The 131,981-nt window shown below is 44.9% G+C and overlaps 1 protein-coding gene and 1 pseudogene across 1 annotated transcript; one reads left to right on the forward strand and one right to left on the reverse strand.

Moving 5' to 3' along the window:
• Window positions 1–325: 325 nt before the first annotated feature.
• On the reverse strand, window positions 326–111,528 carry BMPR2 (bone morphogenetic protein receptor type 2). The gene is made up of 13 exons (XM_056861401.1): window positions 111,447–111,528; window positions 46,455–46,628; window positions 44,392–44,568; window positions 21,146–21,256; window positions 20,138–20,229; window positions 18,908–19,138; window positions 15,742–15,856; window positions 13,436–13,596; window positions 10,545–10,692; window positions 8,082–8,218; window positions 6,267–6,439; window positions 1,908–3,187; window positions 326–593 (listed from the first exon to the last, which is right to left on the reverse strand). The coding sequence occupies exons 1-13, from the start codon at window positions 111,523–111,525 to the stop codon at window positions 343–345; spliced, it is 3,129 nt and encodes a 1,042-aa protein (XP_056717379.1). The 5' UTR covers window positions 111,526–111,528; the 3' UTR covers window positions 326–342.
• On the forward strand, window positions 60,762–61,504 carry LOC130487856 (tubulin-folding cofactor B-like; annotated as a pseudogene).
• Window positions 111,529–131,981: the final 20,453 nt, after the last annotated feature.

Raw genomic sequence — 131,981 nt, forward strand, 5'->3', positions numbered from 1 at the left:
TCAGCAATACATTTTTTTGTTTTTGTTTTTTAAAAAAAATATTTTGAGACCACAGCATTTTGATACACATATATATAATTCTGCGGTCGGAACGGACAGATGTAATTTTTGCAATACTAAATAAAAAGTGCAAAACAAAAGTTAAAAAATAAAATTAAAACAAAATTAAAAAATATGGAAGCATAAGCTAAAAATCGTCTGCATAGCTGAAATCTATTTAAAGCGAGTCCTCGATAAAGGGGCGCCGACAGGAGAAAGCAGTTTTTCTTTTTTTAAAAAAAGTCTTCTGTGTGTTTAACAGAATGCAAAAATGTCAGGGTTCTAAGTCAGCTTTCGAACAATTCACAGACAGTTCACTCCTGCATCTTTAGACACCATGGTGGTGGCTGTACCTCCTTCTACGAGATAAACAGCTGTGCTGGACTTTGAACTGACCACCCTATCGCGGCCGTTGTTGTTGACCTCACAGTCCAGGGGTTCCGTGGAGATGACCCACGTCGACGGGCGCCACCGCTTCAGGGAATACGGCGTTTTCACGCGTTTCTTGATCTTTTCTCCTGAGCCAGGTTTGCCGTCTAGGGAGGACTCGCTCGCTAAATTTGGAAGGGAAAAAAGAAAGAAAGAACACACAATGCGTCACACAGAAGGAAAGAACACAAGAGAACAGGCACCAGAAGAAAAAAAGACAAAGCTTGGTCAGAAGAAGTAAGAGATAACACGTATCTGGGGCTCCCAACCTTTTTGAGCCTGTGGGCACCTTTGGAATTGTGACCAAGGGTGGTGGGCACAACCTCAAAAATGTCAGGGAGTGAGGTGATGCACAAATCTAATAGTAATCCATCAACATTTCAGGAAGATGCTCTAACAGGATGCCTTTTAAAATTAAAATAATTTCTTTAGTCGCACATCGAAGACCCTTGTGCTGTGGGGGCAGCTGCCGCTAAAGCAATTTTAAAAAATCGACGCAGCCAATCCGACCTCCCATGGCTAATCAGAAGCCATGCTGGGCAAAAGCCCCACCCTCTTTCTATAAACCCTTGGTGGGCACCATGTTAGGAGCCTGATGTAGATAGAGTTCAGCGTTGAGCAATTTCTGGCAACTAATAATACTCAAAGAATTGCAAAATAAATAAATAAGGCTAGTTTATCTTTCCCATGTATTATCACAGTGCGATCCGATGCCGAGTTACCCCAGCCTAAACACACTGTTTCCCGTGGATTCAAGACTGCCAGACTGCCCGAGGCATAGGATTGCACTGTCAGTCACAAGCTTTGTCACGTTTTTCCTGATCGAGAAGATGCTGCTGCTGTTTCCTTTGTAGGTAAACACGCAGTGGTAACTAGGAAAGGATTTGGCTGTTTTCTCAGCGCTCGCGCCTCTGAGACAAAGGCAGAGGGCGCTGCTGAGCTGCTCACAAGTCCTCCTTTGCCTTCCTAATTTGCTTGTTTAGGCTCAATCCTGGTCGGCAGGTGCATGCCTAAAAGTACGGAATGGAAAGGACATGCTTGACTGGACATTTAACTGGGAAACTATAGCTGTGGGTGTTAAATCTGCTGTGGAGTTGGGTGCCTGTGACAATTTGGCCACTCGTTACCTAAGCCAATATAGAATCACAGAATCACAGAGTTGGAAGGGGCCACACAGGCCATCTAGTCCAACCCCCCTGCTCAATGCAGGATCAGCCTAGAGCATCCCTGACAAGTGCTTGTCCAGCCGCTGCTTAAAGACTGCCAGTGAGGGGGAGCTCACACCTCCCTAGGTAGCCGATTCCACTGTCAAACAACTCTTACTGTAAAAAAAAAAAAATCCTAATATCCAGCTGGTACCTTTCTGTCCTCAATAACAAACCGATTATTATAAACTTAGTTCCGGTCAAGATCTATTGATAAGCCCCACCAGGACTCACACTGCATACTAAAGCCGTCCAAAATATTTGTGGCCGAAAGATCCAGCGAGTTCGGCCTCTGTGCCCTTCTCGTGTGGGCCTGTCCAGAACTCGGCGCCACACTCTGGTTGCCGAGTTCAGTCGCGCCTTGCACAGGACACGGGTTGCTGTTGTTGTTGTTGGCGTTGGGGCGACCATTATCCTGGGATCGCTCCCTCCTATCGACGAGACGATCCAACATGCCCTCGTCGCGACTTGCCTGCTGCTCTCTTCGCAGCAAGGGCTCGTGCTCGTCGGGGCTCGAGTTGATATTCAAGCGGCCGTCCTCTCCACCGAACTGGTTCTGCAGCATCTCCTGGGCCCTGTGCACCACTGAGCCAGGTGCTTGGCCTGAGGGCACTGCACCGTTGACATACTGGGTCGGTACAGCATGAGAGTTCATCGTATGGCTCCTCCCGGCTACTTCATTGGTGGTGACCGTTACCACCTGAGGTTCTGCGGCGTTGATGGTGTTCATCTTGGCCACTCCTGTTTCTACTTGCTTCAAGTTTGATTTGTGCTTCCCTCCAAACTTCAGCCGAGGCTCCTTTGTTGAGTTTTTGGTGTTTAAGGGTAGGCTAGTAGGCCTCTTTGGGAGGTTCTGCTGCTTGGGGAGAGGGTAGACCTGAGCAGGCCGGACATCGGGAATCAGGCAGGCTTGACCGTTCCCAGCTTGTGCGAAATCTTGCTGCCCGGTGGCTTCCACTGCCAGTTTTATCAGCGGGTACAGCAAGCTGGAACTAGTGCTGCTGAGCGGATCGGGACCACTGAACTGCTTAAGGGAATGCTCCATCAGATTCTCATCAGAGCTTTCCTTTAAGTTCTTGTCCACTTCCTTGGGATCCAGCTTGCTGGTCTCCAAGTCTTCCTCTGTCAACTGCAGACAAACAGGAGTGGGTCCAAGCGGTTGCACACTGTTGGCAGCACCGAGGTTAGTTCCGCCTGAGTAAGGCAACTCGGATATGGCAGTCATGCCGGTGCTGGGAGTCAGGCCTGTCGTGTTGGTGGCGGTCGTGTTGGTAGACAAGCTTGTGACGCTAGTCTCGGGGCTTGGGATACGAGTTTGTGCTTGCTGCCTCTCGTAGTTAATGGAGTTCCTGTTCTTCTCCCCCAGCGTCAGCGGCGTGGGGGTCACGGAAAGCTCGGAGGAAATGTTCTTCACTATGCTGTCGGTGTGATGAACTGAGTCCTCGATATACGACGAGGAAGAGTAGTCTTGATATGGTCTGATTTTTGGCACACGTCTGTGGTGTGACAGATTTCTTTAAAAAAGCAAACAAAAAGGAGAGTAGTGTTAGGTAGGCAAAAACATTCTTACAATTTAAGTATCTCACTCAAACGCAAAACACACATGGAGCTGCTTTATACTGAATCAAACCCTTGGTCCATTGAAGGCAGTACTGGTCATTTATGCATGGGTATTTGGACTCACGTTCGCCCCCGGTCTGACTCGGTTGTTCCTTGGAGTTCTGCATGCATTTTCCATCCAGTAGAGATGACCTCGTGCCCAGCCCTCGCAATGTCTGGGTCTTCCCATTCCTCTGTTAACCTGACTCTTCCCTTTCCCGAGCTCAGCCTGGCTGAAATCTCTGTGCAGAAGCAAAGCACTGGACACAGAAGATTGCTTTCTCTCACAGCCAATCACAAAGCAGTGTGTAAAGAAGAAGGGATTCAAATGCTTCCTGGGAGCTCTTTCTGAGCAAAAGAAAGGATTTTTAAAACCGAAGCTTGGATTTCTCTCCCCCACCCTTTCAGATTGCTCGTTTTTGGTTTTTTGTTCTTAAAATGCTTTTTTATGCGGCAATTGGGTTGGGGGGGAATTTTCTCTCACAGGGAGCACTGTGAAGTAAACCAATTACAAAGCAGCATTTAAAGGGTTGGGACTCAATTTGAGCTTGGAGACTGCTGGTGCATAGATTCCCAAGTGGAAAGTGTGGGTCCAGCCAGCAACGAACCTCAGGTAAAACCCCCATGCATAAATGACCATTGTCAACTCAGACTGGTAGCACCTCTCCGGTGTCTCAGACAGAGGTCTTTCATGTCACCTACTAGCTGGTCCTTTCAGCTGCAGATGCCAGGGATTGAACCGGGGACCTTCTGAATGCAAAGCGGATGCTCTGCCACTGAGCCACAACTCCTCCCATGGTTTCTCCAGGAAACATAACAAGCTTGAGTGCTCCACTGTGAGGACAGTAGTGAAGCTAGAAGCATCGGTCCCCATGTAAGTTCCAAGGGGTCCCCCCCTTTTCTTGTTCAGAGGTTGTTGGATCATAGGCATGCTCTGATGATAATTTTTAATCACAGCTATCCTATTAATAGCGCTGCTATTGTCACCCCCTTTCATTAAGTGGTCAACAGGATATCATTAGGTAAAGTTCAGTGTTAGTGCAGACCTCGGTCTGGAAAAGCCCTAAAGAAGTAATACTGGCATGTGACAGCTGCAGTTATTTAGCAGCAAAAATTGGGAGGGAAGGTGTCTGACTTTACCTCTCTAGCCCTTACATGATCTTGACAAGGAAGGATCTGTGCTCTGGATCTATCTCCCAGTCAGAAATTTGCAGGGCTCGTCGGGGTGTTAAAAGTAACCTCAGCTGTTACCTGGGACCAAAGCCAGTTCGATCAACAGGCGACTTCAAATGGTACTATAACGGAGGATCCCATGTTAAGCAAAGGAGCAATCTAAACAACGCCGTGCTGTGCCTAGTTTACAGAACCTCTAACCATTTTGGCTCTTGGGGACACAGCAGGCTGCGATGGTACTTGGGCATTGGTGCGATAGATACTCTTGCCTGTCCCCTTTCAATCCCCGCGCTGCAGCATCTTGTTTGCATGCAGCACATGGGGAAAAATGGGGCACATTTTTAATTTTTAAAAATGAATAAACCTCTCAAGTTCTTGCTGCAGCGGGGCAGCTGTACCGCTGCTCACCTCATTTGTCTTATACTCTGTGAAAAAGAAGAAGAGGAGGAGGAGTTGGTTTTATATGCAACAAACAATGCCACAAACAATATCCTGTAGATCAGGGGTGGGGAACCTTTTTCCTGGCAAGGGCCATTTGCACAGTTATAACATCATTCGGAGGCCATACCAGGTGTAGATCTCCTGGTGGGGGGGAGAGGCTAGGGTTGCCAGGTCTCCTGCCACCACCTGGAGGTTGGCAACCCCAGGGGAGGCCACACAAAGAAGGCCTGGAGGGCGCCCCGCTCCCCCCCCGGTGGGAGGGCAGCCAGCGGTGGGCCCAAGCAAATGAGGCGCCAGGGGGGCGCAGCCCGCAGTCGATCAGCAAGGGAGGAAGGAAAACAGAGAAAGAAGAAAAGGGAGAAAGAAATGGAAAGAGGGGGAGAAAGAAAAGGACGGAGGGAGACAGACAAAGAAAGAGACAGAAAGTGAAGGAGAGAGAAAAGCCTTCCCCACACACACACACACACGCCGGCCCCACACGACCTGGCCCCAGGCTCCATGCCCTCCCACTGCCAGAGTCCACAAAAGGCCCCCCGAAGCCTGATCGGCTCCTGCACACATGCTCTGCCGCCGGGAGCCGCGGGCCTCTTTTCCCCCTCCCTCTTGCTGCTCAACAGCTGACAGGCAGCAAGAGGGGCTTACAGTGTGCCCCGGCGTTCCTGCATGCTGTGGCTATAGGGGGCAGCCCTGGGGGAAGCATCCCTCCCCCTCCTCTTGGCGACCAACAGCTGTCAGTTGGCGAGAGGAGGTCCAAAGGGCGCCGCAGCACCCCTGCAAGCCGTGGCCCCAGGAACACCCTCAGGGAGGGCCGCCCTGTGCTGCGCCTCCGTGGCAGGGCCCTGGAGCTCCTGAGGGCCACAAAAAATGTCCTCGGGGGCCGCATACGGCCCCCAGGCCTGAGGTTCCCCATCCCTGCTGTAGATCCTGAGGCACCTGCACAGCCACAATCCAGAGACATCAAAATGAAGCTGGAGAGGCTGCCTACAGGAGGGATTGTGTTTGACCAAGTACAAGAGCAAGGGAGTGAGGACTGGGAAAACGTGACTCTTGCAACTGACACACACCTTGGAAAAAGGCCAGTGGGCCAAACCAACATGCACGTTTGGTGTGGTGTAGTGGTTACAGTGTCAGACTGGGATCTGGGAGACCCAGGTTCGAATCCCCGTTCTGTCAGGGGAGCTTGTTGGGATGACCTTGGGCCAGGCACCTAAACTACCTCACAGGGTTGTTGTGAGGATAAAACGGAGGGGAGGAAAACGACGTGAAGTCACTTTTGGATTCCCCATTGGAAAGAAAAGTGGGGCATTAAGTGAAGTAAATAAAAATAAGTTTGGCGGAATCAGGATGGGACTGAACCCTGTACATATAAGGACGCTGTACCGCTCATTCTGCATAGCTGTAGACGTAGGGTTCACGGTCGGGCTGACGGATTTGTTCCTCTCCCAAATCATCATGAGTTCAGCCATCCTTTCCTCAGCGCACTGGGCGGTCAGCCGAGCTTCCGCATCCTGATCCCAGCAGTCTTCGATTGTCTCTTTCAGCGACCTCACAGCCTAGAAAATAAAAGAATGTTGCATTTCCTGCCCCTCTGTTAAACCTACTAATCTGCAATACGCCTGCTAAATCTCGTTATTTGTTGTTGTTTTTTAAATTCTTAAAGGTGCTTTAAGTATCCTATATTTTGAAAGGTTAGGCAATGCTACATAATTCACACTTCGCTTTTTTAAAAAAGAATATCAGACTGAGAATTCTCATCTTCAACAGGCCCATTAACATAGAATCATAGAGTTGGAAGGGGCCATAGAGGCCATCTAGTCCAACCCCCTGTTCAATGCAGGATAGAACATCCCTGACAAGTGCTTGTCCAGCCTCTGCTTAAAGACTGCCAGTGAGGGGGAGCTCACCACCTCCCTAGGTAGCCAATTCCACTGTCGAACAACTCTTACTGTAAAAAAGGTTTTCCCTAATATCCAACCGGTACCTTTCTCCCCGCAATTTAATCCCTTTATTGCGAGTCCTATCTTCTGCTGCCAACAGGAACAGGTCCCTGCCCTCCACTAAGTGACAGCTCTTCAAATATTTAAAGAGAGCAATCATGTCCCCCTCAACCTCCTCTCCTCCGGACTAAAGATTCCCAACTCCCTCAGCCTTTCCTCGTAGGGCTTGGTCTCCAGGCCCCTGATGACCTGCCCCAGTACCACTACAAGTCTTCCAAATGTGTTTCTCCATCAGCGGGGACAGAATGATAATGATCATTCAAAATACGACCTTATGTACAAAATCCTACAAGAGAGGCGACGGAGATACAGCCAGGTTGTCAAGGAGGAAGATGCTTCCATATATTTGCTTCTGCGGCAAATGTTAATGACTTCAGAGGCAGGGAAATCCAAGGAGGATTTCACCAAAACCAATTAAAAGAAAAACAGTACAGCCATCTGCTGTGTGTTTTGCTGTGTCGGGCCAATATGGCAATACGGCATGGCACCTTAAAATTACAGTCTCGCCTGTTTTGCAGAATAGTAGCGTCGGGCCACGGTCAAACTAATCTGGGCACTGAACCAGTCACAGTAATAAGAACAAAATTTAACATGGCATACACTACTTCCAAATATATAATCCTTAGACTGTCCTCGTATTTTTCATTTGAATGTCACGTTTTTTAACCTCATAGCAGCAATTACTTGTTTTTTAACTCCAAACCATTTTTTTCTCCCCTTTGGCTCCATATTGCTGAAGCTTAAATACTATCCTCAAGAACAGAAAGAGGAGTAATGTACCATCCCGAGTGGAACAGGCTTCCTCAGGAGGTGGTGGGCTCTCCTTCCCTGGAGGTTTCTAAGCAAAGGCTAGATGGCCATGCTAGAGTCAGCAATGCTGATTCTGTGAACTTAGGCAGGTTATGAGAGGGAGGGCAGGAAGGGTTGTGCCAGTGATTTGTCTCTCGTAGTAGTTTCTTACATGCCCATGGAAATGCCGATCGCCACCTGGGGGGTCAGGAAGCAACTTTCCTCCAGGCCAGATCGGCCAGGGATCCTGGAGGGCTTTTTGCCATTTTCTGGGCATGGAATAAAGGTCACTGGGGGTGTGTGGGAGAGGTAGTTGTGAATTTCCTGCATTGTGCAGGGGGTTGGACTAGATGACCCTGGTGGTATCTTCCAACTCTATGATTTTATGATTCTACTTTGCTTCTCTCACCAAGCTGTTCTCTTTCCAGGCCTCTGGAAATTTTGGTCGTTGCTTTTCTCTTGAAACAAGGACTTGCATATCTTCAAAAGTGGGATGGTTTCCTACTTCTGCTTGGAATGCTGTCTGGAAATCTGGCACGGCCTCCCCTGTTCGCAGAGAAAGTCATTGAAATACATTAGAGTGAAGTACAAAAAATAAGACCTATTCAAATTATCTAGGCCCTGCAATGTCATGGCAGGGCACAAAGGAGGCGCTTTATCACATGTTCTCCTCTTGCATCTGAACCAAGCCTTGCCCAGTAATCCTCGATAGCAAACAAGCGGGTAGCGGAGAAGCTTCTCTGCCTGCAGAAGGCGTTAGCTGGTAGTGCAGCTGTGTGCCCGGCAGAGCAGGTGAGCTGCTTATCCCTTTAAAAGTGTCTTGCCTGAACAGCCAGGAGATTGGACACAGCAGTTGCATTCGGACACCGCGCTAATCCACAATCAAACTCTAATTTGCCACGACAAGGCACCAGCGCATCTTGTTTGTTGCATCAGCACGTTCCCCCTCCCACCTCACTCGGAGCGAAAACAAATTCTACGCGAAAATGAACTCTGGTGGCCTGTGACGTCTGAGGCGCTGGCATCTGGACCGACTGGATTTTGCTTGTCCTCCACAAACTAAGACTCTACGCTAGGATTCTGGCTTAGAATCTTAGCTCACGAGTGGCAAAGAAGCGCTCAGGTGACCCTGCAACCAGATATCGCGGGCAGCTGGAGCTTGTTTTTGTGCTCTGCATGAGCAGGGAAGGAAAAAGGAGCGAGGGGTGTGCGTGGGCATGATGTGCAAGCTATATGCGTACCCCTCCTGGTAAACGGGAGTTTTAATTAAGGTTTAGCGCGACTTCTGAATGCAGCCAGTAAACGGTTTCAAAATACCTCCAGCTGTATCGATGCCTCTTCCCTGCTCACAGCACCACTGTCCAGGGCTCTGGCCTTGGAACAGCGTCCAGTTGAAGAGAGCAAAAATGGTTCTACTTACAGATGACTCGGGCCTTGGCTAGATGGATCTATGCTTCAAAACACACACTAGTGGATAGCAGTGGCATTCACGGTAAGTTTTGGCTGCTCAGCACAGTGGGTTGATGTATCCGAGGGCATTACGCAGCACAAAATGCACCCCAAGAAGCTGTTCTGAAGGGTCAGAAGCTTATTGGGGGGGGGGGTTTGGCCAAATGTGCTCCCTCTTCTGTCTGCGGAAAGGCTCCCTTGTGTGAGGAAGACACACACCTACCAAGGGTGGAGATTTTTGCCTATCCCCTACAGGGGTGGGGTGCCTAATTTTTGCAGATCTCCTTTTTTTGCTGGCAGCCCCCCCTCCCCGGTGACACCAATGTCTCATCTATGCAATTCACAAGAATGCCTGAAGCCTCAGGAGTCGCTTTGGGAGGGGGTTTGCAGGAAAGCAAGTGGAACCTCTGCTGGAAAGGGTGAGGCCCCCCAAAGTTCTTCTGCCTAGGGAGCCACCGTTTTGCCCTTCGGCACGGAGGAGTTTTAATAGGCAGGTCTGAGCGGCAGCTTTCCACACTTTCCACATTGGCTTAGAGGCGGCACCCAAAGCAGCAAGGCGCCATGCCGCGTGGGGCTTCATGTATGTTGCTTACAGTACAGATCTGGCCCCAAAGAGCCCGTGTGGTGCAGACAGTAGTGTAGGACTAGGACTGGTGAAACCAGTGTTCGAATCCCGGGTTACCTTCGGCCAGTTCACCACCACCACCTCTCTGCCTAACCTACCTCACAAAGTTGCCAAACCACGTACCCCACTCTGACCTCCTCAGAGGAAAGCATTTCCCCCCAGTGTGGTTTTGTATAGCCCAGACAGAACCTTTGATTTACCCAATCTTCCGCATATCCTATGGAGGGGTTGCCGGGTTGCCAACCTCCAGGTGGTGGCTGGAGATCTCCCGCTATTACGACTCATCTCCAGGCGATAAAGATCAGCTCCCCTGGAGAAAATGGCCAATTGGCAATTGGACTCTATGGCATCGCAGTCCTTCCCCTCCTCAGGCTCTGCCCCCAAAATCTCCAGGTGTTTCCCAACTTGGAGCTGGCAACACTAAGGGGTTGTGGTACGGCTGCATTTCTGGGGACAGACTTGAAATGGAACCACAGAGTCTCCCAGTAAGCCTGTTGTGGAGATGCCCTTGGTATCCACTCAACTGTACTGCCACTAAGCACGTAAGCTTTCCTTAATGCCTAAGGTTTATTGGCAGGATTAACTTATTATGTCCAAGGCTACGCGATCGCAGCACAAGGCAAACAAACTCCAATACCAGCCTCCAACACTAGATGGCGGTGGGTTAACTGTGATAAACCAACAATAGAATTGGTCTTAATCGCAAGAACTGAGTTTTAAGGCTTAAAAAACAAACAAACCCAATAACCAGCAGCAAACGTAATCGGGACAGGAGAAGTTCAGAGATTCTTCCCTTACCTGGGAACAGATCAGTGCACCTCATAAAAATCTCCCAGTAGATCAGGCCTAGTGCGTACATATCGACTTGCTTCAGAGCCGATTCGCAGTCCCTCAAGTTCACTGCTCCTTCCAGGACTTCAGGGGCCATGTAGCGGATCGTACCAACCTGGAACATACATTGCACCATCCTTATATTAGTTCAGGGCCTAGTAAATTCTCATTGCTTGAATCTTTTCAAAGAAGTCACACATTTCCCCAACCCCCCCAATCATGTTCGCATTCATAAGAACATAAGAAAGGCCCTGCTGGATCAGACCAAGGCCCATCAAGTCCAGCAGTCTGTTCACACAGTGGCCAACCAGGTGCCTCTAGGAAGCCCACAAACAAGATGACCGCAGCAGCATTGTCCTGCCTGTGTTCCACAGCACCCAATATAATAGCCATGCTCCTCTGATCCTGGAGATAATAGGTATGCTTCATGACTAGTAGCCATGGATAGCCCTCTCCTCCATGAATATGTCCACTCCCCTCTTAAAGCCTTCTAAGTTGGCAGCCATCACCACATCCTGGGGCAGGGAGTTCCACAATTTAACTATGCATTGCGTGAAGAAATACTTCCTTTTATCTGTTTTGAATCCCTCACATGACCCCGCATTCTGGTATTATGAGGGAGAAAAGCTTCTCCCTGTCCACTCTCTCCATACCATTAATAATTTTATAGATCTCTATCATATCTCCTCTTAACCGCCTTCTTTCTAAGCTAAACAGCCCTAAGCATTTCAACTGCTTCTCGCAGGGCAGTTGATCTAGCCTCTTGAATCATTTTGGTTGCTCTTTTCTGCACCTTGTCAAGCTCTGCAATATCCTTTTTTAGGTGTGGCTCATCCTCAACCCTTAGCATTTACTTGAACAGAAAGCTCTTCATGGGCGGGCTGGTTTATTCTGGCCCTATTTAATTACATTTAAAATACAACAGCTATACCCCCCTTTTACTGCATTGTCCTTATCAGCAAAGTTTCTGGCAGCAGGTTCTGATATTCAAATACTGCTTTTCTAAAATCACAGTGAAACGGGAAAGGCCACCAATGGAATGTGAGGCTAAAAATCTGATATTTCCTTGACCTCAGAATTAACAGCAGAGCCTCTCTTATTTCCAGCAGGTGTGGGGAAGGGGGAACAGCTGCACGCAGGGCAGAGATCCGTAAGGGAGAAAAATGTTCATACTGAGTTAGGTATAGGGTCACCAACCTCCAGGTAGTGGCTGGAGATCTTCTGCTATAACAACTGATCTCCAGCCGATAGAGGTCAGTTCCCCTGGAGAAAATGGCCGCTTTGGCAATTGGACCCTATGGCACTGAAGTCCCTCCCCAAACCCCGCCCTCCTCAGGCTCCGCCCCAAAAATCTCCAGGTTTTTCCCAATCCGGAGCTGTCAGCCTTAGTTACGTGAGCGGATCAGATCGTTCCCCTCTTCTCTACAACAGTAATAGTAAATACGAGGACTTATTTCTCATCCATTTTAGATAATGGGATCTTGCAGCATTTTGTACCATTCCTTCATGCTTTGTAAGAAGCCACGTGGTAAATCTGGTATTTTTGGAAACTTCCAATTTCAAGATTAGGAGAACACAATTCCTATTGCCCCATTCTCCTGAAATAAGCATCCTCTGGGTTAACTATGAAGCTACCTAGGAGTTTTCTTTTTCTTGAAATTAAAACAACCCATAACAAAAATAACCCCAAAATAAGATAAATTCCTCTCTTAATTTTCTGCTTTCTGATCTGTTCACAAATTGCAGTTTTCCAAAAAACAGACGCTCTCTCCTTACCCCTCAGGTTAAGCATACAGCAATTACTGCAAGAGCTGTCGACTCGTGGAAGCAAATAAATGAATACAGAGTCCAAAGGTCAGTTGATTATCATGATTATATAAAAACCATCATCATAGGAACGGGGAACGAATAAATGATGCTCATCTCAAATGAGGAGCTTCACTTCATCATTTCAGATCACCAAACTCTACTGCATCCATTACTACGTTGATTAAGGCCGGACACCCCCCCCCCATTATACCTTTCAGGTGTGAAGAGCTGCCCACACGCTACTGGAAAAATGAACACCTGAACATATGAAACTGCCTCATACTGAATCAGATCCTTGGTCCCACAAGGTCAGTATTGTCTACTCAGACCGGCAGCAGCTCTCCAGGGCGTCAAGCAGATATGTTTTACATCACTTGCCGTCTGATCCTTTCAAGTGGGGGATTCTACCTGGGACATTTTGCATGCTAAACTGAAGCTCTACCACTGAGCCATGGCCCCCTCCCCAGGGAAGCAACCCTTGGCGGCCACTTGGCAGGGATATAAATACAGGAAGGAAGGAAGGAAGGAGAGTTGGTGAGGTAGGTGGGGCTGAAAGTGTGTGACTAGCCCAAGGTCACCCAGCTGGCTTCATGTGTATGAGTGGGGAAACCAACCCAATTCACCAGATTAGCGCCTGCCGCTCATGTGGAGGAGTGGGGAATCAAACCCTGTTCTCCAGATCAGAGTCCACCACTCCAAACCACTGCTCTTAACCACTACACCACGCTGGAAAAATTCCTCCCCCCCGCTTCTCAAGTACTGGTAACCCACATATAAGGTACATGTGCACTGGGTCAGGCACACAGGACGCGTTAAACTTTTCAAGAGCGGCTTTCCTTACTCAAAATATCTGCAAGGAGCAACAAAGAAGCATCTAAGTCCTTCCTCTGAATATTCTGGAGATTGTGCCATGCTTGGCCCATCTGCTAGAGCTCCCGGTCCTCTTCTCAGGCAACCTCTGCTTCCAGACAGGCCAATCAAGGTAGGGCGGAGAACTCTCCGCAAAGTTCTCCATTGATCACATACTCTTAAAGGAGCCATCCAGTTACCTCGCTGATTGCCGCATTGTCCTCCTCGCCAGGGCGCACCAGCCGATTCCCCGTCAGTTTCATGGAGAGGCCAAAGTCGCTGATGACGCAGGTCCCGTCGTTCTTTACCAGCACGTTGCGACTATTCAGATCCCGGTGGGAGATGGCGGGCTTGTAATGGTCTGTTGGGCAGATATGGAAATATGGTTTCAGGACTGCGATACTCTCCCTCTATGTCATAAAGCCTAACACATGCATTTAAATATAGCAAATAACCCTTCGCGCTCATAATGAGGACAACCAACGGGAACTTTTCTCTGATGTCTAAGCTGTATGAGTGGTCGTGTTTGTGCTTTCAAAGGGGAAAAAGGACAAAATGTTGCTCCCTGTTAGGGGAGGGTGGGATGTACACTTAAGTAACTATTCTGTATTTCATTTTTCTTTTAACAAGGGGTCAAAGAGGCTTCTTCCCCATGGGAAGCCTTCTGCAACAACCACCCATTTCTCCTGACCAGCTACAGCACAAAAAGCCACACCTCCGCAAAGGTCATTTAGGCAGGGGAAGTTTGGCAGCAAAGAAGCTACAATGTACCTCCTACAGTGAGGAAAAAAAGTATTTGATCCCCTGCTGAATTAGCCCGTTTGCCCTCTGACGAAGAAATGACCAGTCCATAATTTTAATGGTAGGTTTATTGTAGCTGTGAGAGACAGAATAACAACAGGAAAACCCCCAGAAACCCAGAAGACAAAAGTCAGAGATTGATGTGCATTACAATGAGTGAAATAAGTATTTGATCCGTTTGCAAAAGATGACTTAGTATTTGGTGGCAATACCCTTGTTGGCAATTACATAGGTCAGACGTTTCTTGTAGGTGGCCACCAGGTTTGCACACATCTCAGGAGGTATTTTGCCCCACTCCTCTTTGCAGATCCTCTCCAAGTCAGTAAGATTTCAAGGCTGATGTGTAGCTACTCGAACCTTCAGCTTCCTCCACAGATTTTCGATGGGATTAAGGTCTGGAGACTGGCTAGGCCACTCCAGGACCTTAATGTGCTTCTTCTTGAGCCACTCCTTTGTTGCCTTGGCCGTGTGTTTTGGGTCATTGTCATGCTGGAATACCCATCCTCGACCCATTTTCAATGCCCTGGCTGAGGGAAGGAGGTGCTCACCCAAGATTTGACGATACATGGTCCCGTCCATCGTCCCTTCGATGCGGTGAAGGTGTCCTGTCCCCTTAGCAGAAAGACACCCCCAAAGCATAATATGTCCCCCTCCATGTTTGACGGTGGGGATGGTGTTCTTGGGGTCATAGGCAGCATTCCTCCTCCTCCAAACACGGCAAGTTGAGTTGATGCCAAAGAGCTCGATTTTGGTCTCAGCTGACCACAACACTTTCACCCAGTTCTCCTCTGGGTCATTCTGATGTGCATTGGCAAACTGCAGACGGGCCTGCAGAACATGTGCTGTCTTGAGCAAGGGGACCTTGCGGGCTCTGCAAGATCTCAGTCCTTCACGGCGTAGTGTGTTACCAACTGTTTTCATGGTGACTATGGTCCCAGCTGCCCTGAGATCATTGACAAGTTCCCCCCGTGTAGTTCTGGGCTGCTTCATCATCGTTCTCATGATCATTGCAACTCCACGAGATGAGATCTTGCATGGAGCCCCAGACCCAGGGAGGTTGACAGGGTTAGGGTTGTCACCTTCTCACCAAGCTGCTTGGCAATAGTCTTGTAGCCCAGTCCAGCCTTGTGCAGATCTACAATCTACATCCTTGGACAGCTCTTTGGTCTTGGTTATGGTGGCTAGTTTGGAATCTGATGGATTGATTGCTTCTGTCGACAGCAGAACCCTAACCCTAACCTGGCTGGTTGATAGGGGATCAAATACTTATTTCACTCATTATAATGCACATCAATCTCTGACTTTTGTCTTCTGGGTTTCTGGGGGTTTTCCTGTTGTTATTCTGTCTCTCACAGCTACAATAAACCTACCATTAAAATTATGGACTGGTCATTTCTTCATCAGAGGGCAAACGGGCAAATTCAGCAGGGGATCAAATACTTTTTTCCCCTCACTGAACATATAAATACACAAACCCCTAAAGCCTAAAGCCCTCAAAAAAAAAAAAAAAAAGGCCCAAAAAAGACAAAGGGAAAAAAAAAAACAAGCACACAGAAGTCCAAGGAATAATAAGAAAAAAACCCCGAAAATATCAACAGGACAGTAACAATCTTATTTATATGTTTCAAAAATACGTATCTGAGAAAATGCTATGATTTTACTGCCCAATGGGCAGTCTAATCTTTAAGCAAGCCTGTGACCTCACCTCCACGAGGCAACTCTGTGTGAAGGTAGGCCAGGCCCCGCGTGATGGAGTGTGCCAAACGACAAGAGCTCACCCAGTCGCTGGCCTGGAGGCTCAAATACCTGCATAGAGAACCCTGGAAAGAAAAGAAGGAGGCGTCCTTTCATTAGGTGCAGCCGCTCAGCTTGGATCTTCCAAATTTTTTCAGAAACACAGGAGGCTTGCGGGTGTAACTGCGCAGCTGGACCTACGCACCGGTTGTCAGGCCTATCTAAAAATCCCAAATCGCTCAAGCAATCCTCGGCAATAGATGCTTATCTTTTAATGGGAAGGAATAACAAGAGATTTTTCAGACACCCCGCCTGCCCCTGCTTAAGGCAGCATGGCAGAGTACCTTTCTGATGATAAGGCTCGATGCCTAATTAAGGTGCCTGATCCTGAACACAGTCTGCGAGACAGTCTGCCTCCAGACTCGGGCTAGGCCAACACGCCTTTCTGGAGAAATACTACGCTCTTTGTCTCCAGTGCAGGATTTTCCCTCCGCAAACAGTTGCACAATAATAATGGAACAAAGCGCTGCTAAATTAGTGCGGATGCTCTTCTGCATCCACTGCTCGGCTCTAATATGTCTGCTGGACACTGCAGGAAGGAAGGGGCCTCACCATTTGACTGCCCAGCTATCAGAAAGACCCTTTCACTGTAATAAGAGCTGTACTCTGAGCCAATATTCTTCCCTCCACCCACCTGGGCTCAAATAAATGATTCCATTTTTCAGTCAACTATGTACTGTTGAACATGTTATAGCAGAAGTCCGGGGGTGGGGGTGGGGCAACCCCGAAATGGCATTAAACAGTATCATATTCAATACATGAATTCTTATATGTAGTACAAGCATTTTATTAGACAGATGATCATTGCAAATATTGTTAAAATTCAAATTGACAACCTCAGTGCATATCTACTGTTGTTATCCTGAGCTGTGTGTGTGTGGAGTAGCACTGTATAAATGATGCGAGAGAGCTGCTCCAAGCATTTATATTCTCCGCTTATATACAATCCCTCCCTCAGCTCTGACTACCCATCAAAATCACACTGGAGCGCACCGCCAGGTTCCTCCTCTCCTCGCGGTACTCAAGTGTCAGTTCACCATAGCGACACTTGTGGGCAGCTGCCCGGATCCAGCAGTGGGGCATCCCCTATGAACCCCAAGCACACAAGAATGTTTTGAACTAGGCGGTCACCAGAGGAATGTGGCACCCAGGCTAACAGATGCACAGAGCTTGGCTCCGACTATTTTAATTTCATTGCTTATCTCTACATTTGAGATCTAGATTAAGAAGAGTTGGTTTTTATATGCCGACTTTCTCCACCACTTAAGGAAAAATCAAACCAGCTTACAATCACCTTCCCTTCCTCTCCTCACAACAGATACCTTGTGAGGTAGGTGGGGCTGAGAGAGTTGGGAGAGAGCTGTGACTAACCCAAGGTCACCCACCTGGCTTAATGTGTATGAGTGGGGAAACTAACCCGGTTCACCAGATGAGTGACCGCCGCTCTTGTGGAAAAGTGGGGAATCAAACCCGGTTCTCCAGAGTAGAGTCCACCGCTCAAACCACTGCTCTTAACCACTACACCATGCTGGCTCTCATCTAGACACTGGATCAGGACTGCAAGATGTGCGGCAGTATCAGTACCAGCCCTGGGTTTAATGATTCATTTTGATGTGCCCAGAGCCATCCCCTTAGCACTGATTCCCTGTTTTGTGTGTGTGAGGGGGAGGCAGAGAGAACTGAACCTTTCCTTTCCAGCAGTTGACTGCTGAACAAAGAGTGGGACAACCAGAGGTGTGGGTGCAGAAGTTTATGAGCAGGCCTCTGGACTGGGGACAAGTTAGCTTTCCTCCACTTCTATCTGCCACGTCTGTTTCCACATGTATCTGAATAGCACTGAGGAATCAACCCACGCACCACTTTTCAATCTTACCCACAGGCCTGTCGCTTACATTTTTGTAGGTCTGCAACCCTTTGGAGGTTGGGTTGCCAACTTACAGGTACTAGCTGGAGATCTCCTGCTATTACAACTAATCTCCAGCCGATAGAGATCAGTTCCCCTGGAGAAAATGGCTGCTTTGGCAATTGGACTCTATGGAATAAAAGTCCCTCCTCTCCCCAAACCCCGCCCTCAAGACCGCTCCAAAAACCTCCCAGCGGTGGCAAAGAGGGACCTGGCAACCCTATTTGGAGGTCAGTGCAATAGCACAGGTAGGAGGCTAGAAATAACTTGGAATGCTTACATAAGCCAGTGGTTGAAATTAATTATCAGGAAAATCAAGTCTGTCGGTATCCCATTTGATTCTCTTTTGATGCTTGGGAAAGAGCAAGCATTTAGATTGATATGTCAGCGCCTACTAGATATAGAAATGCAGACCCTAACCTCCCTAGCTTATAGACACTGTTCCCCCATGTTTCATGGTATTACTCCGGCTTATGGAGCTGCAGCTTCCTACTTGTCTTATTTGGAATCACCGGGCATTCACAGAGCCTTCATGCTCGCTAGACTTAACATTCTTCCCTCTGCTATCCTACAAGGAAGATACAAAGGAATCCCTTTTATTGATAGGTATTGTCCATGTAAGACTGGGGATCCTGAACACTTAACTCACGTGCTGTTGTACTGCCAACTTTACATGAGGCCGAGGAATACTTACATTAAACCCCTACTGCCTAGTGAACAGAGTCTTTCAGATCAGCAGTCGGTGATGTACCTTTTATCTGATAGAAACCCTACCGTTACCCAACAAGTAGCTAGTTTTCTCCTGTCTGCACAAAGGATTCACGAGCAGTTTATGTACTTCTAAGTAATGTCCTTTTAATGTAACCTGTTTTAACCAATTTTGTAATTCTGTTTATGGTATACTGATGTAAATGCCTAATAAAGGTAATGATGATGATGAAACTTGGAATGGCTTCATTTCCCCCATAGATCCAGCCACGGAAAATCCAGCACACTGTGGTATGTAAAGCCCAACTGCAGGTTTATTATTATTCACAATGCAGAACAATATATGTAAGAATATTGCTGGGCATTTCTGAAAATGCAAATACTCATGCAATGCTTTCACATCAACCATGACAAAAGTCTGCTCTGTTCAGGCATCCGACATAGCTCTCTTTGAACTACTACTTACACTGGGATAGTATTCCATTACTAATAAATATTCCATCCGCCCTTCTGTAGTGAATCTCTCATCTCCTACAATGAAGCGGGCGATGTTGTCGTGTTCCATCAGTGGGATTCTGTAGATGTTCCTCTCATTGATAAAATTCTGACGATTTGTGAAGGAAAAGACTTTTACAGCCACAGGACGCTCATCTAAGGAGCCTTTGTACACTGCTCCATATCGCCCTCGACCAATCAGCTGAGAAGAAAAATATCAAATAATCACTGGCTGCACTTCAGAGCAATGTGGAATATACATTTTGGCCACAATCCAAGGCAGTGTTAAGTGTATCTGGTTTCAGTGAGCTTAAACACACGAAAGCCTGCGCTGAACCTTCAGTTATGAAGTACGGCATTTCACGGTTGCAAACATGGCATTTATTTCTGAATTCAGTGGCCAGAATCCAAAGAGCTGTGTACACAAAGCTGAAGGTACAAATGGCATTCATGGGGTGGGGGTGGGGGTATGACTGAATCTTGCCCTGCATGAACTCTGCTCCGGATCTCCAGGAAATAACACACGTTGCTTTGTAAACAAAAACAAAAAAAGCAAGGGGCCGTCATGTGCACTCATCCCATGCACTTGGCAAACTTGTGAAATATACTAACATTTACTCTTTCCAGTTGCATGCTGCAAATACAGGCTGGCTTCTCTTTTCCAAAATGTTCACCAGTACTAATATTACAGCACAGTGAATGCTTGCTTCTAGAACGCCCTAAATTATTGTCAGCCTGCTTGCTGATGAATGAAGAGCTCAACAGTTAGCCGCACTGGGATTTCACGACCATCTGGCAGCAAACAGATCAGATGATTTAAACAGTGAAGTGCAGAGATTGCAACACATTGTTAAATTGTGGAACTCCCTGCCCCAGGAGGCGGGGATGGCTGCCAACTTGGAAGGCTTGAAGAGGGGAGTGGACATGTTCATGGAGGAGAGGGCTACTTATGGCTACTAGTAAAAATTGATACTAATGATGCATACCTATTCTCTCCAGCATCAGAGGAGCATGCCTATTATATTAGGTGCTTTGGAACATAGGCAGGACAATGCTGCTGCAGTCATCTTGCTTGTGGGCTTCCTAGAGACACCTGGTTGGCCACTGTGTGAACAGACTGCTGGACTTGATGGACCTTGGTCTGATCCAGGATGGTCTTTCTTATGTTCTTATGTTCAAAAACTCTAAAAGGCGTATTTACCTCTAGCATCTTCAGATTATCCAAGTCTAATGAGGGTTCTGATGTAGCTGCTTCCATCATGTTCATACTGTGCAGACCCTGCTTGCGGTCCCCTGAGAAATAAAGAGCCAGACATTCCAGAAGTTAAAGACCTGGTTAGTATTACACATCAAAACGGCCAGGTTGGAGCCGATCAATTGTTCAGTGCAAGGGCGCTCAACGGAAGCAGCCCTTTCCCATCTCAGTCTTCCTGGCAGCCTCCTGAGATCTCTGGAAAGCTGATGCTCAGATTTATGGAAGCCATGTGAACAAAATCCCCTCCTTGCTCTTCCACTGGCAGAGTTTCCGCAGATGCAAGAGGCTCTGTCAGCACAAGAGGGAAGCGGAAGGTGCTGTAGCATTGCCCTGTAGCATTTTGTCCACGAGGTTTATTTATTTATTCATTTTATTTCAAACATTTCTGTGCAGCCTTTCCAACTGGCAGCGATTACTCTTAAGCATTCACTTTTTAGATGTCTCCAGAAGCTGCTGGAGAAGGCAGAGGTGGGAAAAATCCACGGTCCCAAGCACCTTTCAGCCACAGTTTATGGGATCCACCTCCATACTGATGGCAGGACTACAGGTTTTGACCACGGGCCCACTTATCCATGATATGCTTTTCAAACGTCTTCATTAATTGCAGTAATGGTGGATTGGAAGCCTCAACAAGGATGATAATGCTAGGCTATATTACACATGTAGAGGTCATCTGGAACAGCTATCAACATCCTGATAGACAAGTCTACAGGGGTTTATCTCACAGATCTCACTTATCATGCAGAGATTTTTTGCTAGTATCAGATGCCATCAGTACATTTAATTCCTGGCACAGAACCCCCCTACAAAACAGGAGGAATCCACGTAGGTGCAGAGGGGGGAGGGAGACAGAAAAGTTCCATCCTGCGGACAGACATGCCTTTCGTTATCGAAAAATAAGGAAACTGCAAATGAAAACTTTGTTTTAAATTTTAGAATTTCGTCGAAACTTACCTGCAAGCATCCTGTATCCAAAGAAAAGAGCAACCACCAAAACAGCCAGTACAGATACTGTTGCCAGAGCAATGACAATGGTTTCGTCTCGGTGAAACGAATGAGATGAGTCTGAAAGACAGAAAGGAGACTATGATGACCTCTTCATACCGCACTCGTATTTCAGAAGGAATCAGATACCCACTACAGAACAAATGAGAGTGAAGTGTTATTGTAGCTATTTTTATTATATGCTTCTAATGTGTTTTTAATTTAAAAAATTATCACTTTAACTACAGGAGTTCAAGTTTATTCAATTTTATGGTCCTTAGACCAAACATAAAATGTTTGCAGGTACATTGCCTTACCCAAAGCGGCAGTATAAAACAATAACTTTTGGTTAAAACACTATACAGAATATTACTCTCTTTACAAATTGGTCAGCAATATAAAATTAAACAACCAATCTACTCTACAACTTTTAATTTCCATTTAGATTTCCTATCATTAAACACTATTCTATGAAACTTGGCCACTAACTTTGTTACCTGAAAAAATTCATCCTTAAGAAGGATGTTAACTCTAATGAATTCAGGATAACCAGTGCTCTTTCTTAAAAGAGGGCTAAGAATCTTCTCCCTGTCCTCCCTATAGTAAACACACACGAGAAGACATGTTCCAGTGTTTCTGGTTCACCACTGTTGCAGGGAAAGAGCCTTTGTGAGAAGGGAGTCTTTCTGAAAACTACAGGTGAGAATCTAGCTGTGTTCCTTACCTGTCCTACAAATGGTCCTTAAGTGGTCTTAAAAATCTGTGAATCAAATGTCCTTTTAACTAGTACAGTTAATTAACAACCCAGTGTATGTTATGCTCCTCTAAGTTGGTTGATGGGACCAGACCAAATTTTGTTTGGGCAAAATTTCAGAGTAATGTTGATCCTTATCAAACATCTAGCACATAACATAGCTGAAGACGTATGCCACATGAAACAGCAATGAAAACCATAATTGTGAGGAATTTAATAAAAGATATGCCAATGAAGACACAACTCAGCCAAAGGAACAAGCATTTCTTCACACAATACATAGTTAAATTGTGGAACTCCCTGCTCCAGGTGGTGGTGATGGCTGCCAACTTGGAAGGCTTGAAGAGAGGAGTGGACATGTTCGTGGAGGACAGGGCTATCCATGGCTACTAGTAAAAATGGATACTAGTCATGATGCATACCTATTCTCTCCAGCATCAGAAGAGCATCCCTATTATATTAGGTGCTGTGGCGCACAGGCAGGATAATGCTGCTGCAGTCGTCTTGCTTGTGGGCTTCTTAGAGGCACCTGGTTGGCCACTGTGTGAACAGATTGCAGGACTTAATAGACCTTGGTCTGATCCAGCATGGTCTCGCTTATGTTCATAAGCACTGCACACAGCCTTTCACCTTTGCCAGGATACTGGCTAACTTAAAAAAGCAAAGCAAAAAACTCTCCACACTCACAGTTCATGAAAGAAGCAACGCTAAGCAGGTCTATGCAGAAGCAAGTCCCATTTTGTCCCCAGGAAAGTTTTATAGTTGAAATCATTAGCCGATTCTAATGACACGATTCAGAAATAATATGAGCATTTTGATTATCAGCTTGTTCTTTTCTCATACTTCTAGGGCATGTCTGAGAAAGTATTTCGGCATCTTTCTAAGAGAGGGCGGATTTTCGCCCCCCCAGCATTCACAGTGGAGTTAGAGCGGGGTCTCTAGCTCCTTCACTTCTGCCCCAGCCTAGGGTAATCTTTCCTAGTGGTTGCAACCTCTATCTACGCATCCCAAATTACACAATCCCTCACTCACAAGGAGAGGCATATTTAATTCCTCCCCTCCCAACACAAATTGTCTCTTTCTCACACACACGCCTGTCTCCGGGCAGTCTGCATCTTCCACCTTCCTCACATAATTGACGTCAGCACCGTTCAGCACAGTGCTACTTCCTTTTTACCCAACTGGGAAAAATGGGAGAGTGGTAGGGCAGAACATCTTCTTGCCTGCCCCCTCCGCTCTGGCTGTAGCACACAACCTTCAGACTTCTTTTGGGTTCTTTTACAGCAGGGGTAGGGAACGTCAGGCCTGAGGGCCGTTTAAGGCCCGCGAAATAATTTGGTCTGGCCCTTCGTGGGTCCTGGCAGATCTCAACTCAGAAGGATCTAAGACTGGCAATCTACCCCCTCCCGCAGGCAGGAATAGCCTCTATTCAAGGTGGATGTGAGTTTGTTTTGCTGACAAAAGGAACCCTTTCCCCCCCCTTGCAGAAGAGTCCTTAGCTATGGAGCTGCTAGAACCACTCAAGAAACTATTAACCCTTTCCCACCCGGGCCGTGGAGAAATGTATTCCCTCTGTACTACAAGAGGGCTGGGGGCGGAAGTGGCGACAATGGATGAGGTTGAAGGGGGCCGGGCCAGAATGCGCGGGAGGGGTGAGTTCTTAGCCAGTGTGACCTCATTTCATCCCTGCAGGTGGAGGTAGCAGGAGCCGGCTGTAGAATCCGGCCCCGACCATTTGGAGCAGGAGCAACTCCGGTGTGCAACTGGACAGCTTCACCCGGCTGGTGCAACAGACCATCCTCTGCCACCAGGTGGGCGAGTGTACCACCAGTTGGATGCCTTCCTGCTTGCCCGCACCGGGGGGAGGTCATCTGGGGCAGCTGCCTGCTTGGGGCTTGGTCAGCTAATTTTTAAGTTGATAATTTTGTATGGCCAGCGAATGATGTTATAAATATCTAAATGGCCCTTGGTGGAACAAAGGTTCCCCATCCCTGCTGTAATATATTCTGGCGTCCTTCCATTCTTATCACCTTCTCATGGCCATATTTCAGCAACAACTGCAAATCTAGTCTCATCAGGCTGCATTTCTCTTACTCAATTCTCTAAACACATAATTGTTTAATTATTCATATTTTACTTCAACAAAGAAGTTTGGGCTACGTTAAGTTACTTCAGGAATGAAGCCAGGATATAACTGGCCTTTGTATAATACAGCATCTTATATCCGATTGAAGGGTTTTGACTCTCGAAAGCTTATACTCGAGAAATGTTGTTGGTCTCTATGGTGCTGCTGGACTCAAATCTACCACTTCTACTGCAGACTAACCCAGCTGCCCTCCTGAACCTAACAACATTTTACAGTTAGCTTCCCTACAAACAATGCATCCAGATTCCATTATTACATTGGTATTATAAGACCCAATAGCCCCGTGGCACAGAGTAGTAAGCTGCAGTACTGCAGTCCAAGCTCTGCCCACAACTTGAGTTCGATCCCGACGGAAGTCGGTTTCAGGTAGCCGGTTTTAGGTAGCCGGCTCAAGGTTGACTCAGCCTTCCATCCTTCCGAGGTCGGTAAAATGAGGACCCAGCTTGCTGGGGGTAAAGGGAAGGACGACTGGGGAAGGCACTGGCAAACCACCCCGTAAACAGAGTATGCCTAGTAAATGACGGGATGTGACGTCACCCCATGGGTCAGGAATGACCCGGTGCTTGCACAGGGGACCTTTACCTTTAATTACAAGACCCAATATTAATGAGAATCTCAAAGGGAAAAAAATCAGAATAATTCTTAGGCTCTAAGAATGGTTTGTGGCAAATTCGGTTTCTGATTTGAAGAAGATGAAAATGAAGTTTAAACTTATCCCTAATACGGTCATTCAGAAGAAGTAAGCTGATTTTCTGGGTATGGAGAAACATGACTGATTCCCCCCACCCCCACTGCAATGACTTCATATTCAATATATAGCTAATCAACTAGCTTGAGGAAATTATAGCAACTGTTAGAGGCCCTACCAGCCCTAATAGCTGCTAGAGGCCCCAAGTTAGGAAGGTTTAATTCTAATTGATTTATACTACAAATGCCATGTGTTTTGCTAACTGTGGGTTAAGAGGCTCACAAAGGAGTAAGTACTCAAGCTAAAGACTCTAATCCAAATTCTTCTTTCCGCTTAGACATTCTCTGAAGCAGCAGTGGTGGGAAATCTTTATTATTCAGATGCTCCCTCTCTGGATCAAAGGATTATTCTGACTTTAATTAAACGGAAGCCGTTTCATTGTACTTACAGCATGTCCTAGATTGCTAGACGATTATTAGTTTAGACGCATATTCAAAGGATGGCAAGATATGTAGCATTTTCACGGGTAGCGGGAGAATATTTGAGTTCTTCCGCAGTTGTCACACCAATCCAGCAATTATTCAATGGCGGCCATTTTAGGCAGCTTTCCCCGCTGCAACGAGGATAGCTACTCCGTGATAGCGGTAGAGACAATGGGTCATATTGAATCAGCTTCACCATGTGAACCACGGCAGAGGCAGACTACCTAACTCGTCTTGAATCTTGATTTCCCGTTACCTTGATCACTGTGTTATACTCCCACACTCTATTAACTTCCCCTTTCATGGTCTTAATGGGACTATACATTTAAGTCATGGCACTCTCCTGACAAGCTGTATTCCTGCAGGCAACTTTCTTTTCTTCTCACGCATGATCCGTCTTTCCCTTTTGAGTCATTTCCAAATGTGCGGACGAAGTTCGTCGGAAGCCCCGAAGAGCCACTAGCAAAGATTAACATCTCTTTGACCGAGGTTATACGAAATCACAATCTTAAGGTGAATGTCACTCACCCCACCCCCAACTTTGACAATACCATAGACCCCTGAAAGGTAGATTCTCTACTCTCCATTGTTTTAATGTATATGTATTATGGATTGTAAAGTGGTTTTAATGTTGTTACCCACCCTGAGCCTGGCTTCGGCTGAGGAAGGCAGGATAGAAATTTAAAGTAGTAGTAGTAGTAAAGAAGCATCTGTCTCTGGAAGAACAGAACAGGGTGGACTAGGAGGTGGAATATAATGGCAGAATCTCTCACTCTACAGTACTGTAAACGCAAAAAACCTGTGGATGTTATGAATCAGTGCTTCACTAGTGATAATATTACCATAAAGCAGAATTATAGTTTCCTGGGTTTATTGATCTCGAATTCTATCAAGAATCAAATGGGGGGGGGGGGGATTCCACAGATGCTACTTCCGTTCTGACCCACTATTTTATCTCTCACATGGAACTGGGAGGGGAGGGCAGAGGTCCCCATCCTTCTAAAATGTAGTTTTACACTATATGATACCTTCTTCCTGCATACACAGCATTTTGCAATCATTTCAATAATATTCTAAACATTAATTTCCTTCTGACGTTTCAAAGAACGATTACATTAATTACAGCCCTCTACAAGCATAAGCTTGAACTATCGATAAGTGTTTCAAAAATGTCAAGATGGGAGTTAATCAGCTGGCTGAATTGCTAATGCTGCTCGTTTTTATACTTATTCTACATAGTTACCTACTTTGCTCTGCTCCTTATTGTTCTATGTGTAAAAGAGCTCAGCATGAGTCCGTGAATGGGTAGATCAGGTGGCAAAACCCAGGTATGCACCTGTCTGTCCCTAAGCACCTATGCGTTCCCCCCTCGCAGGAGGTCCTGCAGAGAAGCAGCAACAGCTGGACAACTATCTGTTCTACTGTGTGCTGGATACTTCCCACACAGCTGGAGCTTGAAAGGCTGTGAAGTAAAACAACCAAGTACCATTGTCTTGTCAGGTGTAAGTGATATGTACACCCCCACACAGGTTACTACTATGCTGAGAGAGGCCCTGCAGGCAGCTGACAAATGTCAACCCAAAATGTTTGATGGATCCTGGGAAATAGGGGCTGATCTCAAGCCAGCATCTTCAGTTTGCTTTGGACAAACAACCCATGGAGGGGAAGGGCGACCAAGTCGCAGCCAAGTTATGGCGACCCCATAGGGTTTCCAAGGCAAGAGATTAACAGAGGCGGTTTGCTGTTGCCTGATCCTGCCTAGCAATCCCCAACTACCTTGGTGGTCCCCCATCCAAAGACCAACCAGAACCGACCCTGCTTAGGTTCCAAAATCTGATGAGATTGGGGTAGCCAGCGTTAAGAGGGGTGGTTTGGAGCGGTGGACTATGAACTGGAGAACCAGGTTTGATTCCCCACTCCTCCACATGAAGCCAGCTGGGTGACCTTGGGCTAGTCACACTCTCTCTGCCCCACCTACCTCACAGGGTGTCTGTTGTGGGGAAGGGAAGGTGATTGTAAGCAGGTTTGATTCTTCTTTAAGTGGTAGAGAAAGTCGGCATATAAAAACCAACTACTACTACTCCTCTCCAGCCAAGCCAAGCCAAACTACACGTACCCAGACTTAATCTTAGATCAGCTGGTGTGAGAAGAGCTGAGAAATTGAGAGATTAAAATCAGGAGACAGCCCTTTGTTTCTGGGGTTTTTGTTATGGTGGAGTAGGAGAAAAAAAAACCCAAACAGGATGACATTTGGTTGGGCATGTTATTTCATTACTCTACAAGAGTCTCTGTGTGTGTGTGTGTTTGGGGAGGAGAGACAAACCAGGGAGGATATTAAAGTCCTGATAGCTCATCTCAGCTCACAGGTTGACAGGAATACAAATCTAATACATGAATGATTTACGGATAATAAAAGTGAGTTTTTGTGCCGCTAAAACGGAGGCGTGCAGTTGCTGCTGGTTCTACTTGACACCAGGAGAGGAAGGGGAAAGATAAAGGAGAGAGTCTAATCTCAGCTAGAATAGAAAGGTATGATGGGACTAACATAAATTCAATAAATTGGTTGGGAAACAATTTATTGTCCTGAGAATCCATGTTCTAAGATGATACGTGACATTAAATTAACATCACGAAATCAGGAAAGTCAAAGTCCCACTAAGCGGCATGGAAGCTATCAAAAGCTGCCTGAATCACATGTTTATATCATATACACATGCACGGGGTGGGGTGGGGAGACTTTCCAGGAGTTGGTGTCTCTGTATGCAGGAACTGAATCTAATTTTTAATACAACGGAAGTACTGCAACAAAAGAGGAGAGCTATCAGGCAGGATGTAATTGTGAGCCTCTGGAATGCTATTGAGATAGTAAGATAAAAGTGTGTGGAATAAAGGAAACTGATTTTGTATATTTTTGCAGCAGAAGAGGATTTCATAGCAACCTAAATGGATGCTTCCTCTCTTAATGGCACTGCATTACAGAGAGGTGGTTAGAGTGGTGGACTCTGATCTGGAGAACCGGGCTTGATTCCCCACTCCTCCACATGAGTGGTGGTTGCTAATCTGGTGAACTCGGTTGGTTAATTCACTCCTCCACATGAAGCCAGCTGGGTGACCTTGGGCTAGTCAAAGCTCTCTCAGAGCTCTCTCAGCCCCACTTACCTCACAGGGTGTCTGTTGGGAGGGGAGGTGATAGTAAGCCGGTTTGAGTCTCCTTTAAGTGGTAGAGAAAGTCAGCATATAAAAACCAACTCTCTTCTTCTTAAACTCCATGAAATTTCTAATTTGTAAATGGGTTTATAAGATGACTGTATTAGATGACGATTTGGAGACCATCAAGGAAGACTGGGGCTGCTGTGCAGAGGAAGGCAATGGCAAACCACCTCTGAACATCTCTTGCCTTGAAAACCCCACGAGCTTGGAACTTCACAGGGTCACCCTGAGTCGGTTGCGACTCAACAGCACACTACAGAATCTTTTATTAACCCAGCAATTCACATGCAGCCAAGCTTCCTCCAGCAGGAGAGCTGCTTCAATCTGACAGGAATCAGACACCTCCTTTTCAGAAACTCTTCAGCAAACCTGCAACTGAACACTGCATCCCGTGGTAGATTCAATATAGCACATGACCTTTTAAATAATATCTAGAATAAGTAACTACAGAATGTTGCATGTCTATATAACCAAAGGATGCAAGAACGGTTCCAAAAGGTTGTTATCCCAACGTAAAATCCCGGACTTGATTCGTTGACACAATCCAAAACTCGCTGTCACTGGTTGCTGCTGGCGTTTAGTATTTGCATTTGCCCTGTGGTGCACAGTGGTAAGCTGCAGTACTGCAGTCAAAAGCTCCACTCACAACCTGAGTTCGATCCCGACGGAAGTCAGTTTCAGGTAGCTGGCTCAAGGATGACTCAGCCTTCCATCCTTCTGGGGTCGGTAAAATGAGTACCCAGCTCACTGGGGGTAAAGAGTAGATGATTGGGGAAGGCCACGGAAAAGCACTCCCTAAACATAGTCTGCCTAGTAAACATCAGGATGTGACGTCACCCCATGGGTCAGGAATGATCTGGTGCTTGCACCTTTACCTGTTTACCTTTCAGTCTAAAAGAGAAGCCCCATAGGCAGCGTCAAAGACCATGTATTTTCTACAAAGAACAAATTACCATGTAAGAAAATGTGATGCCAGGCAATGTCTAACATTGAAAGTCAACCAAAAGTACCATTGGGATTTATACTATCATTGCAGTTTATGTGAAGATCCTTTTATGCATACAACCAAGGTCAGACAGAACAGGCTGCCTTGGGAAGCTGCAGAAAGGAGCGGTATTTGATATAGCCGTTTAAATGCTGAATACCAGTATCATATTGGAAAAAACAAAAAATATGTCTTAACTTTTGATCACGACACTGATTTTGATGTCACACTGAATGGATGTAGATATTTAAGGTTGCCAGGTACTGCCAGTGGGACAACCGGCAGGGGGTGGGGGTGGGACAGCGGGAGCAAAGAGAGGCCAAGGTTGGCTTTGCCAGCGATGCGGTGGCGTCACTTCTGGCACACACCTGAAGTGCATCATCATGTCACCAGTGATGCAGGGATGCTCTTTTATTTGGGCAAAAACTCTATGGTAAAAACAACTTATACCACAGAGGTTTCGCCTAAATGCCAGAGCATCCCTCTGTCATCAGTGACGTGGTGACATCACTTCTGGTGCATGCTGGAAATGCCGTCACTGCACTGCCGGCAACACCGGCCTTGGCCTCCTTTTGCTTCCAGTAAGTTCCCCACTACCCTCACGTGGATGGCCCAGGCAAGCCTGACCTTGTCAGATCTCAGAAGCTAAGCAGGGTCAGCCCTGGTTAGTATTTGGATGGGAGACCACCAAGGAACACCAGGGCTGCTGTGCAGAAGAAGGCACTGGCAAACCACCTCTGTTAGTTTCTTGCCATGAAAACCCAAAAGTGGTCACCATAAGTCTTCTGCGACTTGAAGGCACTTTACAGACACAACACAAGTTCCCCACTGGCCAAATGCTGGGTGCCAGGGGTGCCCGGAGCAAGGGAATCCCCTGCCCCCGGGGGACTTGGCAAGCCTACAGATACCTATTGCTGAGAACAATTATGACCAGGAGTCTATTGATTGTAGGGTTGCCAGGTCCCTCTTGGCCACTGGCGGGATATTTTTGAAACGGAGCCTGAGGATGGTGGGGTTTGGGTAGGGAGTTCAATGCCATAGAGTCCAATTGCCAAAAAGGCCATTTTCTCCAGGTGAACTGATCTCTATTGGCTGGAGATTAGTTGCAATAGCATGAGATCTCCAGCTAGTACCTGGAGGTTGGGAACCCTAATTAATTGGGATATGTTGACATCCTACCCAACTGAGATTGACACATTTGTGATCAGGTAGCCTGCTTCAGCTCAGAAAGTTTGATGTGGGGTGGGGCTAGAATCAAGTCAGTAGCACCTTAGAGACCAAGATTTTTGGGATATAAGCTTTCAAGAGGGAAAAACCCCTTTGTCAGATATATAGGGTATCTTCTACATGGTTCTGTGGACAGATATGAGGCAGCAGCAATCCCAAGATAGAGAAACAAGCCATGCCTCTGCAGTCCTTTTAAGCAACTATTTTTGCACGTATGCTCTAAAAGCCTGTCATAATTTTATTCCAATACATATTTCAGACATTTCTTCAGTCCAAAGGTGCTGAAAGAGATGTACAAAAATAAAATAGAATGAAAACAAACCATAAATTGTAAAACTATAAAAACAGCAGATCTCACAGCTCTATATTACAAAAAAGAACATACTATGTATTTTTGGACATTCCCTGTTTCTATCTATAGGCACAACTTAATTATAGGGGAGTTCATTTTTGTGACCCGGGAAAGCTACTACATCTGGGCCTTATAGAAAGAACTTACTCTTGTGGTTCTACAAAAATGTGGTTAAGTTGATTCCAGCGCAGCTCTTATGTTATATTTTACCAAACATAGCCTCAACTAAGTCATATGTTTTTGTTATCTACCGGTATTCCCCCCAAAAGGTTGTTAGCTGGAGGCAAGCTGTTATAAACTGAGGTGGCTTTCCCATTGTACCACTTTGGTTGAAATACAAAACATATAGAAAGCAGTAACAACAACAAAATGGTTTCTTTCCAAATCATCCGAAAATTGTTACATTGCCTTCTAAATGTGCCTATGTCCAGGCATGACTGATCTGCAATATGGCAATCATTGCCTATCAACAGCTGTTCCAGGGAGAGCTGCCCCCCCAAAGGACAGAGATCCCCCAATACTGTTTTGCCAGATGTGTGCGCAACTTAATTTGGTCCTAGGCAGTCTAGTCACTGAAAAAACTAGCAAGGGTATTTTAATCTGCAGTGCGTTGAATTTCGTTCAACGCACCCTAATAATATTTTTTCGTTTATGTACCGTGTTCTGTGACCAACATTAAAAACAACAACCCTGGATGTCAAAATATGAAAAGGTACCAATTTAACAAAACTCGATTTGGAGATTTAATAACGTTAACCAACAGAGCATTTGATTTAATTAAATCAGGCAGTCAAATCATTATCCTATACTTATGACTCAGCTTCCTCTAAGGTCAGATTACGGTTGCATTCTGGGGCACTTGGTAGCATTTCCCTTCAATTTAATAATGTAAGCTAATTTGAGCTATCTTTAATTAAGTGCAGTTTATTACTAAGCACATCAAGAAAAGCAGACCTGAACTTGGTACAAGTTAAACAGAGCTGCTGGAAAAATACTGGTTAACTTACCTAAAATAAATATACATTACAAAATATCATCTGATTTCTCACACTTTCATTCCAATGGGTTCCCTTAAGAAGGGGTTCCCAATGTGGCACCAATGGCCACCTTCGTGCCCACCAACACCTTTCCTGGCACCTGACGAGTGTTTTCAGACGAGTGGGCAGGGCCCAGCAGAGCTTCTGATTGGTCATTAGATGGGCTGAGCAGATTTTAAAAAAACAGATTTCAGCAGCAGCTGCCCCCACAGCACAAGGATCTTCACTGCGTGACTGAAGGAAGGCTGTGTCTTCTGTAAGAAAATAGTTCTAAACAATCCATTCATCTTAAAAGGCATCCTGATAAGCAGAACTTCTGCCTGATATGTGGAAGTGCTGCTATTAAAGTGAACCATAACCACACTTCCTGACATTTTGTAGTTGGCTCCGCCTCCTGCAGTAGCCATTTTGTGTTTGGCTCTGCCTTCTGCGGCAACCATTTTGTGCTTGCATCCATAACCCAGTGTCAGAATTCCAAAGATGCTCGCAGGCTCAAAAAGGTTGGGAACCCTTGACTTAATGCATTCGCCATTGTGCCACCCTTGCAAATATCTTCAGAAGTAACTAGCCTACAATATTAGTCACTATAGTCTGTAGGGCTCCATCTTAGACAGCCAGGGTGGTGTAGTGGTTAAGAGTGGTGGACTCTAATCTGGAGAACCGGGTTGGTTTCCCCACTCCTCCACACGAAGCCAACTGGGTGACCTTGGGCTAGTCACAGCTCTCTCAGATCTCTCTCTCAGCCCCATAGGGTTGCCATCTTCCAGGTACTTGCTGGAGATCTCCTACTATTACAACTGATCTCCAGCTGACAGAGATTAGTTCCCCTGGAGAAAATGGCTGCTTTGGCAATTGAACTCTATGGCACTGAAGTCCCTCCTCTCTCCAAACCCTGCCCTCCTCAGGTTCCGCTCCAAAAACCTCCCGCCAGTGGCGAAGAGGGACCTGGCAAGCCTACAGCTCCACCTACCTCACAAGGAGAGGAAAGGAAGGAGATTGTAAGCCAGTCTGATTCTCCTTAAAAGGTAGAGAAAATCAGCATATAAAAACCACCTCTTCTTCTTCTTATCCCCCATGCTATTTAAAAGCTATGTGAAGCCACTGGGAGAAGTCATCGGGAGGTTTGGGCCGTGGAGTCACCAATATGCGGATGACATCCAGCTCTACCTTTCTTTCCCACCTATTTCCGATGAAGCTGCCGATGCTCTGAACAGGTGCTTGAAGGCAGCAATGGGCTGGATGAGGACGAACAAGCTGAAAACTTAATCCTGACAAGACATAGGTGCTCTGGGTTAGCAGAAAGGCAGACCAGGGACTATTGGTCTCGCCTGTGTTGGATGGGGTTACGCTGTCCTTGAAAAGTCAGGTTCACAGCTTAGGAGTACTCCTACCCACAGGTTGTGCTAGCTGAACTGCATTAAGCTAAAAACCCAGCTCCACAATTAAAATTAGGTGTGAGTCCATGAAATAAAGCCAAGACATGCTTCAAAGTTTGCATAGATATTAACTCTGTTGAAACCGGTACACTTGAAATCAGACTTCATTATACAACTGTTTCTTTTAGCAATGACTCTCTGTAATATTGCTGCAAGCAGATGCTGATTCAGAACAGACTATCCCTTTATTGGACAATCGGAGTGGCTGTTGGATGAAGAAGATAAATTAGCACTTCATTCTTGTTTCCACAGCCAAAGAAAAAAAAGTTAAGACCCTCTAATATACTCATTAGTTTAAAAGCATTATTTTTCAGGGTCTTAAAAGAAATACTGCAAGCCTTGCAGTTATGCTAGAAACAGATCCTTTTACAGTTTAATCAGATCTAAAACCAGAACTGAAGACGTGCCCAGTATTTGTAATGAACTGTGCCTACCAGATATGTAGCAAAACTACAACTACACTAAATTGTGTGTGTGTGTGTTAAATGCCGTCAAGTCACTTCCAACTCATGGCGACCCTATGAATCAATGTCCTTCAGAATGCCCTACCTTTAACAGCCTTGCTCAGATCTTGCAAATTGAGGGCCGTGGCTTCCTTTGTAGAGTCAATCCATCTCTTGTTGGGTCTTCCTCTTTTCCTGCTGCCCTCAACTTTTCCTAGCATGATAGTCTTTTGCAGTGACTCTTGTCTTCGCATAATGCGACCAAAGTACGACAACCTCAGTTTAGTCATTTTAGCTTCTAGGGTCAGTTCAGGCTTCTCCTCCAACACCACATTTCAAAGGAATCTACTTTCTTCCTATCAGCTTTCTAAAATAAAATACACTAAAATACAGTTGCAAAATGCTTTATGACAGTTTGATTTTGATCCAGAACTTTGTTTTTGTTTTTTTTATCAATGGAATATACCATGCTGTTAAAATAATGTATTGTTCTAAGGTGCAATGTGTTTCATATAAAGTAAAAAAAAGGGGCAATGTGTTTCATATAGCGTATTTAAGAACACAAGAAGAACCTTAGTGGATCAGACTACCAGTCCATCTAGTCCAGCATCCTCTTTCCCATAGTGGCAGTCCAGGTGCTTCAGAAAGCCCACAGCAGGGGCAAAGAGGCGAAAGCCTTCCTCTGCTGCTGCCCCTCAGCAACTAGCACGTCAAGATATACTGCCTCCAAACATGGAATCCCATTCAGCCATCATGGCTGATCACCAACGATGGGCCTTGTCTTCATTCCCCTTTAAAGCCAGCGATGCCAGTAGTCATCACCACATTCTATAGCAACAAGCTCCACAGATTAATCATGTGTTCCTGTGAAGAAGTACTTTCCTCTATTGTCTGTTCCAAATCTGTTGCCCATCGATTTCATTAGATGTCCCCAAGTTCTAGCTTTTGGGGTTTGTTTTGGCAAGCTGAGAAAAAAGTTCTCACTATCTCCTCTCTCTATGCTCTTTTATAAACGATCACTTCCCTCCTTAGTTGCCTTCTTCCCCAAAATGAAACTCTTCAAACACTTTAGCTGTTTATGCATGGGAGGTTTTGCCTTGGATTTGCCGCTCTCTAGATGTACGTTTTTCCGATCCAAATTCTCCGAACTCTGCATGGAGGCTTATTTTTGAGTTTTGAGAATTTGGATGGGGGAAAATGTGCTTCTAGAGAGCGGCAAATCCAAGGCAAAACCTCCCATGCATAAATGGCCTTTAAGCCTTTCTGTATAGGGATGATGTTCTATCTAAGCCATTGATTATTTTGATTGGCCTCTACATCATCTTTTTTCCACATAGGGCAACCAGAACGGTAGACAGGATTCCAGACACAGCCATCCCACAGGCCTAACAATGGTGTTACAATAGTAGCTGCTTTATTTTCAACACTTTTCTTAATATTCCCTAGCACAGAATTTGCCTTTCTCACCACTGTTACACACTCGGTTGACATGTTTATTGAGCTCGCCACCATGACGCCAAGATCTCTTTCCTAGTCAGCCACCACCATCACCACCATGACGCCAAGATCTCTTTCCTAGTCAGCCACCACCATCTCCAGCATGGTGTAGTGGTTAAGAGTGGTGGTTTGGAACGGTGGACTCTGATCTGGAGAACCGGGTTTGATTCCCCACTCCTCCACATGAGTGGCGGACACTAATCTGGTGAACTGGGGTTTTTCCCCACTCCTACACATGAAGCCAGCTGGGTGACCTTGGGCTAGTCACGGTTCTCGCTGAACTCTCTCAGCCCCACATACCTCACAGGGTGTCTGTTGTAGGTGTCTGTTGTGGGTGATCATAAGCTGGTTTGATTCTGCCTTAAGTGGTAGAGAAAGTCAGCATTATAAAAACCAACTCCTCCTCCTCCTCCACTTTTAACCCTATCAGTGCATACGTCAAGTTGGGGGGGTTACCCCACCTTACACTGGTTTACATAAACCTTAGCCTGTTACTTTCTTGCCCACTTACCCCATTTGGAAGAACTCTTCTTGGAGTTCTTGAGAATTGACTGATGAATAATTTGATACCATCCATAAATTTTGGACATTTTACTGCTCACCCCCAATTCCAGATAACATATGAACATTTTAAATAGCACCAGTCCTAATAAAGATCCCTGGGGGCACACTACTACTTTCTCTCCATTGGGAGAAGGGTCCATTTACTCCTACTCTTTGCTTTCTGTCATTTAACCAGTTACCGTGAGGGATTGCCTGAATGATAATGGACCCATTCCATTGTTAACTTTTCTCACCACTGAAAAACAAACCATGAAAAAGAACTCATTAAAAAAAAAACTAAAATCACAATGCAACATCGGTAAATGGATTTCTCAGTTAAGGTCTTGCAAGCAGGATGCTAAATTCCTGTTCACAGGTGTTTCCTGTAAAATCCATGTGGATTTTGTGTTCGGACATATTCTTACAAGGAAGGAAAATGCTTATGATGGAATCAACCCAAACGTCTTTTGCTTCTAAATAGCTTAAAACGCTGTTTTCTAAAATCTGGCACAGATTGGATCAAGAGAATCTCATTATCAAAGAATCTGCCCATTGCTGGACAATTGCAGAAGGCTGTTGGGTTTCCTTATCTGAGTGCTCTTTTTTCCAGCTCCACCAGGTCTGAGTAATGGAATTTCCTGCCAATGCAACTGGTGGGGTGAATAGTAGCAGAATGGTCATTGCTCTACGATCACTTCATGAAGACACGCCCATGATTTTGCAGATTAAAATAGTTACCCTTAGACAGGGTGCGGCCCAGGAAAAACAGGCTGTAAGTGAGCCAAAGGCAGAGAGCGAGAATTAATAATACACGTTAAGAACACACAACTCCAGATTTCAACAGCATAGCAGGCACACTGCACAAAAGGAAGCCAAGCACAATATACATATAAGAAACACTGGCATTAAAAAATAACTGGCCAGCCCAAAGCCTTGGTGCTCCCAGTGATGTCCCAATTGCAAAGTAAGATCCACGCACACTGCTTATTACAGACAATTTCCCCAGCCCTCTGTCACAAATCTAGAGTTACTACCTTTTGTTTTAAGAGGGGGAAAAACACCTTGCCCTGAATGGAAGGGCATTTAGTACATGCTCAAAGAACCATTATTATTATTATATATTATACCCTGTCCTCCTTCCATCATGAAACTCAAGGCTGTTTAAATAGGTTCCCCAGAGGTCTCCCAACCACGGCACTGACTTACTCAGCTTCAAGCCAGGTTGTTGTCTTATGTGATTTCCAACCTTCTCATTGAATCTCTTTTTTTTTGCCGTCAAGTCACAGCTGACTTATGGCGACCCTGTAGAGTTGTCAAGGCAAGAGACCCTCGGAGGTGGTGTGCCATTGCCTGCCTCCACATCACAACCCTGGTATTCCTTGGAGGTCTCCCATCCAAATGCTAACCAAGGTCCGGGCTCAGAGTGTGTGACTGGACCAAGGTCACCCAGCAAGTTTCCATGGCGCAAGTGGGGATTCGAACCAGGTTTTCCCAAGTCCTAGTCCGACACCTTAACCACTACACCCTGCTGGCTCTCTCTGGAATCTCATACCCAAAGACATATCAGAGCAAGTCAGCAGCAGAAGCACTCTTTGCTCTGCTGTGACTGTAAAGTTGAAGTTTTGTGACTAGAATACGATCCTTATCCAGATCCATGCTCTTCTACCACTATTGCAAAGAAGGCTTAGAAGCTCCAAACCCTGGGTCCTCTCCACTCATCTTCCTCCTTCCTGCTCATCTGCCCTCCACTTCTGCCTTGTAGCTAAGAGAGAAGAGGAACGCCAAGGGACTTCTGAGAAGGCGTTCTACTTGAATTGCCTTCCTTCAGTTTTTGCAACAGTCCCTACTGCGAACGATCACTGAGGCTAACCAGAGGAAAAATCTGCAAATAGCAGCAGCATCCTGATAAGTATCTTTGAACTGTTCTAACAAGGATTTATTTACTTCATTTACACCATGCCCTTTCTCCCCGACTGCGACCCAAACCGGCTTACGCAACTAATTAAGACCGGAGACACAGCTTCATGCTTTGAATATATGTGGTAAGGCACATAATATGGAGTCCCTTTGTTTTCAAAACAGATTTGTAATGTTTAAGACTGAGATCTGCTTTGCCTGATCAAGCCAGCCACATCTAACCCTCCTACGAACACGTGCATTTTTATAAACTGTGAGAAATTAAACAAAAAACAAAAAAACACCTCTGTGCCCGGTCTTTCGAGTTTAGGTTGACTATGTAGATAAAGTACGCAGTGTTCCTCTGAGCAGTTAAACCTGCTCCTTTCTCCGGAATTCGCAGCTAGGCGGGCCTGGCAAATTTAAACAGCTCCCGTGTGCTCCTATGTGACGGCGGGCCTGGCTGGAGCAGGAGCTTCCTGCACGCGAATCAGAGGGGGAGCCGCCGTCTGCCTCGCTGGAGCCGGGGATGTTTCTGTTTACAAATCCTGGAGCCAGGCCGGGGCACTGCCTGGAGGCGTGCCGTCTGCTTCCCTGCGACACTCAGCCTTTTGTCTGGGTCTGCGTCAAAGAAAGAACCCTGCCACGCTACTAGCAAAGGGAGGGTTGGGTACACAATGCATCAGCCCTGGCTCCCTCCTCTTCTCTCTCTCTCTCTCTCTCTCTCTTTTACAGCCTGGTTCAGAAAGGCAATTTAAGGATTACTGGACTTTAAAAAAATATATCACAATATCTCTTTCCAAAAGAAATGGAGAGGGGGCGGCGGGAATTGGCTTCTGGTCTGCCGTGACTCCTCAAACGAATGCAACCGACACTGGCGTTCCCATTTGCATACACAGAAAGGAGTCCCACCTACACTGAATCCTTTCCCCCATGTGCTCTGAATGATAAAAAAGTGGATTGTTTCTTTCATAATGTATACCTGAACGTGTCAAGTTCAAAAGTTTGCAACTTGCGGATACGATAAAAGCCGCAGTTGCGTCTGGACCCTTTCGATTTTTAATTAAATCAGTGTTCTTAAAGAATTTTTTTTTAAAAAAACCTCTTTCTAGTTTAACAATAGCTTTCCGTTCATGCTTTGTTCTAGAATGCACGTTTTCCTGCTTTATTCAAAGAGATGTACTTTGTAGCCTGCGCTGCATTTATACAGCGGTTTGGCAATCCAGCAGTGGAGCGAAAACAGAAACAGATGTTTTGATCTCTTGTAGATGTGGCCTTGGAATTCCAGAACAAAAACATGCAGCTTGAAATCTAAGTGTGGCAAAGGTTATCTTGCTCTTGGGTAACACCTTCCAGATTTTTGCCACTGGTACACAGTTCAGATAGGTGGCTGAGTGCTCAGAACGCGAGCCATCTGTTCATCTCTAAAGGTGCCCCAGGGGTTTTGGGGATTGTTTTTTTTTTGGGGGGGGGTGAGCAGATTAACATGGATGCCCTCCAGAATTTTAACAAAAAAATAATTTAAAAAATCCAGATGCTGTGACATTTCTTTCACATGAGCGGGCCGCCTCTGCTGAACGGCCTCCACAGTCCCCACCGCCTGGCTCACAGACGGGAGCAAAGTCATGCAGAATTAAAATGTGCCGATACGCTACAGCCTTCAAGCTGCCCTCCATACGGAACTGTATGCAATCAGGCTTAATATGCTCGCTACCATCTCTAGGCATAATTTATTTTTGGCATACCTCTTGGAGTACACTGCTGATTCAGGCAGGAACAAGGGTTAAGCACAAAGCCCAACGAGGCCTCCAAGACATGGAGTTAGTTACAAATGTCTCCCCCTTTTTGCTTTTAAAAAGAAGCTTGCAAGAAACTGCATCACGCTGCCGGAACTGTCTCAGTAATTCATTTGTACAAGGCACCAATTTTAGGTACATGCAAAGCACAAACAGATTGACAAGATCAAATAATTCATTTCTATTATCTCAGCTGGATCAAAAAAGGCTGCTGGAAGCATCTCTGTGCTTTAGGGTTAAATTTAGGAATGCAACACAGGGTGATCAAATCAAAGAGACTTCTAAGAACATCAGATGCAAATATGCACCGATACCACCAGGGCAATCCAAAGGGGGGGGGAAGCACTCAGCAGGCGGCATGACCCTGGTGCCGGCGTACATGCCCCTTGCGCTTGCATGAGGGGCATTTACAGCAGCGCCAAGGCACTTACACCAGTGTCAGGGAGCAGAGTGGCAACCAACACATGGACGTCGCGCACCAGCATGATGCAGTGATTAAGATCGGTGGTTTGGACCGGTGGACTCTGATCTGGAGAACCGGGTTTGATTCCCCACTCCTCCACATGAAGCCAGCTGGGTGACTTTGAGCTTGTCACAGCTCTCTTAGAGCTCTCTCAGCCCCACCTACCTCACAGGGTGTCTGTTGTGGGGACGGGAAGGTGATTGTAAGCCGGTTTGATTTTTCCTTAAGTGGTAGAGAAAGTCGGCACATAAAAACCAACTCTTCTTCTTTCTCCGATGTAGGGGCTCGCACCAGCAAAAAAGGGGGCGTTCCTGGGGGCGGGGTGGGAACGCCCACTTTTTCTGGCAAAATGTTACACTGGCAAAAACTGTGGTACAGCCCATAGAGCTGCAAAAAAGCCTCCTCCCATCGGTGCAGCCCTGCCTCCATGTCCACAGTCGGCTCTGGAAGCTGACAAATCGGCTGACCAATGGGGCAGCAGTGGAAGCCAGCCCAGCCCCCTCAACAGTGCCCAATAGTGGGGGCCCTCCCCCTTCATAAACACCTTTTCAGACACACATACCTCCTGGTAGGTAAGGCACACAGCTGGGGATGGCCCAGCAATGGTTAGGGTTGCCACGTCCCTCTTTGCCACCGGCGGGAGGTTTGTAGGGCAAAGCCTGAGGAGGGAGAGGTTTGGGGAGGGGAGGGACTTCAATGCCATAGAGTCCAATGGCCCAAGCAGCCATTTTCTCCAGGTGAACTGATCTCTGTTGGCTGGAGATCAGTGGTAACAGCGGGAGATCTCCAGCTAGAACCTGGAGGTTGGCAACCCTAGCAATGGTGCAGCTGCCCCCCTGCCCCAGATTGCGCTAGCTATTGAACAAATATTTTAACACATTCTAATAACAGCCACTGTCTTTCCTAGAAAAAAAACCCCAGCATTAAACAAACATCAGACCTCATCACTAAGCCAGTTCTAGTAGAACTCAGCAAGCGAATGGGCTCTCGGCCTACTAAATGTCTCAGTTCCTATAGCAACCGAGCAACGTTTGTTTTATTTATACGTTTAAAATGTTATTTGAAGATATACATGAACAATACATACCCGAAAGAGCACAGCGCAACATTAGTTATGGAGGTCTCTGGGGGACAAAACTGGTTCAAAATTGTGGAGGTTAAGCATTGAAATACTTTGGATGATTAATGAATTCACAGGAGAAGGAGAAGTCTTGTAAGTACAACCTTGGGACCTTTTGAGATTATTATTTGTACACAATAAATGGTTTACTCCATTATTGTAAAAGCACAAGAAGTCAAGGTAAGGCTAATCTTTGCTGCAATATTGCATTTTCCCTGAATTCTAAACACAATACATAGTGCAAACAATACATCGCCCCCCCCCCCCACTTAGCTGGCACATCAACTGCAGTTGCTAACGCTGTGCTGAATATGGTCGCATGCTATAGGCAGGTAGCAGAGGACAGTGCCTATGGCAAAATTCGAGATAAGCACCAAAACCTTCCTTGAACCCATGAAGCTACTGTAAACGGAATCAGACCATGTGTCCACCATGGTCAGTACTGTCGACTCAGACTGGCAGCAGCTCTCCAGGGTCTCAGGTGAAGGTCTTTCACATTACCTACTGCCAGGCCTTTTCCACTGAAGATGCTGGGGGTTGAACCTGGAACCTTCTGCATGCCAAGCAGATGCTCTCCCTCTGAATTACAGTCACAAAGTTAAATTGTGGAACTCCCTGCCCCAGGAGGTGGTGATGGCTGCCAGCTTGGAAGGCTTTAAGAGGGCAGTGGACATGTTCATGCAGGACAGGGCTATCCAAGGCTACTAGTCAAAATGGATACTAGTCATGATGCATACCTATTCTCTCCAGGATCAGAGGAGCATGCCTATGATATTAGGTGCTTTGGAATGAAGGCAGGGTAATGCTGCTGCAGTGGTCTTGCTTGTGGATTTCCTAGAGGCACCTGGTTGGCCACTGTGTGAACAGAATGCTGGACTTGATGGGCCTTGGACTGATCCAGCATGGCTTTTCTTATATTCTTATGAGCATGCCTATTATATTAGGTGCTGTACCAGCTGAAGCATCTTCAAAAGCCAGCCCCATACAGAGTTCTTTAAGCAGTTATGGATGACTGGAACTAGAGCCTGCTCTTCAAGGGAAGGATTCTGCTGGCATCCTAGCCAGAGGTGATGACAGAGACTCACAGCTATAGCCACCATTAGTTACTCGAGAAGCAGAGCAGAGTTCACAAGTATTGGCTGATCAATCAACAGAGTATGGCTTTCTCTAGTTTTTCGACTGAACTCTTACCTTCTCCAGGCAGACGCTACAAATCCAGAAGCCACATGAACACATGAAGCTGCCTTATACTGAATCAGACCCTTGGTCCATCAAAGTTAGTATTGTCTACTCAGACCGGCAGCAGCTCTCCAGGGTCTCAGGCAGAGGTCTTTCATATCACCTACTTGCCTAGTCCGTTTAACTGGAGATGCCGGGGATTTAACCTGGGACCTTCTGAATGACAAGCAGAGGCTTTACCACTGAGCCACAGCCCCTCCCCTAAGCCTAAGAAGGTTTCCCCTCTGTTCACTGGATAATGGATTCAAGAGTTTGAATTCTGTTTTTACTGGTTTTATTGTTTGTGGTTTGTTAAAGCTGTTTTAAAACTGATATTTTAAAACTGATAAGTGCTTTACGATCGAGTTTTATTTTTGTTGCTCTCCATCCCGAGAACCTGATGTCTAAGGAGTGGCAGGTATCTAAAATAAATAAATATTTAACTGGATTGCCATGAACAAGAGCAAGAGAGAAGGCTCCCCAGGCTTGTTCTCATAATGGCCAAACCGTGGCGCAGCCTAGCATAAAACATGAAACTGACTCGACGTTATCGGAACAATTCAAAAATTTAAATTAATTTTCTCCTATGCTGTCCCAAAGTTCTCTCACTAAAATAATTTCTCTCTCTACCTGACACTAAATGTTTAGATAAAAATCATATTTATTACGGCAGTTTTCGGTTCAGTCTTGAGATATTTAAACAGATGTTCTTATATCAATACACCGTAACTTCAGGAGACAGCCAGGACTCTTTGGATCTGATGTCTAAAATGTGGAGTCTATATCAACTTGTTACACAGCAATCTTGCCTATCTTACTATGGCAAATTAACCAACTGTAAAACAGCCTCTGAGAGCCCCGTGGCGCAGAGTGGTAAGCTGCAGTACTGCAGTCAAAAGCTTTGCTCACGACTGGAGTTCAATCCCGACAGAAGTCGGGTTCAGGTAGCCGGCTCAAGGTTGACTCAGCCTTCCATCCTTCCGAGGTTGGTAAAATGAGTATCCAGCTTGCTGGGGGTAAAGTGCGGATGACTAGGGAAGACACTGGCAAACCACCCCGTAAACCCAGTCTGCCTAGTAAATGTTGGGATGTGACATCACCCCATTTTGTCAGTAATGGCCCGGTGCTTGCACAGGGGACTACCTTTACCTTTAAAACAGCCTCTAGAGCCACTTGTAAAACTAACAGCCACAAAGGCAAATTTTTCTGTACTTGGGTTTTAAAATAGATTTTCTGTGCAACCCATATCATGTCACGACACGTTACAAACAGCCTGCATAATTACAGGTCATCAAGGATAGTCAGAGTACACTAAAATCCAAAGTGTTCTAGAACTACAAAAGACAAACCTCTTGATGTCTGGTACGATTCCATATGGATGCTGGGATGCAGTTATGATTTATGATTCCCTACACAACAGCTTCACAAAGGGTATGTTTCAAGAATTAGCCTCATCTGAGTACAGCCAAATGATATTGTTCCAATATGACACTAGATCAACAGATGATACCAATGTTCTTTGTAGGACAAAAAAACCTTTTAACCTAACAGAATGTATAGAGTAATAGGAACACATGAACACATGAAGCTGCCTTATACTGACTCAGACCCTTGGTCCATCGAAGTTAGTAATGTCTACTCAGACCGGAAGCGGCTCTCCAGGGTCTCAGGCAGAGGCCCTTCACATCACCTACTTGCCTAGTCCCTTTAACTGGAGATGCCGGGGATTGAACCTGGGACCTTCTGCATGCCAAGCAGATGCTCTGCAAACTGAGCCACAGACCCTCCCCATAGGACACTATGGTTCTTTAATTTCTCATGTAAAACTGCACGGCTTATAGATTGTATCAGGACCAATTAGTGCTTTTTTCAAAATTATTCTTCAACCCTGATTATTACACAAGCGGAGAAGGCCTGACTCACTGAAAGGCATCGCATCAGTAGGATCCGGCGGAAAGTTCTCTGTGAAGTTGACGTTGCACAAGTCGGTGCTGCAGCAGCAGAATCGATATGTCCCATTCTGAACTAAAGACGGGGTGGTGGTTACTATGCACTCTTCTGAGTAACAGTCGTGGGGATCTCCTATATGAGACCAACATCCTGAAAAAAGAAGCACACGAAACAGATCAATATGAGTTTCGGTCACACCCATCTCATTCCACTCAAACTTCCTCTTACGCTTTCTCCTCAAACGTGCACTCTCATCAGATTCTTTACTCCACGTCCTGCAAGACAGTGAAAGATCCAGGATCTCATTGGTTGAGATTGCTGAGAAAGCTGGATATTCATTGGAAGATAAACAAAAAAAAAGAGGGCGGGAAGACCCAACCTGAAAAACCAAGAGCTGGGTACCCAAGGTTGGGTGGAGAAAGGTAAAATAATGTTATATAGAAATATATTTATTTAAAGGCACTTGAGTCAGGGTTAAAAACATTAAAAATGATCAAGCAAGTCTTAATAGCAACTAACAGGTTGATAAACTTAACTGCACACCATACGTATTTTGGCCAACTGGCCATTATCAGTGGTCAGATAAAAACCCATATAATGCACAAACAATATACCATTTACCACAATATATAAAAACACAAAATTGTAAAAGCCCAGGTATGTATGTAGGGTATATATCAATTTTCAAATTTGAAAGCCCACTAAGTGGAATACCTGCAAGTAGTTTTACTCTGGGCTATATTAGTCTCCCAAACAGAGTATGCATGCGAGTATCAACCTGATAAAACCATCCATGTTTTGATATATTGTGATACATTTGTTTTATCATTTTAAATGTTTTTAACCGTGATATAAGCACCTTAAAATAAATATATTTCTATATAACATTATTTTATCTTTCTCCACCCAACCTTGGGTACCCAGCTCTTATTCACTGGAAGACCCAGTCAAAGGTAATACATTAATTTGAAAACATTTTTTGTGTACGGGGCTTCTCATTCTGCTACTTCTCTGCAGACTGAACTACAAGCACTTTTATATGTCATTCCAGTAAGCAATAAAAACAAGCACAGATGAAGGCACAGGAGCGCTAGAGCAACCACACGGAATATACTCTCTGTAGCAGTGGTTAAGAACACATGAAGACATGAAGCTGCCTTATACTGAATCAGACCCTTGGTCCATCAAAGTCAGTATTGTCTACTCAGACTGGCAGCGGCTCTCCAGGTCTCAGGCAGAGGTCTTTCCCATCACCTTCTTGCCTAGTCCCTTTAACTGGAGGTGCTGGGGATTGAACCTGGGACCTTCTGCATGCCAAGCAGATGTTCTACTACTGAGCCACAGTTCCTCCCCAAATATATCCATGAAATATCTATCAGTCACCCATACATGAACACATACATGAACACATGAAGCTGCCTTATACTGAATCAGACCCTTGGTCCATCAAAGCCAGTACTGTCTACTCGGGCCGGCTGCGGCTCTCCAGGGTCTCAGGCAGAGGTCTTTCACATCACCTGCTTGCATAGTGTCCCTTTAACTGGAGATGCCAGGGATTGAACCTGGGACCTTATGAATGCCAAGCAGATGCTCTACCACTGAGCCACGGCCCCTCCCCTGCTGGATCAGACTGAGAGGGGTTCTAAGACTACCATTCCATTTGGCAAAACGGAAGCTTTATCTTCCACACCAACCCTGCTAGACCGTGTGAATGAATCAGAGGGCTGAAGATCACCTGCAAATCCATTCATGTAGCAGTGCCGTCAATCTAATACAATGATCAGCAAGGAAGGTGTTAAAATTTTAAACAGACATTGTTTCAGCTATTTCCGTATGAAGGGCTCCCAATGCCAAAGGAAGATTTTGTTCAGACATAACAAGCCAGTTACGGCAGCACACTAGAGTGAGAAGAACAGAACACAGAGTAAGAGCCACAAGAAAATTAGTACCTGGCTGTATAAGTTGAGACCTTCATGCCAAATAGATTGTCTAACTACAACAGAACAATTCGCCGAGTGGGTATTGTTGAACATTACCTTGTTTCACAAGATGTATGTCTCCTTCTCGTGTTTTCTCCCAGAGACCGTAGCAGGTGCTGCCTTTCATACACAGAACGGTACCATTCTCTTGAGAAATTCGACTTTCGCTAATTCCATGATCATTTTGATATGGGTCCCTAAAAGCACATGTTGTCTCATCACTCTGGGCTGCTGAAAAAGAAAAGAATACCCAAGTTCAAAATCAAGATTGCAACACTTTTATATATATTTCCTTTCTTTTAGCCTTTTAGTGTGACAGTGTTCAGACCTGAATTGGCTGTAATCATTAAAGTGATATCCTACTGCCTATTAATGACTTTTCCTCTAAGTGAGAACAGTCTATTTATGCGCACACAGAAACACTGTCCTCTGCAACTTCTGCCCCAGTTTTTTTTTAAATCAACTGGCTGTCCAGGGATACTTCTGCTTCCCCGTCATCATGCCCAGCTCTCCATCGCTCCTCTGGCAGCCCCAATCAGCCGCCAACACCTTAAATGGGGTAGCCCCCCAAAGAGGTGTCACTGCACCTGGGTCCAGATAGGGCCACTCACCGCCTCTGTGTTCCTGTCAAGGGAATGAATGGGAGGTGTGCCACTCTGTGGAGGTAATGGGGGTGGGTGGGGATAGAAACCAGCTCTAATATCTCCTGTCAAGCAGCGCCTGTCTCTCCACTGCTGCTCTGCCGGCTCCTAAACAGGTCTGATCCCTAACACTTGAAGGTCCCAGGAGAGAAGGTCCCAGAAGAGAACGTACCACTTGAAGGTCCCAGCAGAGAAATTTTGGATTTTATCCCCACAGTGGAGTGGGCGATATAGAACAGCTGTCCTCCGCCTGTTGCTACAAGGCCATTTATGCATGGCTGTTTCCTCACAGTCACCCCGCCAACTACTTCGGGGCTTTGCTTTGAGTATGCTCGCATTTTCTAACTGTCAGAGGCCGCCTCACTCTCCCCCACATTTCTGCATGTTTTGCCCGCATTTTGCCTGTGTTTTCAGGAAATAGTGAGACAACCTTTGACGGCTGGAGAATGCATGCATAATCAGAGCAAAGCCCTGAAGTAGTCGATGGGGTGACCGCAAGTAAACAGCCATGCATAAATGGCCCAAGTAGGGTTGCCAGGTCCCTCTGCACCACCGGCAGGAGGTTTTTGAGATGCAGCCTGAGGAGGGCGGGGTTTGGGAGGGGAGGGACTTCTATGCCACAGAGTCCAATGGCCCAAGCAGCCATTTTCTCCAGGTGAACTGATCTCTATCGGCTGGAGATCAGTTGTAATAGAAGATCTCCAGCTAATACCTGGAGGTTGGCAACCCTTGGCCCAAGTGGGCAGAAGGAGCTGCCTGAAATCCTGAATGCCCCCCAAGATTTGCACACTGCCCACTGGAATCAGCCTTTACCACAAGTCCCCTTTTCAGAACCAGTCGCAATCAAGTGACACTGAGCCATACTGAGAAGAAAAAGAGCGTGAAGCGGCCCGCAGCACCTACCACAAGCTTGGTGCTGTTTATTATATTCACAATGAAGAGGCTTTAAAAATTCAGCAGGCAAGACCGGATGAACCGGAATACATGAGTCCCAGACCACATTATCTGTAAGTCTTAGATCATCATAATTAGTCTTTCCAGTGAGCGAACATCTCCCCTGAGCTATAAAGATCAAAATATCTTAAGATCCCAGGAATTCAAAGGAATTTCAGTACATTTTTTCTTTTTTGATACACACTAGGAATTGGGGCATAGCCTATAAAAACACTCCATAATAATTTCATCGGGAGAGGGATCCCTTTAGAAGGCGACAACTCTACTGAAAGTGAATAGAATTTAAACAAACTGAATCTATCAGAACAAGCTCCCTGTTTGGAGCATTTCCAGATTTTTCATAGATATTGATTTTAATACTGGGTCTCATTTGATTTCAACGCTCAGCAACATATATCAAAACAGAAACCAGACAATAACTTATTGTCCTACTAAATTGTAAAGGGAGAATCATACAAACGCTGAATTATGTTTTGCGGTATATCCAAATAAGGCCAAATTTAGCATCAAACAGAAAATGTCTGGGCTAGAGTAGTCCTTGCCAGAAGATGGAAACAGCCATCCCTCCCAGACGTGGAGGAATGGAAGGACAAACTAATGGAGTATGCCATCATGGCCAAAATGACCCATACGATGAATATAACCAATGATGTGACACATGATCAATTTAATGATAAACGGAAGTTATTTTATAGATACATTGAGGCTGAAAGATAAGTTAAAACAATTTTTAAAATTAAACATTATACAATTACAGGTAGCTTTTTAGTGAAGCAGAAAACTGTCAGATCAGCTATAAAACATGCAGGATGCTTATTTTTTTAATGCATTTATATTTACCGTATATACTCGCGTATAAGCCGAGTTTTTCAGCCCAAAAAAAGGGCTGAAAAAACCCAACCCGGCTTATACGTGGGTCAATACGGTAGGGGGGGAGGGAGGGAGGGGGGAAGGAGAACTTACCGCCGCCGGCCCGCGCGCCTTCCCTGCGGCCTGGGAGCGGCCAGCGGGGCCTTCCTGCGTGCAGGCAGGGCCCCGCTGCCGCCACCGGCCCACACGCCTTCCCTGCGGCCTGGGAGCGGCCAACGGGGCCTTCCTGCGCGCAGGCAGGGCCCTGCCGCCGCTGGCACGCGCGCCTTCCCTGCGGCCTGGGAGCGGCCAGCGGGGCCTTCCTGAAGATTAATATAAGTTCCTCATATGGACAGCTGCTACACTTTGTATCCCTTGAGGAGCCTGTTACAGTCTTTGTAAGAAGCTGTGCACCTGGTCTGCTTTAAAATTCGTAAGACTACTGTACTAAAGATCTTTATGAAAATTGAATATAGAAAGACCATGTATCCATTTGAGGAACTTATTAATCTTCATTGAAGTGAACACATACACTTATGGTGAAATATGTGGGACTGAAGAAGACTCCGAAACGATCATATCCCAGCATTCCATCTTGTTCTTCAGTAATATGAACATCCACTGAACATCTACCTGCATTTAGGATACGAAAAATATATGCCTAGATTGCTGTATATGCTTATGGCAATTTATGTACATAGCAACTTCACTGATGTGAATTGTCACTTCTGCATATAGCACTTTGCTGTTATTGTTTGTTTGGTTTTCCAATACAAACTGTTTTTGCAGCTATCTCAGTATATTCTTGTACTAATTTCCTAACTGGTAACAGTACAGAGATGTTTGTTTTTGTTGGTAACCTCCAGGTACTAGCTGGAGATCTCCTGCTTTACAACTGATGTCCAGCCGATAAAGATCAGTTCACCTGGAGAAAATGGCCGCTTTGGCAACTGGACTCCATGGCATTGAAGTCCCTCCCCTTCCCCAAACCCCACCCTCCTCAGGCTCCGCCCCAAAAACCTCCCGCCAGTGGCAAAGAGGGACCTAGCAACCCTACTGCAGGCCAGTCAGCAGGGGAGAGCGTTACTCTTTGCGGGCAAAGGAAACCAGCAGATGCCCACTGCTGTCAGGTCAAGCATGTCTAAAATACAGATTTACAAAGCCCGTCCCAAATAGCATCTGAGACGCCCATCACTGTGTGAGAGCAGGGATAGCCGAAGATCAGGAAGCGTTTAAGATGCCCGACACTGCGGGAAAACAGGGGTAGCCTGAAGATCGGAAGACGGTCCTCTAGAAGTGTTCCGTTTCAGTGACCTTCTTTAGTTCCGTTCCTCTTTCTGCTTACTACGTGCCCAGCAGACAGCGTATAAATAATCAACATCCATAACTTAAATAATATTGAAAGGTGCCCTCTATACAGCGAGAAACCTTACCTTATAATTCCAGTGTAGCATATAGCTTACTTCTACTTCACATCACTTCTCCCCAGTTCCAATAATGGATACCCATATGTAACAACTGCTAGGTACCACGCCTATTTAGCCTTCTTATTTTAATCCAATCCAGGTGTGAGTATGCATGTGCCTTCAGGATTAAAGGGGATTCAAGATCCAAGGACAGTCCGAGTTAAAGGGGCAGCATCAGTCATAACGGATGTGAATACTACTTCCCTAAATAAAGCAAGACAAGTCCTGTTCCATATTCAACCCATATGGGGTTACTGTGTTGAGGAGATGTTTCAAAAATGCTTCCTTCTGTAGTAGAATTTTCTCAATATTAATATATGAATATATATATTAATATATATTAAGCTTTGGTGCCACAACACAAAAAACCTACAGGGCCGCCTCTCCTGGTATCCCCCCCCCCCCGAGAGCTCTTTGCTGTACTAACAATAATCTACTGGTGATTCCCAGTCCAAAGCATGAGGGGCAGTCCTCAACGAGGGCAAAGGAGACCAGCAGATGCCCACTGCTGTCAGGTCAAACATTACACGGGCCTGTGGCAGCACCTGGAGCCACAAACGGGGCTTTCCCAACACACAGCCTGCTACAAACAACTGAAAAACCCTTTTGCCTGGAGACTGCAGCAGGGCAATAGATGCCTCCCAGAGCAAGTCTCTGAAAAGCCAAGCTCTCTCCCGCAAGGACTACCAGGTGGACAGGCTTGAGAAGTCACCCTTGGTTTGTGACGTCCTGTTCAGCTCAACGATATAATCATCTTTGCTACGTTTCTCAAACAAGTACATTCACCACAGAAGAAGATCTGCCCAGGACACAAAGTCTGTAAGAAATAACAATGGTAATATTCGATTGCACCAGAACGATATGTTCTGCCATCTCTTCATGCCATATAATCCTCTCAATTAGCTTACAAAAGATTAAACAACTCTGCAAAAGCTCATCCCACTTTGCCGTGATTTATGTTTAAATACTAGGGAGAAATTTCCTAGCTATTAATGTTACCTACTTTTCCCTTTTATTCAGGCATCCCCAAAGACAAAAGGAATCAACTACCAGCGTGAGTTCGACTGAACAATAATTGCAAGTTGCATGTACATAATTTTATTCTCAGGAACAGATGCTTTGCTCCGGGAACGCTCAGCTGTCCTGAATTTTCTGATCTGGCACAGGACTGCCAAAGAAACAAAGAGAGGATGTTGTTTCTATCTTGAGAAACAAAGAATTGATTCAGTTCAGAATCAAAATGCAAGTACTACTGCCGCAACTTTCAAGGGAGGAAAAGAATTATACATTGCCTTAAGCGCAAATTATTTTGTTCCTTGCGAATCCCTGGTGATTCCAAAATGGTACACAAAAAGAGCAGAAGTCAGGATAAGTATGCCTGATGAAAGGTTTGCTTGTCTTCCTAATCCACTTGTTATTCATGGGGGTAGTTCAGACATTCAAAATGTTCACTGGGTGATGTCTTCTGACCATCCTCGGGAAGACAGTTGTGCGAAGAGCCTCCTGTGTGACTTGGCTCCTCCACGGAGCAGCTGCAGGCTCCTGGAAACAACCTGCATAGCAGCAGAAGCACATTTTGCAGCCGCTGCAATTATGGAAGCTGCTTCCGGGGAAATTTGGGGAGGGGGGGCATAGCACAACATTCTTGATTTGGGCTCAGTTTCTTACCCTCTACTCCTCACATAAATCACTGAGAAGGGATTCCGTCTGGCCTGATTCATTCAGTTCATAGGTGTGCCTCTGAACTTTTTATATCAAACCTGTGTCCACGTGGGACTGAGTTTCATAACTACCAGCTCAAGCACACCAGTTCATCAAGATCATGTTGAGTTTTCTTCTCTGCGATCCAGTTTGTTTCAGCAGTTTGCTCAAGGTTCAGCCTTTCTAAACTTGGTGGGGATGGAAAGTGCCATCAAGTCACAGCTAACTTATGGTGACCCAATACAGTTTTCAAGGCAAGAGACGTTCAGAGGTGGTTTGTCATTGCCTGCCTCTGCATGGGCTGATAAGAGTTCTGAGAAAACTGGGACTGGCCCACAGTCACGCAGCAGGCTTCATGCGGAGGAGTGGGGAATCGAAGCCGGTTCTCCAGATTAGAGTCTGCTGCTCTTAATCACACTGGCTTTCTAAACTTACTAGGTCTTAATAGGTTCGAATCTTCAGGCCTCGTTGGGAAGATTCACCCAGCTCCTACACATCCTGCACCGCTCCTTCTCCCCCTAATCTAAAAACCCAAACGTGCTAAACATAAGAACGTAAGAAAGGCCATGCTGGATCAGACCAAGGTCCATCAGATCCAGCAGTCTGTTCACTCAGTGTCCAACAAGGTGCCTCTAGGAAGCCCACAAATAAGACAGCTGAAGCAGCATCCTGCCTTTGTTCCAAAGCATCTAATAGGCATACTCCTCTGATCCTGGAGAGAAGGAAGGAAGGAAGGAAGGAAGGAAGGAAGGAAGGAAGGAAGGAAGGAAGGAAGGAAGGAAGGAAGGAAGGAAGGAAGGAAGGAAGGAAGGAAGGAAGGAAGGAAGGAAGGAAGGAAGGAAGGAAGGAAGGAAGGAAGGAAGGAACATAAGAACAACCATGGTGGATCAGACGAAGGCCCATCAAGTCCAGCAGTCTGTTCACACAGTGGCCAACCAGGTGCCTCTAGGAAGCCCACAAACAAGACGACTGCAGCAGCAGCATCCTGCCTTTGTTCCACAGCATCTAATACAATAGGCACACTCCTCTGATCGTGGAGAGAATAGGTATGCATCATGACTACTATCCATGGCCCACATTCAAGGACCAGGGCCATTACAACCTTCCTACAACCAACCTCACTGCATCACTCCTTCTCACTGATGGAGTCCCACTTCCTTACCAGCCTCTGCTAACTGGGCCCTCAGCAGCCCAGGACATGTAAGTGCCCTTTAGCAATCCCACGCCTTCATATCACCAGCTACAGTGGGGGTTCATTGTCCATTTCTGGAACCCCCAAAGTCTTCACTGTTCATAAGCCTAACCTGCAGCGGTTATTCTCCCATCTCAGGTTGCCTAGTTCCATTCTACTGCTAGGGAGAGCCTCTGCTTACCGGTCAGATAAGGACTACTTTAAAGAACAGAGTTTTGTATGCTCCACAAATCATGCCAATTTAGTTAACATGGGAAACTTTTTTTTACTGAACACTTGATGAAAATACCAAGCCAGCACAGAATTTTAAAAAGCCACTGGCTGCTTCTTTTCAGGCCTCCACCTCAAACTGACCCCTTCCTGGCTTCCAAGTGTGGTTTTATATCCAACAACACACCCATTTTAAGTAGGGTTGCCAGCCTCCAGGTGGTGGCAGGAGATCTCCCGCTATTTCAACTGATCTCCAGCCAACAGAGATCAGTTCCCCAGGAGAAAATGGTCGCTTTGACAATTGAACTCTATGGCATTGAAGTCCCTCCCCTCTCCAAACCCTGCCCTCAGGCTCCACCCCAAAAACCTCCTGCCGGTGGTGAAGAGGGACCTGGCAACCCTAATTTTAAGGCTGCTTCCTGTAATCCTAAAAAAGAAATGTGGAAGATATAACGCGAAAAGTAGGCCAGAGTTCTTGTTAAATCCAGACATATCACTGAGTTCCAGGTTTTTAACCAACACAATTACTCTTGCAATTGCTTCTTTGATTAGTGTGGCATGACGTGGTTTTTACAAAAAGCTATGATGGTTAGTAGTAGCACTCCAGGCCCTTGCAAATTAATTGCTCCTCTTTTGTCTTTTTTTGCTCCAATATCTTCAAAGATATATAGTCAGGCAAAAAAAGCCGACAATTCCTTGCACGGCTGTCCTCTCCATTTCGACAGACATTATATCCCAAGGCCTGTGCAACTTACAAGAGCACCCCTGCCATGTACTGGAGCCTGCCAGGTGCTTGACAACCCTCCTGTCCCATGTGAACAGTCCAAGACAGGAAGAAAGCACAGGAAATACACACAAGCAAGCCCTTGTGAGTAGGGTTGCCAACCTCCAGGTACTAGCTGGAGATCTCCTGCTATTACAACTGATCTCCAGCTGATAGAGATCAGTTCCCCTGGAGAAAATGGCCACTTTGGCAATTAGACTCTATGGCATTGAAGTCCCTCCCCTCCCCGAATCCCACTCTCCTCAGGCTCAGTTGTAATAGCAGGAGATCTCCAGCTAGTACCTGGAGGTTGGCAATGCTATATAAGTCCCTTATTTATAAGTTCCAAAATATAAGAAAGGCAAGGTGGCTCACAACAGTTTAGGTACTCTGAAACCCCAAATTATGAACTACTGACAAGTGACTTTAGAACTGCAGCTTTTGAATTCAAACCAGATTACTGCATTTCCTTTCATAGATTATTCATTAATATTGCAATTGCCTCTCACTGTCTTCATGCTTACAGGAAATAGCATGTTGCAGAAATTCAGGACAAGCTCCTTGTTCCAGGAAGGTATCAGGCTGCCTATGGAACTATTCGCATATAACTGAAACACAGTATCCAAAAAGCCATAACAGATATACAAGCCAAATACAAGGCAACATTATTTCCACAAATAATATCTTGGTTTCATAAGGAGCACCAGTTACAGACACAACGCTGCACCAATTTACACATAAGTAAATCACTTTGATTTCAAGGACAGCATTCACAAGGGTGTTTAGGATAAGAGTTCCTAGTACTTCAAAAGCTCAGAAGATTTATTCTCTCACTGAGAATTCATTCAGTTTGTTTTGCTCTGATGTACATTTTTATAAACAGTTATACAAATCAAAAAATATTTATACTGGGGTAGAACCAATGAGTTTCCAAGAAGCCTTCTTCCAACAAGCAGGTCTTCTGAAGAGTGGTTTTGGGGTCATGGACCCCTCTGGGAATCTAATGAAAGCTATGGACCCACCTTCCCCAGAAAAATGTACATAAACACATACACACAAAATTTTGCCTAAGATTTATTTTAGTTAAAGGATGCCTACTGGTCACACACCAACTTTGATTTCCTTATATTACAACCTCAATACATACTATTTCCTTGCCTATCTAATAAAGACCATCCACAAGTATTAAACAGTATTATAATAACTACTCTGGAACCAAAACATTACAACAAACACTTGAAAAGACTAAATAGTTACCTTAAAATTCACCAAGACTCGATGAAAACAAAGAGAGATGTCCGTAATCATAATGACGGTACTTTTTCATTAATTCCTATCAATGGGAAACTATTCCAAATGTCATAACGTGGTGACGATGACAATTGTAGGTTACTTCAACATGTACACTAGCATCCCAAACCACCCTATATTTGTTTGAAGTCAAACAATATCCTAATAACAATTTGACATTATTATAATTTGACACTAAAAATATTTCCCTCCCACAAAGTCTATTTTTAAAGTAACAAGAAGGAAACTGAGGAAAAATCATTTGCTTTCACTGGTTCACAGACCCCCCCCCCTGAAGCCCATCTTTAGATCCCCTAGGGGTCCACGGACTACGGGTTAAGAACTCCTGCACTGGGAGAAGAGCCGCTTAAGTTGAAGGCTCCTTAGGTTGGAGGAAATCTTCAAACTTTGCTTAGCGTGGTAGAATAAGGGCAGGATTGACCCCCGGATAAACAAGCCAAGGCCACTGCTTTAAGCAGGACACCCCATAAAAAGGTGAATGTGGGTTTTATGTTTATGTCTTTATCAACAGAATCCTAAAATGATGGGGGCTGCTATTATTTTGAATGGTAATCAAAAGGATTGTTTTTAGATGGAACGACTGCACTAAAGACAATTAGTGATGTTCCAGATCTCTCATTCGCAAGAGTAAACTAACTGAAATCCCAAGTAACAGAGTCTTAGAATCATAGAGTTGGAAGGGGCCATACCGGCCATCTAGTCCAACCCTCTGCTCCATCAGGATCAGCCTATAGCATCCCTGACAAGCGTTCATCCAGCTGCTACTTGAAGACCACCAGTGAGGGTGAGCTCACCACCTCCTTAGACAGCCAATTCCACTGCTGAACTACTCTTACCGTAAACATTTTTTCCTAATATCCAGCCAGTACCTTTCTGCCCATAATTTAAACCCATTATTGTGAGTCCTATCCTCGGCTACCAACAGGAACACCTCCTGCTGTCCTCTAAGTCACAGCCTTTCAAATCCTAAAAGAGAGCAATCATGTCCCCCCGCAACCTCTTCCACACTGAACATTCCCAAGACGGTCAACCTTTTCTCATAGGGCTTGGTCTCCAGGCCCCCGATCATCCCCTTCACTCTTCTCTGCACCTGTCCTCTTCAATGGAGCAGACTCAGAGGATTAAACTACCAGTTCCTGCCATAAAGATACATGGACTGTCACATCTACAACAGGTTCTCTGTCCATTTCCAGTAGAACCTGCCACGACACAAAGCTCTTAGAGCTCCTATAGCCTCAATAGCTTTTAGATTGCTTCTCTGGGATCCCAGGGGTGCAATCATCTAGACTCTGGCTGCACATTTCCTTTTACATTGTTTTCCTAGTGATTAGTAGTGTTAGTAATTTTTCTTGCATCTTCGGCTTGCATTTACTGGCACTTTCAAATGCCCATCAACTATTTCCATTAATCAGTATTGTATGACTTGGCCCACTGTCTGCAGAAGTCAGGACCAAAAAATATAATTTCCCACTACATCTCCCAACAACAATGTTCCTGAATAATGACAGTGGAAATTTTAATAGCACCACGCGCCTGTTTCTTAAGGCAAATCTAATGCAGATGTCGGGTTAATCAGAAAATATGTTTTTCTATGGTGGTAATGACTCCATGAAATCAACTAAGCAAACACACATTAGTACATATAGAATAATTTGCTTAATTGTGGGGAATCGGAATGACACAAAGGAGTGACACGGTGATTATTGAAACTGCTTTGTTTTAAACCTGCAGTGTGCAATTTTAAAAAGCTGAAACAAGAAGCCACTGAATTCATCACATGTTCAAAACTATGCCACAATACTGGCCAAACATTCAAGTAATATAGGGTCAATTCACATTGCAGTAGAGGTTTTAGTTTTTGCAAAAATCTACTCCATTTCAAATGACCATTAAAAAAATTAGCCCAATGTCCATCTGAAAGTCATGGACTGCAAATGTCTGATGCAAAAAAAAAAGGGAAAAAAAAGAAACAGAAATAATGGGACACTTTTCTCTCCCACACCTGAGATTGGAACATGCATTTAATCAAAATACCAATGTTCCAAAAACATTACATAGTCAGTAACTTGCTTACAGTTTTTAATTTAAACTTTTTAATTTAAGTTTAATTTAGTTAAGTTTTTAATTTAAACTTGCTTAGATATCTCCTTGCAAATATTCCCAGCTTGGTAAAACTATAACATACCCCTTCAACATCCTTTGTAAACATAAAGACAAAATTCTTTTAGAACAGAAGATGCTGCACTTATGATTAGTGTCATCGAGTGAATCCATATATTATACAGTTTATTCCAGTTCAGTTAAAAGTTGGGAGAGGCTGAGAAGACATTTGCACAAAATTAATTAACGGAAATCTCAAAGCAGACCACTCAAAAACATGGTAATTCATTAGCATGAATACTTCTCCATTCCTACTTGTATCTGACAAAGGAAGCTTTGACTCTTGAAAGCTCACATCCCAAAAATATAGTTGGTCTCTAAAGTGCTACTGGACCCAAATCTAGCTATGCTAATTCATTGTTAGTCTAAGAAAGGTGGGTTGGATCCAGCAGAACATTTCCGCAAGCGGAAATGCAAGAAAAAGATTGTGGTAGCCTCTTAAGCTTAGTCAAACTTGTTATATCCCCACTTGCGTTGCTGTGTGCATAAGATCATGTGCAACCAACCTCTAGGCACTATAATATAGAGAGAGGAATGCTCTAGATATTGCATAAGAACTCACACAAGCTACACTGCACTAATAGGGTTGCCAAGCTCCAGGTACTAGCTGGAGATCTCCTGATGTTACAACTGCTCTCCAGCCGACAGAGATCAGTTCATCTGGAGAAAATGGCCGCTTTGGCAATTAGACTCTATGACATTGAAGTCCCTCCCCTCCCCAAACCCTCTCCTCCTCAGGCTCCACCTCAAAAACCTCCCGCCGGTGGCAAAGAGGGGCCTGGCAACCCTATGCACTATGTAAATGCTTGCGCTTGCATATCTGGGGACAGAGTCAAAAGCCCCTTTAAGATCTAAAATGTAGCATATAACTTGTTGCCACGTCTGCCACAGTATTCATTGGCTAGATAGATGAGGGTAGCACAGTGATCCAGGGAAGACTTCCTTTGGCAAAATCCTATTTGCTCAGGACCCAGGATCTTATTGTCTGATCATAAGGTTTTCAGAGACAATTTGCAGGATCTGAGCAAGGCTGTCAAAGATAGGACATTCTGGAGGACTTTCATTCATAGGATCGCCATGAGTCAGAAGCGACTTGACGGCTCTTAACACACACACACACACACACACACACACAGGATCTTATGCTCAGACATCCAAAAGGGAAGTTTATTTAGTAGGTGCCTAGCATACAGTTTCCCCACAACAGAAAGAAGACTGATTGGTCTGTAGTTTGTTGGTGAGGTGGTGTTTCCCTTTTTAAATATTGGTACTTAAGATTGCACTCATCCATGTATCTGGCATTTTGCCTTTTCTATTGATTATAGTGAAAAGAGCAGCCAGTGGTAGAACCCACCAATCAGGATGAAGCGTCACTAATTTTGAAGTTAATGTTTTCAACAGTAACAAATAAAACATGTTGGCACCCATGATACCATGATTCATAAAGTGTAATCCAAGCTGGGGCTATTATTTGCATAAAATTCTGTACTGGGCCAGAATTTTGGGAAGCCTTTAAAAACTGCTAACCAGTAAATGAGGTTCCCAAAAGCATTATACATATTGGGGAGGGGCTGAGGCTCATTTGTAGAGCACCTGCTTGGCATACAGAAGGTCTCAGGTTCAATCCCCTGCATCTCCAACTAAAAGGATTAGGCAGTAGGTGATGTGAAAGACCTCTCCCAGAGACCCTGTAGAGCCGCTGCCAGTATGAGTAGACAATACTGATGGACCAAGGGTCTGATTCACTATAAGGCAGCATCATATTTACACAGATAGACACATGTATAGACACACACATTAACATCACAGCATGCAAAATAATGTCCCATCACTGTAGAAATTCTTCAGTTGTATCATCTTTTCTTAAAAGGCCTCCTATTGTCTTCATTCTTAAAAGATACCTGTCTGATTTCTAATGTTTATTTTTGCTATTAGAACATGTTGCCTAATTGTGTAAGGGAATTTCTCTAATTCCAGTTTCCAGTAAAAGATGTTCATCTGTTTAAGAAGTTATTGTGTGCAATCCTCTAGGGCATTGCACTGTGCTTCCCACTTAAAAAATTCCAGACATTCATTTTTACATTCTGTGACGCACGTATGCCTCACATTGATAAAGTCAGGCCCCATTTTTCTAGTGCTTAGAATTGTCCCATGATGCTCCATGTACTAGAGGCAGAATTCACAAACAGAATGGCTGAGCGGAAACTGCAGAGAGCCTTCAACAATTCTGCAGAGAGTGTCCAAGTTGCCATGGAATCACATTGTATCAATAAATTCCTCACCATGGTCTGGTCAATTTTTTAGCTGAATACATAAAAAAACAAGGGTGATGTATCATAAGACGTCAAATGCCCACCACAGTAACTAAGCTGCAGTGAACCATATATTGTTTTCTAAATAATTGCAATTTTTATACAACATCTTTTTTTATACAACCACGCTAGGACTTGCCTTTGGGGTCCCGCCAGTAACAGTTTCTGGTGTTCTGTTTCACTAAGCTTTCTGGTGAGCTGCCCAAGGGAATTCAGAGTTCTTTTCACTATTTCTCTTTAAATAATGGGTAACTAGCAGCACAGTCCTAAGGTTAGGGTACTTATGGTGGGCTCGGGGACGGTGTAGCCACACCGCCTAGAGTGGCTTGGTGGCCCGATGCAGGAGAAAATGTATTTCCCCCCGAAACCCCATGTAACTGCCCCATTGAGTTACACAGGGCTGTGCCATGGTTTGTGCCTGCAAAAGGGGGCACTCCCAGGGCAAAAGGGCTTTAGGAGCTGACTAAAGTCAGCCCTGCCCCCAGGAACGCCCCCTCTGGTGCAAGCTCTTACACCAGCAAAACGCTACTGCGGCAGCTTCTCCGATGCCTGAGCATGGCGCTGCTGCACCGCTCCCCGGCACCGATGTAAGTGGCCCGCCGCTGGTGTAGATGCCCATTTTCACACCGTGAGTGGCATCTATCGCTGATGCTGGGGTCATGCCACCTCAAAAAGCAGGTTCCAGACCAGTAGTCTTCCTGAGAAAAAAGGTACACTTCAACCAGTGCTGGAAATGAGTTATGCTGCACAACTACCTGAGTCTTTTAACCACTAGAAAGGATGACATGGGCAGCGGTGTCGAGTCGCCAGCAGGATGGCTGCAATGAGCGTGACGGGGAGCCCTGGGGTGGTCTCAGTGTCCATCAGCAGCAGCCTCAACTCCTTCCGGGTCTTGAAGCGCTACGCCCGTGGCCTCACCATCGCCGAGTTCAAGTGTAAACTGGAGCTGGCGGTGGGAAGCCCTGCATCATGTATGGACCTGCAGCTCTACACACCAGATGACAAGTTTGTGATGAAGCTAGACAGCGATGAGGCCTTGCTGGGTTCTTACCCCATTGACAACGGGTGCAGGATCCACGTTATCGACCGGAATGGTGAATACAAAGCTTGGGGAATACAAAGATGTGTAGAGGGTAGAGAAATTCCAGATACCCGATACTGAATACAACAAAAGAACAGATTCAGCCCGCTCCTTCTTGAAGCGCAATAAACTGGGGCAGTACAATGAGGAAGAAATGGTGAAGAAGGAAGCAGAGCAGAAGCAGGCGGAAGAGAAGGCCCTGGCAGAAGCTATTCCTGTGGGATCGAGGTGTGAGGTGCGGGCGGCGGGGCAGCCAAACAAACGCGGGATGGTGATGTACACTGGTATAACAGAGTTCAAGCCCGGCTACTGGATCAGCATCAAGTACGACGAACCTCTGGGGAAGCACGACGGCAGTGTCAGTGGAAAGCAGTACTTTGAGTGCCAGCCGAAATACGGAGCCTTTGTGAAGCCCCGTCACAGTGGGGGATTTCCCAGAGGACTATGGACTGGACGATGAGATGTGAAGGGGATGGGAAGGGGGGTGAAGAAACTGGGGGAGGAGTGCGACAGTCTCCCTTTGTGCCATCGCCCAGGTTGCTGCCACTTCTGGGATGTGCCACTGCTGCGCGCTGTGTTCCTACGGATGAGCCGGCAGGAGAAGACCTAACGGCTGCCGCCTTTTTCATTGGTGTTTGGGTTGCTTTTCTTTCTTCTTAGTAGTATGTGTCTGTTCTGTGAAAATGCCAGACCCTTTGTGTGTTCTCACATGCTTACCCTTCTGTGCCTGTTTGGTAAGATAGAGAACACTGGAGTGACTTTGCTTTGTAGTAGTAGCCCGTGAAGTGGTGGGGGGGAGGGGTCTGCTCTCCCACCACTCCCTGCTGTACACTTGAGCAGTTCCCGAAGTGGTTTGGTTTGATTTAAGCGTGTTGCCACCAGCGAGGCAAAGGGACTCTGCCATGGGACTCTGCCCTCACGTGGCGTCTCAATCAAACTCAGTTGCCTCCCCTGCAGAGCGACTCTGTGGCTATGCGTTGTGTGGGTGACGGCTGAGTTGATACGAGCGCAGGGGCCCCTGGGAGAGTGTTTTTGGTGTCATGTTTGAATCAGACCCCAGTGTAACAGGTTGATGCCAATTTGAGATCCTTTCTACAAATCTAAACCAAGACATTTCTGTGACCATGCATTTCTTTTTTTTGCCATTGTTAAGAATTATTATTTTATTGTTTTGTGCTGTTGGTTGATGCAATGTGATAATTATAGATTTTAAAACATTGGAGCGGGGGGAAGAGAAACACATTCCATGCAGGAGTAAAAAAAGAAAGAAAAAAAGAAAAGAAAGGATGACATGGAGATGCTTAGGAGCTATTGTTCCACTTACACGTGACTTGCTTTCTGTAAAACGTGCAATGATTTTGCACATTGTGAAAGACAGTTCTTCAAGAAACAGACTAAGCCCAAACATAGAGTATGCCCATCAAACAGTAAATTATTATACTGGTTTCTACCACCTTCATACAATAAGCTAATTTATTAATTACACTGCACTATTCTCCTCCAAACTGCTCAGGACAGCACAGCTGGGATTTCCCTCATTTACTCTTTGGGCCAAACTACAAATTACAGCATCCAATTATATGCCACCCTGCACTTTCTGTCACAAAGGAGGTATTCATATGAGCAGTGTGCTGTACATCCTGGGAGATGAGATTTCCTTGCAACAGATGTGTTTCCTTGAAGATGCACATCTAGACCCCCCACAGCTCAGAAAACATCTCAGTGTGACAGACCCTGGGAGGCAACAAAAAGAACCCCCATACCAAGCCTAGGATGACACCGCTGCTTCATCACTGCAGCCCTTTGGTGGGCTATGGTAGCTAAGCACAAGTATACACCCAGGCAGAACCAATTCTCTTTAAATATGAGTATGTCAGTCCCAAAGAGTCAGAGTGGTGTAGTGGTTAAGAGTGGCGGACTCTGATCTGGAGAAACGGGTTCAATTCCCCACTCCTCCCCATGAAGCCTGCTGGGTAGGGTTGCCAACCTCCAGGTTGTAGCTGGAGATCTCCTGCTGTTATAACTGCTCTCCAACCGACAGAGATCAGTTCACCTGGAGAAAATGGCCGCTTTGGCAATTGGACTCTATGGCATTGAAGTCCCTCCCCTCCCCAACCCCCACCCTCCTCAGGCTCCGCCCCAAAAATCTCCCACCGGTGGTGAAGAGGGGCCTGGCAACCTTACTGCTGGGTGACCCTGGGCCAGTTACCGTTCTCTCAGAACTCTCTCAGCCCACACAAAGGCAGGCAATGGCAAACCACCTCTTGAAAACCCTACGGGGTCGCCATACGTCAGCTGTGACTTGATGTCGCGTGCATACCCACACAAACACACACACACACACTCTAGCATATCAGTCCCACTGTAGTGTTAGGACAACAGCACAAAATGTCAACCAGCTGCAAATGAATGTGAAAGAATTAATAAGAACAGACTGCTGGACTTGATGGGCCTTGGTCTGATCCAGCAGGGCCTTTCTTATGTTCTTATGTTCTCAAATGAACCATTTTAAGACACATCGTAATACGGACAATGCTGCAACCAGATACCCTTCACAATCTCTTCTGTCCCAATAAACAGGGCTACAGCAGGCAAAGCTAATATATACTAATATGTCTCTGCAAGACAACAGCAGCTTGACTGGGTAAGCAAAATAACTGGCCATATTATGCATAAGGAAGGGGTTTTTAGTTTATCTTAGTAGATAGCCATTATTTTAAGTTGTCACTGACTCTGCCCCCTTCCCTTGGCAAGATACTGGAGGCGGGGCACAGTCTTGCTTCTTGCTTTGTGCTGGACAATACAGAGTAAAATTATTTTCAATCCCACATCCACATTTTCTTCCAGATTTAAGAGGAATCAGGTCTCGTCTCTTATGCTACGCTTCAAGTGAGAAAGCGTCTTCTCACTCCCCTTTGCGACAGGCAGGAAACTTGGGAGGCTGAACTTCTGGCAAGGATCAATAAATAATGCACATTTTTATAGTGTCGTCAAATGTTCAAGTGCTTCACGCAGTTTGTAATCCTAGCAAATCTCTAAGGCAGATCACTAAGCCATCTGCCAATTAAGCAGCTCTTCCACTGGAGAGAAAGCCACTCCAGTTGGAGGAAGTCCTCAAGCTTTACTGAGCGGAGTGGTACAATACAGGTCATTATCCCTACACTGCAGAGGGAAGACAGACAGAGCAGCTTGTCTAAGGCCACCAAGAGACTTGGGAGAACATGCATGGTGTAGTGGTTAGAGTGCCGGACTAGGTTCTGGGAGACCTGGGTTTGAATCCCCGGTCCGTCACAGAAGATTTCTGGGTAAGGCTGGTCACAGAGTCTCATTCTAACCTACCTCACAGAGTTGTTAGGATAACATGGAAAGGGAGACAATGTTGTGAGACACCTGGATCCCCACAAGGGAGGGGGGAAAGGTAAAGGTACAAGCACTGGGTCATTACTGACCCCTGGGGTGATGTCACATTGCGATGTTTACTAGGCAGACTAAGCTTACACGATGGTTTGCCAATGCCTTCCCCAGTCGTCTAAGCTTTACCCTCAGCAAACTGGGTACTCTTTTTAACAGACCTTGGAAGGATGGAAGGCTGAGTCAACCTTGAGCAGGCTATCTAGAACAGACTTCCATATGGATCGAACTCAGGTCGTGAGCAGAGCTTGGACTGCAGTACTGCAGCTTACCTCTCTGTGCCACGGAGCTCATACTGGGGAGAATGGCAGATAAATTAATAAATACATCCCCCTATACAAGGCTTCTGGTCTTCCTGCAGATAATTTTTTAATTAACGGCAACAAGAGTTAGACACTCATAATTCCAGCAAAGCATTTAGTAAACTCTTATAGAGTAGACTGATTGAATTGAAGATGGATACATATCAGAGCATTTTTAAAAATTGATGGATATTTTCAATTTCCGCAGTGCAACCAGTTTGAAGGAAATCTACCTCATGGCTGTGTTCCAATAACACTTGTTATAAATCAACTTTACTCTCAGTTAGCTATTTTTCTTACATTGCTCAAGACAACCAGAAATAGACTTTATGAATATAGCTGTTTATTTAGCAAAAACATCCAATCGGGGTTTTTTCTTGGAATAGTTTCAACTTGTGTTTAAAAAATTACATCTAAAAATTCTCAGTGCCTGCCTCCATGGGTATAAGGTCCTATTTTCTATTAATATTAGCTGTTTGATTGAGTTTTGTGTATGTGTGCCATCAAGTCACAGCTTTTCTTGCCCACAGACAGCCTCCTACCCTTAACTTCTCACCCACAGCAATACCCTTCCAAACATGGGACATGGACTCTGGGACCAGGGCCTGCAACAAAGCAAGATGCCAGCTCTGACCTCAAATGCCAGCGATGCCCTTCTGCTCTCTACATCAGACAAACAGGTGTAAAAGAATAAATGGACGTAAATTCAACATTAAAAACCACAATGCTCAAAAAATTCCAGGTCATTCCGCTGCTGACCTAACAGTGATAGTCCTCGCACAGAGAAACATCAAGGAAAATTACCATGGGAGATTGCTGAACTTGAGTTAATTCACAAGTTCCGAACAATGGAACCCCCAGGGCTGAATAGGGACACAGGAATTCTTATCTCATCACAGATGCTAATGTTCTGCCCCCAAGCATCTCGCCTCTGCTCTAATTAAGCTGATTACAACATGCATGGTACCTTTGCATCCTTTACAAGCATTCTTTGCCACACCCTCCCACCTTCTGACTAGAATAAAAGGACTCAAGAGATCTCCATTTCTACTCCCCGCACGCAGGCACGCACGCACACACACACACACACACACACACACTGATGAAAATCTCTTTTTGGTCTCTAAGGTGCTACTGGACTCGAATCTGTGTGTGTTAAGTGCAGACAAGTCGCTTCCGACTCATGGCGACCCTATGAATCAAAGTCCTCCAAAATGTCCTCTTTGACAGCCTTGCTCAGATCTTGCAAATTGAGGGCTGTGACTTCCTTTATTGAGTCAATCCATCTCTTGTTGGGTCTTCCTCTTTTCCTGCTGCCCTCAGCTTTTCCTAGCATGAGTGTCTTCTCCAGTGACTCTTTTGGTCATAACGTGACCAAAATACGATAGCTTCAGTTTAGTCATTTTAGCTTCTAGGGTCAGTTCAGGCTTGATTTGATCTTTAACCCACTGATTTTTTTTGGCCGTCCACGGTATCCATAACACTTTCCTCCAACACCACAAAGGAATCTACTTTCTTCCTATGAGCTTTCTTCAATGTCCAGCTTTCACATCCATACATAGTAATAGGGAATATGATGGCACGAATTAACCTGATCTTGGTTGCCAGTGACACATACGTTACACTTCAGAACCTTTACTAGATCCTTTCATGGCTGCCCTTCCCAGTCTCAATCTCCTGATTTCTTGGCTGCAGCCTCCCTTTTGGTTGATGATGGAGCCAAGGAATAGAAATGGAATATTACACTACATGCAATAAGACAATATTTAACTATTTGTTGCCTTACACGGCAAATTATTTGTTGCCTTACAGTTTACACCCAAAGTAAATGGATTTATCTTGACTAAAAAAAAAAACTAACAAAAAATGAACCAACTACTGCCCCGAGAGAAGTTCTTCTGAACGAGCTTTTTTGTTAAAATATAGTTTGCTTGTCAAGCAACCCATCAACCATAAGCAAGTTTTTTTTAAAGAAGTTATCCTGAAAATGAAAAAGGGTTTTGCTTCGGAAACATCGTTCTGCTCTGGCCAACGTCATTAATTTTCATTAGTTTACATTACAAAGAAAATGGAAACAATAGGCTGAGAGCAGCTGCCCTCAGAGATCCCCAGCTCAGTGGAATTAAGTTTACTTCCCCCGAAAACAGAAGGACTCCTGTCCAGCTTTGGACTCCTTCGCGTGGAGGCAGCCTGAATTGCTGGAGCAAGCTGCCACCAGACAAAAAGCAACATTGTTTATCAACACCCAGTCCTTGTAATGACAGTTTATCTTCTTCCAATCACTTTCGCTAACTTAAGTGAGATGAGAACCCTCTGAATTTGAACAGAGTTACCCCTTGCAACTGAATCTGTGTTCATTAGCGAATAATTTGCTGTTAAATGCCCAAATTACATTTCGTGGAACTCACAATGTCTAAATTGCTTCGGATACATCGACGATGTAAACAAAATATAATTGCAGAGCTATGACGGGCCCGGGGAGCAGAGTGAGGAGGCGCGAATCAATTTTAAAGCAAGTCAATACAAAATGCAAATTACCTGTTTGGGCATTGATGAATGCACCATGTGTTTATTTTACTTCCTATGGGCTCTCCAGGCAGAGCGTTACAATTAACAATCCCCACCCCAAATCTGAGAGCGCCTCCCACTTTTCCCGACTGTTCTGAAGAGATAAACATTCTGAAAAAATGTTCTCTTAACACCAACTCACAACTCTTTTCACCCCCCCCCCCCAAAGGCACTTCTTAAAGCTTAAGAAAAATTTAGGCTGCTAATTTGCAAAACAAATCAGCTAACATAAACAAATACTGACTCTTGCAGCTGCTTAACATCACACTGTAGCCAATTATGCCCCCCCCCCAGTCATTGAAAGCTTTTCAAAGCCAGGCATGAGAAGTCAGAGAGGAGAGCCAGTCGAGCGTATCCAAGTTAACACACTCCTCGAGCAATCCAATAGGCTCAATGTAGAAGAAAAAAGAAAAAGAATCAGCAGAGCCCCTGCCGCTATTTAGTTACTTTCAGGTTGACTAGGCTTTAGTGTGCAATTGTAACTCAGCAGTTGCTCCATCCAAGCATTATTCAAGGAAGAACTTTCTGATATTCCCTTGAAACAAATGTCCTTTTAGATCATTATTATTTTGTCAACATGGTTGTAAGTTAACACACATGAACACATGAAGCTGCCTTATACTGAATCAGATTCTTGGTCCATCAAAGTCAGTCTTGTCGATTCAGACCAGCAGCAGCTCTCCAGGGTCTCAGGTTGAGATCTTTCGCATCACCTACTTGCCTAGTCCCTTTAGCTGGAGATGGCGGGGACTGAACCTGGGACCTTTTGCATGCCAAGCAGATGCTCTACAACTGAGCCACAGCCCCTCTCCTCTTTTTACCTCTCTCTGTCACTCATCTAATAAGAAGGGCAATTCCCTGTTGAGGGGGGAGGAAATTTTCTTATTGAACACTGAAAGACACAAAATTGCTCAGGGACTCCAATACCTAAGTTTTACATTATATACGGTCTTGTCAAATGCTTATTTTAGTCAACACCCACACCCACAAACCTCTATTGTTTTCCACTCATTTGTTTTTTTTAAAAAAACTGAAATAATTTCATTTACAGTAAGCAAGGTTTGAACACTCTCACAAGAGCAAAAGCATTGCACAGACATGTTTTAATCTTACCTTCTGAGCACACATTTTAAAATTGTTAGTGAGACATCAAAAGCTACAGAAGTGGACTGTTGCCTTTTGCGACAGTTTAATAAATAAATTGCTACACAATCATGGCAACAGAAATGTTACTTGTGTGAGTTGGTGGATACTGAAATCCAAGGTTGCTTCTAAGAATCCAGTTAAAACCAACAGGCGCAGTCATTTCTTTTCTTCCCTTCCCCCCTCCTTTGGTTCTCAGAGAAAATGCTGAGGTTTCATCCAGCGCTCTGAATATCTGGCTAGAATCCAGGAAGCACTTAATAAAGCCCTGGCAACTCCCTTGCACTACTGACGCCTCTACAGAACCACAGACGGCCCTATCACATGGAAAAAGAACCACACACAAAGCTACTTTGGACAGAAGTAGCCTTTTAGTTTCAATAGGGGTAGGACGACCCAAGAAACAGAATGGAGCCTTGATTACTTACTGTGAAGGCTCCTTCTCTCCTGAGGCGAAGGGCGTCTTGAGCAGTGGGTTGTTTTCCTTGCTCCATTTGGGGAAGGCAGGACTAAATCTAACTTCCTGTCTCCCTGGGGGGAAAACAGCCTGCAGAAGCCCAGTTACCGGCTTGCCTAGCTCAATGGACAGGAATGAGAACTGAAAACTGATACCATTAATAAAACAAACAACAACAAGAGTAAAGGGAAAACTAAGGAACCTTAGTTTCGCTCAGCTAGTGGAAGACCTTTGTCCTTGTGTATGCATACTCTACAAGTCACTATTAGAAGGTTCGGTATTCTTTTCATTCCTTACCCAGGGTGGGCAAGACGCCCTTCGCCTCAGGAGAGAAGGAGCCTTCACGGTAAGTAATCAAGGTTCCATTCTCCTCTGAGGCAAGGGCGTCTTGAGCAGTGGGATGTTCAAGAGCTCCCATACGGGTGGGTTAGGAACCTTCTTCAACCACATGCTGCAGGACCCTTCTGCCGAAGGCTGCTTGTGCCGAGGACCACGTGTTGATCTTGTAGTGTTTAATAAAGGTAGAAATTGTAGACCATGTGGTGGCCTTACAAATTTCTTCTAATGGCGCTTGCTTGTTAAAAGCTGCGGATGTAGCTGCACTACGCAGAGAGTGAGCTGTGATGCCATCTGGGACTGTAGTCCCACTGCTTCTATGATGCAGTGTTTGAGAGTGTAACTAATTGCTGCTGTAGACATCCGTTTTCCTTTAGTGGGATTGTTGATGCCTATGAACATGTAGTCCGATTGTCTGATATCGGCTGTTCTACTGATGAAGGTGCGTATTGCTCTCCTAAGATCCAAGGAATGCCAGGCGCGTTCCTTAGAACAAGATGGTTTTGGACAAAATGATGGTAAATTTATTTCCTGAGATTTGTGGAATGGCGAATTTACTTTTGGACGAAATGTCGGATCTGGCCTCAGGACCACCTTATCTCTGTGAAAAACACAGAGACCCTCTCTGATGGATAGAGTTCTAATCTCCGACACCCGTCTAGCCGAGGTGATAGCCACCAAGAACAATACCTTCATCCAAAGATACTTGAGAGACACTGAGGAGAGAGGCTCAAAGGGAGTGATAATAGTAACAGGAAGAACAGTCCTGTATTCAACAATGTAAGCTAAATATATCAATGTAGGCTAAATATACTATAATATCCTCATAGTGCATGGTATGTTATAATTTAACAGAAATTGAAATTAAAATGAACAATAAATTCCCATATTAGACATACAGTTTGCCCATCAGTGGAAATTTCTTTCTGACCTCAGAGGGTTCACGATTCAATCAGTGGGTAAATTCCTATATTGCTCTGGGTTTATTGTTCATTTTAATTTCAATTTCTGTTAAATTATAACATACCACGTACTATGAGGATATTATGTTTATTTTGTAGCATGTGGTTACTGTGGCAATTGGCCATAAATGTAAGGCTTCCACTACCAGAGTGGTGTCCCTATTGAAAAGTCTATGGACTACTTTGGTGACTGACTCAACAATATTCAATGAGCTGAGGAAGGCTTCTTCGAAACGCAGCCAGGATCTAGAGGGTGCGTTCTCCTTGCTTGAACCTTCTAACTTGATATATTTAGCCTACATTGTTGAATACAGGACTGTTCTTCCTGTTATTATTATTTTGCTTACACTGTTTAATAAAGGATTGTTCTTCCTGATATGGACTGTAGTGAATTTACACACTTTGAATATTAAACTGAATTTGAAAAATTGATATTGAAAATTTACTATTACTAATTGATGTTTATGGAGTTAATAAACATAATTATAACAGTACGATAAATAATATTTGAGCTGGTGTGTTGTTTTAATTATCAGTTAATACTATAGCAACACAGGTTTATTGTTGAATTGAACTACCTGGAGGCTGGCAACCCTAGTCATGATGTGGAGACAATTAATACATTCAACAGCTATACAGAAATAAAGAGAACAGACTTAGCTGTTAACCAGGAAAAATTTTCAGGTACAAATGGAAATTCCGCATTGCTCAGAACTACACATCAAGAACTAGTTGTGAATGTTTTCACCGTCATGGAGAACAACAGCATCCAGCAAAAACAAAATCACTATTCAGATATTGTTCAATTAACAAGTGATGCTTTGAGAGTATATGTAGCTGAGATGCAGATAGGGTTGCCAGGTCCCTCTTCACCACTGGCGGGAGGTTTTTGGGGCAGAGCCTGAGGAGGGCGGGGTTTGGGGAGGGAAGGGACTTCAATGCCATAGAGTCCAATGGCCAAAGGGGCCATTTTCTCCAGGGGAACTGATCTCTGTCAGCTGGAGATCAGTTGTAATAGTAGGAGATCTCCAGCTATTACCTGGAAATTGGCAACCCTGGATGCAGGTCATCATTGATCAGTACCTGAACGTTGCATATCATGGCAAAATGTATCTGATATTTTATATCTCGATAAAGGGCACCGCCCATGTTGCCTCCTCTTGGAAAAACTAGGTAAGGATTGCCAACACAAGTGATTTTTCATGATCTCACAGGAACATATAACCAGATTTCACTTTATCCACTACCCAGTGCCTTTGCCTTTTCAAAAGGTTGCTCATGAGTACAGGTTTTATTTCAGATGGCCCTACTGATGGGTTGTATCTCTCCCCTTCAATGGTCTGGTGCAGGTAGAAGAGCCCTCGCCATTCTGCAGTTGGAAGAACTGAACACATGAAGCTGCCTTATACTGAGTCAGACCCTTGGTCCATCAAAGTCAGTATTGTCTACTCTGACCAGCAGTGGCTCTCCAGGGTCTCAGGCAGAGGTCTTTCACATCACCTACTTGCCTAGGCCCTTTAACTGGAGATGCCGGGGATTGAACCTGGGACCTTCTGCATGCCAAACAGATGCCCTACCACTGAGCCACAGCCCCTCCCCAACTAGACTCAAGTCCAGCAGCACCTTAGAGACCAACAAGATTTGTGGGGTATTCAAGAGTCAAAGCTCCCTTTGTCAGATACCTGCAATTAGATATCTAATTACCTGCACCATTTTGCCATCAGATATATATAACTTTTCCATTTCCTTCGCAAGTTGTTTTTAAAAGAGCACCTTCCAATATGACAGTTTTTCTCCGAGAACTCTCTCGTGCCACTTTTTGCAGGTGTGGAGCAAGAAAAAGAATACAAGTGGGTTGCTCAAGACGGCCCTAGCTGCCAATTTTAAGGATGGAAGGCTGAACTGCTGGTCTCAGAGGAGCCACAATAGCTTTAACTTACCTACAAACTCTATTACAGCTCACATTGCTGAAAAATACACACTGTAAAATCTTTATTACTCTTTGCTCCCAAATCTCAGCATACCTAAAAACGGACTGCTTTACATTACCGCTGATTTATGCTGTGAGAGCTTTCTTCTATATCCCTTTTCTAAAACTCACAGGGAAGAGAGACTTGTATGTCCACTGCAATCCTTAACAGGGGGCCAGCAGCTGCCATGGTGGCTGCCGATGTTTCCCTGGTAAAATAAAAATTTTATTTTCAAAAGAATAAAGGAGTGGTCATTTAAAAAAAAAGGGTAGGGCAGAATGGGGGATTACAATAATGCTTCACAAATCTTATCTACTGTTCAACTATATCGACAAGAGTATGTATATCTACCCTGGGTATAAATATACCTTATATCCTGATACATTCTAAAGTATACTGTATTTATTGTCTGTTTCTATTTTTCTATTAAGCTCAATCAAAAATACACTTTAATAACACAATTTTGATGTTCTCCATTTCAAACTCCTCATAACTTATGTTATTCTCATGTAAGCATAATGAAGTCTCCAGTTTAAAATAAATTATTCTCTGGGTCTTTTATTTACTACATTAGTAGTTTCACCATCACAACATATTCTGCCAATTTGCTCTTCTATTCTTCTATACTGGGACTTTCATCCAATTTCCATTTTGCAGCTAGTACCACTCTGGCTGCTGTGAACGCATATATGTACAATTCCTCAGACACCTTTTCCAGTGTTGCTGGCGTCGACCCAAGTAGCATATACTTAGGATCCAAAGCTTAGTTTTTAACATTATTTGCATTGCTTTATGAACTTGAATCCAATATCTTTTCATAATCTTACAGGACCACCAGGAGTGAAAGATCCAGCGTGGTGTTGTGGTTAAGAGCGGTGGTTTTGGAGCAGTGGACTCTGATCTGGAGAACCGGGTTTGAGTCCCCACTCCTCCACATGAGCGTCAGAGGCTAATCTGGTGAACTGGATTTGTTTCCCCACTCCTCCACATGAAGCCAGCTGGGTGACCTTGGGCTAGTCACAGTTCTCTCAGCCCCACCTACCTCACAGTGTGTATCTGTTGTGGGGAGGGGAAGGGACGGTGATTGTAAGCCGGTTTGATTCTTCCTTAAGTGGTAGAGAAAAACCAACTCTTCTTCTTCTTCTTTGCATTTCCAGCAACATCCACTTCCTTATCTCCTTTCAAGATCCTTTTTGCTTTTGGGGCTCCTGCGGTCCATTCCCAGTCTCCCCTTTCCTATTCATCCCTTTGCCATCATTCACATTCCTGGTGTCCCCTTTCTCTGCCTCGTTTTCTCTCTGGAGTCTCTCTGACCTTAACCCCTACCCTATGCCACTCCTCTAGCTGCCTCAGAGGTGCGCTAAAGGGGACAGAAGAAATTCCAGTGGTGGCGATGGAGAGACCTGAGCTTCCAACTTCCCCCTGTGAAATCTGAACAGCAGCCACAGCTGGATGCTGGCTTCCCTGTTTGTATGCATTTGCTTGAAGCTACTTCGCTACCACCACCCTGCAGAAAGGAGGCAGGAGAGTAAGGGACTGTTGCCACGAGAAAAGAAAGTAAATATGAGAAGGGCCAGAAGGGACAAGGGAAAAGAAGCAGAAAAACTGAGAGTTTTGCTTCTCCCATCTCAGCTAGGAAAACCCACCCCAAGCTCCAACCACCCGCTACGTCCATGCAGACACCAATAAGAAAGCTTCAGCTGATGCAGAAGGCAGCAGCCCATTTCCTAGCAGATACAACATAGCCAGTGTGGCTAAGAGCGGTGGACTTTAATACAGAAAAGTGGGTTTGATTTCCCACTCCTCCACATGAAACCTGTTCGGTAACCTTGGGCCAGTCACAGTTTTCTCAGAGCGGAAGCAGACAACTGAAAACCATCTGTGGCCTTGAAAACCCTACGGGGTCGCCGTAAGTCAGGGGTGACTTGAGGGCACACACACAATATCACCAGTGCTGCAGCGGCTGTTGGAATTGACCCGCAAGGTGCAGAATCTCAGGAAGAGAACCTCACATGAACACATGAAGCTGCCTTATACTGAATCAGACCTTTGGCCCATCAAAGTCAGTATTGTCTACTCAGACTAGCAGCGGCTCTCCAGGGTCTCAGGATTGAACCAGGGACCTTCTGAATGCCAAGCAGAGGCTCTATCACTGAGCCATGGCCCCTACCCAATCTCACTGGCTGTCCATTTCTACCAGGTTTGTCACACGGTTGTGTGCTCCTGAACTGCACTTAAATATATCCAAAGTATAAACTCAGGGCTTGTATTCTACCCTGAAAGCCAGGATTTCAACCCCTGGTTTAAGCTTGATTGGGAATCCTGGTTTGAGCAGAAGAGTACAAATTGTAGCTTGCAGTTTGGACCTGGTTTGGTGTGAAAGCAGAAATCTTCCATTAGCTGGCCACATACAAAAGGGGAGAGTGGAAATCCAAGGATTACTCAGGCTGTCTAGACTAGCGACAAAATATGCCTTGTAATTATATCGGAATGATGCCACAGTGCATCATTCTAGATGAGATAAAAATCAGAGTGCTGCTTCCACCACCGGAAAGAAGGGTCCGCTAGTCAATACCCCAATACGTTTTCAGACAATAAGACAACAGTGTATTCATTCCCTTAGCATATTATAGAGAAGAAGAGTTGGTTTTTATATGCCGACTTTCTCTACTACTTAAGGAAGAATCAAACCAGTTTACAATCACTTTCCCTTCCCCTCCCCACAACAGACACCCTGTGAGGTAGGTGGGGCAGAGAGAGCTCTAAGAGAACTGTGACTAGGACAAGGTCACCCAGCTGTCTTCATGTGGAGGAGTGGGGAAACCAATCCAGTTCACCAGATTCACATCTGCCGCTCATGTGGAGGAGTGGGGAATTTAACCCTGTTCTCCAGATTAAAGGCCACTGCGCCAAACCACCGGTCTTATCCACTGAACCACACTGGCTCTGTAGGGCTATGTAGTGGTCAAGGTTTAGAGTTAACAGGTTGCTACTAATAGATAAAGGCTACGTAAATGTTTTAACAATATAATGGACTATTCCTAGTTTACTGAGCAATAGATTCATAGAGTATTTTTACATTTATGGTTACGAACACTAGGTCACCATATCTTCAGACTACTTCAGTTCTGTGTCACCTGCATCTCCAGATCTCTCTTACTGTTCTTATAAACAGGTTTCAAATATCCGCTACGTGTAAGGTGAATAACAAAACATTAACAATAGTTGGTAAAACATAAGAACATCTTGACATGCAAAGTCCTCAGATATCAGAATTCATCCACAAGCAAGGCTGGAAAAATATTTCCTATTCCTAGGCACTAGCCAGTGTTTCAGACGGCCAACATCAAGCTTTTAAGATGATGCTTCATGGGACTAAATTCTTACAACCAGAATCTTCCTTCCTGTTCAGAAATTCAAGCACCTAGGCGCCAAAGCACTTGGGTGAATAAAAAAACAAGTCCCAAAGTATTAAATATTAAAATAAATATTTTTAAAAGTCCAATCCCCAGGTTTAGATTATATAAACAGGCTCCTAATTTTTTAAGAGCAGAAAGAATACATTTTAACTACAGAGAGTGTAACTCCCTTATCGCTACCAGCCAAGAGAAATAAAAGGTGAAAACCATGCAAGCAGACAGGAAACCTCGCAACAAGAGGTGTTATAAAGCAAGCCCTTTGAGTGTTATTACTATTATCATGCCAATAAAGGTGACTGAAACTGGGTGGGGGAGCCCTTTGAGTGGAATATAAACCACAAATAAACAAAAAATGAGTTAATTATTCAATGTCTGTTCTTCCACAGACCAGGCTTTGGGGCTTTCCTGGCTTTCTAATACAGAATGTAAAGTTGTCGTACTAAATGCAAATGATACACAAATGATCACAACAAACAAATAGCAATAAAAACACACATGCTTGCATTCTTATACCAAACACATTTCTTATTTTCTTATTGACAGCCAGCGTGGTGTAGTGGTTAAGAGCGGTGGTTTGGTGCGGTGGGCTCTAATCTAATGAACCGGGTTGCTTTCCCCATTCCTCCTCATGAGCGGCGGACACTAATCTGAAGAACTGAGTTGGTTTCCCCACTCCTACACATGAAGCCAGCTGGGTGACCTTGGGCTAGTCACAGCTCTCTTAGAGCTCTCTCAGCCCCACCTACCTCACAGGGTGTCTGTTGTGGGGAGGGGAAGGGAAGGTGATTGTAAGCTGGTTTGATTCTTCCTTAGAGAAAGTCAGCATATAAAAAACAACTCTTCTTCTTCTTTGTCCATATCAAATATGGTATGGATATTTTCCCCAAGATGCAGCAATTAAAGGCTACATGAAATATGGTCTTTGAACCATCAAAAACTATTGGAGCAGAAACACTGGGCTTGTCACTTTAGGGCTTCACAAAGATTCTTACACTAAATTACATTGACACTGGCTAGAGACCAGTAGCTAAACTGGTAATCTGGACAAGCAGCTAAAATTTGATTCCAGCAAAACAGATTTCTAATCTAATATCAGCCATGACTTTATTTAGATTTAACAGCGTGCCAAGCAAGGAAATGGAACTGTACACAGGGAACGGTTAAGAGACCATGAGAATCAACCATATGACCCCTCTTTTTCCAGCAACTTAGCTGCACATTATTTAACCGATCTAAATACTGCCAAGAGGCAGCTCGATCAAGCTTGACATATTGAATCAGAATCCCAAGGACCAGACATTAAAACTATGAGCTCTTATCTAAAGAATTTACCATTTCTATCTCCCTTCCGATATTTAGACTTCTCTAATTCTACAATATTACCGCTTATATTCATATGCTCTGGAATATCGTTAGCCCCCCACATTAGCGGTATAATTAAGATTAACAATTTTACTAGTCCACTGGTTTTAGCAAAAATGCCTATTATGGGATAGCTCGGTTAATGGCCTTTTAAGCAAGGGTAGTTGGAAGGGGCCATACAGGCCATCTAGTCCAACCCCCTGCACAATGCAGGATCAGCCTAGAGCATCAATGACAAGTGCTTGTCCAGCCTCTGCTTAAAGACTGCCAGTGAAGGGGAGCTCACCACCTCCCTAGGGAGCTGATTCCACTGTCAAACAACTCTTACTGTAAAAAAAAAAAAATCCCCTAATATCCAGCCAGTACCTCTCTGCCTACAATTTAAATCCATTACTGCAAGTCCTATCCTCTGCTGCCAACAGGAACAGCTCCCTGCCCTCCTCTAAGAGACAGCCCTTCAAATACTTCAAGAGAGCAATCATGTCCCCCCTCAACCGCCTCTTCTCCAGACTAAACATTCCCAACTCCCTCAGCCTCTCCTCGTAGGGCTTGGTCTCCAGGCCCTGATCATCCTCATCGCTCTCCTCTGCACCTGCTCCATTCTGTCCACGTCCTTTTTGAAGTGGGGCCTCCCAAACTGCACACAATACTCCAGGTGTAGCCTGACTAATGCAGTGTACAGGGGAACTATGACATCTTGCAATTTGGATGTTATGCCTCTGTTGATGCACCCAAAGATCGTGTTAGCTTTTTTTGTTGCTGCATCACACTGGCTGCTCATATTTAACTTAGCACAGCAAGTCATTGGATATCACAGTACAGTAAGTCAGTTCAGTACAGGGAGCACAGTAAGTCACTGGATATCACAGAGCAGTTGTAAAAACACATTTACAATCTTCTTGTTTATATTCATGGGGGGGAGAGAAAAGTATGTTTTTTAAACCAATGTCCTTGCACTCTGATAACGAATAAAATCAGACTGTTCTGCTGTAGATAAGAAAGGGGTGGTGAGTGCCTGAATGTTAGCAAGAAATGAAAACTGAAGGGGGGGGGAATGAACAACAATCAAGAAATCTGGCAGAAAGTTGTTCTTTTTTTGTGGGGTTTTGCTACAAGGGATTTGGTAAATGCATTCTTGTTCGGCGCAAGCAAGACTTCTTTCCACATGTGTGTGTGTGTAAAGTGCCATCAAGTCACAGCCGACTCATGGGGACCCCTTTTGTGGTTTTCATGGCAAGAGACTCACAGAGGTGGTTTGCCAGTGCCTTACTCTGTATAGCAGCCCTGGACTTCCTTGGTGGTCTCCCATCCAAATACTAACCAGGGCTGACCCTGCTTAGCTTCTGAGATCTGATGAGATCAGGCTAGCCTGGGCCATCCACATACCCTCGCATTAAATTTGAAGGTGGCATCCTTTCCAGTTTGAATAAACCACCACATGTGTATATGTGACCAATTCACTTGTGGATGTTTTAACGTTCTGAAAATATCATTGTGACAGACAGGTTAGGTTCCACCTCTCCCTAAGAGTGACCAATGGAAGCCGACTGAATGTTAGTGAGAGACAGCTGGAAAACAGCAGTTGGGAGTCAACAGTGAGGGAGTTACACAGTAGAGGGTATATCTGGTTGAGTGAAGCTGTGGCGAAGAGCAGTTTCAATCAAACTGGGGGGGGGAAACAATTTGTAACAAAAGATACCAAATGCTGGAATAAGGGAACAGTTCAAAAGTTCCATGGAAAAGAAACTTCGTAACATCTACCTTACTTTCTTCAGGGTTATGTTCAACCCATAAATAAAAGTTAGCTTCTTGTGTAACCCTGTGTGGTAGTTGTCTCAGGGAAAGAACCCACCCACCCCACACCCACGCACAGGCTAAGATCTCAGTCTATATATATATTTGGGTATGAATACATGGTGGCAGCATGCAAATAGAACAGTGTTTGAGCCTCCAATCCCAATAACTCTGTGAAGTTTCTGAGTGAGGGGCGATTATTAAAGGGAATGGGCTACCCTGTCTGCTGATGTCTCTGTGAGAGAAGAACCTGAGATGTGAAATGGTCCTGGCTCTCTCTATATTTCAACAGAGACAAGAAGGAAGCAGCATGTGATGGTCTGATCTACTTGTAACCCTGAACCTGAGAGAGAGAGAGAGAGAGAGAGAGAGAGAGAGAGAGAGAGAGAGAGAGAGAGAGAGAGGTTGCAGAGGATGGCAGGCACTCTGCGTGAGTGAGAAAGGGGCATCACAATTATATTTTATTTTTTTCCAGAGAGGCCAGCAACTGATTTGTAATTCTGTAGTGTAATACGTTTCGAAGTAAAGAATGTTCCAGAATCTTTTTTTTTAAGTCTGCCAGATGCCATTAGTTAATTGTCGCAAAGTAAATATATTCTTGTAACCTGGAATGTTGCCTCTTGCTGGGGAAAAAGAGCCTGTTGTTTTTACAAGGGAAACTCAACTTTCAACCTGAATTTCACCGCTGAATAACTGTGCAGCTGAATTTCTTCCTGCAGTCAAAACGAGCTTAAATTAGTTGAATGTTTGGTGGAGTCACGGAGCTTTTCAGCTAAAATAGCCTTTGAACCTGCCCAAAGAGCTTGGCAACAATACTTACATAAGGTTAATGAAGCAGAAAAACAACAGGATCAGCAGTAGCACCAACAGAAGGAGACGTAATAAAAATTCTGCCTTCCCCACTGCAGCTAAGATGGCACAATGCCGTCTCAACAGCGCTCGGCTGAGATACTGCATGCCCAGACGCAATCAGGAGATTCCATCTCCTTATTAGTTGAAGTGTATTATGAAAGCTACTTTTAATTTAATCTCCTTGCACAGTTCTTCATTTTCTTCATAGAGCCAACATATATTTCAAATGTATACGTTTTGAAACGTTTTTAAGTGCAATTACTTAAATGCAAATATCAGTTAAACTGGACTAAACACGCAGCAGTACAAAACTCATGGCACAATTCAGTCTGTTGGTCGTGAAGTTGTCTCTGTGTGTTATTACTTGAAGGCAATTCAGCTCTACAGTTGTTCCAGTCCCAGCCAGATGAAGGCATGCTGGAACACACAGCTGCATTCTGAGACACCCACACACACACCAAAGCCATTAACTTCTGCCGGCGCTCATACAAGGACACTGGCAGACAGACAAACACATGCATGGTGGAAGCCTTTCTTTTGCTAACATCTCAATCCTTTAACTCAGGACCACTAGAGTGTAACCTAGGGTTGCCAACATCCTGGTACTAGCTGGAGATCTCCTGCTATTACATCTGGTCTCCAGCCAATAGGGATCAGTTCCCCTGGAGAAAATGGCCGCTTCGGCAATTGGACTGTATGGCATTGAAGCCCCTCCCTCAACCCCAACCTCCTCAGGCTCCACCCCCAAAACCTCCCGCCAGTGGTAAAGAGGGACCTGGCAAACCTAGTGTAACCCTTCTGCTATGTTTTTAAACCACCTCCTCTTCCTCAGAGCTATAACTGTAGCCCACACTCACTCTGATAGGATGATGAAGAGCTGTGTTTGGGAGTTTGTGGGAGCTAGTCAGGAAGTAGGATAGGTTCACTTTACACACTACGTCAACCCCGTAAGCACACAGATTTTAAGTTCTGTTTTATTTATTCTGCCTATTTACAACAAGGGGAGGGCATCTAGGCCATCTTCTGGGCATGGAGTAGGGGTCACTGGGAGTGTGGAGGGGAGGTAGTTGTGAATTTTCTGCATTGTGCAGGGGGTTGGACTAGATGACCCTGGTGGTACCTTCCAACTCTATGATTCTATGATTCTAACATCCTGGGACCTTCAAGATGGGTTACAATAAAAAGAAATACTGCAACACAAAATACAAGCAAACAGGCATTTAAGGTAGCCAATGTACTAGAGAGCCAGTGGGGTGTAGTGGTTAAGAGCGGTGGTTTGGAGTGGTGGACTCTAATCTGGAGAACTGGGTTTGATTCCCCACTCCTCCACACAAGTGGCGGAGGCTAATCTGGTGAACTGGATTTGTTTCCCCACTCCTCCACATGAAGTCAACTGGATGACCTTGGGCTAGTCACACTCTCTCAGCCTCACCTATCTCACAGGATGTCTGTTGTGGGGAAGGGAAGGGAAGATGATTGTATGCCGGTTAGATCCTTCCTTAAGTGGTAGAGAAAGTTGGCATATAAAAAACAAATCTTCTTCTTCTACTACTCTCAACAAACACTGTTTAACTATTCAAAAATGCCCCAAGTGGCATGCCTCACCAGACAGCAACAGCTTTGAGGTGTTTTTCCCCCAGAAAAGTGGGCTATAAATACTCTAAAACAGTACACGGGTGAGATGGGACAGAACGGAAGGGTTCGTATGGGGAACAGACCATGCCCAAGGAATAAGAAAAAAGAGGAATACGAAATTATCCATGCATTAATGTTTCTAGATGTGGGTCTGATAAGAAAGGTTTGGCGCCACCATCTATTAAGCATGGGAATCAAAGTAAAGTATAACTAATGAAAGCCTATGTGGTGGAGCGGTTGGAGTGTCATACCAACAAGCCACTATGAAAACTCACTGGGTGACTTTCAGCTGCTCACTCTCTCTCAGCCTAACCTACCTCACAAGGTGGTAGTAGCAAAAATTAAAAGGAGAGGAGTATGTTGTAAGCTGCTTTGGTTTTCACTGTGGAGAAAAGTGGGGTAATTCTAAGTAAACAACTTCTCGATGTTTCCCAGAACATTTTTACCTGATATTCTAAAGCCACTCAGGCACTGTAGTTTGCTTAGAATACACCCTGATAACTGAACGCATGATGCTGCCTTCTACTGAATCAGACCCTTGGTCCATCAAAGTCAGTATTGTCTACTCATACCGGCAGGGGCTCTCCAGGGTCTCAGGCAGAGGTCTTTCACATCACCTACTCACCTAGTCCCTTTAACTGGAGATGCTGGGGAATGAACCTGGGACCTTCTGCATGCCTAGCAGATGCTCTACCACTGAGCCATGGCCCCTCCCAAATTGGGAAGGATCCCATGGAAATGTTCCACTAATGGAGGCAAGGGTGATCTTTGACAATTCCCCCCCTCCATGCTGACCCTGGGGGTCCCCTGTCTCCCACGGGCAGCATTCTGAGAGTTATTTTAGGCTGTAGCAGGAGCAATGAAAATCCATTCTGAGTAGATTTAATCCACTCCATCAATGGAAATGATCCACTGGATCCAAGCCATGATAAGATGGAGCAGCATTGTTTTCTGTTGCCCCAGAAGGTCACCCCAGAATCAATGGGTTGAAATTAAGTCAAAGGAGTTTTTAGCTAAACATTAGGAAGAACTTCCTGACAGAGCAGTTGCTCAGTGGAACAGGCTTCCTAGACAGGTGGTAAGCTCTCCTTCTTTGGAGGATTTTAAGCAGAGGTTTAGATGGCCATCTGACAGCAATGCTGATTCTCTGAATTTAGGCAGATGGTGACAGGGAGGGCAGGAAGGGATGAGCCAGTGCTCAGCTCTTGTGGCCCTTTCTTATATGCCCACGGTAATGCTGATCGCCACTTTGGGGTCAGGAAGGAATTGTCCTCCATACCAGATTGGCCCAGGGATCCTGGAGGTTTGTTGCCTTCCTCTGGGCAGCAGGGGTCACTGGGGGAGTGGGGGGGGTAGCTATGAATGTCCTCCATTCTGCAGGGGGTTGGAATAGACGACCTTTGGGGTCTCTTCCAGCTCTATGTTTCTATGTTGCTAAGTTACAGGGAAATTGGTGGGTTTTTTTGTAATTCACTATAACTATTTCTACATAATTTAAAATGAGTGGTATCGCTATGATTCTCTTTCCTGTTTCAAACTTTAACTGAGCAATAAGTGATACTGTATTGAAGTCTGAGCAGCTGTACAGTTAAAGCACTTTACAGTGCAATCCCTGAAGAGTTACACGCTTCTAAGTCTATTGAAGCCAATAGGCTTAGAAGTGATCACACTGTTTCAGCATTCTAATGCTTGAAAATTTCTATCCATCATAAAATTATCTGGGCCCATCAGTATGAAATATGGCATGGATAACCTACGTGCAGATAGATCAGTGTGATCTGACCACATTTTACATAAATGGAAATGGCTTGGTTATGCAGGTTTTTTTTTTTTAATTACCATAATTTTCCCCACATCCAAAAGTACCTTCAGTTTGTCTTTTCTCTGGTTTACATTGTCAAAAATTCATAAATATTCCAGGGGTCTTGTTATCTGGTTTGCTGAAAATCCATTGTGCGTTTAATAGCGCTATGAGGTTTCCAAGTCCCCATATATAACATTAATTGAAGTAAGGGCCAGTTACAAGCTTGTGTGGTCAACAAAATAAGTCTTCTCCATGGAATGTAGACCCTAACAAAGAAGCCACAGCCTGGCTGCATGCTCAGCCAAACAGGGAGAAGGCAGCCTGAACTGACAGTGGCAGAGCCAATGGGGAGGGGGGGGAGAGTGGGGGAGAGAGAGGGGTGCATGCAAACTCACACTTACACTGCTCCCTTCCTCCCTGAACAGGGCAAGCTTCCAGGGTTCATGCAGGGATCTGGGGGGCAAGTAGCCAGACGGAGAAAAGAACTTGCATTTTCCAGCCAGACGGAGTAAAGAACTTGCATTTTCAGGCAGCCTTTACCTAGGGCTTGCTTGTTTCTGTGAGGGGATCTGTCAGTTGCACTGTTTTTGGAACTTAAAACTGACAACACAAAAAAGGAACAGAACAAAGCAACACAATAATCATGTTAATTTTTAAAGGCTGTTTTTACTTTGCAGAAGGCTGCAATTACTTGTTGAACAAAATAACAACAAATTGAATGTTTTTTAAAAATCTTTTAAAAACCTCTCACATTGGCACACAAAGGGGTTAACTTTGAAGGGCTTTTACACATTGTACAGGAGTGCTGCTGCGCTGCTACACTTCTGTGAACAGGCGGGGGGGGGGAGAACTCCTGCCTCTCCCACCCTAACATAGAAGGCTCGTTTAGTTCAGCTAATTTCCCCCCAAAAAACCAAGGAAGTCCTAAAGTCAAATATCCTGCAGCTTAAAAGGGGTGTTGAGTTGCTTACATATTCAGCTGTACTCCAAACAAACATGACCCTTGTGAGCAGAACAAACACTGCGCATTTTGTGTTCTCTTACAACTGGGACTCCCTGCAGCAACTCTCCCCCCACCCGCTCTTATATGGGGTGGGGGAGGGGCTCTGCATATGGAGTTGGCACTATATAAAATGTTTAATGGGCGTTTGGTTACATGTCAGAGTTAATGACATGGAATGCCCAATGGAAAGAACAGCTGTCAGGGCACTGCTGAGTTTTTTTTTTGGGGGGGGGGATCTGTCAGAGCAAAGCAAACTGCACGGACCCTGAGCTGCAAGCAAGCGTCCCATCTCCGACCACGCCATGTCCTGACTGTTCACACGACACAGAAGTTATGACAGCGGTTGTAACTTACCGTTTTCCATTTTTAAAAAAATCAGGAATGTGCCAGTGCTTCCTTCTCTTAAACCGAAGCCCCTCCCCTTGATTTTGCAATTGATATATTGTGCGCACAGCTAATCGTAATACATCATCAACCTTTTAAGAAATACCTAAAATGTACAAGGCACTGTAAATGAATAAAATGCAGAGGATCCTGCCTGTATGTTCACAATCTAGATCAGGGTGTCAAACATATAGGGTTGCCTGGTCCCTCTTTGGGTGGGAGGTTGTTTGGGCGAAGCCTGAGGAGAGTGGGGTTTGGGAAGGGGAGGGACTTCAGTGCTATAGAGTTCAATTACCAAAGCCGCCATTTTCTCCAGGTGAATTGATCTCTATCGGCTGGAGATCAGTTGTAATAGCAGGAGATCTCCAGCAAGTACCTGGAGGTTGGCAACCGTACAAACATAAGGCCCGAGGGCCGGATCTGGCCCCTTTACAGTTCTTATCCAGCTCACGAGCCAGCCAAGACGGCCACCACCACCCCTTAATCAGGGCTGGTGAGGCACGGCTTGGCCCCTACCAAGTAACATTTATGTCATATCCAGCCCTCGTAACAATTGAGTTCGACACCCCTGATCTAGATAATCCACATATGTGACTATTCTATGTCTACCTGTCTCTCTCTTAGAAAGGCAAACTGTGAGAAAAACATTCTTGTACCAGCACGACATAGGAATTAGCATATTTAAGTTTCCATAGAACACTGAATGAAATTAAGACAAAGGAATCTATGAAACACAATACTAAGCAGTGTTTCTTCACTATTCAGACATACCTTCCCCCAAACTAGGATCTGTTTTACTCTCTTAACACAATGCACGCACACACATGAAACATATGAAACACAAGTCTGTTAAGCTGCAAACCTGCAACACATTTTCTGTTGCAAGAATATAAACAGACATATCAACTACAAGAAGAAAGCTAGCTGTTCTCCAGAGATAATTGATCCAAAGCCGTCTGAACTAAAAAGACTCACTTGACTCAATCAGAACATCAAGGCTGCCAATTAAAAACGATTTTCAAAATATACTTTTCTGTTCTGTACCACTCTCATCGGGCTTAACAGCACAAGGAAAGGAGTTAGAGGAAAAGGGGGGTAGGAAAGGTGGATTCCAGTGTTTAGAATTTAGACGCGTTTTCAAACTCATGCTTCAGAGATATATTTTATCAAGGAGCTATGAAATAGGTGTAGCTCTTTAATTGTACACATGCATTATTTATTTCATTTATATCCTGCCTTTCTCCCCCATGGGGACCCACGGTGTCTCACAACAGTTCTCCTCTCCTCTATTTTATCCTCACAACAACCATGTGAGGTAGGCTAGGCTGAGGGTGTATGACTGGCCCAAGGTCACCCAGCATGGCACAGCAGGAATTTGAACCTGGGGTCTCCCAAATCCTAGTCCAACACTCTAACCGCTACACAAGATGGGCTCTCATGTAGTAGTAGGGTTGCCAGGTCCCTCTTCACCACCAGCAGGAGGTTTTTGGGGTGGACCCTGAGGGTGGGGTTTGGGGAGGAGAAGGACATCAATGCCATAGAGTACAATGGCCAAAGTGGCCATTTTCTCCAGGGGAACTGATCTCTATCAGCTGGAGATCAGTTGTAATAGTAGGAGATCTCCGGCTACTATCTGGAGGTTGGTAACCCTATGTAGTAGGTAGGAAGTCCAGCTTTACCTCTGTATAACTTGCAAAATGGTTCCAGATAAGGGTGTTAAAAGAATCAAGTTGAGTGACTTGAAATCAAAAGAAGATGAGCCAATTCAGCATGAAAGGGAGAGAACACAATTCAAATTCAAGTTTATTTTCCATACTAGCCATAGGCAACAACAGAAAGGATAAAACAGAAAAGATGTAAACGTTAGAGGCAGCAAAGCCATTGACTAGCTTTCATCATAGCAATCAGATTAACAACAATCCACAAAATGTGATTTTAACAAAAGCAAACTAGGATTTCTGTCATGCTAAATCATATAGGCTTCTCACTGGGTTGCTACTTTCTGATATTTATTCACCAATAGAAAGTGAATCTTTTGAAGGTCAGATCAATTTTCTTTGCCCATCCTCACCTGCGGGGAGATATTTAATCCTACTGATGTATGAATGTGACATTTTAAAAATAAATGCACGAGAGTCCTCTATTTCTCCAGTAATACATGCAAAGACGACAGGAGAATTCGGCCTGAATCTTGCTGCCCTTATTGATTGGAGAGAAAAAACGAGAGCAGAGAGATGGCAAGAGATAAGTCTTTATGACCTAGTCTGGGGGGAAATGGGCACAACAGGAACCAATGGGGAAAATACAGGCGCTTAGCTCGAATAAGAGCAGCACTGAAGCACAGCACAGACATGCTAAGGCAGGGGTGGGGAACGTCAGGCCAGAAGGCCGTTTAAGGCCCGCGAAATCATTTGGTCTGGCCCTTTGTGGGTCCTGGCAGATCTCTAGCTCAGAAGGATCTAAGACTGGCGATTCACCCCCTCCCGAAGACAGGAATAGCCTCTATTCAAGGTGGATGTGAGTTTGTTTTGCTGAGAAAAGGAACCTTTCCCCCCCTTGCAGAAGAGTTGTTAGCTATGGAGCTGCTAGGACCACCCAAGAAACTATGTTAACCCTTTCCCACCCAGGCTGTGGAGAAACGTATTCCCTCTGTACTACAAGAGGACTGGGGTTGGAAGTGGTGACAATGGAGGGGTTAAAGGGGGCAGGGCCAGAATGTGCAGGGGGGGCACATTCTTAGCCAGTGTGTCCTCATTTCATCCCTGCAGGCGGAGGTAGCAGGAGCCGGCTGTAGAATCTGGCCCTGACCATGCGGAACAGGAGCAACTCCAGCGTGTGGCTGGATAGCTACGCCTGGCTGGTGCAACAGACCATCCTGTGCCACCAGGTGGGTGAGTGCACCACCGGTTGGATGCCTGCCTGCTTGCCTGCACCCAGGGGGGGTCATCTGGGGCAGCTGCCTGCTTGGGGCTTGGTCGGCTAATTTTAAGTTGACAATTTTGTATGGCCCGCGAATGATGTTATAAATCCAAATGGCCCTTGGTGGAAAAAGGCCCCCACCCTTGTGCTAAGGGGTGACAAACACAATGCAAAAAAGCCAGCTGGCCAATAAGAAACTGCAACCGTGTGTATAGGGTTGCCAACCTCCAGGCACTAGCTGGAGATCTCCTGTTATTACAGATGATCTCCAGCCGATAAAGATCAGTTCACCTGGAGAAAATGGCCACTTTGGCAATCGGACTGTATGGCTTTGAAGTCCCTCCCCTCCCCAAACCCCACTCTCCTCAGAGTCTGCCCCAAAAACCTCCCGCTGGTAGTGAAGAGGGACCTGGCAACCCTATGTGAGTGTACGAAGGCCCAATGAAACGCTCTGCCTCCTGGTGCAAACTGTATTTCGAGTAATCTGCCAGCACTGCAACTTTGTTTTTTTTTGGTGTGCCATCAAGTCACATCTGACTTGTGGCGACCCCTGGCGGGGTTTTCAAAGCAAGAAACTAACAGAGGTGGTTTGCCATGGCCTGCCTTTGCGTTATGCCCCTGGTATTCCTCTCCCATCTAAATGCTTGCCGGGGTCAGGGGCTGAGAGTGTGCGACTGGCCCAAGATCACCCAGCAAGAATCCATGGCGCAAGTGGGGATTTGAACCTGGGTTTCCCAGATCCTACTCCGACACTTTAACCACTACACTATGCTGGCTTTCGTTGTTAGCTATAGGTCTCATCCAGCATAGTGTTTCTTTTCTGTCAAGTCACAGCTAACTTATGGCAACCCCGCTTTCAAGGCAAGAGGCGTGGGGAGGTGGTTGGCCATTGCCTGCCTCCAAGTCACAAGACTGGTCTGTCTAGTAGGTCTCCCAATCAAATACTTGCCAGGTCAGCCCTGCTTAGCTTCTGAGATCTGACGAGGTCAGGCTAGCCTGGGCTATCCAGGTCAGGGTACTGCAACATCAGGCTATTTTTTAAAAAGATACATATCAGAGTAGATCAATAAAATATTGTGAATCACTGCAAGAAACTGATTATATGAAAATGACTGGCAGTGAAGTGGAGAGTGCAAAAGGTTCCTCAACTGTCTTCGTTCAGAAAAAATAACAAAATATAGTAGAGACCAGAGGGCTTTGACCCAGGATTCCTAGGTGCATTGTGGAGCACATCTGTGGGTCGCAGATGTGGGTGCTGCCTTTTGGAAGGACATGCTACTGGAGCGCATGCACAATACAAGACTGCCATTCCTCCTGCCCACCTTTGCGCACAAGCTAAAAGGAGCTGCAGAAGGGTGACGTGAGATCACTCAGGGATGGATGGAGAAGGGGATTCCTCCATGTTCTCTGAAACCTGGCTCATTCCTCACTGCAGCGCAGTTCTCAGCCTTCGGTTTGTATTTTCTGTTCTTAGCTCTCTTAGACTGCCCATATAGTCCTGAGCCTTGGCACCAACGAAGTCTAGGGATGCCAGTCTCCAGGTGGGACCTGGGGTTCCCCCAGAATTACAGCTTATCTCCAAACTACAGAGATCAGCTCTCCTGGAGAAAATGGATGCTTTGGAGGGTGGACTCTATGGCGTTGTACCCTACCGAGGTCCCTGTCCTCCCCAGGCCCTGTCCCTAAATCTCCAGGAGTTTCCCAACCTGGATCTGGCAACCCTACCTTTCCATCCCCTGCCAGTGGCCAGGGGAGACCTGGCAACCCTACTTGAGGTCATAAATCTGGCTCCCCCTCTACTTGTCATGTGTCTCCAATGTCGTGCAGACTTCTAGGATATGTGCTTCCAGCTCAGGGGGTCTCGCTGTCAGGGAGTTCTCCTGGCTCTAGAAAGCTGAAGGCTATTGGTACAGACCACACACATTAAAATCAATGACCAGAGCTACGAATTATTTCACAAGAAATGGAAACTATTTTATCAATACGTTAAGGCTTAATAATAATAATTGGTAGAGAAGTTAATGGTAGTTGATGATAAATTTAGTCAGGCAACAAAACCTATATCCATATTCATAAGCTAGGAAAGCAATCTTGATTTCATAACCATGCAAAGTATGTATGATACTGTAATAGATTTTCTTCTGTCTTTATGACTTGTATCGCCAAATCCTTTCCCCTTTCTTTATTTCTGTATTCCCTCCCTCATTTACAAAATAAAAATGGTGAGGGGGGGAATCAGAAAGGACAGTGGTACAGGATCTATGCAGACTTGCAGAGAAGTGAACCAGAAATGTCAAAATCACTCTAAATTCTTTGCTTTTATGGACAAAACTACTTTCTTTGACTTAAAGATCATTAAGCTTCTTTATCTTATGTTGCTATGGCACAAAAATACGAAAAGACACAAGCAGCAGCAGCACTGATTTCTTTAAACCGGCTGCACTTGAGCCAGCTATAACCCTGACACAAATCTCCCAATAGGAAAGAACAAATATTAATCGGATTCAAAGCAGCCCTATTCAAAATTCCAGGTAAGGCAGCTCTACCAAACAAAGGCAGGCACACATTCTTATTTCAAAATATGCCACATACTGAATACTCTGTGCCCTCAAACAGGAAGGTTTGCCACAAAAATCTTTCGGATGAGGAAACGAAACACTTGCCTTAACAGCGCAAGTGAGTGAAAAAGGCAACTGGGTTTGGCAGGGTAATTCGTAACAGCAGCGATTGAGAATTTGGACAGCTGGGACTGTAAGTAGCAGGTGTCTGGCCCTTTGCAACTCTGCATTCCTGAACTTTCAGAGTCGTTTCTAGCCTTCAAAAGTAATACTTCTGCATCACCACAACCATCTCCTCTGGTTATAACTTAACTTCTATTCTTCTCGTATAAGCTCATATTAATCAGAAGAAGAGTTGGTTTTTATATGCCAACTTTCTCTCCCACTTAAAGAAGACTCAAACCGGCTTACAATCACTCTCCCTTCCCCTCCCCACAACAGACACCCTGTGAGGTAGGTGGGGCTGAGAGAGCTGTGACTACCCCAAGGTCACTAGCTGGCTTCGTGTGGAGGAGTGGGGAAACAAAACCAGTTCCCCAGATAAGTGTCTGCTGCTCATGCGGAGGAGCGGGGAATCAAACCTGGTTCTCCAGATCAAAGTCTATCGCTCCAAATCACTACACACTGGCTCCCACTTCCAATAGAACTTTAGTAACACCTCTGCACTATACTGACCTCCCAGATTGTTACCAGCTATCTGATGAACTTTGCTTTCTAAAGTAACGCTCAAATAAAAAGATAGTCTTTTAAACTCTGAACTTTCACGCCCTGTCCTCTATCATTGAACGCTGGACAGCCAGCGTCGTATAGTGGTTAAAGTGTCGGACTAGGGTCTGGCAGACCCCGGCTTGAATCCCTGCTTGTGCCATGGAAGCTTGCTGGGTCTCACAGTCTCAGCCTAACCTACCTCTCAAGGTTGTTGTGAGGATAAAACGGGGGAGAGGAGAATGATGTGAGCTGCTTTGGGTACCCACTGGGGAGAAAGATGGGATATAAATAAGATAAATAAATACAATGAATATACTATGATGTGGCCAGACTTCTAATTATCTTCTTCTACGCCTGAATATAACGTTCCATTTTTGCTGAATAAATATTTACTTATTCCTTGAGTTATTCATCAATTACATCAACAAGAAAGTTAAATTTCTTTTGATACAATACAGAGGACAGGTAAAGTAGGAATACAGCTGAAGAGCTACAGAAACCAAATAAGAACACTGCATGCACACCTACGTCAGTTGAAGTCTCACTGTTTGCATGTCCCTAGGAAGACTTGTTCTCCTGGGAATAGGAGATAAAAGTCCAAGTATTCTGTCCTAGGCTAGCCTAATCTCATCAGATCTCAGAAGCCCTGGTTAGTAATTGGATGGGAGACCACCAAGGAATACCAGGGCCGCTACCCAGAGGAAGGCAGTGATGGCAAACCACCTCTGATCGTCTCTTGCTTTGAAAACCCTACTGGGTTGCCATTAGTCAGCTGCGACTTGATGGCACTTTATACACACACACATTATGGTGTTTGTGTTTAGCTTGAAATCTGGTTAGTCCGTTCTTGCTTGCGCTCCAGACTCCAAGGAAATTACGGAAGTGACAAGGGTACAAATCACCCGGATTAAGTCGATTCAGAGCCATCCCTTGGGCAGACCCAACTAGGATGACTGCCCCAGGCCCCAGGCTTTGGGGGAGACACCCTTCTTTAATTAAGCTACTGTTGACTTGAGTAGCAGGGCCTGTGAAAGGTCCCCTGGCCAGATGATTGGCAGAGGCCTCAAAACGTTCAGCAGAGGTCAAGGGAGCTGGTCCTGGGCCCTCTAAAGTTGGCCTCAAGTCTGTGGTTCCATAGTTAGTAACTACACATTTGGAAGTTTGTGGTGTTTTTAATCACAGGAAATACCACTAAGAGATGAGTACGGGATCTGTGCCTGGCTGGCTATATTCCTTCAACAGAACTATGTTTCCAAGAGATGAAAGACATCTCGCTGACATTATTTTTTGGGTTTAAAAAACAAAAACAGTATTGCAAGTCAATGGCAGCCATGAAGCACGCTGGTTCAGTTCAAGTGTAAAATTATATTCCAATCATGTACAGCACTAGGAAGTACCTTTTATAAATACATATCCAGCTAATTTCTGAGTTTCCTTCCAGAAAGCAATTCCCATTCACCTGGTAGCCTCTGGCAAGAAACAACGGCTTCAGGGCAAGTAGCAAAGCTCTCTTCTTGACTCACTTCCTCACTGAACAGCTCGCAAACGGTCCTTTAGTCAAGGCCTCCTTGACTATTTGCCTCTAAACTTTACAGAGATGGGGCTAGCTTCTGGGTGTTCCCATTTCTCTCTCCACCTGCCAATCACCCATGTCCATAGAGAGCCAGCGTAGTATAGTGGTTAAGAGCAGTGGTTTGGAGCAGTAGACTCTGATCTGGAGACATTCGGAGGTGGTTTGCCATTACCTGCCTCCACGTCAAGATCCTGATCTTCGTTGGAGGTTGCCCATCCAAACTCTCACCAGGGCCAACTGCTTAGCTTCTGAGATCTGACGAGATCAGGCTAGCCTGGGGCTATCCAGGTCAGGGCATGTGATTACTAGACGCTGGTAATAATTGGGGATGGTCATGGCCTTGCCTAATTTGCCAACTATCAAGAGACTGTGGCTGCCCACTGACGGAGAGCTGGACTATAGGCCTGATCCAGCAAGGCCATTTTAATGACTATACATCAGAGGAAGTGTTTGCATGGTCTAATCTCTCTGAAGCTGATGGCATTTTTCTGTGACTTGTAAGGGGCTGCCCCAAGAAGCCATCTTAGACCCTCCTATCCAGTTGTGCTAACTTGAAAAACAGCTGTATCTTTGGAAGAGCCACTGAAAAGAGAAGATTTTGAGCCAGTATTCAACAACATTCCGTATTCAACTGCGCAGTTCCAAAGACTGTGCAGCAATTTCTGCTCATTTCCCGCTTCCCACTATGCTCTTCCTGATGTTCCATTGACCCTGAGGAACAAACTGTGACGGGATGGGAGAGGGAAATATGCCGAAAAAGCCACCCTATCATAAGAAATCTTAAGAGCTCTTGAATGTTTGGCACTGCATGGCCGTCAATCTTTTAAACTACGACGGAGGTAGCCAAATATATTGATGTCATCCATTCGTTTGGCAGATACAAATATTCTTGTATACAGCAACATGCACAGAACTGCTACTGCATAAATATGTGTGCTGCCTCCTTTATGTATTTTTCAGTATTATTTTGCTTCAGATCAATGCCATAGTAATTAAAGCAAAGAAAAACTCAATAAAACAAAATGACAGCACAAGAAAACTGCTGCTGACTTCCCTTTTTCATTAGCTTGAGCTCCAGATCTGCTTATTGGCATTTGTTTTGTTGTTCTTTTTAGAAGGTATCCTTGTTTTCTTATGCTTTTAAACCCCGAGGAACCTCAGAGTCTGTTCTGAAGTCGTGTTATGTGTTTTAGTTCATCAGGAGCATGCTACTACTTGTCAAGAATGTTTACATTTTCTAAATAAATGTGAGCAATGATTGAACTAGTCTACTACTTACTGAGCAGGTTGCCAAAGAATGCAGTCTGACATCTGCCCTATGGAGCCCTATAAACAGGCTTTGCCTCTACAGTAACCACAAGTAGCCATTCAGAATGCAAGGATCTCTCTAATAATTGGCTCAGAACACTAGAATTAATGCTCATATAGTTCAAAATAAATACAACCCTTGGCTTATTTATATTGACTAACCTCAGCATCTCCAGTATTTTTGTTTCGGACTAATTAACAGGCTCATACTGCTGCTTTGAAGATGGGAATAGTAGTATTGGGAGTTTGGGATGGTTAACCCATTCTTCCCCTGCTGTTTCCTGATTAAATTCCCTTCCCAGGCCAGTTAGCGCTACAGAGGGGGAACCTATCACATTTTTATCCCACCCTTCCTTCAAGGAACTTGGGGGGGGAGACATGGTTCTCCCCTCCTCCATTTTATCCTCACAACTACCCTGTGAGGTAGGCTAGGCAGAAAGTGACTGACCCAAGATCACCCAATGGGCTTCATGGCTGAAAGGGATCTGAACCCAGGTCTTCCCCACCCAAGTCTGATACTGTGACCTCTACATCACACTGGCTCTACAGCATCCATGTTTTATTTGCCCAACAGGGTATTTGCTTTTAGTAGGAACAAGAGGTCTATCAACCAGACTTGTCTCTGTGAAGTATGTACAAATCAGGATGCACATCCACCTCCTAGTTCAAACACTCTATAACCTGATGTTAGCACCTACCAGAAAAAAGTACCTTCGGTGGCACGTCTCTTTTAAGTATTTCCTGTAGAGGCTCAAAATCATGAACCGCTGAAGCACTGAATATACCATGTTGAGCATGTGGACTGAAGGAGGATAGAACAGGGATGCCTAGTGAATGGAATCCACCCTTTCTGTCCAACATAGCTAGAGCATCTAGCTATCCTAGGAAGCACATTTGGTTGCAGGCCCTGGTTCAGCTCTGGCTAAAGACAACATCTGCACCAGGGACACCACCAAAAAGTGAAAGGATGTTTTCATAAGTGCCTTCAAAATCACTGGTGAAATGTTCCTGCTCAAATTTCAAGTTTCCTGATCAAGCAAGGAATTAGTGAAAGCTGAGAAAAGACATACACCTCTCGGAATTTAAGGGGACATCAAAGCATCTACCCACTCCACAACTGAGCACCTAGTGAAGTATCTCTGTACTTTATAATTTTTTCTGAGGTGGAAAAATATCTGTATTTGGAGTTCCAAACCTGAGAGCAATTTGCTCTGAGGTCCTCATGGTCAGTACTCTGTTGACTCAGCCAGCTGCTCAAGCACTGTGTGCTACACTGATATGCTGATGATGTTCTGCCCATTTCAACAGGCTGCCTCCTACCATAAGGACCTGGTTCCAGTCTGACGACTGCCTTTGCACAGGTATTGCTTGTCCTCAACAGGGCCTTTATATGGCAGATCCTAGGAAGAAAAGATGTGCCTGCTAACGCTGATCACCCTCAACTCATCAGTCAAGTCTATCCCATGGTTGCTTTATTCCACTAACTGGAGGTCCCAAGCTGAGACCCCTTGGAAATGAGCTCCACAGCCCAGAAAGTGGACATTTGCAGCTTCCTGAACTGGGACGATGTAGAAAATTATTTCCCCTGAACAAACTTTCATTGTCCACCACCGCAGGGTCCTCCACACCCATTTGTGCAGGTGGACATTAGCATGTTGCTGTGCTACAGAGGGAGAAATCGGTAGAGGGGCCTGACATGAAACCTGCCCCACAGAACAGCCCCTATACAAGGGATCATAGATTGAACCAGGAACATCTGATTCACCAAGGGCAAGGCTGACACGTGCCTTCAGCTTTTGCACCCTTTCCAGAAGAACTTCTTCTCTGTTGCATCTGTGATCAGCCCCAGGTGAAGGTGGTCTAAGAAAGATTGAGAGCACTCTTTTCTAGGTGGAGGATGAAACCATGTTTACTGAGATAGCAGGCTGCTGTATGTCCCTCAAACCATTATCCCTAGTCGGTGACTGGGTGAGAAAGTTGTGCGGGTAGGGATGGATGCATATTCCCAAACACTCAGAGCTAATGCTAGATTGAAAAAGGTGGTCTGATATTGACAGTGCTTTTCCCACTATATGAACTGGAGGTATTTGTGATGCTGATGGTTTATAGGAATGCATAGGCATGCTTCTGTGAGATCCAGAGAAATCAGAAACTTGTTCTTTTTAAGTACTTCTGCAACAGACATTAGTATTTTCATATGAAAGCACTACCTCTGTCCATGTATGAAACTGGACTAAGGAAGCCTGAGCTGACCTCCCAGCAGGAAGAGAAAGGATTTACCACCATCATGAAAGGAAATTGGAGAATCATCCTGCCTCCAAAATCTGGGAGGGATCATCCATCAATCAGGATGCTCTTCTCTTAGTGAGAATGGAGCCTTGATTACTTACCGTGAAGGCTCCTTCTCTCCTGAGGCGAAGGGCGTCTTGAGCAGTGGGTTGTTATTCTTGCTCCATTCGGGGAAGGCAGGACTAAAATCTAACTTCCTGTCTCCCTGGGGGGAAAACAGCCTGCAGAAGCCCAGTTACCGGCTTGCCTAGCTCAATGGACAGAAATGAGAACTGAAAACTGATAACATTAATAAAACGAACAACAACAACAAGAGTAAAGGGAAAACGACGGAACCTTAGTTTTGCTCAGTTAGCGGACGACCTTCGTCCTTGTGTATGCATACTCTACAAGTTACTATTAGAAGGTTCGGTATTCTTTTCATTCCTTACCCAGGGTGGCAAGACGCCCTTCGCCCTAGGAGAGAAGGAGCCTTCACAGTAAGTAATCAAGGCTCCATTCTCCTCTGAGGCAAGGGCGTCTTGAGCAGTAGGACCAAGAGCTCCCATACGGGTGGGTTAGGAACCGTCTTCAACCAACATGCTGCAAGACCCTCCGGCCGAAGGCTGCTTGTGCAGAGGACCATGTGTTGATCTTGTAATGTTTAATAAAGGTAGCAATTGTACACTATGTGGTGGCCTTACAAATGTCTTCTAGTGGTGCTTGCCTGTTAAAGGCTGCAGTTGTGGCTGCACTATGCAGAGAGTGAGCAGTAATGCCATCTGGGACTGTAGCCCCACTGGCTTTGTATGCTTCTATGATGCAATGTTTAAGCTAACTAATTGCTGCTGTAGACATCCGTTTTTCCTTAGTGGGATTGTTGATGCCTATGAACATATAGTCAGATTGTCTGATATCAGCTGTTCTACTGATGAATGTGCATATCGCTCTCCTAAGGTCCAAGGAATGCCAGGCGCGTTCCTTAGAACAAGATGGTTTTGGACAAAAGGATGGTAAATTTATTTCCTGCGATTTGTGGAATGGCGAATTCACTTTTGGACGGAAGGTCGGATCTGGTCTCAGGACCACCTTATCTCTGTGAAACACACAGAGGCCCTCTCTGATGGATAGGGCTCTAATTTCCGACACCCGTCTAGCTGAGATGATAGCCACCAAGAACAAAACCTTCATCCAAAGATATTTGAGGGGCACTGATGAGAGAGGCTCGAAGGGAAAAGCGGTGAGTGAGTTCAGCACTAGGTTGAGGCTCCATGAGGGGAACCAATGTACAACCAGTGGTTGTGTTTGAGAAACTCCTTTGAGAAAAGCTACCACATGTCTGTGTCTAGATGTAGGGACCCCTTCTGTGACAGGGATTACTGTGGTTATTGCCGCTATTTGTCTTTTCAAGGTGGAAGCTGAAAGCTTTAAGCATACTCCCTCCTGTAGGAATTCTAGGATTTTTTGTATCCCTGGATGTAAGGGATCGACTTTTTTCCTTCTCGCCCAACGTACAAATGCCTTCCAGGAGTTGTTGTAGATTCGTTGGGTGGCTGGACGCTGCGCCTCCATAATGGTGGCTGCGACCTCCTGAGAGTAACCCTTGTCTAACAGGAGACCCTTTTCAAGTGCCAGGTGATTAAACAAACCCATGTGGGGTTTGGGTGAACTAATGGGCCCTGACGGAGAGTTCCCCAGTGAGTTGGAATCTTCCATGGTTTCTGGACTGACAGCTGTTGAAGAGTTGCAAACCACGGTCTGCGTGGCCAAGGGAGCTATTAGTATGAAGCTGGCCTTCTCCTGAAAAATCATTCTTAGGACTTTGGGTAGAATGGGTAAGGACAGGAAGGCATACAGAAGGCCTTTGGGCCATGGGCTGGTCAGAGCAGCCATTCCCTCCACATTCGGATGGAAGTACCTTGTGAAGAATCTTGGTAACCTGCTGTTTGCGACTGAGGCGAACAAGTCTACCTGAGATGTGCCAAATCTGGTGGTACTTTGCTGAAAGGCATCTTGAGTGACCACTCTCCCTCTTCTACGGTCTGGCAGCTTAGCCAGTCAGCCTGGACGTTGAGGACCCCTTTTATATGTTCTGCCCGCATTGACTTGAGGTGTACCTGTGCCCATGTGAATAATGCTACCGCCTCCAGGTGTAGGGAGGAGGATCTGGTCCCTCCCTGCTTGTTTATGTGCACTTTGGTCGTGGTATTGTCCGTCCTCACGAGGACCTCGGAGGACTGACGAGAACTTGAGTAGAGCTAGTTTGACCTCTCTCATTTCTAGTAAATTGATGTTAAGTTTGGTCTGGGATGGGGACCAGCAACCTTGGGTTATGTGTCTGTTGAGGGTGGCTCCCCACCCCTTCAGACTGGCGTCTGTAAACAGTTGTAATGGCTCGTCGTGAATGTATTGGTTTGCCTTCGGTAGGTTTGACGGGAGAGCCCACCAACGTAGGCTCTGCTTTGCCTTCTGGGATATGCGTATAGGCCTGTCCCTCTTTTTGGCTATGTTTTTTTTGGAACGGCCGTATTAACCACTGGAGTGGTCTCAAGTGGAAACGGACCTAGGGTACCACCGCTATACAAGCGATCATGAGACCTAGAAGTCTTGCCAGACGCATTAGACGGGCTGACCGTGATCTGATTATGGATGATGCTAGGGTGACAATTTTGTGTATCCGTTCGGGAGGCAAAGAAAGGGAATTCTCCTGGGAGAATTCCAGGTACACCCCCCAGGTGTACCATAGAACGGGTGGGTGTCAAGGAACTCTTGTTGAAGTTGACTATATATCCATGCTCCTGGAGCACCTGTACTACTCTTGTGGTGTGATGTATGGATTGTAGCCTGAATTGGGCACAGATCAGGATTTCATCCAAGTACAGATGTACCTGGATCCCTTCCTGTCTGAGAGCCGCTACGACTGTTACGAGGATCTTTGTAAAGACTCTCGGGGCGGAAGCCAGGTCGAAGGGCAGGGCCCTGAACTGGAAATGGAATTGACCAGTTGCAAAATGGAGGTACCGTTTGTGTCATGGATGAATGGGCACATGGAGGTAGGCCTCGGTTAAGTCTACCGCCATCATGAAAGCGCCGGGTCGTAGTGACTCTATGATTGATCGTAGGGTTTCCATCCTGAAATGTTTCTGTGCTATCCTTTTGTTCACATACTTGAGGTCCAGGATGGCCCTCCAGTGCCCATTTTTCTTGGGGACGGTAAAAGAGATAGAGTAGACCCCTTGCCGTATTTCGTGTATGGGTACCTGCTCTATGGCCCTGATCTGGAAGAGATGTTGTATAGCCCTGATTGTTCTGGCATGCTTTTCCCTCTTGAGGGACGTCGGGGAAAGGATAAATCGGTCGCATGGCTGGTGGGTGAATTCCAGGAGGTAACCCTCTGATAGGATTCTGGAGACCCAGTTGTCCGGGTTGGAGGCTAGCCACCTGGTTCTGAAATACTGAAGCCTCCCCCCGACCCCTGTGGGGTTGATGTCTCTGGGTATTTGGTTTGGTGAACTTGTTACCTTTATCGGTTTTGTTGTGATTTTGGGATCTTTGAAACCTTCCGCCTCTTCAAAAGGGCCGGGAAGTATTCCAGGATCCCCTCTTGAATTTAGGTCTATACCTAGATTGGACTCTAGAGGAACAAAAGGACTGATAGTTAAAAGACCTCTGTTTCTTTCAGATTTGTCTAGGCACAGCTTGCTTTTTATCCTTGGTTTCCACAAGGATCTTATCCAATTTTTCACCGAATAGTTTTTCCTCTTGAATAGGGTAGGCCATGAGGGTGGTTTTGGCTCTAAAGTCTGCTGGCCAAGCTCTTAGCCAGAGAGCCCTTCTCAGTGATGTGAAAGAGGCCATGGACCAAGCTATGAACGACATGGAGTCTAAGGAGACATCGGCCATTAAGATGACCGCACTTAACACTCTTTCCAATCCTCCAACAACTTTGTGGTTCTCCTCGGGAACCAATTGAATGAGTTTTTTGACTCAGAGGTATGAAGCTCTAGCAAAGATGGACATAGTAGCACTGGATTGAATTGCTAGAGCCGAGGCCTCGTGTGCTTTCCTGGCCAGGGAGTCAGATTTTCTGTCCATCTGGTCACGTAAGGCCCCCACCCCGTCCTCCAGGACTAGACCTGGGTTCTGAAGGTCAGCCACCGGGGCATCTACAAGGGGTACCTTAAGCACGGACATGGCGTGTGGTGCAAGAGCATACAGCTTCTTTATATTAGGTGGCACCTGTTTTGTAGAGGATGGATTAGCCCATTCCTCTCTGACTGTTCTTAAAAAGAGTTCAGGGAAAGTAACCAGGTTATTGGACACTTTGTTTCTGGGAAAGCACTCCTTAACGCCTAGTTTTAGTTTGGGTTTGGAGTCCTCTGGGGTGACATCCTCTTTGTTTAAATCCAAAGCCAGGATGGCTTTGGCTAATAGTCCCTGATAGTCTTCTCCAGTAAATAGTCTGGTAGACTGCTCCTCTGACTGAGAGGACTCTGCCTCTGAGTCGAATTCCCCTTCTTCTCTCTCTTCATCGGAATCTACAGATGATGCTGTGGACTCTCTTTAATTTGTCTGTGGCTCTATTCCCTTTGATTTCAGTGCAGCCTTAGTTGGCCACTGAGAGGAGGCAGAAGCCTGTATTTGGGAGGAGGGAGAAGCTTGCGTCTGATTGTGGACTGATTCCTCTTCCCTGTTACTCCTGTGGGTTCAAAATGGTTGGGGTACCCCTGTTCTGTGTGGTAGTACTGGGGGCAATGCTGTGACAAGGCAAAAAGGCAAAGAATTGTATGTTGGAGTTGTAATGGTGTAAGAAGTCAGGGACATTTGGAAAGTTGATCCAGGAAGGAATAATATACATGTGTGAAAATATACTTTCTTTAAATGTATGTAAAAGCTTAGGAAGAGGGACGGAGAATGCTAGTGAGTGGTTATAGTATGCACAAGGCCATGCAGGAGAACTATAACCAGATTGCCTTGAATAAATTGCCTTGAATCTATGATATAGAGCAGAATATAGATGGTTTCTTTATGGTTACATAAAGAATGCATGCAAACCACAGTAGCCAACTAAAGGATACATAAAATTGCTGTTAACAGTCATACAGTATTTACTGATCAAATAAAGCAGGCTTGTAAATAGTCACCTATTTACACCTAGTCACCTAGGGTGAACAAAAGTTACTAGATAAGGACGCTTCAGCTACAAGGAAGATGAACTTTTATGCCATAAAAGTGTGATTTGGGTTTGCATGGAAAGATAAGGTAAGAATGCTGTGGGCTAACAACCTCCTCAGACTGAAATAAATTGTGTTTTTAAAATACAAAAAGATTATAGAAGAAAGGAATCATTTAAGAACCTGCACTCAGATATTCAGATAACACTATAAGTAGCAAGCCTGTTATCATTCAAGTACTATAAAACAGTCCAGCATGTCCAATCTTGTTTCATCAGTTCCATGAATATAAAGAAGTAAAAATTAGCTGTGGCTGCCTTTAAAGCAAAAAGCAGGGGGAGAGAGGAGGACTAAGCTAGGAAACTCAAATCAGCAAAATGATTTGCTGACTGTTATATAAAATCAATAAAGCAGAGCTAAAATAGATTCCTTTGAAATGTGGTGTTGGAGGAGAGTGTTACGGATTCCGTGGACTGCGAAAAAAACAAATCAGTGGGTTATAGATCAAATCAGGCCTGAACTGACCCTAGAAGCTAAAATGACTAAACTGAGGCTATCGTATTTTGGTCACATCATGAGACGACAAGAGTCACTGGAAAAGACCGTCATGATAGGAAAAGTTGAGGGCAGCAGGAAAAGAGGAAGACCCAACAAGAGATGGATTGACTCAATAAAGGAAGCCACAGCCTTCAATTTGCAAGATCTGAGCAAGGCTGTCAAAGATAGGACATTTTGGAGAACTTTCATTCATAGGGTTGCCATGAGTCGGAAGCGACTTGATGGCACGTAACACGCACACACACACACAGAAAAATAATTAATCAAAAACCTAAATATGCTCTCTTGTGCATTTTTAACCATACTAATATGGACAAAACACTAAATTCTGACACTAAATATATTGTGTTCAGACTATCAAGAGGGAAGGGCATGAAGAATCAAGCATTTGCTGCCTGAAAATAGCCCGTGCTGCTTTATGGATATTTTCTGTGGTATAGCAGGTAAGTCTCAATCACACTGCACTGAGTTACTCTTTTCCTTGACCAAAGATATTAAATCCTGTTAGCCAAAAAAGCAATGAGAGAAGCTGCATCATTTGGAGATCCAGATAACGAGAGATCAAGGCTCAGCTACCTTGCCCCACCCCCCGGAATGACTCCACACAGCTTCACCCTGTAAATTGTAAGGGGAAGGACACTGCCCTTTCCTCGCCAGCATGTTGAATAACATTGGTAGAATTGCTTTGGTACCCCACATCAGGAAGTGCTGTTAAGACAATCTGTGAACATGATGCATTCAGGATAACTGTGTAGTGACCCTGGTATTCCTTGGTGGTCTCCCATCCAAGTACTACCCAGGGCCAACTCTGCTTAGCTTCAGAGATCTAATGAGATCGGGTTAGCCTGGGCCATCCAGGTCAGCATGGTGTAGAGAGCAAGCCTAACATTGTGGTTAAGAGCGGTGGACTCTAATCTGGTGAAGCAGGTTTGTTTCCCCACTCTTACACATGAAGCCTGCTGGGTGACCTTGGGCTAGTCACAGTTCTCTGCTCTCTCAGCCCTACCTATCTCACAATGTGTCTGTTGTGGGGAGAGGAAGGGAAGGTGATTGTAAGCCTGTTTGAGACTCCTTAAAGGCAGAGAAAATCAGGGTATAAAAAACAACTCTTCTTCTTGGCTCAGGAGGTGTATACCATTAAATGTTTTCAGTGTGCTAGCCTATGAAATATCTTCCCATGGTAATTCAACTTGCAAAGTTTCTACACACACTGTAAGACATTCTGCTTAGGGTTGTTTTTTTAAGTGAATTTGCAACATGTGTGCCTTACTCTGCTGGGAGAAATCATTACTACCTTTAAACATTTACAGTGTATTGTCAGATGAGCTTTTATTTACTAACCATTATTTTAACTTGACTCAAGACACTGGAAGCAAATGTTCTCAGCTTTGAGACGTAGTTGGCTACTCCAGGCAAAGACGCTGTCAGGGCCAGGAACTGGGGCAGAAGTTTAGGGCTTGGCTCATGGCCCCAAGTGGGAGACCCACAAAGGCAGGCTGCAGCTTCTGCATCTGAAGGATGCATTGCCATCCAAAGGAGCATGAACATAAACAATTAAGTCCAGGTTCCAAAATTACCCAACTGCGCACGGACATCGGAACTATTTACTGGTGTTTGCAAACAGAACCCAATGAAGTTTTATTTTGACAACAGAAATCAGGACGTATCACAACACACACTGTACACCATGTCCAGAAAACATGCAGCTATGATTGTATCCTGTGTTGTGCACATTCAGCAGCTAACAACTGTATTTCTCTCATGAAAGTAGCTGTTCTACTGAATACAGAACTTGGCTAATGTTTATAATGATTTGCAAAGATTCCTTGCCATGCTTTAGCACGGTTCTTTAAGGCCATCTAGTCCAACCCCCTGCTCAGTTCAGGAAATTCAGATCTAGAACATCCCTATCAGTTCACTATTCAGCCTTTGCTTAAAAACCTTGAAGGAGGGAGAGCTTCGCACCCTGGAAACTGATTCCAATGTCAAACTACTTTTATTTTGCTTTAAAAGGTTCTCCTAACGTTCAAATAAAATCTGCTCTCCTGTAAAAAGTCCATTAGATCCCACCCTTGCCCCCTCAAGCAGCAGAAAACAATTCTTTGCCCACCTCTAGAAAGATGCCAAAACATGACAACAGATTTTCAGTCCTTTCCAGTTTTCAGCACCTGAAAGTACGGTAGTTATTGCACAAGAGGACAGAGGTGCTCATAGCAAATGAATCAATTACAACTCTTGACTGCCTGCAGCATTTGTGATCCTTTGCACGTTGGCATATTATGCAACACTCAGTCTGGGTTGTGGATTGTTTGAGGAGACATGGTAGCTTGTAGCTGAGAGGAAACACAGATGACCTGATGGACAGGGCAAGAGACATGCTGTCCTGCAGCCTCCCAATTTTTCCATCTATCAGCTCTTGACCAAGAATGAACCTGGAAAATATGCCTCCTTTCCCACACTTTTTCTCATGCCAGTTTGATTGCGGGAAAGCTACATTATGAAAATAACAACACACCAATACCTCCTAGCATGTTTGAAATAGTGCCATTGACCATCTGCGGTACATAAGCACTCCAAATAGTTGGACAACTACTCAACCTTGGAAGAGATGTACTGCAATTTCTAGCGGAAAGAAAGAAACCTAAGATGTGGCGAAGAACAGAAACATCAACTAAGGTAAAAAAAACAGTGAAAGGTAGCAGGGGTAAACTCATGAAACTTAGCTTGGGGTAACTTTGTACTTAACATGGGCCAAATAACAAAGGTATCCCAATGAGAAAATCCAGTTGCTTCCAGGATAAATTTATACCCTGGATACTTAAAAAAAAACTTATAGGAAGGAAAGGATGGATTGTAATTAATTTTCCTTCTGAGATATCATTCGCCACACTGCTAGCAACCATTTTCCTTTTTTTAAAAAAGTGATAAAGCCATTAACTTTTGAGATTTTTTTCAAGAAAAGTGCACATAGGCAGGCAATTACCACTGAGGTGCAAGTCAGAGCTACACTATTTCTTAATCATAAGTTACTCCGAGCCCTTAGAATAGAGCACAATGTTGGTCACTTTTTAAGGTCGGAGGGTTTATTTGTACAATACGAAACAAATTCATGTTTAAAACTCAAGGAAGTCTGGTTACAGCACTGAATGCACCCTCTGTCCAAGTTTCCAAATGTGATTGGACAGAAGCCTTCAAATGTAAAGAAGAAAGATGTTTGCTCCAGCAGCCTTAGGAATCTATAAGAAACGGTAATTGGATTGTTAACTTCCAAATAGGGGCCCTCCTGCCCCCTGATACCAAAAGAGCCAGTGATCAGGTAAGCAACTTCAGGCTTTCTCAAGGGATTTAAGGGGCCCAGAGAATTTGGGTTTGGGTGGTGGTTGTCCATTGATGTTCTGACCAAGTAAACAGGACCCTATCCAATAGCTGGGTTCATAACAGAAAGCCAGTTTAGTCCACATGTTCCAGATTGACAGGTCAACATAACCACCTTGACATCAAGGCTAACTCATAATGTAGTATATGCAAATAAGGTTAAAACCTAGAGAAGGTCCCACACCCTGCCACGCTTGCCTAAGGACTGTGATGGCGAGGGAATGTAGGAGTGGGTTTCCACCATGCTGTGAACCCAATAATGGAAGTATATTTGAACACATGGTCCATCAAAGTCAGTATTGTCTTCTCAAACCGGCAGCAGCTCTCCAGGGTCTCAGGCAGGGGTCTTTCACATCACCTACCTGCCTAGTCCCTTTAACTGGAGATGCCGGGGATTGAACCTGGGACCTTCTGCATGCCAAGCCACAGCCACAGCCCCACCCCTATTTAAGGTCTCAGTGTAAGTTAATTTGAGCTAACTTTTTCCAATCCTTGAATGTCAATTAATTCAACCTCAAATGATTGGGGGGGGGGGGAATCCTAACACTTCATTTAGATTATGAGAGCATATTTGGGTTTGAAATTATTACTCTGCTGAAACATACATTGTATTTTCTTTAAAATAATTTAACAGATATCTGATCATATCAATATACTATGCAAAAACAGTTTTAAAAGAGGCTGCTCCGGTTTCCATTTTAATATTGTGACTTGATAAAATATTATTTTTATGCAAACGAAATGTTTACAGTGTCTACGCCAAGCTCCCGTAGCTGGCTTATCAAGATTCTGCCCTGCTAGGCAGGAAGTCAGTAACCGAAATCCAATTATTATTTATATTAAAGCTTCTGTAAACCAGGTTTACATCAACTCCCCACTAATTTCCTGGCTAAATTTGATAATATGAGCAAAACAGTAACAAATACCAATGACGCTGCTAAATGAAAAAGCTGTTATTCAACAGAATTGGTATGGAATGCTGGGCACTTAATTAAGACTGGAACAATCTGGTATACATACAAACAAGGACCTGTCACAACTCAAAGTGGATGGGGGTAGGTGGTGGACATTTCCCCCATCCCTTCGTTTGCCCTCCCTTGCTAGGCCTTTCTGTGAGTTGGCTCCATGGAGCACACAGGATGTTCTCCTGACATCTGAGATGGGCCACCCCGTTCCAACCCTGCTTACCAGTATGCGGTGGTCAGGGGGTGGAGTAGCTATAAAACTCCCTCAGATCAATCACTCTCTCAGCCTTATCTACTTCACAGGGAGGCTGCAGGTATAATCTGAAGAATGGGGATGAGTTTACAGCACTATTCCATGGAATAAGGGGACAACGGAAGTCAGAGACCTTCAGTGATGTAACTCCAGGTACATCCAGATCATACTTTCACCAAGATGTCTTGCTCTCATGGGCATCAAGACTCAGAGACCCTGGCTCTAAGGACAGGAAGGCAAGACTCATTAAAGCCATTTACTGATAGAGAAAAGCTCTCCCTATTGATTTCCCCATCATCATTTTGGCTGCAACAAGGAAGCAGACTGTCCCCAGAGATCTTACAGGGCTTTGCTGGGGGAAGGGAAGAAGAGACTGAGAATTTCAGCTCTATGAGAAGTATTTGCCACTTTCCCATACATCATTCCATGAAGCCAGGTCAGTTAAGACCACAAGCACAGCAATAAAGAGCCAGCATGGTGTAGGGGTTAAGAACGGTAGTTTGGAGCGGTGGGCTTTGATCTGGAGAGCTGGGTTTGATTCCCCACTCCTCCACATGAGCGGCGGAGGTTAATCTGGTAAACTGGATTTATTTCCCCACTCCTACACATGAAGCCAGCTGGGTGACCTTGGGCTAGTCACACTCTCTCAGCCCCACCTACCTCACAGGGTGTCTATTGTGAGGAGGGGAAGGGAAGTTGATTGTAAGCCGGTTTGATTCTGCCTTAAGTGGTAGAGAAAGTCGGCATATAAAAACTAACTCTTCTTCTTCATCCTATCCCTGAAACATACTGAACATAGACTTCCCCTTACCCCAGTCCCATGAGAACTGGAGCAGATCCCTTCCATCACTCAAGACAGCACGTTTATCACAAAGTGTTATCGCTGTAATGCTCCTAAGGATGAGCTATGTAATAGACAAAGGTATCCTGAAAGATCCAAGGGGGAAAAATTGCTTACAGCTCTTCAAGACAATTAAATCACCACCTGACAAATATACTATGTTTTCAAACTAGGTGCCCAGAGACCAAAAGGGAGAAGAAACCCATTCCTGAACATACAAGATAATCTTATTTTTGCTTCATAACACTGTATTTGACAAATTATATAGTAGATGGAAGCCTGCATAGTTCAGAGTAGCTAATATCAATACAGCCAATATCAGACCATTTCTTGTCTTTCCAATACAGCCAATATCAGACCATTTCTTGTCTTTCCTTTCAGCAAGGGCCTTCACTATCTTTATATTTCTTTTGTACAAATACCTAAGAGAGCCAGCGTGGTGTAGTGGTTAAGAGCAGTGGTTTGGAGCGGACTCTGATCTGGAGAACTGGGTTTGATTCCCCACTCGTTCACATGTGCGGTGGAGGATAATCAGGTGAACTGGATTTGTTTCCCTGCTTCTACACACAAAGCCAACTGGGTGACCTTGGGCTAGTTGCAGCTCTCTTAGAGCTCTCTCAACTCCACCTACCTCACAGGGTGTCTGTTGTGGGGAAGGAGATTGTAAACCGGTTTGATTCTCCCTTAAGTGGTAGAGAAAGTCAGCATATAAAAACCAACCCTTCTTTTTCTAAGTCCCACCACCCTCTATTCTTCTCAAGACAAATCATTCTTTAGCATACCTAGCCCAAATTCATGTGTGTAACAGTGACTGACATAAAACATTCATTCTGAGAATGAAAGTGAACTGAAACAAGCGAAAATGACATAGACAAAATGACAGCATTCATCTCAAGTGCCTGAGAGAATGGCAGGATATAATATAAATAAATAAAACCCCTAATTTATCCCACCCTGAAAACAGGAGACTGAGAAACAAAGTTAAAGCTGTGACTTGTCCTAGATCTGCTTGCAAAAAGAAATGTGGATGGGTTAGCAATTTCCCACCCCATGGTTGTTACAAAGGAGAGATCTGATGAGAGAAGAACCATCACACTCCCGAGGTCTGCCAGGAATGTCCCTGAATGCAAGATCCCACACCATCCACATTTTGAGTGTCTGGATCAGGTCATTCAACTTCCTCCAATATCTCAGAAAATACATAGGATATAGAAAGCAAATATACCCCTCCATGTCATAAGATACAGTACTGCTACTATAATCTTCAGGACTGAATATCATCAATATATCTAATTCTCAACATGGCCAAATCTGTGGATGTGTAAATCCAAAGATTGGAGCCATGAACAGGCAAGACACAACTTTTCACACACCTGAGAATATTCCCAGGTTTCAGAAAAATATGAAATCTATAAACACAGAAACAAAAACTGGAGGTTAAACCCCCTCAAAATGAAAGTGGAGCCTGTATCTTTTAAGAAACAAATTACCTCTGTGACCACTGCTGGGCAACCACAAGAGCACTGTCCTTGGTTTCTGATGGGGGTAAGGTGATTGGCTGGCGGGTGGGAAGGAGAGAAGGAGGCAGGAAAAGGCAAGAGGCTGTGGGGGCTTTAAGGGAAGGGAAAGTGTGGGGCAGGAGAAAACGAGCTATCCCCCACAAATCCTTGCAAAAAGTCCCCCATTTTTATTATCTATTCCCACATCAAACAGTTATAACTGATAAATTCAAGTATTTATTGTTACTGTTTCCAGGCTTAAAATTAATCCAATTCAAACAACTGGTTCTTTTTCAACTTCATTCATTATTCAAAAATTATGCACAAACTCAGAAAACATACATCTTCATTTGTATCTAAAGTATGACTATTTTATATATTCCAATCATAGCCCACAATTATACTTTGGGTCCCAAGAAAGACCTATAAAGGCAGATAATGCTGCTAAACCTAAGCAAGTCTTGGTCTGGTTAGTACCTGGATGGGAGACCATGGTCTAATTTTCTCAAAGGAAAAAATATAAATATAATACAAATCTTTAAGGCCATCCATGAAACCAAGTACTTGGGCAAGTGACAGAGGAAGACTTTAGTGGAAGGTTTTAGTTGCACTCCTAAGCATGCTTTTGTGAAAGTACAGCCTACGGACTATTGCTTTGGTACAAATTAATTTAAAAGATCATGATGCCATTACCAAAAAAAAAAAAAAAACAGCCCACCACGAAATCCACTTGAGCATTACTGGATATGGTCTTGTCCGTGCATACGCCAGTATGCATAACGGGAAACATGCATACCAGAAACACAGAGGACCTCCCTATGACAGTTATACGCAGATATTCAGTTCTATCGAGAATGATTTCCCGTATAATATTTTTAATGTTTTCCAATATATATAGTAAAAGATTTTGCAAGTTTGTAATTACAACTATTTGTCTCATGATAATTTTCACTTATTATATACTGTAAATATTTACTGCTAATACAATATTAGGGATAAAATGAACGCACACATAGCATAATAGTTCTGAAAGAACAGGGCAGGGCACTTGCAAAGAAAAAAAATGCAAAGACATAAATCTATACTGTCAGTTCAGTAAGATTCCAGGGGACTTTAAAGGGATTTTTTCCAGTGCAAAAGGTAGACCTGGGAACCTCCAAAGGGTATGATTAATCGCAAGAACCAAATAGAACTGGCGGCAGCAATTCAGCAGGCGTGGCCTCTGCTCCTCCTTAGCAGGCATGTTAATTTCATTTACTCAATTTATAATCAAGGCCATTACAGTTTCGTTCATTTCAGCACACACAAAATAAACCACTCAATATTTTGCCAAGTAATTAGGCCACAGGAAAAAATCTACATTCTTGGAAGACTACAGTCGATTTCATTATGCTCGTGAAGTTTTAGCACAGAATATTTGGAGTCTCAAAGGCTCTTTTTTGTGTGTGTGGAAGTTACAGCGTATAAAACTACCCAAGGAAGATAGGAAGGGCATCAAACTAGCATCAATGACATAGCCAAAAAAGTCAGCCTGCTCCTCAACCACTTCAGTTCAATATTACTCAAGAGAAATTACTAAGTATGAGTAAACCATCAACTAGTCTTTTAATCATACCCAGGAAATGGACGGTGCAATTAATCCTAAGCATTTTTACTCAGATGAATTGCTCGCCTTTACATTTTTGTTAAAGTACCATTATAATTTTTGTGTTATTTTGTAATCCTAACTTCATAGATTAAACGTATATTGTCATTGGTTATGATCTTGCGTACAGCAAGCCATCCATATAGCCTACGGTGATTCGGGATCACTAAAATTTTATATTTTAAATGGGGAGTGGGGGAGAGACACTGGTGTCTCTTTATTAGCAGTAAATGCCTGGTGAGGGGAATCAACCCAAACCACCACCCTCTCTTCCAAAGGCCGGAAGTTCCCTTAAGTCTACGGAATTGTGTTGATGGATAGAAGCCAAGGCGTTCATTAAAGGCTCCAAGTAATTAAGCAGGTCCTTTTAATATAATTCTTACAAAATCTCTCTCAAGCATTTTTCCCTTATATATATTATCCATTCAAGAATAATTAGACATAAACTCAGGTACTCTTGTTTTCCCTCAGATGCCAATGAGGGAGCAGAACTATTGTTAGGTTTCCAAAAAGTTATGACAAGAACAGGCACAAGAAAAAAATGTTAGTGCATAATAAAGCCTCAACAATTGGGAGTGTTCTTGCACCTGAATCTTCCAAGACAGATTCTGACACCACCAAGTTTCTGCACAGTGATCAAAGAAAACTGATCCCATCCTTTTTTGAGCCAGCAGCTCAAAAAAGACATTGCTTGGAAAATAGTGAAACACATTTTTATAGAAGATATGTATGCAAGCGTTGCACAACCATGCATCAGTATTTCTGTTTCAAGCTTGGTTTTCTTATTTCACTGCAAACTGTGACAGTTCGTTATGTGTTTAACCCCCCCCCACCAACCACACATTGTTTCACCCTCATTCAAAACATACTTAGGAATCATGAAGCACCGTGACCATATGGACAGCTGGGAACAAAGATTTCTTACACCGCAAAGGTGCTAATAAAAATGCTTTAAATTCACGCATTATCTTGTATTCCATTCCAATTTTATACAAAGCTGGTGTTATTTTTAATGTCAACGTTGAACAATATGAGCATATAACCAAAATAACAACAAAAATTAAACCAAAGACTGTGATTATCTGCCCAGTCAAACATTGGAAAGGAGACCCACTCCTGTAGACCCGCATTTGAAAGAAGTCCCCATACCAAAAAGGTGCCATTTCTCAGCCAGCCGCACCCCTTTTGTCATATTAAAACACCCGGCCCCAATGCAATCTGTCGAACAGTTAAGCCAAAAGTGTTTCAACCAACACAATGACTTCCTACCGGCTTCCACCGTGCTAAAGGGGGTTCGAAATTCAGACACCCAGCCCAAAATTGGTTTGCAGACCACTTTTCGTCACACCCACTGGCTACTTACCAGCCGCAATGCCGAGCAGCAAGGTGGCATTAGAAAAGAGCAGCACCAGGAGAAGGTGCTGCTGCAGCAAGGCAGTCATATTTGGGAGATATGGGGGGAGGCAGTAGGCAAGGGAGGTGTATAATTTTTAAAAAGCAACAATCCCGACAGGAAGAAATCTCATGTCCAAAGCGTCTATTAAAAAAAACAACCCTCTTGGTTTACAGCAATCCAGTCTGAAAGGGCAAATGGCAGAGAAGTGGAGCTGCCCCAAGCCTTACTCCATTAGGCGAACCCGTCTTCATATTTCAAGGCTCCGCTTCCCTCCTCGGCTCTTCTGCAAGGGAGATTGGGGGGGGGGGAAAAGGAGTTTTTCGGTTCTCAAACCAGCAGGTCCTTCCCTTCCCCGAGACAGGCGGCCATCCTCAGGAACACCTAAAGCCCAGACTCCCTTCTTCTCCCCCAGCATCGAAGAAGCAGCCCTCCGATCTCACGCACATCTTTTCCAGAGGTGAAGAGGGCAGCAGGAGGAGGAGGAGAAAAACCGATTGTCACTTATAAGCCGCTTTCTCAAAATCCCCCCACCCCTTTCCCTGTCCAAAAAAAAAGGCAGATATACGGACTGCGGGTTGTTAAAGGCCGAGGTTTTCCCAGGAAGGGGCGTGTGGGGAGAAACCAACCCCCAAGCCCACATTAAAATATATTTCTCTCTCCCTGTCGTTTCTTAGGGAGAGGAGGAGAAGCAGCCCCCCCTTCGCAGTCACTTCACATTTAAAAACAACAAGGCGTCGCCTCTTTCGCAAGGGACGTCCTGTTGCCCCATGGCGGGTCTGGAAAAATGGAAAATAATGGGGGGGGGGGGTATTCCGCTCCCTGCAGGCACGATATTGGAAAAGGGAGAATTGGGGGGGGGCAGAAAAAACCCACTTCGATTAGGTGGGGGGGAGGCAGGAAAAAGGGGGAGAGGGAAGAGCTCCTTCTGGCATCCACCGGCGAGGCCTTTCCCTCCCCTCCGAGCCTCTTGCTCCACCACGGTTGGGAAGGGGGGAGCCTCTCCTCGGCCTCCCCTCGCGGACGGCGCCTCGTCGGAAGGTAGGGGGGGGTGTTTTCGGTCGTGGCCCGGTTCGCCCCCCCTCAGGCCGAAGCCTTCCCGGTCCTCCACCGCCGCCTCTGGGCAAGTATGTGGCAAGAGAGACGTCTGGGCGGGCGGGGAAGGCGGGAGCGGAGGGAGGGGGGCCCTTCTCGCGCCGCCTGCCCGTCCCCGGCGGCTCGGGCCCGGCTGGCTGGTCGGCCGGCAGCGGCGCTTCTCCTCCCGCCCCCTTTCTCTCCCCACCTCAGGCCAGACACAAAGGGGAGCCGCCGTTCAACCGCCAGCCTGAGCAACCGGCCTGTGGGCCCCGCCCACTCCTCGCCCCGCCCACTCCTCCTGCTCTCGCGCCAGCCAGCCAGCCAGCCGGCGCCACCCCAGGCCTCCGACCATAGAGGCGGTCCTCCGCGGGCGGGAGAGAGCGGGCCCGCCCGTCCCTGCCAGGCTCGCCCGTCTCGTTGGTGGTGGAGATGGGGGGGCAAGTGGTCCAAACCGCACGGGAGGTTCCGCACTTGTATTCCCACCGGTGTATTAAGAGTTTGAAAATGTTATAAAAAATACTGTTCGCACTTTGGCCCCTTTAGCTGTGAAGACGTCTTCCAACCATTTATAAGCCGTGGTATCCAAAAACCCTTTTAAAGCGATGTTTTTAATAACATTTTCAAACTCTTAATACATCGCTGGGAATACAAAGTGCGGTAACCCCCATCAGCATTGTCTACTCGGACCGGCAGCGGCTCTCCAGGTTCTCAGGCAGGAGTCTTTCACATCACCTACTTGCCTAGTCCCTTTAACTGGAGGTGCCCGGAATTGAACCTGGGACCTTCTGCGTGCCAAGCAGATGCTCTACCAACTGAGCAGCAAATCCAAATCGAAACCTCCCATGCGTTTTCACCCAGAGAGAGCAAGAAACACACAGGAGGTTTTGCCTTGGGTTTGCCTCTCTCTAGACCAGTGGTTCTCAACCTTTTTTGCTCCATTCCCCTCTTTCACCATTGTTCAGAATATAATTCCCCCCCTTCCCAAGATAGTCTGTTATTAAAAACAAATGCAATTTTACAGATTGTACATAATCTACAGGACATCACACTTTGCTGAATGGTTGTCCCAATCCCCCCTCACGGAACCCTAAAATTCCCCCCTTGTTGAGAACCCATGCTCTAGATGCACATTTTGCCCGTCCACATTCTCAGAACTCTGCATGGGGCCTTGTTGTTGAGTTTGGAGAATTTGGATGGGGGAAATGTGCATCTAGAGAGCAGCAAATCCAAGGCAAAACCTCCCATGCATAAATGGCCAGAGAGAGAAATGCATGGGAGGATTTGCCTTGGGTTTGCCTCTCTCTAGGTACACATTTTGCCCATCTGAATTCTCAAAATTCTGCATGGGGTCTTACTGTTGTTTTTTCTTCTCTCTTTCTGCCACCCCTGGGTCTTTTCTTGCTCTTCACCGCTGTGAGTGAGTGGACTTTGAGCAGCTTGTAACTGTGCGGGGCGCTTCTCCTGACTAGGTTTATTGAGAAGTAAATCTCACAATTTAGTGGGGCTCCCAAGTTAAGAGCGCCTATAACTGGACCCTTGGTGCTTGTTCCCTTATATAAGTCAATAAGAGATGTCGACTGTTCGTGTATTGTATGCATTTCTTGATCGAACAACAAAATCAGTATAGGCTAACACACTATCAAATTATATTAACAATATTATTTATATTCCATATAAACCTTACACTCCACAGTAGTGTAGTACAATACAAGAACAACCATGTATCACACTTCTGTAATTGTCTACAACATTAACAATGTGTCCCTAAATTGTACAATTGTTCAACACAATGAAGGAATCATGTCAATCACAGCTCATGGTATATGCATGTAAATTTCACAGCCAAAAGCATATAGTTGTTGAAGCAAATGTGAAACAGATTTCTATGGGCTTATCTGGATTGATATTCACATTTGCTTCAATAACGACGTTTATTATACCATGAGTTGTTAGTGACATGATTCCTTCATTGTGTTGAAAAATTGTACAATTTAGGGACACATTGTTAATGTTGTAGACAATTATAGAAGTGTGATATAGTTGTTCTTGTATTGTACTACGCTACTGTGGACTGTAAGGTTTATATGGAATATAAATAGTATTGTTAATATAATTTGATAGTGTGTTAGCCTATACTGATTTTGTTGTTGTATTTTTGGTATAGAGGTGTTTCTTTCTGTGGTTTCTTGTTTTGAATTATTTTTTTCTCACGTTGTAATTCAGTTTTACGTTTATTATAGATCTTAGGCTATTTTTACTGCATTGCTAATTGTTGTAATCTGCCTCGAGGGTCATCAAGAAAGACGGGCTATAAAATTCTCACCCGCTTTCTTGGTCTGCAGTAACTACCCCAACTTTGAATTTGTTAGCACAAGCAGAATAAAAACAAGGCAACTGATAATTAACAAAGACCTTTTAAAATAAAAATCCAACATGAGCAAAATGCCCAGTGTTCTTTTTTGGGAGGGGGGAGGGAGCAGAAACACAGGAAGTGAATAAAGACGGGTGATAAGTGAAGTAAAATTACTGTAAATCAAAGATCGTACCAGATTTAAGATATGAGACTTCGTGTAGGTTTCTTGTTCAAGAGGGACTTATTTCCGTTCAAGAACATTGTAGGATCCATGACCATTTCGCTAGGCTAAAGAATGTGTGTGGTTTTTAAAAAGTCTGGTATTCAGCCATTGCAAGTCTATAACATACCTAGGGATAAACACAATGGAACTTCTGAGTATTCCTGCATAAAATTTGGCTGCGCACCATCATATGTAAGATGTGTACCAAATATGGACACAGAAGCTTTGGAAGATCATTATTGTGGCCTCAAAGGGCTTGGAGATCTAAGGGAAACTAAAGAGCCTCTTCCTGTGATTATACTAGTGCATGCTGCTAGGTTTGCCAACCCCAGCTTGGGCTATTTCTAGGGATTTAGAGGAGGTGCCTGAGGAGGGGAGGGAACTCAACAGGGATATAATGTCACTCTAGGATTTCTGTTTCTCCTAGACTCTATGGTATACCATGGACCGACAGCGGTATACTGTGAAGTGGGGCAGCTGCCCAGACCTAGGACTTCTGGTGGGGCCCACTGATGCTGACACCTACACATCTCCTAACCCTCACATTCACACCCTTCCCCTGCCTGCTTGCAAAGGCTTTGTCACTTACAAAGTATTTCACATACTTTAAGGTAGACCTGTATTAGTGTTCTGTATAGTGCAGATGTGTGAGTCAGCGTGGTGTAGTGGTTAAGAGTGGCGGACTCTAATCTGGAGAACTAGGTTCAATTCCCCGCTCTTCCTCCATGTAATAGCCGAAGATCTCCTGCTATTACAACTGATCTCCAGCCGATCGAGATCAGTTCCCCTGGAGAAAATGGCTGCATTGGCAATTGGATTCTATGGCATTGAAGTCTCTCCCCTCCCCAAACCCCATCCTCCCCAGGCTTTGCCCCAAAAACCTCCCACCGGTGGTGAAGAGGAACCTGGCAACCCTACTGCCAGCACCCATCAATGCTCCCAAGCCTTGCTATCTAGACCTTAGGGCACTGCTCCACAGGAGACCTGACTGGCTGGCTTGCAGAGCACAAGACAGCTGCAATCCTAGGTGCCAACCCTACTGAATAATGTTGGCCTTACTTCTGCTTCCCAAAGCTCTGCCCTGTTTTTCCAGACTGCAAATGAAAGGACCCCTGTAAGAGCCAGTGTGGTGTAGTGGTTAAGAGTGGTAGTTTGTAGCGGTGGACTCTGATCTGGAGAAGCAGGTTTGATTCCCCACTCCTCCACATGAGCGGTGGAGGCTAATCTGGCGAACTGAATTTATTTCCCCACTCCTGCACATGAAGCCAGCTGGGTGACCTTGGGCTAGTCACACTCTCTCAGCCCCACCTGCCTCACAGGTTGTGGGGAGGGGAAGGGAAGGGGATTGTAAGGATCTTCTTCTTCTTCTTCTTCGAATTAACCTTAATATGCACTGTGCTGCCCCAGCAGAAAGCGAAATGTTACATAGAAAATGTTTGTAGTAGTTAGCCTCTTCTGATCCACATGGAGCAATCATCCCAGTAAGGTAGATTGTTCCAGCAAATTACCCTTTCTTTCATTACATACTCTTTGAAACCAAGATTGGTGGGTCTTTGATGTTTCTTATCTGCTCACTAGTATCCCTGGTTTACACAGCTGGTTAACAGCTGGTATCTACATATCTTATTTATTCCATGCTGGATTCATCCCCTAAACCAGAGTTTCCTTATCTCAGCCTTTGTTACAGACAGGGAATTCCATTGTTCATTTCTTTCCCATAAAGGTTTTCTAGATTTTTTTAACCCCTTGAAACCCTTTTATTTCAGATCGCTGATTGTACACTTTTTAACTTGCTTGTCCTGGAATTACCTACAATAGTCAACATTTTTCTTGTGGAAGTGCACAAATCAAAAGTTGAATTCTACCTCCGCTGACATAAAGGGGACATTTTCCAATCCCAGTTCAGGCACATGTTCTTTCATGCTCTGTTTTAATTATGAAAGACACTTAAGGAATTGCTAGGATTTTGTGTGATCCTGCCTGCCCAAAAACCTGCTGGGTAGCTTTCAGCTGTTGATGGAAAGATATTTACCTATACAGTTTTTTTTTTTTGCAACAACACCAGTAGCTATGTATGATATGTACCAGAAATATGCAGTTTGTCATATGGGGAAAGTCCTACTGTTTTGGGTGGCTGCTGATCGGAGTAATTGTTTAAGATGATTCACCAGCCGTTTAGATTGCTTCCTCACTGTGGTGGAAAAGTTGTAATTTAAAAACAAAACAAACATAAGGTATGTAAAAGTGTAAATTATCCATATGATTACTTTCCTTCGCTGAATCCATGAGCTTTGCACTGGCGGTTTAATCATGTTTCTGCTCAAATACCCAACTGAAGTCCAATCTCCATCATTCTAGAGCCAGGCTCCCCACCATGGTACCTGTGGGCACTCAAGTGCCTGCTGAAACCTTTTCTGGCATCCACCAAGTGCTTTTAGAAACAGGGTGGGGCTTTTTTCCCAGTAGGGCTTCTGATTGGCCATTAGCAATTTGATCGACTGTCCAGATTAAAATAACTTTGTTTTACGGTAGCTGCCACCAGTGTGGGCAAGTTTTATTCTCTCTCACTTCTCTTTCCCACTGTATTTTAAAAAATATTCCTCTTCTCCCTTGCGGTCGGGCTTCCTCTGTGCGCATGAGAGCCAGCGTGGTGGAGTGGTTAAGAGAGGTGGTTTGGAGTGGTGGACTCTGATCTGGAGAACCGGGTTCGATCCCCCACTCCTCCACATGAGCGGCGGAGGCTAATCTGGTGAACTGGATTTGTTTCCCAGCTCCTACACATGCAGCCAGCTGGGTGGCCTTGGGCTAGGCACAGTTCTCTCCGCCCCACCTACCTCACAGGGTGTCTGTTGTGGGGCAGGGCAGGTGATTGTAAGCCGGTTTGATCCTTAAGTGGTAGAGAAAGTTGGCATATAAAAACCAACTCTTCTTCTCCTCCTCCTCCTGCAACAGCCCTTTCGTGATTGCGCCCACCACCCTGTGACAGAATTTCAAAGGTTTCCACAGGCTCAAGAGGTTTGGGGACCCCTGATCTAGAGATAATTTCAAGACTGTGGTGACTACATTGTGTGGATGCTTGTCCGAACAACATATGAAGAATGTTGAGCTGGGTCTGCTGTGCTATCTTTTGCCTGGTGGGGAACCTGAGCCTACTTTGTCGATCCTTGCATCTCCATGCCAGGGTACCTGTGGAATGTAACCCTCCCAAGAGGGGGGGGGGGGAAATAGTCTTAAATTCAGCAGGTTTGCTTTCCCACCATCTGTAAGACCTCCCTGAGACAAAGGAAAATTTGAGCGAGTTTGGCAGGTGTTGTCTGCACAGCTTGATCCTTTACATGTTTTCAAAAGTGAGTAATCGTGTGTAATGGAACTTAGTCTGAAATAAGTGCGCATAGGCTTACAGTCTAGGTCAGAAGGCAGGCTTGTGGGCCAGGATTCCACGGGCGTATAATGTGCTTTAAGACCCCTGGATTCACCAAGGGGGCCAAAGCTACCTTGGAATATGTTTGATGGATACCGAAGACATTATCCACATGGACCAGACAGTCGTCTTGACTCTCTAATGAGTATTACAATGGAATCGAGTTACCTATAAAAATTAGACTGAGAAAGAAGAGGAAGGGGAAGAGGAAGAAGAGCTGGTTTTTATATGCCGACTTTCTCAACCACTTAAGGGAGAATCAAACCAGCTTACATTCTCCTTCCCTTCCTCTCCCCACAACGGATACCCTGTGAGGTAGGTGAGGCTGAGAGAGAATGACTTGCACAAGGTCACCCAGCTGGCTTCGTGTGTAGGAGTGGGGAAACAAATCCAGTTCACCAGATTAGCCTCCGCTGCTCCTGTGGAGGAGTGGGGAATCAAACCCAGTTCTCCAGATCAGACTCCACCGCTCCAAACCACCATTCTTAACCACTACACCACACTGGCTCTCTTGATTAGCGAATGGTGAGTCTGGAGAGCAGAAACATTTGGATGTAGCAGCAATCTCTTGCTTCTGTGCCAAAACTCAAATGTTGCAGTCGAGCCCATTGACCCAACTAATAAAAAATACTATTTTTTGCATAAACGTGTTTGAATTCCATCAGAATCTGAGTCAAGGGGCAGACTGATAAGGGGTGTTTGGGGACAGGACAGGGCACATGGTGTGGATAAATGAAGCAAATAGGGGAAGGAAGTGGACAGCAGGAAATGAGAGTGGAGAAAGTATGTGCATAGCATAAAGGTTGCATCTTATTTATTAATTTAAAATGTTTATTAGCTGCATTTCTGCCTTCTGGAACTCAAGGAGGCTTACGATGTAAATAAAACAACCATAAAAAGACATAAAAGTCCATAATTTAAAATCACAAATGTGTCCTAAATAAACTGTCTTAGCCATTCAGTGTAGGGTTGCCAACCTCCAGATGGTGGCTGGAGATCTCCCGCTATTACAACTGATCTCCAGCCAATAGAGATCAGTTCCCCCTGGAGAAAATGGCCGCTTTGGCAATTGGACTCTATGGCATTGAGGTCCCTCCCCTCCCCAAACCCCACCCTCCTCAGGCTCCACCCCAAAAATCTCCAGGTATTTCCCAACCCAGAGCTGGCAACCTAACTCAGAGTGAAGGCATTTCAATCCCTAACACTGCAATTCTACACAGAGTTAAATGTACCTCTAAGCCTATTGAAGTAAAGTCTGTTATTATTATTTTTTAAAATATTGTATTTTAATCATATTGTTAGCTATTTTGAACATGAAGAGGAACCGGGATATAATTTTAAAAAATAAATAGGCCAGCAGTGCCTGCTCACAGGAAAGCCTTTTCCACCGATTGAATGTTTTATCATGCTTCAAACCAAAGGCCCCTAAAATAACCTTGGCAACGAACAGCCACGATTTCTCAAAATAAAAATAGGCAAAAAGCCAACGGTGCAAATGAAGAAGAATCTTTTATTATTCGGGTTAAAAAAATCCCTACACGTTTTGCAACGAAGCTTCTTCAGGGGAAGAATCTGCTAGTCCTTAAATGTTCCCCCCCCCCCCACAGCGAGAATGCAAGATCTTTCAACCTGGGCCACACCCTACAGAAAGATAGCCCCCGCACCTATGGCTTGTATTGACAGCATATGCAAAATCAGTGGGACTGCAAAGAAAGCGTGCAGACAGCTAGACAGCGAAGCAAGCTTGAGTCTTCTGCCAGGAGGCCTCATAACCTTGGTATCTCTTGATATGCGGCGAATTCTTATCGTATCTTCCTGACCTCCAAGTCAGCCGCAATGGAATCTCAGAAGTCAAATGTGTCGAAAGAATCAGCTCCTGTATTTTTCCACAGATATGAGCAGAATTGGGCTGTTTCCTCGGGCTGCGTACGCATTATTATTTCTGTAGACTGGAGTCTCTCTTCCCCCACTGCTTCATTGACGCTTCCTGACAGCTGTGCAAAATTTCTAGTTATAAATAGGGTTGCCAACCTCCAGGTTCTAGCTGGAGATCTGCTATTGCAACTGATCTCCAGCCAGTAGAGATTAGTTTACCTGGAGAAAACGGCCGCTTCGGCAATTGGACTCTATGGCATTGAAGTCCCTCCCCAATCCCCGCCCTCCTCAGGCTCCACCCCAAAAACCTCCCACCAATGGCAAAGAGGGACCTGGCAACCCTAGTTATAAAACCCTGCTTCAGCCTTCTGTAGGGGGAAAGAACCTGGGTTTTCTCTCTCTCTCTCTTTTTTTTAATAAGCCACCCTGGAAATTGCTTGATCATATGAATTGCGTTGCCAACCTTCAGGTGGTGGCTGAAGATCTCCAGCTATTACAACTGATCTCCAGGCCCCAATTGAGGAGAAACAGGAAATGGGGGTTTCACTTGCCTATTCCGGGCTCCTCCCGGGAACTACAACATAATGAGTTTTGTCCATATTGCCAACAAAACCAGAGCAGAGGCCATAGGAAAGGTGGTTAGGAGCGGCGGAATCTAAATCTGGTGAACCAGATTGGTTTCCCCACTCCTCCAACTGGGTGACCTTGGGCTAGTCACAGCTCTCTTAGAGCTCTCTCAGTCCCACCGACCTTACAGGGTGTCTGTTGTAGGGAGGGGAAGGGAAGGTGCTTGTAAGCCCGTTTGATTCTCCCTTAAGTGGTAGAGAAAGTCGGCATATAAAAACCAACTCCTCCTCTTCTTCTTCTTCCTCCTCCTCTTCTTCCTCCTCCCCCTGAGGCCTCTCCCCTCCCCAAACCCCACCCTCCCCAGCCTCCATCCCTAAAATCTCAAGGTATTTCCCAACCCAGAGCTGACAACCTTAGTCTGCAAACGGGTTGTCATTTTATACCATATTTGCCATGCTGTTTCCTGGAAACATCTCAGAAGGGTTTAACTCATGAATATTTGGAACAGTTTAAGCATCCACAGCAGAACATTCATTTGAATTAGGGTTGCCAGTTCCAGGTTGGGAAAGACCTGGAGGTTATGGGGGCGGAGCCTGAGGAGGGCAGGGTTTGGAGTGGGGAGGGACTTCAATGCCGTAGAGCCCAATTGCCAAAGCGGCCGTTTTCTCCAGGGGAACTGATTTTTATCGCCTGGAGATCAGTTGTAATAGCGGGAGATCTCCAGCCACCACCTGGAGGTTGGCGACCCTAATCTGAATCCGGATTCCCGCCGTCCACATTCAGCACTCTGTCGACTACACCAAACTCTAATCATCCAGCAGAATGACCTCATTGAAGGATAAAAGTCAGACAGTCAAAGGATGTCGAGGTTATAGCTGAGGAGGAGCGGTGCATTGGCTGGCAAGAGATAGCACTCATCCCTCCCCACAAGGAATGGCTCTGAAGAGGGAGAGAAGCAGAGGGTGGGAGACAGTAGGGTAGGGTTGCCAACCTCCAGGGGGTAGCTGGAGATCTCCTGCTATTATAACTGATCTCCAGGCGACAGAGATCAGTTCCCCTGAAGAAGATGGCTGCTTTGGCAATTGGACTCTATGGCACTGAAGCCCTTCCCCTCTCCAAACCCTGCCCTCCTGAGGCTCCGCCCCCAAAATCTCCAGGTATTTCCCAACCCAGAGCTGACAACCCTACAGTAGGGGCAACAAAAGTGGGCATCCTGCCACCAGGATGGCCAGTGGTTTGGGGTTAGGGTTGCCAGGTCTCTCTTCATCACCGGCGGGAGGTTTTTGGAGAGGAGCCTGAGGAGGGTCCCGTTCACCCAGGGGGGCAATCCCCTGCCCCCCTGTTGCCCCCGCCGCTCTAAGTGGCAAGGGGATAATTTTTTTAAAATGCAATGCCAGCTGAGGAGTCACATAATTGTTCATAAAAAATGATAGTTTTTACCATTACTAGTGCTACCTGTGTCTCTTCTGATGTGACGTCACAGCCGGTGTCTCGGCTTTCCCATATCCCCACCCACAGCGCTCAACCCTCGCTACTACAGTATTAGCCAATCCTAATAGAACTCACTGTTGTGACAGCTGACAACAACTGGCCAGCACACAAAACAACTACGTGTAAGTCCCTCAAACAACCCATAAAGCAGAAATGTGCATACTAGAACCAGAGCTTCTGATCCCGTAAACAGCTCTCCCTGCATTTCTTCGTGATCTCTGACGAAGTCTCTGGCTTAGGTGACGTGCAAAACGACTCCTTGGGCGTTGTCTGGATCAGAATGTCTTGAGGAAGTGGAGTCTAGGGACAGCCAAAGCATTTTGTTCTTTCATTTCCTGACCATTTTTAAACCAGACGACTTCCTAGGAGCCAGAAGGAGCTGCCGAAAACTCTACCAACGAATTCCACCCTATTTTCATGCATTTCTGCCTAATACCCAATTTGCAAAGAACGGGTTTGCGAGACAACGTTCCCTTCCGAGATAAGGGCCTGTACATTTACAGAAACAACTCAGTGCTGGACAAGATTTAGCATTTTGACTGCAAATAAAATTCATGTCCCACTGTGCTGTGACATTGCTTTTTCCTCCCCAAGGAGAATGCTTTTTGTTCCTGCTTTGAGGGCTATTACATCCATTAGCGTTCCCGGCTAGTGCTTCGTAAGCAATACGCGGCCCATCTACACTTGTTAAAGGTACGCATATAACTAAAATAACAAATATTGCCTTGCTCTAATGACTGATCTAAAGCCAAAGAAGCACACCATTAAATTGATAGCGTACAAAGTTAGAATCTTTTCCAGCTACAAAAAGGGATGTGGAACACATCTAGGATAGCCATCAGGGAAATAACCAGAAATAGAAATGACTAAAGATAGATAAATGTTTCATCCGTGGCCAGAAGTTAAGAGGCCAGGCTGGACTCTGAAGTTTTAAAGAGATTCGACATTCTCTGATTCTGTGAGGTCTAGAATAAACCACAGTGGAAAATAATTTCCTCACAGAGGTTGCCAGGTACACCTTCGGATATCTGGGATGTAGGACTACCCATGGTGGTAAATTTGGATCAGGGATGAGTTCCACTATTGTTCCAGGAATTGACCCTAAAACTTGGGAGGTAATAATAGTGGTAGGTATCCAGCGGTCATTTCCGGCTTGCTCTTCGAGATGAGGCCTAAACTTGCAAAGTAATAATAATGGTAGGTATCCAGCGGTCATTTCCCGCTTCCTCTTGGAGCAGTATTGCAGTCCAAGCTCTGCTCATGACCTGAATTCAATCCCGACGGAAGTCGATTTCAGGTAGCCAACTCAGGGTTGACTCAGCCTTCCCTCTTTCCGAGGTCGGTAAAATGAGTAGTAGACGACTGGGGAAGGCAATGGCAAACCACCCCGTAAACACAGTCTACCTAAACTTGTGAAATAATAAGAATGGTTTGTATCCAGAGGTAATTTCCCACTTCCCCTTCAAGGTGGAGCCTAAAGTGCCACCCAAAATGTTGGTCCGGGGTGGGGGGAGAGGCGGCTAAAAAGATAGCTACCGATTTTGTACTCTTGTTGAAGCAACACTGAAACACTAACAGATTCCCCTGAAGAAGCCTGTTGGCAAAACATGTAGGCAATTTTTAGCTGAGTGATAAAATATATTTTTATTTTATTTGCACCGTCATCCTTTGAAATCGTCTGCTGGATCCAACAGCCCAGAGCTTCTACACATAATCACTGAGTCATTGCAAATAAAAAATAAAAAAATAACCATATCTAGGCCTGGAGGAAGTCATTTGCTTTCAGACCACCATTGGTATAAGAGCTCTGTGTTTCAGCTAGCAAAAGGGATCCGTGCAATCTAGCCACTAGGGCTTGGCGCCACGGGCTTCTTTCGCAATTGACATTTTAAAAATCTGGGAACATTTTTTTACTCTTTCAGGAGACGTTGAAGACAAGGACAAACGTCAGCTGAAGAATGCCTCTCCTTAACATGGTAAAGCACAGTTGGTATAAATGGTTCGAAGGCTTTCTGATTCACTCATGCATAGGGTTGCCAGGTTCCTTTGCCACTGACTCCGTTTTTGGGGCGGAGCCTGAGCAGGGCGGGGATTGGGGAGGGGAGGTACTTCAATGCCGTAGAGTCCAATTGCCAAAGCAGCCATTTTCTCCAGGTGAACTAATCTCTATCGGCTGGACATCTAGGGTTGCCAACCTCCAGGCACTAGCTGGAGATCTCCTGCTATTACAACTGATCTCCAGCCGATAGAGATCAGTTCCCCTGGAGAAATCAGCCGCTTTGGCGCTTGGACTCCATGGCATCGAAGCCCCTCCCCTCTCCAAACCCCGCCCTCCTCAGGCTCCACCCCAAAAACCTGCCGCCGGTGGTGAAGAGGGACCTAGCAACCCTGTGGACATCAGTTGTATTAGCAGGAGATCTCCAGCTAGTACCCGGAGGTTAGCAAAAGAAGAGACAAGAATTCCAGCAACGTGGACCACAAATAGCCTCTCTCTCTCTCTCTCTCTCTCTCTCTCTATATATATATATATGCTTTTCGGTGGTTGTTAGTGACAGTTCCATTTATAGTTTCATCACATGTATTATTGTATGGTGCATTTGCAATATTTTTTGTTGTAAATATATATATATATATATATATATATATATATATATATATATATATATATATATAAATAATAATAATAATAAATTATTATTAATTTATATTTATATAAATTTATATTTATATAAATATAATAATAAATTATTATTAATTTATATTTATATAATAAAAATAAATAAATAAATAGAGAGAGAGAGAGGGGGGGGCTATTTGTGGTCCATGTTGCTGGAATTCTTGTCTCTTCTTTTGCTAAGTACCTGGAGGTTGGCAACCCTACTCATGCAAGGGTTATGATACTTAGGCATGTAGACTGCTTGATTTCACATTTGCATAGATAATTCCATACAAAAACGAAACCAGTCCGGTTAACGTGTGTTACAAATCACACCTGCATCCCAGGTGCTAACCTTTCGTTCTGAAAATTTGTTTGTTTCAAAACCCAGTGGATCGGTGTTGACGCATTCAGCTCAATTTCTGCCCAAGCTCTTGATTTCTTTCAAAAACAGATAGAAGTCAAGTTGCACTTGCAATGAATTCAGCAAATATACTTGTGAGCATTTTTGCATTTAATGCAGAGGGTGATTCTGTATTCTTACTAAGGCTTTACACGGATATTAGTTTATCAGCCAGGCCATCAAGGTTTTTAGCTGTTCTGTGGTTTTGGCATTGTAACTGGTGGTACAAACCATCAATGTTAGCAATTCTACATTTTCCTCCATGTTTGGGATCCATACCAACATGACAAATATCTCTCTGCCTAAACTGACGTGCTTTTCTTCAGTCCTTCTGCTCCTGTATTTATCAAAACTCTGATTAAAAAACACAAATAATACACACACTATTACCATCTGAACTAGCTCCCTCTGCTGGTTAACTTAATCACAGAGTCTGCAAGTAATTGCAGATCCGGTTTCGTTTGTTTTTTACCATTAAACCTTTATAAAATCCTTGACTCGCAGTCATTTCTATTTGCCTCATGATTGCTTTCTTTTTTCAGATGGGGATGGAGTTGCAATAACAACAGGACCGCATTGTGTAGAAATTGAAATAGTTCCGTATCGGGGTAAAATGCAGTTGGAGAGATTAGCCATCACACAGAGCTGGTTCCGTCTCCCTGATTTGTATCCCAACAGGACAAGTGAAAATGCAATCAGAAAAAAAAATTCTTTTCCTATAGTAATCGCAATAGCATTGTTGTCACTGTATATAAATAGATGCTTCTGTCCTCCCAGTAACTGGTGCTAGGGCAGATAAAGCTTCATCTTGTCTTCTGAAAGTGTGTCCCATGAACACATGAAGCTGCCTTATACTGAATCAGATCCTTGGTCCATCAAAGTCAACATTGTCTACTCAGACGGGCAGTGGCTCTCCGGGGTCTTAGGCAGAGGTCTTTCTCATCACCTACTTGCCTAGTCCCTTTAACTGGAGATGCCGGGGATTGAACCTGGGACCTTCTGCATGCAAAGCAGATGCTCTACCACTGAGCCACAGTCTCTCCCCAAATATAATACACTTTGTTAGTCTGGAGGTTTTCAGGACAGGAAGCTCCAGACTAACGAAGACTACAGTCCACAATAGCCATGCGGATTAGCTTTGGATTTCACACATTAACAGACCACTTCAGGATACAATGGTTCCATATTAACATACCACACCCTCATTAGCACATTATCTGGATACTTACAGGACAATGGTTAGCATATTACCTTTGTTACTTTTTGCAGGACAATGATTCAGCTCAAACCCAACCCCTTTCTGACTATATATTACTCTTCCTACACACTTGACACTGAGAGACCCTGTCCTTCAGTGTTACTCCTCTGAAGATGCCTGCCACAGCTGCTGGCGAAACGTCAGGAAAGAAAATACCAAGACCACGGTCACACAGCCCGGATAACCTACAAGAACCAATGAACTCTGACCGTGAAAGCCTTCGACAATATTTTTAAGCAGATAGAAAGTTTGTATGCTGAGAGTGATTTCTGTTTATCACATCCTACGTTTTCTCATGTAGGCTGTTCTGCTCTATTGCATTCCTTCTGCCCATCTAATGAGAATGCAAAGAAGTGCCATCCTGAAAGATCTTCCCTCCCCCCCCTTCTCTCCCCCAGAGCCAGTCTGAACAAGATAGGGAAACATTCATAGATTTATAGAGGTGGAAGGGACCATAAAGGCCATCTAGTCCAACCCCCCTGCCCAATGCAGGATCAGCCTAGGGCATCCCTGACAAGTGGTTGTCCAGCCTATGCTTAAAGACCGCCAGTGAGGGGGTCCCTAGGTAGCTGATTCCACTATCAAACAACTCTTACTGTAAACATTTTTCCCGAATATCCAGCCAGTACCTTTCCACCCTCAATTTAAACCCATTATTGGGAGTCCTCTCGTCTGCTGCCAACAGGAACAGCTCCCTGCCCTCCTCTAAGAGGTAGCCCTTCAAATACTTCAAAAGAGCAATCATGTCCCCCCTCAACCGCCTCTTCTCCAGACTAAACATTCCCAACTCCCTCAGCCTCTCCTTGTAGGGCTTGGTCTCCAGGCCCCTGATCATCCTCATTGCTCTCCTCTGCACCTGCTCCATTCTGTCCACATCCTTTTTGAAGTGGGGCCTCCAGAACTGCACATAGTACTCCAGATGTGGCCTGACCAATGCAGTGTACAGCAGAACTATGACATCTTGTGATTTGGATGTTATGCTTCTGTTGATGCACCCCAAGATCGCGTTAGCTTTTTTTGCCGCTGCATCACACTGGCTGCTCATATTTAACTTACTGTCTCACAGCTGTCCACTGTTGCTTCATGTTGTGTGGTAAAGCCCTGACTCTTTCCCTATCTTATCTCGCCTGTATTATAGTGATGCACTCAAAGCTGTGTAAATGAAGAGCAGGTTGCGGTTTAGCCTCTGACGTTTTGTGTTATCAGGCGCCTCAAGATCTTGTCATAGAACTATTCCACAAGAGATGCCGGCCAGATGCGGCCAGATTTAGTACAAAGATGTGCACTTTTTGATAACTTAAAAAAAAAAGTGTGTTGACTAAATAGGATTTGTTTAAATTTAAAACTGCATGCGAGACAAAAACAGAGTAAAAATCTTACTAAGTCTCATTGATTACAAGAAGAGAGTTAAATATTGGCGTAGATGCCTCACATTTAAATCAATGCAACCTAAAAGTGCTTAAGAGTGGCTGTTTCGTGCCCAATATATCTGTGCTTTAGAGCCTCATAAGAAATTCAAGATCACTGCTTTGAACTCAGTTTTATAAGAGCGGTCTTCATGAGGCTTTCAGGAAGCGATACGTGACATTTGACTTGAGTTTTGAAGACTATGCCCAGTTTAAACTTGTAATAAGGGTTCTTCCTAAACAGGGTTGCCAACCTCCAAGTGGAAATCAAAATCAAACGAAAAAACACCAGGCTAAGAAAACGTACCAATCTATATTAGCAAAAACTAAGCAAGATATATAATGACAATATAAGGATCAAACGTATCGAAGTTATAACATCAAAACATACAAGCGCAAATGTGCTACCCCAACCTCACAAAAGAGGTAGAAGCAAATACAAGTCCACAGTGAACTCCAAAATGAAGTGTCTTCTGCAAGGAATGATCACCAAGATGATAAAGAAAATGTACTTCTTCAATAGATAACCGGCAGGGAGAACGGCATTCCCCTCCAAAATAGCACTCTACAGTGGAAAGGGATGAGACGCAACTGGGAAAAGGGCTTTAGGATCCAGACCTGAATGGCCCAAATTCCAAGAATACGGATCACTCTGGGGGCATGTGAAACTGGGAAAGTCCTGTGATTTATCTTCTCATGTTTGGGTTCTGTAGTAACTCTCAAAAACCATGTCCATTACATGCAAATTGGATATAATTTTACAAGAGGTAGACACAGACTAGCCCTGACCTAGATAGCCTGATCTCGTTGGATCTTGGAAGCTAAGCAGGGTTGGCCCTGGTTAGTATTTGGATGGGAGAGCACTGAAGGATACCAGGGTCGCTACACAGAGGCCGGGAATGGCAAACCACCTCTGAACATCTCTTGCCTTTAAAATTCTACAGGGTCACCAGAAGTCAGGAGGACGGAGGAGGGGAAGGGGGAGGAGGACACAGGTTAGGGAGGGAAGGTGGCATGGTATAGCCCAATCCTGTCAGATCTCAGAAGCTAAGCAGGGTCAGTACTAGGATGGGAGACCACCAAGGAGAAATACCTCTGCATCTCACTTGCCTTTGCTGGGGTCACCATAACTCATTTGCAACGACAACCCTTGAGTATGTACATAAGCAGACAGAGATTAGAATAAACAGATGAACACTCTCACAATAATACACACAATTGTAGTCCTGTTGGATTGGATCTAGACTTAATTTTCCATCAACGGAGCAGGACTTTCCTGCCTCTCCTCTCCCGCTGTAGCCTATTCATCTCCATAAAATTCTGCTTCTGGGGGAGAGAGAACGCTGAGTCACGACATGGGGGGAAATCAGTAGATATTGCAATCTGGATCCAAACCAAACTCTTTTGCAGTCCAGTTTCCTGCTCTTTACGGTGTTGAACGATCAGTTGTGTGAGTTTCCCACAATTGGTCCCAGCTTTCCTACTCTGAATGGAGGACACATCATTCCACATTGAGCAAGGGAAATGTCTAGAGGAGCCAGCCCATCACAGAGTGCAAGGGGGTTGTACTCTTGAAATAGGATAATCATGTTGTAACTGGATCCTCTGCTCTGTGGGGTACCTTAGCTGAGTGATTAATTTAGCTACGATGTCTTGTATTCAGCTCAAATGCTTGTAGAATGGTTAAATCCTAGCAGGAAAGGCTGGGCTCTTTACACTAGCACATTTTTAAAAGGTCATATGGCATTCTGGGGAACAATAGGATATCTGTATTTTGCTGAAAAGACCAGCACAGATGCCTACCAGAGCTGCGGAGTCTGGCCAAGAGATAAGAAGTTCCTTTGTTAAGCGAATGTGTAACTTTATCTTTTGGCATTTCTATTTATCTGGATATCTTTCATTTATTCCTGATTGGGGGAACTTCAGAATTTGATTTCCTTTGGATTGTTCAGTGGAAGTGTTTTCTAGGTCACCATTTCCTGAACTTACACAAAATAAAAATCACAAGTCACAAACAAAGGTACTTAAACAGATGACTGAAAAGAGGGCACCGCCTGATGCAGACTACTGGAAGCCAGTAGCGACAAAGGTGGACATTTGTGGATGGGTGACAAGGAATGGTTGTGTGGTAGGTTTGCCAGGTCCCGCTTTGCCATCAGCGGGAGGTTTTTGGGGTGATCAGTTGGAATAGCAGTTGAGTCTTGATTTGATCTATAACCCACTGATTTGTTTTTTTTGGGCAGTCCACAGTATCCGTAACACTCTCCTCCAACACATTTCAAAGGAATCTACCCCCTTCCTATCAGCTTTCTTCATTGTCCAGCTTTCACATTTTCTACTGGGTCCGTAGAATAACCCCTTTCTGTACTGATATATTCTATCATGTTTAACTTCTTTGCCTGAAATGCATTAGAAGTTTGCACATTTTTCTACTGCCCATATTCTACCGCTTTAATGTTTATTTTTTGGATTATACACTGTGTTTAACAAATAATTTTCATTTATTCTGGTCAACAAGATAGCCGACTGTGTATTCCTCCCTGGCCAGTGTTGGCCCACTGGGGCAAGTGAGGATCCAGACTTCTAATATTCTAACTGCAACACCACACCAGAATTGTAAAAATCAGCACCTCAAAAAATCTTACTTTTATTTCTTTTTAAACATCAAGTTTCCAGTCCCTATGGCTATAGGCTTGAAAGTGCACACTGAAATCTCAGGCACTGGAGGGATGGCTTCTTCTCCCCAACTAGTGAAATTATGCCCATCTGCCTTCACCATCGATTTCCCAAGACTTGACAAATGAAACTCCAACAGATGCACACATTTTGTTGTTACTGTGTTCTAAAGACTGGAATAAGCACTCTGTAACAGGTACCTCAAAGGAAAGGAAGATATTGGCTATTTACCTTGCCTGCTATGAAAAGCACCCTCTGCAAAGCCATCAATCAGCCTTTCAAGGCCAGGTTTGTCTACAGTGACACCCTCTCACAAAGCACCAGAAGCCTGCCACTTGAGCTATAAATTACATTTTGTGGCTGCTTGTTGCAAGCAAAGAAGTGCTATACCAGAGCTTTGTCTGGTTAGGAAGAAACACAGTTTAGAGATCAACTTGGCTTACTTGCAATCTGGTAAATTTCAGAGGGGAGCCATGTCGGTCTGCAGGTAGAGTAGCTAAATTCAAGTCCAGTAGCACCTTACAGGAGGGGTCCCAAACACTGTGCTCGTGGGTGGAATGGTGCTCTTTCCTAGCACCCGCTACTGTCCTTAGAAATTGGGCAGGGCCAAGTGAGGCTTTCGCCCAGCAAGGCTTCTGAATGGCTGTCCAGATTTTTAAAAACATTTTGGCAGCAGCTGCCACCACAGCACAAGGATTTTTACTGTGTGACTGAAGGTAAGCTGCAGCAGCCATTTTATGACTGGCTCCACCTCTTGCAGCAGCCATTTTGTGTCTGTGCTTACCACACTGTGCCAGAATTCTTAAGAACATAAGAAAGGCCATGCTGGCTCAGACCAAGGTCCATCAAGTCCAGCAGTCTGTTCACACAGTGGCCAACTGGGTGCTTCTAGGAAGCCCACAAACAAGATGACTGCAGCAGCATTATCCTGCCAGTGTTCCAAAGCACCTAAGATAATAGGCATGCTCCTCTGATCCTGGGCAGAATAGGTATGCATCATGACTAGTATCCATGGATAGCCCTCTCCTCCATGAACATATCCACTCCCCTCTTCAAGCCTTCCAAGTTGGCAGCCATCACCACATCTTGGGGCAGGGAG

Source organism: Euleptes europaea, chromosome 15 (assembly GCF_029931775.1).
Source record: "Euleptes europaea isolate rEulEur1 chromosome 15, rEulEur1.hap1, whole genome shotgun sequence".
NCBI classification, from domain to species: Eukaryota; Metazoa; Chordata; class Lepidosauria; order Squamata; family Sphaerodactylidae; genus Euleptes; species Euleptes europaea.

Bases quoted from the DNA above. Each gene is read 5' to 3' on its own strand.
- BMPR2 (XM_056861401.1), bottom strand. From the start codon at position 111,525: ATGACTGCCTTGCTGCAGCAGCACCTTCTCCTGGTGCTGCTCTTTTCT. The intron at 20,230-21,145 runs GTAAGTTTCGAC...TTTATTTCTCAG, and splicing joins TGGATACAGGATGCTTGCAG to GGGACCGCAAGCAGGGTCTG. The intron at 13,597-15,741 runs GTGAGGTCACAG...TCTGCCCAACAG, and splicing joins CACAGAGTTGCCTCGTGGAG to ACCATTACAAGCCCGCCATC.